This window comes from Pinus tabuliformis, chromosome Q (assembly GCF_031772625.1).
Source record: "Pinus tabuliformis cultivar Carrire ecotype Pingquan chromosome Q, CPIR1, whole genome shotgun sequence".
Classification (NCBI taxonomy): domain Eukaryota; kingdom Viridiplantae; phylum Streptophyta; class Pinopsida; order Pinales; family Pinaceae; genus Pinus; species Pinus tabuliformis.
This window is the reverse complement of record NC_142296.1, coordinates 586,856,207-587,000,385: the sequence shown is the minus strand read 5'-3', so window position 1 is coordinate 587,000,385 and position 144,179 is coordinate 586,856,207. Positions and strand designations below refer to the sequence as shown.

General features: G+C 38.6%; 1 protein-coding gene across 1 annotated transcript; it reads right to left on the bottom strand.

The window, feature by feature from the left end:
* Positions 1-32,946: 32,946 nt before the first annotated feature.
* LOC149220822 (Polynucleotidyl transferase, ribonuclease H-like superfamily protein) lies at positions 32,947-109,452 on the bottom strand. Its single transcript, XM_089384927.1, has 8 exons — positions 109,193-109,452; positions 109,035-109,106; positions 63,492-63,615; positions 63,144-63,231; positions 35,296-35,433; positions 35,099-35,186; positions 34,856-34,976; positions 32,947-33,393 (listed from the first exon to the last, which is right to left on the bottom strand). The coding sequence occupies exons 1-8, from the start codon at positions 109,272-109,274 to the stop codon at positions 33,219-33,221; spliced, it is 888 nt and encodes a 295-aa protein (XP_089241053.1). The 5' UTR covers positions 109,275-109,452; the 3' UTR covers positions 32,947-33,218.
* Positions 109,453-144,179: the final 34,727 nt, after the last annotated feature.

The following is a 144,179-nucleotide window of genomic DNA, read 5'->3' as shown; positions in this document are numbered from 1 at the left end:
TGACTCCAAAGTCTCTGCTATTGAAGAAATGCAAGATCTAAAAAGTCTCACACTTGATCAACTCCATGGAATATTGATAGCATTTGAGATGAGGAAAGGTGGTCCTTCAAACATGAGAGAAGAAACCTTCAAAGCTACTGCAAAAGGAAAAGAAAAGGAATAATCATGGTATGTATCAGAAGAAGAAGAGGCCAACTTTGTAAAGAAACTTCAAGTAGGTACTGGAAGATTCATAGGTAAGCTTCCCTTCAAATGTTTTGCTTGTGGTAGAGTTGGTCATTATGTTTCTAAGTGACGCTATAGATAAAATCATGAGAAAGGGAAAGAAGCTGCAAAAATAAATAGGAAGAAGTTTGAAAACAAAATAAGTTACACATGAAGCTAGTGATGGTCTTTCAAATGGTGAAGAAGGAGATTTTAATCAAGGTTGTCACTTACTTACGGCATTTGAAGATAAAAGTAGTAATGAGTTTGATGGACTAGAATAAAATGGTATCTTTATTGAAACCTTTGACAAGAATATATCAAATACAGTGGCAGTTACAGAGGTCAGCAAATATTCAAGTTTGGGAGCAACCCGGTTTCTACTGATCAAGAATGAAGAAGACGAAGCATCATCAGGTATGGGTTTTTGTTCAAAATGTGATCCATTTCCTTGTCTGTGTAATAATGATAGTGATGATGAGAGTGAAACCACTAAGCTTGCACTTATGGTTAAAAGTGAAAGTAAACACTCTAAAGAGAAAACAAATTCAAAAATGATGCCTCTAGAAGCAACAGATCAAGGCAAGTCAGAATCATTGGACAATGCAGATGTGCTTATGTTGAGAAAAGATAATTATTAATAATGGAAATAGAAGATGAAGTATAATCTTATGAATCTTGACGTTTGGCATCTAGTATGTAATGGTTACACCAGTTTTCCTCCATCAGGCAAGGAAGTGCAAAAGAACTGTAAGGCTTTGAGTAACATTTTTTGTAGCATATCTGATTCAACATTGAATAAGGTTATGCATTATACAATTGTAAAGGAAGTGTGGGATAAGCTACAAGCAATACATGAAGAAGTCCCAAAGGAATATTCCTCATTCAGGGAACTACCAAGTAATCCTATCTCTAACAATGTTTCCAAAATGATAGATCGAGATACTGATTCAAAAGAAAACAGGTTAGAAGACTCAATTTTACAATAGTCCATACATGACTGAATTTTACAATCATTACATCAGGTGCCAGATCTGTACGAGGGTTTTATAACCTGAAAGGTGTGTATACACGCGAGTTTGATTCTGGTAAATTGAGTATATATTCTTATCTATATGCGGGTCTGTTTCCTGAAAAGCGTGTATACACGCATATATGCTTTAAGGAAAGTGCGTACAGAAACTAGGGTTTTTTATGAAAAGGATGTCTAATTAGTTTAATCAATCTTGCTATGTTTTTGTTGTCTATCAATGAAGTCTTATTGATGATTTGGGCTTAACATTAATGTTTAAAAGATGAATTGACTAGTTGAAGAATGTTGAAGATAATTGTTCTTTGTGATTGAAGTTCAGAAAAGATTTTGTGATTGTTTCATAATGATGCAGTGAATCTGTGTGTAATTCAGTATTTCTTTCACAGTGACAGTGGTTCAGTTTTCAGAATTCAATGGTTTAAGATTTTTACGCGGGTATGCTTCATGGAAAGCGTATACACACACAGGTTTGCCACTGTAAATTAGCGTATGTATTTTTATATATGATTTATCAGGGTTTGCAGTAACAAAATATAGTTTTTGTGATGTGCAGTATGTTGATTGGTATTTTGGTTACAGTGATCTAATTGTCATGGTTGTTTAAGTTGATTGATTTGGGCTTAAGTTGATTGGTTGAGTTTTGGTTGATTCGGTTGATTTAGTGATTGGGTTGATTTAGTTGGGTCAGGTATTGGTTGTTTCATATGATGATTGAGTGATTTGTTGCAGATATCAGTTTCAGTTTTGATAATTGGTTTTGGGCTTAAATGTTGGTAGTGGGTCCAGTCTGAAAATTTGATGAAACATGGCCTACAATTGTGATGTGTTGTATCAGGTGGATCCAGTATGAAAATTTATGAAACATGGTCCACGAAGGTGTTGAGGGTTGGAGCCTTCAATGAGGGAGTTGAAGCTTCCTTCCAATGGTAGCTGGTAAATCAGGTCAGGGGGTTGGAGCTCCCTTCCCTTCTGGAGGGTGCTGGTAAACGAGATCAGGGAATTGGAGCTCCATTCTAGTAGGAGCTAGAAAACGAGCGAAGGTTGTAGCCTTCTGCAGGTGGGTGCCTGCGTGCTGGTATGAGTTTGTGCCAATATAAGATTGTAAGAAGCTTTTCATTATATTAAAAAGAAGACAAAGACGACAGCATCAATGGTTTTTACCCACATTAGGTTTCCACCTTAAATCCTGGTGTTCATGTGTTGCTTATGTGTGATGGTTTATTTTAATTCTTACTACACATGGTTACTTTTTATTTAATGTTAGATGAAGTACTGATGCACCGGCTCAAAATAAACAGAAGATGAATTAATTGAAAAGTAAATTTACTGGATATACGCTAGTTGTCTCAATAAAATCGCGTATAGAAATAAAGATATGAAATTGAAAAGTTTAATGATTTGAAAATATTGATTCACCCCCCTTCCCCCACCCCCTCTCAGTATTTATACCAACATTTTTATCGTAAATGTTTATATTCTTTTGGGAGATATTTGACCAATGTTGTCATCTTGATGTGGACAAATATTATTTGATTAGTATGGTTAGGGTCGATGAAGGGGTCAGGTCGAGTTAAGGTTTAATTAGTTTATGGGCTTAGGGATAAGGGGTTATTATTTAAGGGTTTATGGGATAGAGCTTAAGGACTTAAGGGTTAGGGGTTTAAGGGCTTAGTGGAACGGGGTTTAGGTGTTAGGGGGTTAAATAGGACCTAGACGATTTAGAGGTTAATGAGTTTTTAGGGAGCATTATTAATAAGTTTTTAAAGTATATTATGCACATTTAAAAGATGGACATTTAAAATGTTATGTTCCTAACCACAATGTATTTCGCTCATAAAAGAGACTCTTTCTCATTTTTTAAGGAAAAAAGTATGGGACACAAGCCTTGCACTTGGTGTTTCAAAATGTTTTACTAGGGGACAATGAACTTTTTAAGCCCAAGTGATATAGAGTTAAGAATTCTCTATATAAAGTCTCTTTAATGATAAATAAAAGGTCTCATTTGTTTTAAATTATGAGAAAACTTGAAGTAATATCAAAGCTATAATAGTTCTAGGAAAATGGTAGATTAATGAAATATTTGATAAATCATTAATGGTTATTTTTCCAAATTTATCTTACTTATTATCACTCATGCAATGTAGAACATTCTATTGAAGTAGGCATAATGTTTTTATTCTATATGTAACATTCACTTACCACTAAGTACAAAGGAGTGAGTTTTTGATATTTTTGTCAAATCAACTAAGTATTCAAAAATAAGAATACCCCATTTTGTGTAGAAGGAGAGATTGATGTCATGCCTTAGTTAAAAATGGTTTCTTATGAAAATTAATGTCTTTAATGGGTTCCCTACCACTTGTCTAAAGAAAAAGGGGTATCCTATCTAATTTTCTTACCTAGGTTATTGATTTTAGAGTTTATAAGTAAAAGCCTTTGATGAAAATACAAAATAAAATGCAACTAATAAGTTAGATCAACAAACACATTGTTGCCTTGATTTTTATAAGCTAACCTAGACAATATGAGACCTACCTATTTAGGAGCAATGATGCAAAAGATAGGAAATTAAGAATAAAATGGCATACAAAGAATAATTAGAGACAAACACAAGACCAAACAATAAGGAATAAGAAAGACATATATTTATCTTCTACATTCCTAAACCCATCTAGCCACCAACTAATTTTACTAGTAACTTCCATTGTGAGAATACCTTTCATATAAGATTAAATCCACATGCTCTTTAGAAATATATTTTTTAATTAAAATTTTATTAAAAAAGATAATATAAGATCCACCCTCCACTTGTCATAGTCTAATATTTGAGAGGAGTTATGGATCAAATACATTTTGTGTCCTTTCCCCTCTCATTTTCTTGTATTACAAAAACCATTATGAACAATATTGTAGTATTTGCCTTGAGTTTTTCCTGGTTGAACTTAAGTGGTATTGCTCAATTCATTAGTATTATTGTTTGGGTCTTGTACTTTGAGTACAGTGGTAAATGTGATGGAATGAGAAGGGTTTGATGATTGTCAAGTGATTATTCCAAAAAAAAATCAACATAATCTTAAACATCTTGCTAAATTGCACAAGCTTCATGATCACATTAATTAGTTGTATTTGTTTATTTCTCTCACCCAAGCTTGTGGTTTCTCACCTATCCTCTTAAAACTTCTGGTCTCTAAGTGAAATCAAGAAAGAATATGACATTATAATGATGAATGCAAAATAAGATCAATATGTTTTTTATTATGGTTGTGACTATATATCTCAAAAAGTGTCTCTCTTCCTACATGTCAAGAAAAGTAACATCTTTCCTATATTTTTTCAACATATTCTTAAATATAATCTTGATAAATTACACAAGTATCATCATTGATTTGTTGTCTTTGTTTCTCACTCTCACCTAAGTTGTCTTTGTTTTCCTATATTATATTTGTAAACATTTGTATCGACATTTAAATATTTGCTATATATACTAATATTACTTTATTGATTGTAATTGCATAGTATGGGCCCCTAGGGCATTGCTCGACAGGGAAGATATGGCTGTAATACAAGTGCCTGTTCAAGAACATGGAGTGAATATTGAGGATCAAGCTAATGATCATATGGAAGAAGATAATGATGCTGATAACATAGTGGAAGAATATGGGACAAATAGATCGATCTAAGAGACATTTAATAATGTTGAAATGGATGATGATGGCAACCAGTATGATGGTCGTGCTTTTGATAAACTTGTACTTGAGAGGGCAATTGAACCTCTTTATGAAGGCTCAAAAACATCTCTTCTCTTTGTTGTATTGTTGTTGGTCAACTTAAAGGTGGTGAATGGTTTGTCAAACACATGTGTGACACAACTCCTAATGTATGTAATATATTTTGTGACATTAATTAGTACTATATACATGATAGACAATAACTTTTTCCTTTGTTTTTAATTTAATTAGTATGTTGATCATCATTTAATTAATTTGTAACATTTGGATGCAATATGTATACGATTAATATTGTTTAGTACATTAACCAGAACTATTGTTTTTCTATGTTGTAGATTGTTAGGTGAATTTTTGTTACCATCATCAAATGTTTTACCTCGTACGTACCGAGATTTACATGTCATTATGAAAGATATTGGAATGGAGTATCAAGTTATTCATGCATGTCCTAATGATGATATTCTCTATTATAAAGAACATGCGTTGAAAGGAAAATGCCCAAAATGTGATGAGAGTAGATATCAAACTGATAAAGTAACAAAAAAGGTGTCTTGCAAGGTTCTTTGTTATATTCCCATAATTCCACGTCTACGACAATTGTTCAGGTGCAAAAGCATAGCACAACTTATGGATTACCATGCAACAAATAGAAGTGAAGATGGTGTTCTTTGAATGCCTGTAGATGGATCCGCATTTCGGAATATAGAGGAAAAGTGGACAAAGTTTAAAACATAACCTCATAATCTTAGGCTACTTAATAAATATTCCTAAAACTAAAAACATTAGATTTAATCTTTTTAATCCAAAAAAACTTAGGCATAATATTTTTGTTGTAAACTTATACCTAGGATATTTGGATATTACAAAAACAGGACATACCGAGTAAGTAGAAGCACTTCCACGAGGAATGGAAAGTTATCCCGAGCAATTCTATAGACTCCCTTACTATGAGCACCTAGAAATTGTTCATTTGTTTGATACAATGCACAATGGGAAGAATGTAACAAAGACCTTATGGAAAATCTTAGATGGAAGGAGAGATAAAGAAAAAATTGTCAAGATTTGTAATGACATTAAGGAGGTCAATCATGCAATGCAAAGTGCAATTGATTCAAATAGCAATGGACATGACCAAAATATAAGCGCCCTTCTGTGGTTATTGACAAAGAAACAAAGCAACAATGTTAAAGAGGTTATTGAAAAGAAAAGAAAAGAAAATTGGATTTTCTTCAAACATAAAGAATATCCTAACAAGGAAGAGTGAATTAGGTGGGGTAAAAACTCATGATTGACATGCATCCATTAAGGTAATTATTTTGGCGTATATATTTGTATATTGGTGAAACATCTTATTAGAGTTTTGTTTTCTACTAATTTGGGAATAAATATTGGTCGATCATTATTTTTGTTACAATATTCTCTACCTCTATCTCTCTCAGACAACTTTGACAATAATGTCAAACAAGTTACATATGATATTGGAAAATACATGAGGTAAATGTGCAAAGTGTAATTTGTTCAATAATTTGTTGTACAACTTAAATTTGACTGCATGTGTCTTACTTTTCATCATGTATTATATACCCTTTTGTTGAAACATGTGATTTGCTTGCTTCATTTGTAGATGGTTGTCATCTAAAGAAATTGATAAAGAAAATATAAAGTATTGGAGGAAATAAATTCCTCGTCTAATGTGTAAAATGCAAAAATATCTACTTCCAACATTTTTCAATGCACAAGAACACTACCTCATACACAAAATCGAGGAGATTGAAGTGTGGACCTGCACACACAAGATCAATTTGGATGGTTGAGAGGCACTTAAAATCACTGAAGGCCTTGGTTAGACAAAGAGCACGTCTTGAGGATTCTATGGTAGAGGGATATATGGTATATCAAACCATGCTTTATATTCGTCAATATAGTCCTGCACTATGAAAAATTATTAATGTATTGGATCACATTTTGGATGTCAACTCCAAGAACAAATTTGAAGGGGAGCACCTATTGGGGAAAGGTAGAATGAGGAAAGTGAGAAGTAAGTAGATAGTGGAGATTTATAGTTCATTTGACATTTTTGTTTTTATTTATATCATGCTTATTTAATTTTTAGTCTTCCTGCATAATCCATTATTATGAAGGTATAACATGGTAACTAATTTTATATATGTGTGTGTGCGTGTGAATTGTTTTAGCTTAATATAACCAGTCGAGAGAGGAATGCAATACATTAAATATACATTGCAAACAATCTTGATTGGATGAAGGTATGGATTGAACAATGCAAATAAGCTAATAATGGTAGGTTATCATGGTATGGTGTGCCTACATTGGTCAAAGAAGCTCGACGTAGTGCAGATACGAATCTTACACAGACGAAAATTGATTTAGTATATGGTTTAAAATATTATTAGGCAAGCATATTCACCCATACTAAGTTTTTTTTACAATTATAGTGATGCATATGGTGTGTTTTTTATTAATTTGCAAATTTTCCAAGTACAAATATGATTATCAATTGAAAATGCATTTTTTGTGTTTGACATATTGCAGTTGAAGCACCACAACAAAATGTTGTGTGATGGTGTTAATTTTAGTCAACAATGGTATGTTCTGTGCTATAGAGCAATTTTACTTCAATTTATTTATTATACCAGTATCAATATTCATATTAGCAATCACATCAACATGATAGTAAAATGCAAATAGAACATAAACAGAAACGATAGAAGACAAGAGGACACAAGATGTGGCACCAACTAGGGACAAACCCCAATGTGGGGAAACCCTTGATCGAATCTTCTCTTAGTCTTCAATAGTTCATCAAAGAGAGATAGTACAATTTGAAAATCTGATCATCTATAACAGCAGCAAAAGAGCCCTAACCAAAAAAGTCAACGCTGATCAACAGGGCAGATTTGACCCTCAGCGAATCGATCAACTTCAGTCAACTTCAGCCTCCAAACAGCAAGATAAAACAACCCTCAAAGAGTTAAATTCAGCCCAGTCAAAGTTTGGTCAAACATCCCACCTGCAGTCAGCCCTAGTTGCACTCAACGTTGGTCAACACTTGGTTAAGCTGTCCAGAAATTCGGTCTCCTGGAATTTCGACCTCCTGAAATTTCGCTCTCCTGAAATTTCAGACATGTGGAGAGAGAGAGAGGCCCAGAAATCTGTACCCAATCAATGAGGAGAGAGAGAGAGAAGTGTGAAGATGAGTGTCTCCAAATGAGGCTAAATCGCCTTCTATTTATATGCAACTTCGAGGATGAATAGACGTGATTGTTGGGCTTCTAAGCCTACATAAGTTTGTCGGATGACCTTGACAATTTGACCATAATCAAAATAAATTCGTAACTTCATTTGTACATGTCAGAATTAGATGATCTTTAGATCAATCCTACACTTCTAGGAGAGAGGAATTCAAGAAAAATATCAGATGTCATAAATAAGATGGCCCATGTGGAGTTTGGCCCTAGTTGCCAATTTTAACAGATGGCCACAAATTTCACATCAAAAGTTTGGATGAAAAGATTAATACTTTTGATAGTGGGGCAATTGTAGTATTTCAGGTTATCAATGTTGCCCTAGAGGTGATAGACATCCAAAAGTCTCTGACAATCAATACTATAGGTATCTACATGATATACTTGAGTGTGACTTTAAATCCTTCAAAATAGTTGTGTTTGATGTCAAATGGTTTAGGCCACAAATCCATGAATTTGACCCTAATAGAATTGATATTGAGAATGCCAACAGATTTACCATGGTTGATACAAGGAATGTTGAGCCAAGATCAAAGCCCTATGTTCTTCCAAGCCAATGTGAATAAGTATTTTATGTAGAGGTTCCAAGTAAAGTGGAATGGCCATATGTTGTTAGATATAATTCAAGAGGAAGGTCCGTAAAGTATAATGTAGCAAAAGAACTAGATGAAATTGAAAAAGAAGATGATGTAGAGGGGCAGGGGGTTAATCTATCAGACAAAGACATTGAAGAAGTTCAAGGATATGTTAATCGAGTCAATTTTTATTTGGATGAACTAGATGATATATTTGATGTTGTGTCGGATGAAGAACTTGAAGTCGAACCAAATGTAGAAGAGCATGTTCTAGATGATGATATAGATGATGGTGATGACGCTGATATGGTGAATCCTTCAAATATGAATTTTGCGCTGGATGATACAGATGATGAGTTGGATGAGGAAGAAGATCAATGATATCAAATGTTGAAATGTGTGAGGTATGTTTTTATATGTTCTCAGTTGGTTTGTTCTCTTTCGTTCACCTTAAATTTTTATTTTCCTATTTTTAATGTTTGATTGTTATTGTGTTTCTTTCAAATATGTTATAATAGATAGATTAGGTATCGGGGAATTGAGAGTGATATGAAGGGGGGAGTGGCCATATGAGCTTCCACCTTCACATGGTTGGCCTTGTTAAGTAGAAAATATATTATTCTTAAAATGAAGAGAAGCTCATTCAGGTTTATACCATCATCTCCAATTCTAATGTTGGTTCGCCTAATAATTTCCAAGGTTTTCTTTTTACTAATTAGTGGAAATTATGCTTTGACCCTGCATAGAATGACCTCATGCGAATGGGGCCAAAGACAAACCTAAGTTCAAACTAATAATTCATAGAGTTCATAAATGACAAACCAAAGTTCAAATCAAAATGTCATGAAAAACCTACGTTCAAGTCATGGTAATCGTCATCGCAATCATCATCATCATCATCATTTGCTACAGTATCCCATTGAGAAAAAGACGCCTTAAGTAGAAGAGTTTTATTTTCTTCTTCAATCATGGATTCTTAAAGGAAGATGATATGTGGGTATTTTAGCTCAATCAATCTTTTGATTGCTAGAATTTTGGAAGGGTTGGAAATACCCCTATAGTTTAAAGAAAGGATTTTCATTTTGAAACTGAAGAGGGCCCTTAGGAAGGATCTTTGTTTTCCATAATGGATTTCAAAGTTGGCTTGCTTTTGTGCTAAGTATAGGAAGGAGTTCCTACCTCTAGTCAAGTCTTTTTCGGGTCCACCATAGAGAGGTCCAAGACCACTCTCAAGGTCAACGAGAGGGAGATCTATGGACTAGAGATGGAAGAGCACAAATGTTGATCAAAGGGAGAGGAGTAGGAGAAGGGAGGGGGATAGGGGCAAGAGACCTGGGGCAACTTCATCCATCCCAAAATCATCTTTTCATTCCCTTTTACCATCAAGATCATAAATATCATAGATGGGAGGACCCTCAAAATAAAACATATATGATTTGGGATCATTATGTGCCAGAATTACTATCCTTGCTTCAAGATGTCCCTCAAAATTATCACTGGTAGAAAAAAGGAAAGAAGGTCACTAACTATATTTCATCACATCCATAGTTGTTTTCCTTTCTATCACATAAAACTGCAAAATTTCAATCCCAAACATTTTTATTACTGAAGACCTATGTGTTGGTATTTCCTAACCATAAGGACTATAAGAACTAGTGTTCACTTTCCCAACTCCTGAAAAACATGTGCAACTCCTTCCTTTATTTTCAAGGAAGTTAAGGGCACCTTGACTAGTTGACTATAATCCTCATAGTTGTTCTAGTACAAGCTCCTCATAAAACATTATAGCTATGCCTATGTCATGATTTGAATCTAATGACTTCTCCATCTCAACTATTAAACTATCTTCTTGAATAATATTGACTTAAAATGAGGCCAACAATATAAATATCATTAAAATGATTCCCATCTACCCCAAAAATAGTGATACATCATATTATGAGGCTAACACACAACACAACATAGATTGATACCGTAGCATTCCATTTCGATCTATTTTTGGTCTGAGGTATACTAAAATGCAAGAAGTTGTTGGCTTCGATTTGAAGAGTTTAAGTTGGGGGATTTCATTTGATGTTAAACTCTTCAAGAAGATGGAGGCGAGTGGGGAAGAGGTTTTGTTCATCCATGAAAATTGTCGTTCTCCTCCCACAAAATCTCATCATCCATGAAAACCGCAAAGTCCTCCCACAATTTTCAGCAAATGAACAAATAGTCAATCTAGTAGTGGAATTCAACCTTTCTCTCATGGAATGTTTGAATTGATGGCAATTGTATGACCAAAAGGCTTTCCTAGAAGCTCAAATCTAGTGGAGGCACTCTTTGTTGGAGTTGTTCGTCGGTTGGTTGCCTGCCCAAGTCTATATCTTCTACTCATTGTTTCTTTCTTCTCTCGAGCTGAAATTTTGGATCTCGAGAGTGCCAATTCTGATTCTTATAAGCTATGTTTGATATACGTGGAATTTGCAGCGCCAACAACTGCTCTGGTTAGAATTTAACAGAAAAATGGTGAAGCATGATAAATTTGTATGTTCAGAAGGTCGAGTATAGTCCAGCAAGCTCCAAATTGGTTGAAGGTCTCTGTAAAAGGTAAAAAAATGTTGCATTTGTGAGATCTAATGCATTTATTTACAGTGATTTTTGTTTACAAAAAAGAAAGCAATCCTGGTTTCGCTGACCTTGGTTGGTGTTATAAAGAGCCTCTCATACCCCTCACCCATTTCAACGCATTTTCCTTTCTATATCCATAGGATGGGATCTATTCACAGCTTATACCCACTCCACCACCATATTAGATATCACTTTTGGACAATTGTAGGTACCTTCACTTGAAGAAATAGAGGCAATAAGGTTTCTTTAGACCGAACATAAACAAAATTCTTGTTATCTAGCATAAGTAAGATCTCTCTAAACGAGAAAGAAATAATCAACGAGTTATCTTGGTGGGCATATGGCCATTACTCACACCACTGTCCTAAGCTCCCTCAATTCAGAGATGCCCTTATGGCTTATCGTGCAAACCCAACTACACCACCTATCACACCTGCATTAAGACCTAGACCTTCCTTCTCCCTATAACACTTAATCAAGGATGGTGGCAAGGAAAAAAGGAAAAATCCCATGTCATCATCAGTCAAATGTTACTTTGTTTGCATTGAATCATTTGCAGAAGTAGATGAAAAAAGTACATACATTTTGTTTAACAAATCTATCCATCAGGCACGATGCATGTTTATGCATGTACATATTGTTGCTAGTTTGAAGAAGTACATAGCTTGGTTTACATTGATTCTTTCAAAAACCATTCCCTTTGGAGGTGATATCTCATATGTAAATTTTATCTGTGTGGAAGATATACCATGTTTGGATGAGAATAAAAAGGAGGTTTGTGACTTGAATGGAGAGCTTCTAAAACATATTGATGGCACTAGATTTAATTATGAAGATTTGGCTTCACAGTGCTCAAAAAATGTATTTGAAAGCAAACATTTAAGCAATTAGATTTCAAGGGCCTGCCCCTTGCTCATTCAGTGCCATCTTTTATGTAATGGTTATGCAGTCAAAGGAACATTTCTTGTTAATAGAAAATTTCCATGTAAAACGATCCATTTTCAAGAGCCAATGGTCAAAGTTTTAAAAGATGAAAATTATGTTCGTTACCCAAGTATCAACTCCTTGGAAATCTGTGGAACCAGCTATAAGTTGGGCACAACATCCTTTTCAAGGTGTTTGATCGCACTGCTTATTGATGGAGGGGTTCCAAAATATTTATCCCTTGTGCTTGTAATCAATGCTATAGAAAAAAAATCAAAATGAACTTAAAGATGAAACAAAAGCTTGGAAAGTTGTAAAGCAATATAGAGATTTAGATGATGACCACATATGTCTTAGAATGTTATCATGTGGAATTCCTTTGCATGAATGAATGCTTATTGGATTGAACAAAACCACCCCTAGGGTACCATGAATGAAATGTAAAGCAACAACATCAAAATAGGTATCTAGCATAAGCACATGCTCCAATGGATGATGTAGGGGAAAATTTATGGATAGTTATAGACATAGAGCTGATTGGAGTTTACCTAGAACCAGACCATTAATTAGTCCCTTGATACTGATAGGAAAGAGAGAGGAAAAGCGTATAAGCCCACCAGTTAGCGAAAGATTCCCATGCTAATGGTAAAATACCCTAATAATTAAATATCGGGTTGATATGTGTTGCATTTCTAGTACCTTTATGTGCTACATTTCACATGGTATTCAAACATTTATGATCATTCCATGTCCAAGACTTGTATCCATTTCACTTGAATCAATCAACTTATGAATGTGAAGTCATTACTAACTATGTTTTATCCATGTTGACTCAATCATAAAATACAAGCTCCTAGGGACCTCTTAATCGATCTCTTGAATAAATAACATCTTGTCTATTTCCTCTTTTAAGTTCTTCCTCACTCGAGAATACATCTTGTAGGACCACTTCTTGATAAGTTTGACATTTGGTTCAACTTGATTTTCCTCTCCCCTAACTCTCTTTTGATTCCATTCATCTCTATAAACTCCATGGAAAAATCCTCATATTCTCTAAGCAAGGTTGCAACTTATGAAATGATATTCACATCCTAGTAATCTCCCATTGATGCTATGTTGGGCTTCTCTATAGTACCATATTGTTTCTCCTTATCTTTAGGGATGTTTGATAGATTTACTCACCTTCATCATCCCCAACCTCCTTAACAACTGTCTTTCAACCATTCCCTTAAATGTGAGGTGGTGCAACTCCTCACACTATCCTATAACCCTATAATTGTTCCTAATCACCTAACCATATACACTGATGAAATATTAATATTTAATATCCTTTAAAAAATATTAATATATAATATATAGTATATAATATATATTATATAAAATATTTTATATACCATATTATATATTATATATAAAATATATATTTTATATACCATATATATATATATATATATGGTATAATGTCATGTAGCAATTTTTTATTAGAGCGCTAATCGAAAAGGGTTCGAGTAGATCAGGGCAGGGGCGTTCAAGTTGTAGGGCACGAGGGCATTCGAGCAGGTGGTGGCAGGTGTGGGCAGGTGGTAGCACAGTGGGGCAACAAATATGCAGTTAAGCAGCTAATTCGATTAATCTTGTTTTGTGGCATTGCATTGGTTTAGACCTTTGTGGAAGCAAATGCACTTTCTATCCATATAGATAATCAATATCTCCACGAATGTAAGAAGCACAACAGGCAACAAGAAGCAAAATCCCATCCCATTTGGTAAGATCTTGAAAATGCCAACCGGATCTTTATCATTCTATCGCATCTTGGTTACCTCACTTTGATGGGCAATTTTCTTTCTCCAAAACCACGGGGCCGCGTTGGGAAGAATAGGTTGAATCTCGTTGTGCTCATACTTACCCAAAATATAGTGGGGGCAGTTTGGTGGACTTAGTAAACGCATTGAAATAGGCAATATTTAGGGAAATAAGGGTAACAAAAGTCGTAAACAAATAAGGGTAAACAAATCATGTATTTCCTTCTCCCCTAAGCGTAAGGTAGCTTGAACATATTCCTTTGCAAGGTTAATCAAGGGTCAATTGCTCAGCTGACCTTTTACCCAAGCAACACAAAATTGGGGCCTCGGCTCTAAGATCACATATTCATTTGAAGGGTATTTGAAATCAAGAGAGTAGTCATTGAAATCCATTAATCAAAATTTTGGAGAGTTGTCTACATTTCTGATCTATTTCCCTTTTTGCCACATTCACAAGTGAAATCCCTCCTTTTTCCATGAGCGAAGACCCCTCTTGCAGAGAAAACGAATAAAATTTTATGAGGGAGAATTGATCGAGCTTGGTAATTATATTCCTCCTAAAGTCTCCCAGTGCATATATTCCTCTAGTTTAGATTATGGACAGTTTAACCTTCTGTGATTTGTGTGAAAAAAATTATTGTTTTTATGCCTATGATTATCAGGTTTCAATGTGATTGGCCTATGTATGCAACACTTCAGATATGATATGTTAGGACAATTTGCAATAGGTAGCAGCTAGAGAAGAATCAAGGACACAAGGCCTTACGACCTCACTCTAAGGGTTGGTATGCCTAGTTAAGTGCTCAAATGACAATGTTTTACCTTCAAACAAGGAATGTGTTGAAGCCCCGAAAATCGGCTCAACAACAAGGGGGATACCCACCCGGTCCGGACCTTGGTTGGCAACTCCTTATCCGTTTGGTATAGCGGGTCTGACTGGGGATAACGGGACCAGTTTCCCAATCTAAGGGTGTGTGTGTGTGCAGAGTTGGATGACCCTGATCTACAAGTTCTAATCTAAGCTACTTTAGTCTAATTCTATGATATTGTAATCTAATAAAAACAGCTCATCTAATCTATGCTAACCCGGGATGTATTTCTTCTATTATGCGATCTAAAGAGATTTCAGACAATCACCGGTAATAAAGATCATTCAGCTATCATAAGAATAGAAATCAATTAAGATGAACCACTTTGCATAAAAAGTTAGGCAAAACAGTTGTGAACAGCATATCTCATAATAAGTTATTCATATATAAAACATAAATAAATGACTCCACCGTACAAAAGTGCCAAATGGTAACTCACACATTCATGCAATAACATATAAACAACTAAAAATTGTATATCACTTTAAGAATATAAGCATAAATGGCCAAGAGATAAAAGTACCATTTATGACTGGTCCTACTCATAAGCTTCAAGTAACAATGATTTATCTCTCCTTGTTCTAATATCTACTAAGAGTACAGAAGTGCAACATCAGTAGCAGATATCAGATGCAAACATTAATAAACCTTGATCCATTCATTCATCAAAACCTCCTCTGAGGGTGCAGAAGTGCATGTTCTGAGGACAAGTTTTTGACAAATTTCCGGACCCTTCTCTAAATGCATGAGAAGGGTTTAAATACTGCTAACTAAATAACTTAATTACATAAATTTCGGATACGGTTTAAATGACCGCCCTTTATCTAAGCAAATTTATTTCTAAAAATTGAATCCAATTTCTAACTATTTCTGCATTTACTCCTTAGCGCTGTGAGCATGCAACATTTGCCTGGGAAGAGTCGGCTGGTCGTCTTCTGCTTTTGTTTGAGCTAAGAAAATAGAAATGGCAAGCGCTGGCACCTCTTTTTAGTAAACTAGAAGATATTTTTGAGAATCATCTTCTAGTTGGGCGAATTTACTGCGTGTATGCTTGGTAACAACCCAGATTCTTCTTAAACTGCCTCTGCTTTTGCTATCTCGGCTTCTGGACTCGTGGATGACTAAGCAAGTTAGGGACTTTGCTTTCTGAACAATTTTCGCGCATCAAAAACTGCCTCCGTTCTTTGATCTGGGCCTTTCTGGTGCATTTTCCGCCTTTAGCGCTTTTTCCTTTACCGGGCATGAGCTTCAGAATTTTGAAAACATGCTGCTTTTGTGAGTTTTTTTTACCTCGAGTGTCGAATCGCCTATTGATATCAGCATCTGTTCAGTAACACTCTGAAATATGTGTTTCTGTTGCATGCGGTATCCGTTTATGAGGGCATCTCTTCCCTGTTCTCCGAGCATTGGCGCTTTCCCTTTTTCCTTAGATGTTTCCTGCAGTTCACGCAAAGGAAAAAATAATGATAATAAATTTTGACATGAAAGCTTCAAGTTCTATGAATGTGTAAAATCATGATACCCACAGTGAACTGACTCTTCGAAAAACACAAAACTGTCCTTCATGAATACCTTGGCGTACATTCATTAATTTTCTTTAAGGCATGCGCCCAATTTTGGGTTTAGGGACAGCTTTTCTTGAATGCTGAGCCGAGGAAAATTTGCCATGGGCAATTTCTGTGACTCGCAGATCGCATTGATCGCAGATCGCATTTATCGCAGCATCGCAGATCGCATATATCGCAGATCGCATATATCGCATATATCGCAGATCGCATTTATCGCAGATCGCAGCATCGCAGATCGCTGCAATTTGTCAAGTTATTCGTGTGCTGTTTATGCGACGTTGCGATATGTGATATCGCATATCGGCCATCGGAGATTTTCTTAAGATTATTCATTTATGGGCGCTTCTTTTTGTATGCGACGTGGTGAATTTCACGCCGTTTCTTCGCAGTTGTTTTAATGTGCTCATAAAGGAATGCTTGACTCTTCTCCGTGTGATGTATTTTTGAGGAGTAGAATACAAAAAAAAAATTATAAAATCTTTTTGGATTTTTTACTAAGGGTCCCCACTTCTTTAGTGTTATTGCTAATACTAAAAGAAGTAGGGGGGTTGTTGGTGGTCACAACATATTGTAACCTCTCCACCAGGGAACATTGGCCTGCAATCAACCATAGTTAGCCTATTAACCAAATATAAAGCCTTTCAATGAAGTAATGGCAAGTTTCCAAGTTAAAACAATGATAAACACTTGCAATAATTTTGATTGGGCTTGCAAAAAAAGTGGATTAGTATGAGGATCAAATGCAACAAGTTTGTGAGCCCTCCAAGGCTTGCGACTAAGGCTAGAGGCACCCTCCAAGTGATCTAGTCCAAGACTAGAGCAAGAAACCCCTGTGATGATGGATGGAGGCCTGCAAAAACCACAAAATTAGCTCTTAAATCACCTACAACAATAGAAAACCCCTCACTAGGTCTACGACCAAGGAAGAGAGGCTTATTTGGGCCTGCGACTAAGTCAAACAAGGTTTTACAAAAGCCTTTAAAGACTTGTGGCTAGGGCTCCAATGGATTAGACCCTGCAACTTGGCACAAGGTTATGAAGAGACAATCTTAAGCTAATGGAAGAGGTTAAGTATTACAAAAAAATGTGTAGATAACCTCAATAACCAAGGATCATAGTACAAAGGGTCTAAGAACAATCTCTTAGAATTTGTTAGCTTCACTTGTGATTAAGAAAAGAAACTTATGCCTAGCATCAAGGATTTCTACACACCCCTTTATCCATGTAAGGAGTTTGCAGCCATTATCTCAGAGGTCAACCAATAGTTAGCATAGTGGGTAGCATAATGGAGAAGAACAAGAAAAAGTTAGATGAAGTCATTAAAGGGAAAGAGTAGTCCAAAACCCTCCCCAATAATTTCCATCCATTATATTCAAGTGAAATAAATTGGAATTTAACAAGCATCTACCACATTAGCGACAATATGAGGGATGCTCATAGAAGACATCAATTCCTTGCAATATGACATTGATGGATATTTTAATGAGACTATGGAGTGGAATAAAATTGTTGGAGTATCTTATCTTTTTGGATTACATCCAATTAGCTTTCGAAATATATATTTTTTTGTTTATGGAAAATGTGTATAGCTCTAAAAAATAAATCTAAAAAAGTCATGTTGCTTTTCTTCTACGTTATATTGCATATATTTGCATTAAGATGTTAGTTTAGTACCTAAATGTCAAAATTTCTTTTAACAATTTGTGTAGTTGTGATAAGAATAATTTCCTATGCACCACCACATTTTGGATTCTTTTAATACTAATTTTATATTTTAAAAAATAATAATAAAATTAGTGAAGCTCTTAGATTGTGATGTTGAGTACTAAGATTGGCTTTGTGTATGAAATCCAAATATAGAGCTTTATAAGTGTGTAGTTGCATTAATCATGAATATGTGGACCATATTAGGAATCTCGTCAAAAACAAAGATAATATTAGATAGATAGAAAAACTAACATGTTTGTGTTTTTGTTTATGCAGCCAACTCAACCATCATGTTAAGGAAAATAGACAATCACACATTTTTCTGAATTCATAGGAATGCACACACATTAATAACATGTATGCATTATTGTTACATAAAATAAAAAAATGTGTAAAACTCCCTCCCCTTGACATGTTTCAAAAAGAAATCTTTAACACTAAAATCTTTTTCTAGGGGAAAATAACCTAGTTTCCTCTCCAAAACATAGCCAGGGCCCCTATACCATCCTCTTTGTGCAAAACCACGAAATGACTCTTGGAATATCACTTGGAGGTGAAACACCCCACATAGAGGAGATGATGTGACATGGTTGTAGGCCTTATTCATAGTGCTTAAGGCCTAGAAGGTTAATTTTATTCCATAAGGCCCTTGTTTTCTTTTTCAACCATGATCCAAGTCTCAAAATCCATTATTATTTCCTAAAACCAATAAATGGTGGCCATATTTCATTTAGAGGCCAAGAATCCCATATAAAGGTCCTATGTGGTGTTTAATGCATCTTTCAAAATGCTTCAACTAAGAAGCTTTATTAAATTCCCAAGGTCTTTGTTATCCTTCCTTAATCATTGTTAAGACCAAAATGCCCATTAGTGTTATCGATAATGTCATAATGTCCCCTAGTAAACCACTCATAATTGAAAGTTACCAAAGGGAGGGAATGTTTTGTGGATTGGATGTGTTTTTAATGGTGATTGAACCTAAGAAGCACCATTTAGGGCATAATTCCCTTAGTGTCCTCCCCTAACCTTGGTTAGACTTTGAGGCCCATTCTTGGTTAAAAATTATCCTAGTCATGGCACCCATAATGCTATTGAAGGTGATCGATAACCAACAAAGCTTTAGCAAACTTCTTCCTCGTTATTGCTAGGGCTTCTCCCTTTTTCGCTGGGCTCTTCTATTCTCCTTAGACCTTCGCATGGGTTCCCGCATGCAGCAATAATGATTCTCCACCTCTCCTCCTTGGCCGTAAAAACATCAAACCCTTAGGTGACAAGTCAAAACACAAAACGACAATGATTGTTATGCTACCTCATACATTCATCATGCTCCACTTAACTTCATCTTCATTGTTCCTTGTTGGCAGTCCATTTGACTAGTTAAAATCATTAAAACATGTGGCTTTTATTTTGGTAGCGCCACCTATTGAAATGATATGTATCGTGAGGTGTCAGCTAATTTGGTAGCATTTTTGCTCTCATCAAGGGTACCATTTGTTGCCTTTTGATTTGGCAGTGCCTTCTTCTTATATCATTAAAATGAGCGTTGCCAAATTAAAAGGCAGTGCCAACTTCTTATATCATTAAAATGAACGTTGCCAAATTAAAATGCAGTGCCAACTTCTTATATCATTAAAATGAGTGTTGCCAAATTAAAAGGCAACGTCAACTTAAACTAGCAAAATGATGTTATTTCAAGACCCCAATCTTACTATCAACATGGCAAAGGCTAATTAGAAAGAGTAGTTGTATGTGCTAACACCTTTGTTAGTTAAATAATAAAGCCAACCACTCGTAATGGACCATCTCATCTCCCATGTAAGTAAAACCTAAAAATGAATAAAAAATTAATGTTTTTACTTCAATGATTTACCCTATTATGTTGTGCTTTGCTGATAATCTCTTCACATATTAGCTTGGTATTAGAGCCAATATTTAAGATTATATTCTTTTGTTGATGTCTTCCTCACATATTAGCTTGGTAATAGAGCCTAGAATCAAATTCCATTTTGGGCCTTGACAACTAGAAACGAGGTCTATTTTAGACACACTTACTGCTTGAGAAAATCGAGGGGTGCAAATGTGTCTCTCAAGGATATTTTTGCAAGTTTCAAATCCCCCATTTGTATATATTTGTGTGTTTTTAGAAGTGTTTTTCACAAATAACTGTTATAAATTTGTGGATTTCGTGGCAAACGTTTCTGGTGAACATTTAAGACAATTCGTGGATTGACTGAGACATATTTTGCAACATTTTCTATCGTAATTTTGGCACTCATTGCAGACATTTCCAGTTTTAAATTTCAAGGCACTTTCTACCGTGATTTTTGCACTCATTGCAGACCAAATTCTAGACCAAGGTGTGTTTTATTGCTCCGTTAAATATTTCTAATCGGTATCAGAGCCAAAATTCTATTTGGCTAATAAACTAGCAAGAGAGAAGGATTCTTGGTTCAAGTGGGAGCAATGGCAGAAGACGGTATAGGTTTAGGGTCCAAAAATTTAACGACCAAAACTTCTAATTGTGGAAGATGAAGATGGAAGATTATTTGTATCATAAAGATTTGTACCTACAATTGAGCGGAAAATCAAATAATTTGATGAGTATGACAAACGAAGAATGGGGTCTTCTCGATAAAAAGGCACTAGGAACAATACGGTTGTATCTAGCAACGTTAGTGGCATTCAACATTTCACAAGAAACGACAACAGAAGATTTAATAACAGCATTGGCCAAACTATATGAAAAACCCTCAACCTCAAATAAGGTCTTTCTTATGAAGCGTCTATTTAATATGAAAATGTCAGAAGGTGGATTTGTTGTTGATCATTTAAATGAATTTAACACAATTACCAGTCAGTTAAATTCTGTAGGGGTAAATTTTGATGACGAAGTTAAAGCTCTATTATTTTTGTGCTTGTTGCCAGAAAGTTGGAATGGATTAGTTATGGCTATTAGTAACTCTGTCTCTAGATCTAGTACTTTAAAGTTTGATGATGTTGGCGTCATTCTTAGCAAAGACATGAGATGGAAAAGCTTCAATGAGACATCAGGTAATGCTTTGACTATAAAGACTAGGGGAAGAAAAATGGAAAGAGGAAGGAGCCTAGAAAATTGTAGTAAGTCAAAAAAACGCAGATCCAAATCTATATCAAGGATAGTGCTAGAAATGTGGGAAGAAATGACACTTGAATAAAAATTGCAAATCTCAGAAAGGAAAAGAAGAAGATGAACAACAAGAGAACAATCATGAAGCTAATGTGACACGTGATGTGTTGCAAGATGATTTGATTCTTTGATTAGAGAATATTATTGATGCTTGAGTGATAGATTCAGGGGCTTCATTTTGTTGTTCCCCTCATTTCCTTTTCACATTTTATCACATGGTCTGAGCTTTATTTTCTGTGCAGAGAGGGACAGACAGACAAATGATGTGAAAAGGGACAAAATAAATAGGTGCTTACCACACACGTAGTGCGCTCAGATAAAGGCAGCGTCAAATACCATCTTGGTCGCAAGCCAATTGAGTAGCATTACGTTTAAGCGTCGAGCAACTACCTGACGGATCGTCGTCCATTGCCACGTAGTCACCACCCAGAAACATTACGGGGGGGCAACTAGCGTGACCGATAAGTCAGCGCCAACCCACGGAGGAGAAAATCCCAAGAGAACGATCAGCCGATCAATGGCCCAAATTTACTCTGAGGGTCCTAGGCTCGATCTCGACTCAAAATTGTTAACCCCGTCAGAGAAATGGGGATCACACTCGTTGCACTATACACCGAGATGTCGTTGATGACAATAAGCGAGCAATGTGGTAAAAGGTTAAAAGTATCCCCCTCCTGTTCCGTCGAGTCACCCTACCAACCCTCATAGTGCCACATGTCCCCCCCTCACATGCTCATCTGACATCATGTTAAAGTTTTCTCCCGCCTATAAAAATTGGACCCGCTAGCCATTTGAATTTCAAAATCTATTTTTCACAATTGAGCTCCCATGTCACTCTATTGGTCCTGTAACAACCCTAGTGAAAATTCCATGTAATAAATGTTAGAAACAATAACCACACATGGCTGGGACACTTATTCCAAGCTTAATGTTGGGCAAGACATCCTAGGGGGTGTTCATTTGGTTGTTTATGGCTAAGGAAATTGGCAAAGGCAATGGTTAAGGCATTAAAAGGCATTTTGGCATATTTATTTATGAAAATAATGGAAATTATGAGAAAAAAGAGGTGAAAGGTCACAAGTTGCATGTGAGGAGGAAAATGAAGAAAATAGAGGTCTCATTCATAAAAAGGCTTCTGAGGATCAATTGGTAACCTTTTGTCAGTTCAGAGTTGGAGCTCTCTCTCATTATTCTCTCTCTCTCATACTCTTGAATACTTAGAGTTTTCTTGGAGCACTCTTGGAGGGTGTGGTATACTTAGATTTTTGGAGCAAGCAGGCAAAGGAAGAGTAGGAAAGCGCAAGAAGGCGTCAGTATCAACAGCGACATCAAATTTGCTTGCAAGTATCGAGTTGCATGTATGGTTTCTTCATTAGTTTTGGCATGCATGGCACATGCATGTGGTTTCTTGGTTGTGATCTGTCATTGGCATGTAGGATTGTCTGGATCGACAGTGGATTGCCTAGCCTTGCCATTCCCTGGATAGTCATGGTGATTGTGGGTTTACTTTCATTGTTTTGTTTTAGTTGGTTCTTATGTTTCCTTAGCTTGGGTTGAGTTACTAGTTCTGGAAGCCTTGGTTGAACAAATGCTCTAGAAGCCCTGGAAGGCTTGGATGGAGAACAATCTGAGGATGACTTTGGTGATGTCTGACCGTGAGGTGGAATCATTGTTTGATGGGTTGAGGTGGATGGCCTCTGGAAGCCCTGAATGAATTTTGATTGATGTGTTGTATGAGATCCCACATTCATGCTTCGAATATGGCACAAGGGTGAATGTTTGAAGAGAGATTTGGCTCAACCATTCTACGATTGAGTGGAACGTGGTAGTCCCATCTCTGGTTGGTTCATTACATTTGTTAGTGAGAAATCTATTCCTTTGATTTTCATGTGTAAAGGTATTGATGTATTTATGGATTTGATGGTTGATATGTTTAATGAATCTATGTTCCTGTTATGCTGGTTATATGCATATTTTATGACAGCACTTATGTATGGCTCTCAGCATGTTTTTACTTGTATGTGAATGGATAATGTGCCTATGACCTAATAGATGATAATGCAGCAAATGGCATGAGGGAACAATGGTTCATAGCGATTCTCAAATAAGTATGAGATCCCTACACTTAATTCTGTCGTTTACACCTATAGGTTACATGTCGATGATATGTTTGACGAAATCCCTAACATGGCTAGTAGGGATTCAGTCAAGGTCTTGAACAAGTATTTGTTTTAGTACTCTCATTTTCATGTTACTTTATTGATTCAAAGACATGGATCAGTTTTGGGCAGTGTCCTGGGCTCTAACCCTGAAAAAGTGGTTTAAATCCTGAGGTCACTGGCACAACACTGACAATTTTGGTCCACAGTCGCTGGCAAGCAAAAGTGTGAGAGCAAATTTAGGTTGTAGGTCGCTCCCTTGCCCATAGCATGAGAGCGACTATGGCCCAAGAGACCTAAAACAGCAATGGGACCCAGGGACAAGTTGTCTAAGTGGTTGACTTGTCTTCTGAGGGTTTTGTTAATGATGTCGGATGTATGTATGGTGTGTTTCCGTCCGTTCCACTTCCTTAAGGTGACTTAGGAGGTCAAATCATATCATAGTGGCCTCTCGTCGCATGTTTACCCTAGTTGGCTGGTTGCTTGGGTAGATGTGGGAGGAGGGTGTTACAGGTCCACAGCGTCATCCGATTGTCATATAGTCTGAAATCACCTCAATGTCGCTCGGTCCAAATTCGCTCAATCATCAAGTAACCCACAAGCCCTCAACTCGCAAATTTTCTTCCATATGTTTAAAATGAAGAAACCTACACCCAAAAACCCAAACCTCGAGTGGTTAAACCCTCTCCGAACATTGAGCCCCTTATGGACAAGGAAGCTGAAATTCATGACCCACCCTGCCCCTACTACCTGTCGGACCTCCAATTTAACATATGTGGTTGTCATTTCAAGGGAGAAGACCCCTTTAGGGTAGTAGAGTCAAGGTTGTATTATCAAATTTCCCCATCTATCTACCATTTCCCAAAATCTATTTCCTGTCTCACCGCGTCTTATGTCGAAGACAAAAAATGTTTTATATCCTATGTTGGAGTGAAAATTATGGAAATAACTCAAGAATTGATTCTAAAGGCTTTTGTCTACCCAGTTTCTCCCAACCATGAGAAATTTAAAGAGACAACCTTGTTCTACACCTACAATACTTTTCTAGCTAGGGAACAAGAAGCTTTCCTACATATGATTCTAGCTCCTGGCCATCAAACCCTACCCATCGTTGATTCGTTTCCCGTACCTATGTTTACGGAAGTCATGCAAACCATTCTCACATTGATTGCCCCATTGTTTGGGGAGGATGACACAACAAATATTACTAAGGCTGCCATAAGGTTTCTAGGAGTAATGATGCAACCATGTCATGTTTTTTATATACACTCATTCCTAGCTGAATCTATTAAATTCCAGTTGCACCATTTTCCTATTACTACTTATTTTATATACTATTCCATTTTGTTGTATATGTTCATGTATACCAACATGGATGAATTCGAATATTTGGGTCGCAGTCTTATGGATTCCTGCGAACAAAGAAAATATGTATTTGACTAGGATGTTGTCAGAAAGAAACCCAACAATGAGGGTTATGCTCATTTCATCTCCACCTATATGTCTACAGCTTATAAAATCATCCATAATGTATCTCCCCTAAGGATTTTGCCTCAGCAAAATGCAATCCTCCAACTTAGGAAAGACATTAGGGTGGGAGATTGGTACTTGTTCGAAGATTATATTGAAATTAGGGTTTATGGATCTAAGCTTCCTCCTTACCATTTACTCGTCTTTATGCCCATGAGAACCTTTGCCCTAGAATTCATTCGACAACGCCTCCATGCAGATCAAATCCACTTTGTTCCTGCCAAGAAGGGCTACATGTTCAAATTGGGCAAACTAATAGGTCATTTCATTGTAAATACCAGACAAGCCTTTCAACGAGTTGAAGACTTATTAAAGGAGTTGAATTTTGAACTAGGAGAAATTTGGCATTGACCCCCATGGCATCATCTCAAAGAAAAGGAAAAGCATAAATGCCTCAACTTATGATCATGAATATAGGCCTAAAGTTGAATGGAAGGTTAAATTTGATTCTTAGCCTATTAATACAGAGATGGAGATTGAGACTCCAACCTCAAAGGATAAGGCTCAGAAGAGAAATGTAGACGAAGCTAGAGATGTTGAAATGGAAGAAGCTCACTCAAGCAAAAGGGCCAAAATTTAAGAAGAAATTGATGAGGAGATAGAGACCAGGTTGACTGAGACAAATTTGGACTAGCCAAGCTTTCAGGTGACCTTAGAAAATCCCCCTCAAGCTTCTACCTCCACATCTACAAAGGTAGCAATTTTGGGTTATACCGGGAACTCAACAACAATGGGACCTAGTTGGGCAGCAAGGAATTTGATAAAAGAGAGCACCAGGAGAATTAGAGAGGAAATACAATAGCAGTTAGCATCACATTCAATTCCTTATCAGACCAAATTATGGCTACCCTGGACCTGGAGAGAAATCAGATTAAGTTTTTATCGCACCGTCGCTCGGCATAGTCCCTTCCATCGAAATCACAGTTTAAGACTGTGGATGTATCACTTGACATGACTAGTGTCCCTCTGTTGGACAAAATAAATTTTCATAGACATGTAGGAGAAATGTTTTATAGCGAGTTGAGCTGAAATGCTATGGCAATCAATAAAGCTGAGAAGTTAATGGAGAAGGTTGCCAAAAAGTTGGAGCAAGAGAGAGATAACTCTAGAGCCCTCCATATATAGAATGAAAACTTCAGAGTTAATTGTCAAACTGGGAGTGAACCCAAAAGATAATATTGTAATAGAGTCTCTTATTCAAAGTTCTCAAACTGAGATCCAAGACCTAAGGCATAAGGTGAAGATGCCTGCTAGTGAACATGAGCAATCCAAGGAATTAGCTCAGGTGGAAGGGGAAAAAGAGATTCTAGCCAAAGAACTAATTGATAGAAATAACAAAGTGATGGCTCTCAAACAACATGTGGAAAAGCTCCAACAGAGGATTGACTCGCACATTTGTGTAGTGCTAGTAACAAAAAATCCACAAAATCCCAGCGAACAACCAACTAAGACCCTCATTGAATTGCAGCTCTCTGAAGGTGAACTCAAGAAAGTGCAGGTGGATTTGGAAATTGCCAAGCGTGCTCTCGCACAAAAGGAAAAGTAGGTGGAGACTGCAAGGGGAAATGTTGAGCAAATCAACAAAAATATACAGACTACAAATCAGGAGATTACTGAGCTAAAAAGTTGAAAGGTAACATGCCCCTCCTCCAAGCCAAGCAATTGAGATGGGATGAAATCATAACTGAATTAAAGAGCATCTGGGAAAATATAACCCTAATGGTAGAACAGAAAATTGTTATTAAAGGTTATGAGTTATTTATTTCATCAACCAAGGAAGAAGAGGCAAAAATGCTGAGACGACAAGAAAATTCATTCAATATATTAACGAAAAGCCAACCAACGAGCTAAGGACCATGGATATCATGGACCGAGTAAGTGCAATCATGGAAGTCTCCGAGATGATTCAGAAGGAAACTGCTAGAGCCAAGGTCAAGGAATGTCTGGAAAAGGAAGTCGATGGGTAAATGGAGAACACAGACTTGAGATCGATTTCCTTAGAGAAATTGATTTTCCAGAGAGGCAACAGTTAATTGCAGGAAGAGTTCAAGATTCAAAAGGGAAGCAGAGACAAAGAGGGGCAGGAACAACGATCCAAAGGAAGTTTTCCAGATCCGAAGAGACAGCAACAAGAGGTTGAGTTATTCCCAGTGACACAACACAGAGGACTTCGCAGTCAGCTTTAGAGGGCAATTCGATTTAGACATGGGAAAAATCAATGCAGCGTCCAAAAACCCGAAAAGTCTTTCAGAAGGCGCAGAATCATTTTCCTCGGCAGAGACACGCAGAACGACTTGATCAGAGGCAGCTCTGAGCTAGACATCTAAGGGTTCGTGCAAGCACTGCGTAGAAGCCATCTTGAGGGGTCCAAGAGGACAAGTTACTAAAGCGAAGTTATGTCGGGGTTGCTTGTGGAAGAAGGGAAATTCCCTTAGATAATTTTGGCCAGATTTTCTTGTTGTTTGGATTGCCATTTGGGCACCCATAAATTGTACTTCGAATTTCACTATTGCATAATAATAAAAACCCTCAGATGTTGCACCAATTTTCCCACATTAGGTTTTTTTGGGGACAATTTTCCAAAAAAAATTGTGTCAATTTCTATGTGTGCACTAGATTATTTCTTAGTTTCCAATGCTATTATTTTCCACAGTTTTATTTGTGAAGGTTGCAATGTGATTTATTTGATATTTGTCATAGCAAATAAATTGTTAAATTAATTAACAATTAGAAGAATTAATTCCAGTTGTTGCAATAGGATTTTAGTTGTGAAATTTTCAAAAAGTTGATCATAAGTCCATCTACAACCAACACATCAAGTCTTCATGCTCACTAGTTGTTCCTTAGTCCTTCAAGGACACAACACTTTGAGACTTCTTGCCCATTGTTGCTCCTCTGCTACTTAGGGACTTCTTCCCACTATTGTCTTAATGTGTTGCTCCAACGAAGACAAACTTAGGGCAAGAGGGTTGCCACTTATCACTGCTAAAAGCCCTTCACCAATGAACTTGGGCTACAAATTGCTCCTCAATGACCTTCTTTAGCCCTTCAAGGATTAGTCAATGAGCTCAACAAATCTGCTTCTCCTAACAAACCTAGAGTCCTTCCTAGCTCTGCACCTAGGGCCCACAAGGATCACGTTCTCACTGCCCTCCAACAATCCACAAGTGTCCTTCACAAATTTGTCCAATCTAGACTACCATCCACTAGCATCAAATCAACCTTATAAACATCAATACAAACCTTATCCTTGTTGTTTTGGGTTTGCTCCTTTTGTTGTAGGTTTAGGCCTAGTTAGGGTTGATTACCAATTCACTTCAATCTTGTTCCTTTGCTCCAAAATCCTCCTAACAATTGTGGCATGCCTCCCTTTAGGTGTTGCTCCTACACACTGTGTTCTAGGTTAATTTCCAGCCCATTATTTAGACCTTTGGCCCCTCTCCAAGCTGATATATAGGGCTTGGCCCTCCACGCTCATGTACAAATTTGCGATAATTATTTCAGAGGTCTGCCCACCCAAAAATCATGCCAAAAACAACCTAGAAGTCCCTCTCCTACTTGGCCCTGCTACTAGATCCCTGCGACACTCAAACATTCACAAAAAGAGACAAAATCAAGCTCGTTTCTCCTTCATTGAGGTCTACTCCTTATCTGCGACATCCTTTAGATGTGTAGTCTATGAAATGATGCACCTTGGATGTGCCTAATAGCCTCCACGCCTTGTGTTGTTTATATGCTTCTCATGTAGTGTCAACGAATTGTCTTTTAAGACTAAACTAACCCTATTCGACCTCACTTCTTGTTGCACAAACCCACCAGCATACAAATAAAATCATAACTATCTTTGTAGACCTCTGATTTTGATGATTTTCGTTGCCCCTAGTTCCTTTTAGAGTCCTCTACCATCTCCATAAGTTAACCCAATGGAACTCCTCTTGGTTTTGGCCCCACACCTTCGGGTACAAAACCCCAAGCTTGGGTTCTACGCACATAAAGCACATTTTTGGTGCTCCCTCCTCCAAACCCTGAACATTAGGGCTTGGAGTACCTCCCAAGCTACCAATCTCAACAGCCTCCCCTTTTTACACTAGTTGAATCTAGCAATGCTAGGATTAAATATGTAATTGTTAATCTTAGATCTTCACTTAATCTCATATCTCTTCAAGTCAATGGTGAAAACAACCCCCACAATTTCTCTCATTGACTTCACTTGTCAAGATTTTAATCAATTAAAAGAGGAATCATGTGAAATCTTAACTCTCGATCAATCAAAAGAGGAATCATGTGAAACCTTAACTCTCAACATCACTCTTAAACCCAACATTGTGTCTTCTCTCTTCATAGTTCTCAACCAAAACCCATGGTATAACCTACTTTTTAAACAACCTAGCTTGATGCCATGATAAACATCTTATGCACCTTCATGGGAGAGTTACTCTTCTAACATGATAAATAGCCTTAGTCTATCGATAAACACACATTCATTCTCTCTTTCATCAATAAAAGTCATTGTTATCCTTTTCAACCTTTCCTTCAACTCTATCTATGAAAGTTACTCCATCTTCGAGTCTTGAATAATATCAAGGAAAGTTTGGACCTTCTCAAACCTCTCCTATCCTAGTCCACCTCATCCTTAGAAAACCTAACAAGAGGTGCAACTATCACAAGTGCAACTATCATAAATGCAAGACCTGTAATATGAAAGATTGTCATCCTTTGAAAACAAAAAACAAAAGAATGTGTAGTCTTTCCTCATGTATCATTCAACAACTTCCTCCCTTACCTCCTCGTACCAAGTCCTCCTTTGAATGAGCTTCCTTGAATCCTTCCCCTTTTGATCCCCGTCCTTTCTAGGGGGTTGCTCACAATCATTCTTCATCCTTAGATTATGCCCCTCTACTCTAACCTCTTGCATGAAACCCTTCTTCTCATTTCTCATATCCTTTGCCCTTCTTTCTCATCCCTCCCTCACCCTTGTAGCATTCTCTCCTCAATGGCCTTCGCTATCATGAATGACCTCATTAATATCATATTTAATATCTCTCATTTTTGTGTCTCGCTTGGCCCAAGAGTCTACAAATACCCTTCCTTTCCCTTGCTACACTTGCAACAAATGCCTCTAGTATTCCTTTTCTTCCTCTAAGCCTCTCCCCATTTCACCGTTCTCCCTTGATCTACATACAAAAGATTTCCTACCTCTTACCTACCCTAATTAACTCAAGGTAGTCTCCCCTCTTGGCTTCTTTACCCCTTACTTTCTTCAAGTTGTTTCTCCTCCCTACTCCCATCCCCCATAAAATGGGGGCAAAGCACACCTCTATCCCTAACCTTTCTTTAGTGGCTTGATATAACATAGTTATAGCGACCTCGAGAAGTCTCCACATTTGGATATAGTTCACTAGGTTGCACAAAGGCCCATCTAGGAATGACACCTTTGTACGCTTTGCTTGGGCCTTTTGTTGTTCTTGCTAACTATTTCCTAACTTGAGCAATCAATAAGGCCGTCATTCCTCCTTCATGTTATATTTTCTCGCCCACCTTTATCATCTCTATTTTCCTATTTTTCCTCCCTTTTTTAGTCCTCTTATCAATGATTGGCTCCTCTAAGTCGTTCCAAGAAATACGCAACTCGAGAGGATTCCTTCATAAATGGGATTGATCATTGCACATCATCCTCCTTTTATTTTTTCTCGGACATTGGTATCAGCTTTTACATCCTATATACTACTGAGATGAAATAGCTTCCTCAATCAACTCTCGAAAATCTCATTCCTTCATCCCATCTCACCTCCTACCCTGGTGTCATCACTCCTCTCTTCTTTCATTTTTCTTTTTCTTTTATTGCTTGTTCTCCTTTCTTTCCATATTGGCATTGTTACCTATTTTCTTTGATGTTGTTCACTAGTGTCATCACCTCTCACATCTTTGCTCAACCTGTATTGGCATTGTCACCTCTTACCTTCACTAGGCTTCACTTGCCTCTCACCTCTTATGGCTTTGCTAGTTCTACCCTACCTTTGTCATCCTCATTTTCCTTTCACTTTCATGCACTTAACATTATTCCCTACGAATCAGTATAGCCTCCAATCCCACTTTAAGCAAACCTCTAACATTCATATTAAAGATGCGTAGCTCATTTCAACATTGAAAATAATCATCATTAATCTTTTGCGCACCATAACACCACAAAATTGTAATTACAAATGGAAAAATATGAACTACTCTTACTCTCAAAATGTAAAAATAAATATTTAACAAAACCTTAGTATATGTCCTTGAAATATATATATAAACATGGGATTTTATTTTATTTTTTGAAAAAGCATATATTATTAAAAGATGACTTTTTAAAAAACAAAACTTTAGTATATGTCCTTGAAATATATATAGACATGGGATTTTTTATTTTTATTTTTTGAAAAAGCATATATTATTAAAAAAGGACGTTTTTTTAAAACAAAGGTATATCGTGAAAAAGACGGGCATTTTTCATACACAATAATTTTATTATGTTTAAAATTTTGAGCAAATGTTTATATTGAATCACAAAATCATTTTAGTTAAAGAGAAAAAGAAAAAAAAGAAAAAGATGGACATTTTTCATACACAATAATTTTATTATGTTTAAAATTTTGAGCAAATGTTTATATTAATCAATAATTTTATTATGTTTAAAATTTTGAGCAAATGTTTATATTAATCACAAAATCATTTTAGTTAAAAAGAAAAAAGAAAAAATTGCAGTGTGGAATGTTAACAACTAGAAACCTATGTTCTAGATATGTGCCTTCACACACTGCAGTGGTCTGTCTCCGAAAAAATAATACAGCTCGTAGGAGTCCAAGTATCCCTTAATAAGCGATCCAGTAATTCCATTCACAAATCCTAAGCGGCTAGAACGTAGTGATCAAACATGCACCAGCACTTGTACAAATCTCCCAGTATTTGCATTCAGAAATCTCGAGTGGTTAGAACGCAGTGATAAAAAAATGCCTCAACACTTGTTAAATGTGTTTCAAATATCTAATAAGCATGGAGTTGAACGCTGATCATGGTAACCTAAATCCAAACAAATGATAAATCAATTTCTTGTAGATCATAATTGAAGTATATGTTTATTCTTCTGCAAAAACCTGTGTGACTCCTATTTACTCGTTGCTAAGGATTTCCCTTTTCCTGTTATATATCTGGTTTGATTTCAGTTTCTGTCGTGAAGTAAGACAACCTCTATAGGTACTGCTGTCAGTTCAGGAACCAGCGCTCTTCAACCTAAAAGTAGCAAATCTCAGATACTGTTCCATATAAATACCAATTATCATATAGTGAAAAACAAGATATTATGGTAAATGTCGTGAAGTCTTTGGTTGCAAACTTTTCTTATAACATTCACAAAATCCAATAACAAAAGATACTAACATGTAAATTTTAAAACTAGACGGTAAGAACAAAGATTTTGCCCTGTTACAAAAATCATTTGCCCCATAAAATCTCCGTCTTCATTTCATCATGTTATGTGGCTATAAACCCTACAAGATGAAGGTAGACAACAATATTAACTAGATGAATACCAATTAACGTAACTAAAACCTTCAGTAAAATGGGCATTTCATACCTCCAACAGAAGCTGTAAATTGTAGTTCATTTAAGCAGTAGTAATTCACTTGCAAATTAACCTCCTGGATTTGAGGATAAACTTTCATTAACACATTATTCCAAACCCCACAACTCTCTTCAGTTCTTTGAAATACTACGCCCTTCTATTGATGTGAATAGAACGTTCCTCCATTAAACTTATCACAAATCAATAGTCATTACCACTTAGGAAATATTTGCTATTATCTTCTCTGATGATCAAGGACAAACCGCATGCTGACTTGTTTCAAATCAGAACACTGAAAAGCTCAATGCCCGATGTCAAGGATACCCATTCGATAAAAAGAGTTACTATTAATAGATCAACGACAGATATTGTTTCATCTTGTGACAGTTATGTCCTAACAATGTTTGTCATAATTAGAATAGAAGATAAACAACATTGGTAAGGCTTGCAAAAGACTTCCATATCGATTGAAATATTTTACAAACAGCCATTGACCTGCTGAAGTTTTCTAGCAGAAAAAAATTTAAAACGGCCTTTACCACTGGATTCTAGTTCTTCTGACTTTCGTTTTAGAGAAGGAAAGCTTAATGTTTGTTGCTTTTTCTTATTTCCTTCATTACTTGCTTTCTCTTTGTCGTCTTCATCTGGTTCCCTGTCTCCAATTTAGTTTAAAAAGCATCAGAAACAAGAAAACGGAGAATTGATGTTTCGTCTGAAACTGAAGAGTTATTAGCTGAATGTACATGGAAAAAAGTAATCTTTGAACACAATCTCCTATTCATCAACACGATACCACCGAGTACTGCATTCCACTTAAAGATAGAAAAAGACCTTTGTTACATTAAAAGATTATATAATGTTTGCTACAAAAATGAATTTATGGATGTTGCATCAGCGGTCCCAACAGGTTGTTGAGAAATCAGGAGGTTTATCAATTTTACATTAGATTTCTCTTTCATAGTAACTGCTTGTGAATTAGTTGGCTTCTTATTAATATTTATTCTGCTTTATTTCATCAAACAATTACTATAGCATAAACATGAAGATCACAGAAACAAAAGAACACAGAATATAGGCTCTCAGCCAGGGCAAAACCCCTCTCCTAGGGGAAAACCCAGTCAAAATCTCTTCTTATAAATCAGATCAAAGTGAGACATCCAAGACCCATGACCACAGAAGAACTTCCACCTCTAGATGCCAAGTCAAACCTTCCATTCTGCTCAACAAATTCATCATCAAGATATCAGCAACAAGAGAAGTACCAAGGCAAAATTTCCACATATTCCATCTCAAGAAGAAACTCTTCCATTTCAAACTTCATCCCTCCACTTCATCTCTCTTCTTCTGCGAAATTTCAGATCAAAAACACATCCAAGTGTGTGTCCAAATGAGCTCATATCATCTTCTATTTATACTGTCCAGAGGGGTGTGAACAGACATGTCCATTGGGGCAGGGCCGACTTGACATCTAGAGGGGTTTTTGACCCAAAATTACATAATTAAAATTATTTTTTCTTTTTCTTTACAAGAAGTCCAAATAGGACTTTAATTCTTTGACTCGACAAAACCTAGAAGCATGAAGAACATGCTTATCTAATAATAATTATTATTATTTTGAGCATGAAACCAATGCTCAAAAATATTTTTTTCTTTTTCTTCCTTTTGCTTTTTACATAAAATACATAGAGGTACAATTATGAAGACCGAAACTAGTTACATCTTTCAACACAGATAGTGTCTTTAAATTCATAATTATGATGTACCTTTTATTGTCTAGTAACGAAATATAAGATGCATTTTACCCAAGGGAAAAAGGGGGGAAAAGGTGACAATTATAAGAACCAGTCACTAGAGACACCTCAAATATTTAACGCTAGAAACAGGAAAGTCATATTTTAAATATAAACAAAGAGAATGTAATCTAAGCAGCTACAACAGGGACTCTCATTCATGATTTGTCAAATTATTAAGTTATTGAAAAACAACTTATAAATTTAAGTAAAACTAAGCATAGCCAATTGTAGCATTTCAATGAGTCCTAACTATTCTCCTTTGTCCTCCATTGTACTTCGAACTTAAGTTTATGCATTAAAAAATATTGGCATGTGACTTACCAGATCACTGTCACACCCTTTTCGGTATAACTGTTGCAAGTTGCCCAACTGAATCGTACCAATGTTGGAAATCCAAATACTGGATGTTTATTTTCTTCCAGCCAGGCTTTTGTTTCAGGATCTGTACAGAAAACTGGATTAGAGAAATAGATATAGGACTTAAGGGCACAAAGGGCAGAATAAATAATCACTGGTAACAATTGAAATTGATGATAGGGAAAGTAAATGCAAAAGAGAATATACCCCCTGGATATCCTGAGCCAAAGTTTCTGCTTATGCCCTCAGCAGTCTCATCCAATACCCAGCCCCGCAAAGCATTATCTCTGGTCACCTATCATCAATATAACCTCCCAATCCTTCCCAATTTAGTCGTGTAAAATACTGAAATGGTGTTTTTGATATTGGAACTTATGTAGAAACTTTCAATCACTTAAACTCACCTTGGCGACAATGCTTGCTCCACTGACAATTGGATAAAGGCTATCAGCTTTCTTAGAAACTACAAATTTAATGCCAGGAAATTTTTCTTCTAGTTTAATTCTGTACTTATCTGCATCTCCGACAGTGTCAACATAAACCTGAAGCAATGGTACCCATGGCAAAAATTCAAAAAACTACCAAAAAATTAATTGTGAAGGTAAAAAATCAATGGAATTGCGACTAACCATTTCGTCTGATGAGAACATAACCAAGCTTGGCCATGTCACCATCAGTGGCCCAAGCAAACGAAGCTAAATACAATATCTAAGGAGAGACAAAAGTGGTAGGAAATTGGTAGAATTGAAAAGAACAAAAACAATATATCAATCCATAATATTTATTTACTCAGCACTGAGGTTGATTGAGAAAAAAACCCTGCAAGCCAAGTGGCATGGCATTGTGGAGGGCAAACATTACCATGCAATAAAAACTCTAGTGGAATAAGACAATGATTATCATTCTGCGAGCATGGCAACTGCAGGCAGACCCCAAAGGGATATGCCAGATGAAGGAAATGTGAATGCCAGTGAAGAAAGGATGGGCAAGGATGACAATGCTGATATACAGGAGGCAGCCATTTCACCTACTAATGTGGACACCTTGGGCATCATTAAGCAGGTGAAGGGCCAAGGCACAGCAGCGGAGTGGCATTAATGGCACATCGAATTGTGGCATTAATGACACATCCAACTGACAATAAAAAATGATGAAGCAGAGAGAAGCTGAATGGGTGATAAGGCAGATGCAGGTGTTACTGATCACGGCCTCTCTGATCCTAATTGCAGAGACTGGCAACGTCTGAAAGGTGTTAATTCTCAATACATGGTCAGCAAATCTCCACTACTAAAACAAAACCCTCAGCAAAGAATCGAAATTTGATTAATCCCCATTAAAACAGCAGATAAAGAAATACTAGATCTACAAACACGAAAATCTGAATCGTAACAGAAAGCTAAACAGCACTCAATCACATCACTTTTAATTAACTCAAAAAAAATCACAATACATTGTACAACTAGTTGGAAACTTCCATTGTCTAACGACCACAGTGAAGCACCCTATCATCCTTTATAGAATAAGAAAGGATAGGGGCTACATTGAATCTAGACATGTAAGTGGTGTGCCAGACTTAACAATGTCAAACCCTAAGCCTAAAGCACCCTGAAGGATGCATCCTAGTGCATGGATAACCATACCTAGTATAGTGCGCCCCACTATAGACAACTCACCATGAGTGTGTTTGACACATAATCCTTCAGGATTTTGCATTAATTGTAAATATGTAAATAATAGAAAATGAAGAATCACAAGTGGATAGGAAGAGTCCCTCAACCTTGGAATATGAAACCAAAGGTCACATCAATTGTTTTATATAACCTATTACTCATTAATGTGGAATCATCCAACATTGGAATATTCCTTTGACATGGTATTAAAGCAGGTTCCAACTCCATTCCCGAATCCCGCTCAACAACACCTCTTGGTCCTTCAGGCCCCATGCCACTCAGATCTCCCATTCTGAATCTAGCTGACCTTCTCTCAACAAGATTCGTGCTGGGTTCTTTGCATACTGTCCCAAAATGGCAAAACATTTTTGTTGGGCATTCTCCTTGTGCCCTAATTGCTCCTGCAACCTGAAACATCTCGCTGAACTATAACAAAATCTTTTGTTGTTTCTCTATGCACCCAAGTTCTAGTATGTCCCAAGCCCTAACTGCATTTTATTTCTCAAGCTCTTGCACTTCTATCAATATCACCCTCTTCTCTGTTCCATTAGACCTCTTCTCTTTTTGATTCTCTGGTATTTGACATCTAGATTCAACCTCAACACATCCTTAACCGATCTCATGTTAACAACCATAGAGATGATAAAGCATCAATCTCCATTGGAAAGGTTTTGGTTTCATTCCCATCCACTCACCAACCCAAATTCTTGTGGCAATTCAGAGAGCTTGCTTGGAGGTGCTTTCTCTATCAAGATGAAAAATGATTTTCGAGCAAACATTGTGAAAAACACTACCTAATCTTACAGAAGTACTCGTCGATCCCTGTGAATGTACATTCCCATTTATGCAAAGGTATATCTTCCGTCGGGACCTATTTCATTCTGATTGTTCAGGTTGTCTAGACAATCACAAAAAGGAGATGTTTTTTGATGTTTAAAGCAGTGTGGAAAAAGTCTACAAAAAATCCCGATTTAATCCTAAAAACGCGATTTTTTGAACTAAACGATTTAACCCCCCGACTTTTTGGCGACTTTTTCACAAAGGAAAAGATCACGATTTTTTCCTGATACTCCCGATTTAATCGGGAGTCGACCCAAAAAGTCTTCCTCCCTTCCCAGGCCGTGGATAAAGAGGCCGCAAAGGTGAAAAAATTGTAAATTGAAGCTTCCATCCATGCATTTTCAAGTTATTGCATTGTATTGTTTGTCATACTTCTTGCGAGCATAGTAGTCTCATTTGTAATCTGTTAGTTTTGAGGTTAAGATATGTTTTTGTTTTCCAAGGAAAAACAAATCTTTATACTTCATATTTCTAGTTAGAAAGTAAAGTATACATTGGCTAAGCCTCCAGGCTTTCAGTGATCTAGACTCTAACAACCACTGCCCCTTCAAAAGATTACAAAAGTACCAAAAGGACAAGCATACAACAGTGTTCCGTAGAAAGAACCCCACACCATCAAAAACATTGTTACAGTTGTTGAATGCTTCTAGAAGAAACAACAAAGAGGAGGTCATGAAGATCAAATAACAACAACTTGTCCAAAAAAAAACAAAGCCAGTGCCTCAAAAAAGAACCCATTTTCAGACAGGAACAAAGTACTTGTGAAATCTTGTGACAGCAAAGATCCTTCCTGCAATGAGAGCACGTTTTAAAAGGGAATCTTCTTTAGTGGTGAACTCCTTGTAAATGTGGGGAAAGGTTATGTATCAGAAGTGGATTTTACCTCCAAGAGTTTTTGAATAATAGATGCCAAGGCTAGGTTAGTAATCTGACATCTACTATTTTCTCAGAAAATAAGCAGCTTGGAGTCACTAGGCGTTAATTTTCACATCTATTGTGATACTCATTGTTAATTTTCATTGGACCTACCACCTGACACCTTATTACCCAAGCAAATTACAATCCACTAAATAAATGCATAACTTATTTCTTAATACAGTTAGTGGAAACAAAAATTAAAAGGGGAAGAGGATCTCAGTGACTGATTACTTGATGGCTTTTAGATGACTCATGATATACATTTATTATATTTTTTGTTGATATTTTGACTCTTGAGAGTTGAGACTCAGACAGGACTCAAAATTCAGGAGTTGATTCACTATTTTGATATGTGATGTAGCACTAGACTTCATATGCATATTATATATTAGCTTACTTTACATGTTTATGTGGAAATCAATTTATTTGATGTTGTGGATACTCTAGATGTTAAAAAAAAAAAATTAAAAATGAATAATTTTGTGTTTTTTTTAATTTTGCCGACTTTTTCAAAAAACTCCCGACTTTAACGAGTTTTTCAACTTTTGGACCCTTGCCGAATTAATCCCGACTTCGACTTTTTCCACATTGGTTTAAAGGAGTGATTGGTATGACGGTGACCCTCAGATTTCTTCTATTTGTTACTTGATAGCTAAAGACAGAACTGTACCGATTCTAGGTGAAATGGAAATGGAGTTATAATCCCTGGATATTCAGACTTAAAGAGCCAGTGACTTGCATCTTAGTGTAAAAGAGGTCACAACTTGGATGAAGCTGGTCCAATCATTTCAATTGAAGTTGAATGGTGGCAACACTTATTCAATAGCGCATTGTTGAAAATCAGATTGAAACCCCTGAGCAGATAGCTAGAGCTCATTATTTTAGCAAAGATTTGTTCTGTTTGAAGATGCATTCTCACTTCCATTGTTGGTGTGGTGTTGATTAGCAAGGACAACTACAGAGAATGGTCCAATAAGATAGGCACACTCTCATCTTTAATGATTTGTGGAATGGCATCCATGAAAGAGAAGCTGCCACTAGAAAAAGAGAGGAGGATAGCACACCTACTAAAGCCTACATCAAATAACGAGCTACCTATATGCAAGAACAAGAACAAATAAAGCATATGCCTTGATTGTTGCATCAATAAGTGAAGGGGTGAGCCATCATATTGTTCCCATCTAAGTTGCAGGAAACGTAGGGCAAGGGAGCGTTTCCGTACCGAAACGAGTACGAAACGCTGAAACACGTGTGGTACGGCCCTGAAACGCATTTTAGGCCGTACTGCCACGTTTCACGAAACTGAAACGTGGCCAGTATGGCCTGAAACGCGTTTCAGAGTTGTACGACTCACGTTTCAGCTTTTTACTTGTGTTTTTTTTTTTTGTTAATTTGTTTTCTAATTTATTTTTAGGTTATGCTAGTGACTTCTAGTTGCTTCTAGATGCCTATCTAAAGTTATAAAAGTGAACTTTTGCCCTAGTGTTGATATGCAATTCATGGTAATGTTAAATTCTTAAAGTAAAAGGATATGTACTAGGGTATGGAACTTGTATTTAATCAAGAGAACCAAGCCCTCTATGCAAGGGAGACTCCCAATAATCAAGAGCATGTAGGGTACTAGGGTATGAAACTTGTATTTAATCAAGAGCACTAAGGTCGTTCGACTATGTAGGAGGAGACTCCCAATCAAGCACGAGACAAGAAATTAGAAATTTCTCGTGGCTGATTTTGGATATTTCTATTTTCATTATGTGATCATTCATGAGTAAATGTGATGTAAATTTAGAGACTTATAGTTTATGCATTGACAATTGACAATTTTATCATGATGTAATAAATTAGAATGTATCATATATGCTTTATGATTGCACATATTTCTTAAATGTCCTAATATATATATATATATATATATATATATATATATATATATATATATATATATATTCGTGTTTCCCCGTTTCCAAAATTTGGGGAGATCGCATTTCGTATCGGTTCCCGTTTCCCCGTTTCGTGCAACCTTGGTTTCCATTACAAACTCACATGGTGCAACTAATGTTCAAGCTCTTCAACCTAGAGTTGAAAGATGATGATCCCATGGCCCTAGGTTCAGTGATCAAAGCCATCATCCATATTACATAACATAGATGCTACTAGAGTGAAAATAGCCTTTCTCTCACAGCATTCATCAAGGCCTTCTACCCTATATATTCTCACTATCTTGAATCCCTGCAAGCTAGTGACCAACTAAAGTCCATTAAATTTGACTCTCTAGTGGAGAAAATGGAAAAACAAGAGAAACCTTTTGGAAAGAGGAAGACAGTAACTCAACCCTTTCAAGAACAATGTGCCTTGCTCATAAATGGGAGAATCAATCACATGATTCTTCGAGAGGAAGTGACAATAAAAGAGGACGTGTAAGAAAGAATTCCAGAGGTGGAAGGGTAAACACCATCAAGTAGACTTGATCTTCATCGCATTCGCTGCAGCAGAAATGGACATGATGCATCAACATGCAAAACCCCTTGGGAGAATATCAAAGACAAACAAGATCAAAAAGAAGACAAAGGTAAACAAAAATGTAAAGCACCTAAATCTGCTCATTATATCGTTACCCATTGCAATATTGGAGTAACTGAAGATTTATTTCATACTTATTTGCTTCTTGCAGAGATGCATGACTATTTGACAAAGGTGCAACCTGCCACATGGCCTTCCATAGAGACTTTTTTGAAGACTTCAATGACAATGTAGATGGCATGGCATATTTTGCAGATAAATAAAGTCTGAAACCCTCGTCACTCAACACCTTCGAACTTAAACTTCCATGATTTCCTATTATTTTACATGATACATTGTATATTCCAGAGCTACAAAGGAACTCGTTGTCCCTCATGCACATTCAACAACAAGCCACTCTATTCATATCATAAGGAAAGCATCTAACAACATGGTTGTCATGACTGGAGTATAGGATGACAGATTGCTAAAGCTAAAAGGGACATCCACTCATACATAGAATTCTGCATACCTCTCTCACCATAATAAAGATACATTGTCATCTTATCATCTATGGTGTATTGGATTTGGACATATTAATCATGACAGCTTTCATTTATTGAAAAAGAATGATGTTTCTTGTTTGTCTACTATTGCTAGAAACTGAAGCAATGTGATGCTTGTATCCATGGAAATCACAGCAAATAACCCTCCCATGATTCCACTTCCAGAGCATGCAGAAAACTTGAACTAATACATTCTGACTTGTGTGGCCCCATGCCTTTTTATCTGCTAATGGCAATAAATATATGATGACTCTTATTAATGATTACACCAGGATGCATTCGGTGTACTTGCTGGAAGATAAATCTCAAGCTTTTGAAACCTTCTGAAATTTTTTATGTATGGATTCAAAATGAAGCACAATCACATATTGGCTCTCTTTATACAAATAATGGAAGAGAATATACATCTAATGATTTGAAAACTATCTTCGCCAACATGGGATTCAACATCAAACTACAGTTCCATACAATCCTCAACAAAATGGTGTAGTTAAAAGAATGAACAAAACTATCTTGAATATGGTTCGCTCCATGATGTCTGATGTTTTGAATGATGCAGTTCTATGTGCAGTATACAAGGAAAACATATGTCCATCTCATGCTCTCAGAAATAAGACTCCTTATGAAATGTGGTATGGTTGCATTCCTTTAGTGTGGCATCTTAGGGTCTTCAATCCCCCCAGTTATGCCTTGATTCCCAAGGGGAAAAGAAACAAACCTAATGCAAGAAATCAAAAGTGCACCATCTTCAGGTACTCAGATACCACTAAGGCATATTGTTTTTATGATGAGGTAAACAAGAAGTTCATGAAGAAGGTGGTGGGCGGGGGAGTGGTGTTCCCTATCTTGGATCAATCTCTGAAATCTTCTTTGCAAGCACCATCTCCTCCTCATGAAGTTTTGGTCACTTCATAACAAAAAGAAGATCCTTTGAATGATCTGATTGAGAGGATCAGAAGGTTGAATCTTGATCCATCCCCATCTCAATTAGTGGAGCAACCTAGACCATCTCAGAAGAGTCCCCCAAAATGGCTCATCAAAACACTTGAAAGTGTTTGTCCTAATGAGGTTAGAACAACAAGAACCAGAGGTTCCCCCAAACAAGATGGAGATGATGTAGATAATTCTAATTCAGTTGATGTAGATATTATGGATGTTTCATATGATTATGGATTCAATTTATCTACTAACTTTCAACCAAGTTCCTTTAAAGAGGTTGTTTATCATGATGAGTGGAAAGAAACAACACAAAAGGAGTGTGATGCTCTCATAAAGAATAGAAGATGGAAGTTGGTGGACCCTCCACCTAACCAATTGGCTGCAAGTGGATCTACAAGAACAAGTACAAATCAGATGGCTCACCTGACAAACACAAAGCAAGGCTCATGGCAGAAGGATTTGAAAAGAAGAAAGGTGTTGATTATGAGGAGATTTTTGCCCTCACAACAAAATGAGCCACCATCTAGACACTCTTTGCCTTGGCAACTTAAAATGGATGAAAAGCTCATCAAATGGATGTGAAGGTTGCTTTCTTGAATGGAGACTTGAAAGAGAATGTCTTCATGTCTCGAAAGGTTTTGTTGTGAAGGGACAAGAACGGAAAATATATTCATCAAATCCTTATATGGCCTAAAACAAGCATTGTGAGCCTTGTATTAAAAGTTAACTAAGGATGCAACCAAGTAGAGACAGCTTGTGAGTCTTATCTGCCTTACTACCACCACACTAGATATTTCATTCGTCGTTGCGATTTTTTCCAAGTTTATGCAAAAAACTTGTAAAGACCATTAGTCTATTGCAAAAAAAATCTAAAATGCCTTAAGGGATGGAGCATATAAGCTCAACAATAGACATAAATACATAAATTTTTATTAATAAAATGAATGATAATACAATTGTGGGAGGTCCCTGGCTTAAATACTGCCTCAAGTGCTTCTTGGTGAATGGGCATGATCTTTGATCATGCCCTTTTGCCTAACTTAACTAATCATTACAAAGATAATTAATTTTTACATAACATTGTCTTCCTCCTGAAAAGATGCTTTGTCCTCAAAGCATGTTGAAGAATCTAGGGCAAAGTAGTGTAGTGTGATTCTTCGTTACTTGATAACAATTTGTGGAGTGTTTTTACTTTTCCTTATTAGCTTATTCTTCTTCTTATTATTATTAGTGCATATTTGTGTACTTCATCAAACTACTACCAAAACATAAAAACAAGAACACAAGATGTTGGCTCTCTACCAGGGCCAAAACCTCTCTTCTCTTGAGAGGAAAACCCTTTAGTGAATTTCTCTTATTGAAGCTTCTATTGATCAATGCCAAACCCTAGACCCCTAACAAGAATATCCTCCAAGCACAAGTCAAGTCCTTCCCTCTTTCTGCACCTTGTTTCCCGGCACTTTGTTCCCTAACACTTCGTTTTCCGGCACTTCGTCTTCCTTCTTCCAGCACTTCGTTCTTCTTTCGATTGTTGGTAAGTCTTGTTATACTTGCTCTATAAGACATGCCTTTGATGAGACCCTTCCCTTATGGTGATCCCTTTACTCTGTTAGCCAACCAATGAACTTTTATGACTGTCAAGGGAGAGTTGTTATGACAACATTGCAGCCCTAATTCTCGTACGTATGAGAGGTACCCTAGAGAATTAGGGTCCTTTTCCTTCGCTAGATAGATAGGCTTCTTCGCTTGTCTTGGCAAGCCTTGTAGGCCTAGTTTCAAACCCAAACAACACAAGATTATGGATTGCTTGTCCATGTTGTCATATCCGCAGATTTTTCCTCCTCCTCCTTGCACGTGTGACTGTTTCTAGCCCTAGAAACAGTCTGCTACCTTCGTTGTTCTTCCTCCTTACTTCGTTGCCCTTGTAGACCCTTTACTTCGTCTTCCTTCGTTCCTCTTTTTGCCTCCTTTCCTTTGCAAATTTCAGAGCTGATTAAATGCGTTACAGAGGAGTGGACAACTTCTATATATAGAGGATTGTCCCTCCATTTAGACCAACTTGTCACTTGTTTGCAGGTCGACTTGTCACCTGTTTGCAGGCCGACTTGAAGAGTATACTTCAGATGGTTTCTTTGGTGGTATTGCTTGCTTGAAGGAGCTTCTTGATGGTGCCTTAACATAGGAGGGGACTTGACTTTGCTTGGAGGTATTCTCTTGACTTTAATACATATTTATACAAGTTGTAAGTTTGTAACATGCCCTTAAGGTCTTCAACATTTTTCTTTTGACTATTTGACTCACCTATAGCACTTTAACTAGTGCTAGACCTATTTCAATGAGCAAGACACTCATTGACATAAATCATAAAAAATAATATTTCTTTTCTTGAATAAATACAAATATCAAAAGTACATTTATGAAGACCGAACCTAGTTACATTTCCTTCAACACTCCCTCTTAACTAGGGATGTATTCATACAACATTACAAGGTGTTTGGCCATTATCAATCTTGAAGAATTCACATAAGAGAAACCGGATTTGCAATCCATCTGTTATAGCATCATATCCATCAGCATTGTCATAGTGCAAGGCCTTGACTAACAGCTCCATCTATTTACGAGACCATGAGCTACAATGCTGGCGAGACCAATGATTTATAGACACCTTCATCATTGTCTCTCAAGGTACATACCCACTCGGCTGTTCACTAAGTATGACCTTCTAAGACTATTCTAGGGCACAAGTAAAGGCATCATAAATAGGAACAGAGCCAGTAGCTTTGGTAGATCTAGCACCAGGGGGGCCCAATATAATATAAGGCAACCATCGGGAGCACTCAAACCTCTGCCTCCTCTCCCTCTCCTCTCCCTTTTGGTCGAGCAGGTCGAGCCTGCTTACGCATCCTCTCCTCTCCCTTATGGTCGAGCACCTAAAGGTCCTTATCAGTCGAGCACCTAAAGGTGATGGCGGTCACTCGAGCCTGCTTACGCATCCTCTCCTCTCTCGGCAAAGATCGTGTGAGTGTGCAGTTATGCCTCAGATGCTTCGCAATCAATCGTGGAAATATGAGGGCCTCCATCTATCTATTTTCTTATCTTTCCAGCCAGAAATTGTTCATCCATCTCCATTTCCCCTATCTTGGTTCCCAGCCCTCAAAGAATATCAGTCCTCTTGCCTACTCTTGTCTTAGATGTCCTACACGTCCTCAAAGAGTATTGGATGCCAGATGATTACCTAATCCTCCCATTCTTTCTTCCCAAGTGAAGACAAGAATGTTGTGTCTATCTTGTGTCTACATTTCCATTCATGGCCTTCATCTAGACTTACGGTTGTTAGTCCTGGTCTAGTGCATAACCCATGAGATGGAAAAACACAAATGTCACTCCTTTGTAATCAAGGGTGATCCAAAACTCCCTTTTGATTAGGGACTTGTCAGAGCTCCCTCTTAACTAGGGACTCTTTCATTCATCAGCAACTTCTTGTTCGTGGGTCCTTTCGCTGCATGATCTCCTTCCTTTCTTTGATGTCATGAAGTCTTTGTTCGAACTTCTTCTAGGCAGGGCATCATCCATCGATCGCTTTCCTTCCTGGTGTTGAAGTTTCTGAGCCTACCAATTAGAAACCCTCCATGCACTTCACTGATTTATTCCTACCTACTTGTTCAGTTACTTAACAAGTTATTTACAATGTAAATACTGAAAATAAACACTAGTGCACACTCAACATATTACAAATCAACAACTGAAGGAAACAAAAACAATCACACCAAATGACACCGTTATTTTTTGACCAATGTCCCCAGAAAAACCCAATGCGGAAAAACCGGTGCAGTTATCTAAGGGTTTTCTTATTAAGCAATTTCAGAGTAGAATCTGGGTGCCAAATCCAGGTTACCCAACAAAGAATTTCCTTGGCAGTAGTACCTCTCAGTCTGAGACAAATGTCCCGGCTGAAACACTGGAAAAACCTTCCGACAGCTCCTCAGCTCCAATCTGCCCCAAAAACCCCAGCATCTGCCTTTCTGGACTGCGTCAACCTCTATCTACCCAGCGTTGGCCCTGTGTCACCCTAAATGGGCCTGTGTCAGCCTCAAGAGGCCCTGCATCATCCTTCTGGCCCTCTGCGTCAGCAACGCTGGCCTCTCTGAAGCACTAAGTTGCTCCTGGCTGCCTCTGCGTGAGCCTTGGCTGCTACTGCGTCACTCTCTTTGACTCTTGCGTTGCTCTCCCAGCACTATCTCTGCCTCTCTGTCTCTCTGTACTCAATGCCCCTCAGCTACAACTCCGATCACTGATTCTATCTCTCTTAGCAAACCCCGCTCTAGAGAATAGAATGATTAATCACTCTGGTGTACTCTCCAAGTGACCCTCAAGCCTCCTCTTATACTTTTCTCGTTGACATATCAACGGCCGAGATTAAGTCCCTAATCAACGGCTAAGATTAGATCTGGCTTGATCCATGTCTTTTGGACCATTCTAACACAGTTTCATATTAATTCACATTAATATTTTAATTTCCCTAAGTTTAGACTTAGGGACTCCATTAAAAATATTAATTATTTTAATATCTCTTGAACTGTTTAGAATCTGCCCAAACCCTTTCTAGGTATTGGAGATCTCATGTGCCCCAACCTCTCCACCAAATTTCGTGGCTAGAGCACATCTGATGCTACCCCAAATCAACACCCGGTTTGTCATGTCATTGCTTCCTTCGTGGAAAGTGTCTTTCTTGCCTTACATCAAGTTTTCTTGTCATCTGACTACTCCTTTGTCATCTGTCCATACTCTGGAATACTCTTCTCATGGATGCTTCATTGTACTTGCTTGTTTACATGCTTCGACCTACTAGCCCATCATGACTTCATCCTAATATTGCTTTCAACATTGCTTTTTCTTTTGCTGGATGGCTTCTTAATCACGACATCTTCATAGAGTAGAATCAATTATTTGCATTTTTATATCTCCAAGGCCTTCATCGGTGTCAAGGGTCATTTCTTCCTTTGTCAGAGTTGTCCTACCTTCTTTCGGGAGATATCTTCAAAGTATCTTGTCAGATAGTGATTCTTGGTGATCATGGTGTTCTTCACATGCTTGATCTATTTCCTCATTCGCTGCTTCTTAGATAGATAGGTCAACCATCTTATGCTCCTTGTGAGAGCATTTCTTCATTGCTTGCTTCCTGGACTAGTCAGCATTTCTTCTTGCTTCGTAGTCAGCAATCTTATACTCCTTATGTGAGCATATTCTTTTGTTGACCTTCATTGCATTGTAGTACATGCCTTCGAGCATGTCCTTGGTGAAAGAGATTCTTTCATACTTGATCACATTATAGAACTATTCCCATCACTCAATAATATACAAATGATAACATGACTAAACTTTGATGTATACATACCTCATCTTGATTCTCCTTTGATCATCTTAGCTTCATTTGGTTGTCCTTGGTGTGGCCCTTCTTGCTTCATCTTAGCTTGCCTGCACATCATCCTTTTCTTGAATCCCATGAATGGGACTTCCCAATGAGACATGTGCTTCTTATTTATGAATCTTCTTTTGAGATTCCATCATAGGGTCTTAAAGACCCTTGCCTTGCAAATGTTTCTTTTCTTTTGTTGATGGAGGTCTTCTAAGATTCTTAACCATGATCAATCTTCTTTTATCATGGATGAGGTCCTATACTAGGTATGCTCCTTCTATATGAATATCTTGAGCTATATCTACCATGCTTCTATATTCTAGAAGATATTTTGGCCCAACCATTTTTATTCTTATTATAAATGCTCTTTCTACATGAGTATCTAAAACTCTATGTACTTCATGCTTCTAGATTCTAGAAGATGTTTCTAGTCATGCAATTTTATTTTATTCCTACATGCTCCTATCCTACTCAAAACCTTGAAAGAAGACTTGAAGTAAATAGTTTGTCTTGGTCATAGTAGAGATCTGACGGATCTTCTTTCTTTTGCTTCTTTTCTTCTTCTTTCACCTCTTGAGTCATGTGAGTTGCTTCCCTCTTTCTTTTGTGAGTTATTGTCTTGCTTAAGCTTAGGACAATTCCTTTAGTAGTGTCCATATTCTTGGCATCCAAAACATAGGATCTTGATGTTCTTCAAGTTGCCTTCTCCAATTGGACTTGCTTGATGACTTGTAGCTTGATGTAAGTCTTGCTTCAATCTGCTCTTCTTTGTAGGTGCCACTATGTAAGGCTCTTCTTTTCCTTGAGTAGATTTGGCTTGATGCTTCAACTTTGTAGATGCTTCTCCTTGATGAGTATTCTTGAGTTGCCCTTTCCTTGATGTGTCACCTATGCTCTGATACCATGTTGAAGAATCTTAGGGCAAAGTAGTGTAGTGTGATTCTTTGTTACTTGATAACAATTTGTGGAGTATTTTTATTTTTCCTTATTAGCTTATTCTTCTTCTTCTTATTAGTGCATATGTGTGTACTTCATCAAACTGCTACCAAAACATAAAAACAAGAACACGAGATGTTGGCTCTCTGCCAGGGCCAAAACCTCTCTTCTCTTGAGAGGAAAACCCTTTAGTGAATTTCTCTTATTGAAGCTTCTATTGATCAATGCCAAACCCTAGATCCCTGACAAGAATATCCTCCAACCACAAGTGAAGTCCTTCCCTCTTTCTGCACCTTGTTTCTCAGCACTTTGTTCCCCAGCACTTCGTCTTCCTTCTTCCGGCACTTTGTTCTTCTTTCAATCGCTGGTAGGTCTTGTTATACTTGCTCTAGAAGACATGCCTTTGATGAGACCCTTCTCTTATGGTGATCCCTTCACTCTCTTAGCCAACCAATGAAATTTTATGACTGTCAAGGGAGGGTTGTTATGATAGCAGTGCAGCCCTAATTATCGCACGTGTGAGAGGTACCCTAGAGAATTAGGGTCCTTTTCCTGCGCTAGATAGATAGGCTTCTTCGCTTGTCGTGGGAGGCCTTGTAGGCCTAATTTCAAACCCAGACAACACAAGATTATGAATTGCTTGTCCCTATTGTCATATCCGCAGATTTTCCTCCTCCTCCTCGCACGTGTGACTATTTCTAGCCCTAGAAACAGTCCCCTACGTTCGTTGTTCTTGCTCCTTACTTTGTTGGCCTTGTAGACCCTTTACTTCGTCTTCCTTCGTTCCTCTTTCTGCCTCCTTTCCTTTACAGATTTCAAAGCTAATTAAATGCGTTATAGAGGAGTGAACAACCTTTATATATAGAGGATTGTCCCTCCATTTAGGTCGATTAGAAGGCCAACTTGTCACCTGTTTGCAAGCCAACTTGAAGAGTATACTTCGGATGGTTTCTTTGGTGGTATTGCATGCTTAAGGAGCTTCCTGATGGTGCCTTAGCATAGGAGGAGACTTGACTTTGCTTGGAGGTATTCTCTTGACTTTAATACATATTTATACAAGGTGTAACATGCCCTTAAGGTCTTCAACCTTTTTCTTTTGATTATTTGACTCACCTATAGCACCTTAACTAGTGCTAGACCTATTTCAATGAGCAAGAAACTCATTGACATATATCATAAAAATATTATTTCTTTTCTTGAATAAATACAGATATCAAAAGTACATTTATGAAGACCAAACCTAGTTAAATTTCCTTCAACAAAGCATACGTAAAGACAGATGTTGTTGACAAAACACTTCAATCTCCCAAGAAGCTTCTTCTTCTTGTAAGTCCTTCCACTTGATCAGGTACTCTTTGATTACTCGAGATCGCAGCTTCTTTTCCCTGATGGAGATGATGCCTTCTAGTTCTAAAATGACCCTTCCTTTGTCATCTAAAAATGGAAGTGTTGTTTGTGATTATTGATGTTCACCAAGTGTGATGGCGCCATACTTGAAGATTGAATTGTTTAACATTTCTATTGTCATTTCCCTTATGATGTTGATGTGGTTATATGGATGTGTTGTGGCTACGCACTTTACCTTGGTGCAATTTCCCTAGATGATATGACTTAATGTTGTCCCACTTATTAGGACATCACCTAGGCAAAATGTGTTTGATCATGTTAGTACCCTCATTGATGTACTTTTTCCTAATTTGGAGTTAGATGGGGGGGTGTATTACATACATTTTTGATGGTCAAGCAATATTTTAAGGTTTTGATGAGGTTTTATCTTGTTATAGTCGTATAATGATTACATTGAGGGGGGCAGTGAATCAATGTAATGGCCAAATTAACCAATTTAAACAATTTAATAATTGATCATAATTGTAAACATAACAGTACAACAATAAAGACTGCCATTATACCAACACATGAAAACCCCAAATATACATGGAAACCCTTGGGGGAGAAAATGAAAAATATTTTATCTTCTTCAATCTTTGATTACATCAATTTGCATGCACCAACTCGCTGGATACACCAAACCCCAAAATAAATTTGCAAGCACCAACATGCTAGAGGCACCAACCACCAAAATAAATTTGCAAGCACCGACCCCCAAAGAAATGCAAGCACAAACTTGTTGTAGGTTCCAACCTGATTGAGGCACCAACCTCTGAAATATGCAAGCTCCAACCTGATTGAGGCACCCACCTCCTTCATCAAAACATAGTGGATGACTTTCCACAATCTTTCAAACTAGATCCACAAGCTCAAGACAAATATGATCATTTGAATTCAATCTAAATCTATTCTTCAATCTTAACAATAGGATCTTCTCCTTTTCTTGTACCTGTTCATAAGCCCCATAACATTTTGACAAGAACTAAATAGCTTCTTGCCCTCAAAAACGTATCTCCATGTCCCCCTTTCAGATTACAAACAAATTCTTTCCATTTGCCCCTTTTCAAAAATTAATTTGCACCTCAAACTAACCCATAAAACATTATAAAAATTAATTGATCAACAAAATGCACCTTTCCAATCCATAGTCTACAAAATGCACTTTTCTTGTGTGCATTTGATAGAATGCACTCCATCGATTTGATTAAAGATTTGACAAAATGCACTTTCAATTAAATTAAAAATCTTTCAGCAAACCTAACAAGACTCGAACCCATGACCACTTGTGGCGTAACCAATTACCAATTCAGTTGTGATGTTCCTTGCTCATTGTCATTCATCAAAAATTGGTTTAGCTTGAATCAAGTTTTAGGAAAAGTTTTATTTGGACTCAAATTGGTGACAAAACCAAAAAAATATGACTTCAAGCTTAACCACATGACCAAGAGCCACACTGTGTATATCTCACAAACCAGATCAATTCACTTGGATTCGAACTCGTGACAAAACCAAACACGCCTTCAAGCTTTACCACAAAGCCAAGAACCATGTTGTGTATCTCAAACCAAATTAATTCACTTAAACTCGAATTTGTGACCAAACCAAATACAATTTCGAGCTTCTCCACAAAGCCAAGAGCCACGCTATATATACATCTTAGAACCAAATACACGTTCAAGCTTCATCATAGTGCCAAGAGCCACGCTATATATCTCAAGCCAGATGAACTCATGACATAACCAAAATCCACCTTTGAGCTTCTCCATAGAGCCAAGAGCCACACTATATATATATATATATATATATATATATATATATATATATATCTCAAAAACAAATATGCCTTCGAGCTTCACCACAATGCCAAGAGCCATGCCATATATCTCAAAACCAAATACTCCTTCGAGCTTCACCACACTGCCAAGAGCCATGCTATATATATATATATATATATATATCTCAAAACCAAATACGCCTTCGAGCTTCACTGCAGTGCCAAGAGCCATGCCATATATATCTCAAAACCAAATACACCTTCGAGCTTCACCATAGTGCCAAGAGCCACACCTTGTATATCTCAGAACCAAATACACCTTCGAGCTTCACCGCAGTGCCAAGATCCATGCCATATATCTCACAACCAAATACACCTTCGAGCTTGACCGCAATGTCAAGAGCCACGCCATATATCATAGACCAAATCAATTCACTCAGACACAAACCAAATACGTCGTCAGGCTTGTATGCATGTCTCAAACTTGATCGATCGATCAATTAATACATTGTGCACCACACCAACACACGAATATATTGTATGGGTGCCCTCGGGCTACGTTGGGGCCTACACCAATTTGAGTTTTTGGTCGACATAAATTTGAATTTGGTGCTAATGTAAAACCGTCCATGCAACTTGATTTGGCACCTAGACCGTGACCAGGGTAGCCCCTAAGGCTTGCTCAATCCTCTATATGACCATCTCATGAGACCTAGGCCTTAGGGGTCCATGGTCAATCCAATTTTGATGTCAGCATGACATCATCATACCACGTGTTACTCTCTGAGTGATGCAACATGTCACTCGGATTTGGCCTGATTGGCCAGCCAAAATTGTTGACTAGACATGCCATGTGGCACCCTGCCATGTTGCCACATCATTTATCACACTACCATGTCATTATGCATGCGTACGTCCACATCATCACCCATGTGTACCTGTACTGCCACTTGTCACCAATATTGTGTCGTCATGTCATCAATCCAAGAGTCTTGTCACTAACAAGTCCACCTGGCATTTGATTAAAGGACCACCTGGCACCTACTACGTGTTGCCATTTCATTGGCTAGAGAAGATCCACGTGGAAGCCATGGGGAGCATGACCTCCATTAAATATCATGCAAGTTTGAACACAATCCACCATTCATCTGCCCTGAGGTGCAAGGCATTTAAGCTCGTTAAATAGTGCACATGTTTGTGTGCCAACTGCCATTTATTGCTCACCAATGCATGGATTTGTCCTGAACATGCGCAAAATTTTAACAAATTTGGTGTTTTGTTAATAAATTTGTTGTTTTTCACCATGTTACTTTCAAACTAGCTTGTATTCTCATTCCGAAGGAGTTTGACCAAGTGCAATATACCATTGGAAAGGTCTCAGCGAGAACTATCCAACCAAACTATCTACATACTCATTTGATAATCATAACTTCAACAAAAAAGCTCAATAATCTTCAAGCCATTGTACCTCCTTGACATCACTAATGTCCCAATCAAATGCTCAATGATCTTCCTTTGGCATGACACCATTACGCCCAACAGTTTCCTTCCTTTGATATCAAAAACATCATACCTTCTTTGATATCAAAAACATCATACCTTCTTTCACATCAATGGCATGACATACTATGACCAACAATCTCCTTTGACAACCAAAACATCATAGCTGCTTTGACATCAATGACATGACATTGGTTGTCATCAATGACAACACTATGCCCAACACTTCAATGGTGTGTCCTAGGTTCAAACCTAGCTGGAGGTTCTACTTTGTCATTATGTTGTTATCATGGTGGCCTTTGCTAGGAGATAAATCCTATTTGCATGGTACACCACTTGTTGGAGGGCACCCCTCTTCATGGGCACACATGTTCATGTTGATTTCATCAATTAATGACTACTGGGAGATTGGACTATGGTTATATTTGATCATTACCTTTGTGCACACAGGTTGAGATTGATTTGACTATTTAATTGTAAAATTAATCCATTTGATTTTTATGGAGGTTAATTGCTTGAGTGCCCTACTACACTTGGTAGCTATTCACACTTTGTTAAGTTTAGGTATGTTCTATGCTTAGAGCAATTTATTTCAATTTTCATAGTTAGCTCAATATCTTTTCCAGATTAACAATCACATCACCATTAAAGTAAACTGCAAATAGAACATAAACATAAATCGCAGAAGACAACCCAAGACAAGAGGACACAAGATGTGGCACTAGCCAGAGACAAACCCCAATGTTGGGAAACCCTTGATCAATTCTTCTTATATGTTCTTCAGTATTTCAGCAGAGAGAGAGATAGTACATTTACAACTGAAATCAACACTTTGACTTATCTAGATGAGAGCATAGATCATCTCTAAGAAGATGATACATGAGATCATTTGAAGACAAGCTGCTTCAACTGATCTCCAAGGTGACTCCTTCACCTATCATCATGCCGCGTCTCGTCATCATGTTGTGCCTCACCGTGTTGCACCATGCTGCACCCATCATCACAATGTTGCATCTCATCATGCTTCATCAATCATGACAGTACCCATCATTGTACTGCATCATGTGCCATTGATACACCATGTGGCCATACTAACCTATGTGTTTGTTCCACCTAGCTAGCTTGTTGTCCCCTGCTTGCTTGTTGTCCCGAGCATGCTTGTTGTCCCTTGCATGCTAGCTGTACTCGCTGCACTAAGTATCACGCTATTGTCCCAATGTGTTATACTAGCAGCACTATGAACTTGCTATATCATACTGTTGTACCTCACCATTGTGTTGCCCCTCATTATGCTATGATACACTTCATCGTTGTACCCATCATGCTGCAGCATTCATCAACATGCTACTGCAATATATATGTTGCTTGCAACATCATGCTGCTTCAATGTATCATCACTATTTTCTCCATCCAAGTGACTGTACTATTATCAACACAGTCCTAACATACGTTGCCTTGCTGGACAGACTTCAACGTATACCCTTCAGCACTCTTCTCCATGTCATACAAGTCGCTTTCAAACCTTCCTTCCTCCATGGCTGTGACTGGGGCATGCTTGAATAGTCTTCTTTTATATCACCTGGAGGACTGCAGTTAGGGCAAAATAGAGCTTCTCCATAGGGCTGCATATAGGGCAACATAGGGCTCTCCATAGAGCTGTGTATAGGGCAGCGTAGGGCTCTCCAATAGAGTTGTGTATAGGGCGGCGTAAGGCTCTCCAATAGAGCTGTGTATAGGGCAGTGTAGGACTCTCCAATAGAGCTATGTATAGTGTAGTGTAGGGCTCTCCAATAGAGCTATGTATAGGGTAGCGTAGGGCTTCTTTTTTAGACTAGCAATTATATCTCTCCTTGTTGCGTTATGTAGGCTTCCTTCACTGTGTTAAAATCTCCTCCATGATAGCATTAGCATCTAGGGCATCCTCTAGGGCAGTGTATCCTCTTTATACCTCTCCTCCCACCAAAACCTAAAGACAAGTGGAGAGGAAGAGATCACCAAGAGGATGTATGTCCAAATGACTTTCAAGGCACCTCTATTTATACTAAAACGTTGAGCACAAGTGGGGTTTATTTGGTTGCTGGCCGACCTTGACGAATTGTCCCATAACACAAATAAATTCATATCTCCATGAATACTTATCGGAATCGGATGATCTTTAGATCAATCCTACACCTCTCGATAAGAGGGATCCAAGAAAAATATCAATTGCCATTAATAAGATGACCCACATGGAGTTTGGCCCTAGTTGCCAATTTTAACACTCCCTCTCAACTAGGGAGAACTCCATCCGTTGATCCATATGTCCGATTGTACTATCTCTGCCATCAGTGCCCTGCACTGCTCTGCTCTCCTCTGCTCTACTGAACCATGAAGAAGAAGAATTGATCAAGAATGTCTCATACCATTCTCTACTGACCCGAAGTCAATTTCATCTGAAGAGAGTGTGTCATATCACTCTTACTGACCCGAAGTCAATTTTATTGATCCTAGATCAATATCACAAGAGAATGTCTCAAACCACTCATACTGATCTTAGATCAATGGAGGTCATCCTAGCATAGGGAGTACGATAGATACAACGATGCGTCCATCGATGGTACTACTATGGTCCCTAACCCCATTTCCCTGCTCATTGATCAGATGAGAGGTACTTCCCATGAGTCCCAGACTGCATGGGTAGGATGCCTCGACAGGAGAACTAATCATCCTGTCCCACAGGAGAACGAATCATCCTGTCCAATAGTCGCCACAGGAGAACTAATCATCTTGTCCCAAAGTCGTCACGGGGTATCACAGGGGAAGGTTGAACCTTTCACCCTGTACATAGCACACCACCAGGGGAGGGTGAGTCGCCCTGTGGTCGTATGTCACTCCAGTAAGTACCCCAAGCCCCCCGGAGCTCCCAAAGCTCAATGGATGCAACATGCAGGACCTTTATAAGAAGGTCTCTACGACTCCAAGTCGTTCGAAAAAGTTACAGATTTGACCTTTACCCGGGGCTTTGACAAAATGCCTGCGACCTATACATCAATGTCAATGTGATGGAGCCTCCTCGCTCATCGACTTACCATGTCCCAAATAAGATAGTATCTGATGTCTATCTATTGGAGCAATCATCGAATACGAGATTCCTCAACAATCGAATCCACCCCTAGTTGTCACGAAGGATCACAGTGGTATTCATCATATGTACAAACAGCTCACTGAAGAGCTTCCACAACTAGGCAACTTCATACGAGATCATACTCGTAGCTATGTATTCGGTCTCGGAGGTGCTTATAGCAATCGACTTCTGCTTCCTGCTCATCCATGATATCGAAGCACAACCCAAAGAGAACCAACACTGAGAAGTGCTCTAGTGATCCTCCACACTGCCTGCCCAATGAGCATTCGAATAATCATGCAGCTTCATATTTCCGGAAGTGCGTCTCAATCCATGAGAGATGATGCCTCGAAGATATCACAGAAGATTCTTGGCACCAATCCAGTGATGCTCAACCAAATATGAGCTCACCATGCTAACTGCAAAACATATGTCCGAACGAAAGTTCACCAAGAACATCAATGCAAATGAGTTTATGAAACTCAAATCTAGTCTAGCATCATCACCATATAACTTCTGAAAGTTAAGATCCTCGAGGTAGTCACGGGCTTGCAGTTTACCATTCCACATCTATAATCCAACTCCCTCTTACTTCTGCAAGTGAGAGGGTCTACACCTGTCTAAAATAGGTCGTCCTCAGAAGGTTTCGGTATGAGAGGCCTATCATCCACAACCTTCAAACAATGGTTTGGATCGACTTCACTCATAGTGAATCTCAGCTTCATCTGACAGCTATCAATCCTCTCATATCAAACCAGGGGTGATCTACTTCAAGCCATAGAGGGCTTTCTTCCACCGGCACACATGAGATTCTCGATCATGAATCTCAAACCCCTCGGGTTGTTCCAAACCTGTGGACTTGCTACATGAGGGGAATGGTCCCCTTGTAAGGTTCTCCCTTCGATACATCTCAAACATGTACCTTCATGCTCCTATTGAATTCAGGCATCCCTATCATCATCTGACTTACAGACCTCTGGTGCTATGTGTCAACTGACATGATCCCCAATGGACTCCCTGCCAACCCTAAACTCAAAGATAAAAGCATCTTTGAAAAATCTATTTCCAAACACGTAGCTTTCCATCGATGAATGCCACCCTGAAACCTTTTGACTTCCATTGCCAAAATGGACACCAGGTTCTTCTTGCGATTAGGTACATAAAAGAGATTCTTGTAAATTAATTGAGTTACCCGCATTCAATTGAGGGGTAATATTCCCTACACCCTTTCCAGGATAGGTGGCATCGACTCCAAGTATAATCCCACAGTTGTTTCCATCTCTACCAAATTCGAGAGAAAACCCTTCTATCCGATGAGGTCCCTTGAAGCACTACAATCAATAAGCCAGATTCCCAAAGAATCTGAAGGAGAGGGCCAATACAAGATAACACTTCTTTATCTTATCATAAACCACATTTGATTCTTCATACCTAGGGTTCCTTGCTTTCTCTGAAGAGGCGGTCGTTTCCTTGATGACCTACATCACCTGTCATTCCTCTGATCATTGAAGATGTCCCTAGAATGATTGTTATAATCATCAAGTGATGTGTCCCTGCCATTCAAACACTCCTTTGCATAACGGTCGAACTTATTACAACTAAGGCATTTGCCTTTCCTTCCACCCTTAGATCCAGACTTCCCAATGAAGTGATCTTTAGGTAGGCCATTAGAAGCTTCCGCTACGCTATTATAATAATATTCTCTGCTTCGATTTCACCCTTGGTGAATTTGAAGAGGGATAAGGAATCCACTGATCCTTTTGTCCTTTTCCAACTGTCTTCGGTGATTGCTCTTTCACTCTTTCTTTCAACACGGTCCTAACATATGTTGCCTTGCTGGACAAACTTCAACGTACACCCTTCAACACTCTTCTCCATGTCATACAAGCCGCTTTCAGACCTTCCTTCCTCCATGGTTGTGACTGGGGCATGCTTGAATAGTCTTCTTTTATATCATCTGGAGGACTGCAGTTAGGGCAACATAGAGCTTCTCCATAGGGCTGTGTATAGGGCAGCATAGGGCTCTCCATAGAGTTGTGTATAGGGCAGCATAGGGCTCTCCAATAGAGATGTGTATAGGGCAATGTATGGCTTTTGAATAGAGTTGTGTATAGGGCAGCGTATGGCTCTCCAATAGAGTTGTGTATAGGGTAGCGTAGGGCTCTCCAATAAGAGTTGTGTATAGGGCAGCATAGCACTCTCCAATAGAGTTGTGTATAAGGCAGCGTAGGGCTCTCCAATAGAGCTGTGTATAAGGCAGCGTAGGGCTTCTCTTTTAGACCAACAATTAGATCTCTCCTTGTTGCGTTATGTAGGCTTCCTTCACTGCGTTAAAATCTCCTCCATGATAGCGTTAGCATCTAGGGCATCCTCTAGGGCAGCATATCCTCTTTAGATCTCTCCTCCCACCAAAACCAAAAGACAAGAGAAGAGGAAGAGATCACCAAGAGGATGTGTGTCCAAATGACTTTCAAGGCACCTTTATTTATACTAAAATGTTGAGCACAAGTGGGGTTTATTTGGTTGTTGGCTGACCTTGACGAATTGTCCCATAACACAAATAAATTCATATCTCCATGAATACTTATTGGAATCAAATGATCTTTAGATCAACCCTACACCTCTCGATGAGAGGGATCCAAGAAAAAATATCAACTGCCATTAATAAGATGACCCACATGGAGTTTGGCCCTAGTTGCCAATTTTAACACACTTGGAGGGATATATGGAGGTTATTTGAGACTTTATTGTGGAGTCCTCTGTTGGGCATAGTTTCCAAGCTTATGTGATTATTTTATTGTTAAAACGTTGGAACATTCTCCTAGGGCATAGTTCCTCTTGTGCACATGATTTGGAGGGATTTGATGACAATATTGGGGAACATATGATTTTGGCACAATATTGATGAGATCTAACCATCTTGCACTTCTTCCTATCGGGCACTTCACATGGAAATTCGTTGGGTGTTTGAGTTAGTTATGTGGCACATTTTTCTAGGGCACACCTCTTCAAGGTGCTATCTCATTTTTATTGCATGGATGTCTCAGCTACATTTGGCATATTTTGAGGTTCAATGGAGAGCACCTTCACCTCTTTGACTTGGCACATACATTATTTTATTTGAAGTGGTTATGGATTATTGAGAGGCATGTGATATACTTGGAGGGCCACGCATGTGGCTTTTGCATGCCCTTGCTTCGTCTTCTTACTATGTTTGGAGCATATTTTTGGAGGGTGAACTTGTGGAGACACTCCTTGCTATTCTTGGAGGTATATATTTTATTCTTTTAAGGAGTTTTGGCATTGTAAAAACCCTAATTTCCCTGTATCTCCTTGGATATGTCTTGTGAGGATTGTCCACTTGCTATGTTGGGGCTCAACTACTTCATTTCTTGTGGAGCACTCCATTTGATTGGTACCTTGCACATCCATCCATGGAGTTGGTTGCCTTGGGATTCACATGTGGATTCATTACATGCATTTTGTAGACCACTTGCTATTTTTGGAGGTTGGTTATGGAGAATTCTCCTAAGACAACTATTTTATTGTTATATTTACCTTATAGGGTGCATTTTGTGGGCTTTCCTAGGTAGACCCTTGAGCACAACCTGTTGGGTTAAACATTATTTAATAATATTTCACATGCATCCATTCTTGGAGGAAAAATCCTTGTGGACCTCTCACATGTTGACCAGGTTATCATGCCTATTTTTAGTCGCATGCCTTCTCTTGGAAAATTTTAATGTAATCCCTTTCTTGTTTTTAGAAGAGGGTGGTTCTCCGTGAGAGTCTTGTGTCCACATACTACGACACAATCAACAATGTATTGAGAAGGAATCTAACTACATTTTTATAATATTTTTTTGATTTGACATGGAGTAGCAAATAATTGCTTTTTTATTATAGGAGAGAAGAGACTCATTCTATAAAGAGGAGATTTCTCCCCATTGTAATGGATGTTGCTACTATTGGGGATTGAGAAGCTCTCCCCTTGGATTTCATTTGTACATGATATTCTTGAAGCCTTATGGAAGATTGGAGGTATAACTTATTTTATGTGAAGCTTTCATTATGCACTTATTCTTCACATGTTAATTTCTAGTGCAAGTAAACCTTGTCTTGTTGATGTGAAAGCCTTGTAATAAACCATTTTCATTTGGATAGAGTAATGTGAATATGTTATCCATCTTATTGCTATTATTGATATGTTCGCCTTGCATCTAATGCACCCTCGTGCACATATAAGCCTACCTAGGACAATGCAATCCACTGAAGAGAAGCCATTGTGAGTGAGCATCCATACATGCATAGCCTGCAACTCACTCTCCTTAGGAACTATGCCTTTCAAAATTAAAATGTGTCACATGCAATGTACCTTCCTCATTGAAGGTAATGTATCTAAAAATAGTGCATGCATGCATGCACCTCAACCACTATATATTTATCATTGTTGCACCTCCAAAGAAATCTCTAGTGCTCATGCATGCATGCATGCACCTCAACTCTCGTAACTATGCCTTCCAAACTTAGGAACTATGCCTTTCAAAATTAAAATGTGTCACATGCAATGTACCTTCCTCATTGAAGGTAATGTATCTAAAAATAGTGCATGCATGCATGCACCTCAACCACTATATATTTATCATTGTTGCACCTCCAAAGAAATCTCTAGTGCTCATGCATGCACCTCAACCACTATATATTTATCATTGTTGCACCTCCAAAGAAATCTCTAGTGCCCATGCATGCACCTCACTCTCGTAACTATGCCTTCCAAACTTAGAATATCTCACCTTCCTCACTAAAGACAGCACATCTAAACATTGTGCATGCATGAGTGCACATTGACCACTAGATATCTATTATTATTGCACCTCCAAAGAAACCTTTAGGGTGCCATCTCTCCATCACCTATAAATTGCCTACACGACAATCAATGCTAGAACTAACAATATTGAAGAAGGAGAATCACTTACTAAGCAACAAGTAAAAAATAACAAAAGCGAAGGGAAAGAAGACATGATTACATGTAGCAGGAATAGAATGCAATTGTGGAAAGGGATGGAGAGGACACAACAAATATCACTCAGATTAATGTGAGAAAAAAGTTTAGTGTTATTTACAGAAGAAAGAAGAAGCAACGACCCATTTCTGTCTCAAAGATCTTGCCAACAATTTCTTTACAGATGAAACAGATCCTCTCATTTGTAGGGGGGAAAGAATCAAAATTTCCTTTCAAGAACTTGATGGAATGACAAGATGGTAGAGGCCAAGGTAGCAGAAGGATTCAAAAGAGCTGAAGGGAGTCAGCCACAAAAGAGTGAGCAATGAGGGGCAGCCACACTTAGAAGAAGGGGAAATCTCCTCCAAGATGAAGGAATGATAACATCCCAAGCGATTGGAAGCCCAAAATATTCAACTACTCTAAAATGAATTAAGGCGCTCAAATCTGCATTCACCACTCATTCTCTGTCACAAATTCAAAATAAAGTTTGGGATCAGAGAACTGGCATGTCAGGAGGGGACGGCTCAATGGGTTTTTCCATCTTCTCTACTTCTGATCCCAATATGCATACATTATACAGAATGTTTTCAAAGCAGCCATCAACTCGTAATGGACTGTGTGACAATGTAGGGAGTATTGAAAGAGAATTCTGAGAGCATGGAGCAGATGAGAGAAAGTAGCCATTATAGACACTCCAGCAGAAGTTGAAGACAATAATAAGTGGAACTTGTTGCTTGACCTAATGAAGCAAATGAAAACCTACATGCAGCAGAGCAAAGAATCTGCACCACCATGGGAGGGGATCACTCAGCGTGCAGCACAAAAGACAATGATGACCAAGCCCAGATCTACTGAACATATCACAGAAGACACCAGGATAATAACCCAATACATCCTGCCAAAGTCAAGGCCAACCGCTGCGTAGGGAATCATCTAGTCATGGATCCAAAGGAGATGGCAGACCAAACCAGGAGCACCAGCACAACCTAATTAATGTCAACCAGAAAAAATTCAATGTGAGTATTCCGGAAATGCAAAATCAAGATTTCTCTTCGCATAGAAGCCTTCAATCTCAAAGTAATATATGTTTTTTGAGTTTTATTTTCAGATGTTAATATGTTGGACAACCTTAGCTTGAGCATTCCAGCCGTTTGTAATAAGCAAACAGTAGGAAGTTCCCCCCCCTTTTTTGCTTCTTTTAGAAGGAACCTAACCGGTAGACAGGCTAACAGAAAAACTAAATGGAAAAATCTTACGAGTATTGCTTACCTGATGGATAAAACTAATTTTAATGGTCTTTCTTCTCTGTTTTGTGACATACTGCACACTCTAATATGTCCAGCAAATCATACATTTTTGAACAGTAGAAGTGGAATCCCACCATCAAATTAAAATGATAAAATCACATTGTCTTGTTTGTAACTGTGTTCTCTGTACTTTCTTCTGTAAATCAATATAATCTTTGTTAAACTTACCAAAAACTAAACTATAATATTTATTCAGTGAAAATAATCCACACATTCACCTCCAAAGTCAAGCTTTCAATGTAGAGGAGCACTGATTACACCAAAATACCAAAGCCTCCTTACCAAATGAATGTTGCCATAGAATAGCATTTTCAAAATAAGGAAATTTTTATATCATATCAATTATGAATGTAATTTATTCATCTTAAGCACTAGATGAAGATTTTATACCTCCGAGAGTAAAACCCCCATGGCAAGAACCCTATTGACAAGACCCATGGCAGCGTCATGTGAAATTGTATTCAGGTTGACTTTTATTCTATCATAAACCAAAAGACACTGTTGTTAGTCTTTCCCAATTATAGAAGTCCCATGAAAGTTTAAAACATCATTGGAACAAATACAATAGCACTAGAAAAATGAGAATCCTACTTTAAAAAGTTTATGCTTGAAGCACCTACATAGTTGCAAGGAAACCCTCGTTATACAACTGTGTAATGTAACCAACAGGAATTACATTTCAAAACCCAAATGGCAAAGGTTGCAGGGAAAAAGGATAATTTAACATCTTTCAGCTACCTCTGAAGCATTTTTGCAGAAAGCTCCCTTGGATCAATGATATCAACAGCCCAACCCAAAGAAGCATCACCTTTAAGGGTTTCAAACAATTCTTCTCGTTTCTCCTCCTTTAGAGTCTTTGAATCTATCAAGAAGTTTAATAGCACAAAGTGAGGTTCCATTTCATCTTTTGACATTACTATATTTACATTCATAGTGAGACATGTTTTAAATGTCTTCTCCTTTAGAATCCTTGAATCTATCAAGAATTTTGGTAACACACAAATGAGGCTCCATGTCATCTATCTACAAGACTACATTCACATTCAAGGCAACATGTTTTAAATGTCTTCTAAGCAGTTAGCCACGATAACTATCAAGTATCATAGACAGTGATTCGTGGAAGATTTAAATGACATTCAAGCACATAGAGAGTGATCCAAAGGTGGAAAGCTTATTAAACAACAAACAGTAATTAAGTCCAGCAAGACTATTGGGAGGAAAACTATAGCATACACAACACTCATTAACATGCTATGGGCATTATTTAAAGTTCAGACAATCAATAAAAATTCAAGGCATAAACAACCTACAACTTGTAGCAGCTTTTTCTCCATCTTCACTATCTAATGCTAATTTCAATTGAAATGATTCTCGGACAAATGAATTCAATTCAAATTCCGATGTAACTCTTATATCAAGTTATAGTTTATAACGTGTATCAAAATTATTGGAAATTCAACATGTGTAGGAAGCATGTTTTGCATAGGAAACATCAGAACATAAAATAGTTTTCACAAAAAACATAATTATAGATAAGTGTACAGGCATAATAACATAAAAAAACGCACCATACAGAATTATAAAGCATATCTAAAATTCAGCAGATTCAACAATGATTTGGCATCCTTAAAAAATAAAATAGATTTGTTATCTCTATTACTGGCATTTGTCATTTTTGTGAAATACTATAGCATTTTTACCATTTCCCCTTTGAAACCTCCTGCAAAATGCATGAGAAACACGTTTCTCGTCTCATTCTTTTTTCTAGCAAAAATTATGCACTAACAATGTCAACTTGCTTGTAAGATATGATGTCCCAGTTATGCCCATCCAATCCATTTTGACACATGTGCTTCTTATAATAAAAAAGTCTAGCATTTGACTGCCATTTTGATATGACTAAGAGTGCCACGTGTATATATTCACATTACAAAGCTTGACTATAGATACCAACTCAAACTAGAGTCAAAACGAAAGAAAGTAGTTCAGAAGTCGCATTTTCATCCACACTAGTTTAAAAAGGCCTAGACAAATGCCAACTCAAAGTACAGCTAAAATGCACAATTTTGTTCTAAATGTTTTGAGAAACATGCCCAATGGGCTGCACCACATAAAGCAGACTTCCATCATATAGTTGTCAGTTTTGAGGGACAACTATTCTGCCAAAATCACCAAGGACTTCCACCTAGCATGAACCCTTTGAAACTCATGCCATTCAGGTGGAGCAGAACACTGCAAGAATCAAACCCTGGACTATAACTTAATATTGTGTTGACCTCACTAGTGAACCAACATCCTATTGACATAAATACACAATTCTGCCACCAAAAGTTGAGAACAGAGATATCCAAAAAAACAACCAGCAATGGCCATCTGAAGTGCGTGCTTGTTGATCACTGAAGATGTTCATAAGGGGTAACAGCTCTGTCAACATGATTACCTTGAGTGAACAGGGATTGACAATGGGAAGCAGATTAGTATAGATACTTATAACGACAATAACTGTTTGTTATGACTTAAAAGTTAATTTAAGAAATTTAAGTTAGGAGTACTTTATTATGGTTGAATTGAGGCTTCTGTGATCCATAACAATTATAAGAAGAAATTTCGGCGTAAATTACATGCAGAAAATCTTTGTCGATGCGTTTCGAACCAGCTAGTGTGGTTCATCGTCAGGACAAGTTGAGGAGTCAAATCATGGCCGCATATTAAATAGGGAGAGCAGATCCTCCAAACGGCTAGGTTGACTAGGTTGACCAACAACGGCTATAAAGAAAAACGGCTATACTATGCAGCCATGTAATACTATATATTCGAATGTAATACTATATTATTTATTATATATTCGAATGTAATACTATATTATTTATATATTATAATTTAATTACTAATTACTATATTTTATAATTTAATTACTATATTTATTATTAATTTAATTTAATTACTATATTTATAATATTATTTTTATCACCTTTTATCACATTCGAATAATATAGTATTACCTTTTGACTAAAATAATATAGTATTAAATTCGAATATATAATATATTACAATTTAATTACTATATTTATAATATTATTTTTATCACCTTTTAACTTTTTAACATTATAATATTATCTAGCCGTTTTTCTTTATAGCTGTTGTTGGTCAACCTAGTCAACCTAGCCATTTGGAGGATCTGCTCACCCTGTTTAATATGCACCCATGATCTGACTCCTCAACTTGTCCTGACAATGAACCACACTAGCTGGTTCGAAACGCGTCGACAAAGATTTTCTGCATGTGATTTATGCCGAAATTTCTTCTTATAGTACTTTATTATGTAAAGTTACTTTACTGTGTAATAAAGTTAATTTGTAATAACATAACTAAGTCATATTTCAGAGACTAGGTGTTGGAGCCTGGAGGGGATGTGTAATTTAAGTATCCCTCATTGATAAGATACGATGTGTTGATTTCTCATACCTTATGATAAAATAACCATCCTGAATCACTCTCCTGTTTACATTATTGTGAATCTGTAATTGTGTATGCAATATTTGACATGGTATCAAAGCTATGGAATTGGAATCAAGGAAAGGATGCATTTAGGAGACAGTGAAGGACGAGAAAGGCCTGACGGATCTGAGATCATGAATACACATAACGCTGAACGAGGCCAGAGGTTGATGCACACATTAGGCAAATTGCAAGCAGGAAGAGGTGGAAATGCATGGCAGAGAAAAAAAAGTCAACTTGCACATGTAAGTGTATTTAATGCACCTGGACCACCTAGCCCAGCTGACTCCACTCTTGCACCACACACTTGGTAGCGGATCCAAGGCCCAGATAAGGATGTGTCTCGCCATGAGAGACAATGGGAGGGCTTGCATTGTTCTTCCAGCCCTTACAGATGGGATACAAGCTTGTTCAATCCATTTGGAGACCCATGAGGATGTTTTGTGCCCCCAAAGCCACTTGGGGGCACCACAGGTCATTTGTTTGGATATCAAGGGGCCAACCCCTTTATCACTATGTTTGGAGCTCATTCACTCATCTTGGCACACATTAGACTCCACTAGGCCTCCTCAATGGCACTTCGACCTATTGTATCTATTATTTTGCCCTCTTGGGAGGCTTATTTTTATATTATGGAGCTATCTTGGTGACTTTGTCACCAAGGAATGTTATTTTGGTACATTATTTTATAATTGGGGCGTTATTAGGCAAATCGGACCCCTTAGGGAGGATATATTGATGTGATGATCTTTTCATTTGATCATCACTTAGATTTGGACTTGTATCTCTTCTTGAGAATTTCGCTAGCATTATTGATGGACGAAGTGGAATCTTGATGCATTTCGATGTTTGGAAAGGCTTATCTCTTATCTTAGAGCTCCGATTTTTGTCTCTGTTGATGATTGGAAGATTTCGCTATACTTGTAAGTGCCTCTTTTATGATCTATTTCATGTTTATGTCACATGTGTAATGTATGAAAATTTTTGCTCATGAAGCTAGAGTAGTTGCCTTAATGAAATGCGAATTTGTTGAATCTTGTCTTTGTGAGGGCTTTTTCATATGCTCATGCAAAGTATATTGAATGATTGTCCTAAGGGTATATGATTGTTCATATTTGCCTTGATAAGTCATCAATTGCAGCATCAAAGAAGTATAAACTTTCCTAGTAACCTAGTTGTTGCCTCTAAGGCCATGCAAAGTTGTTGGGAAACTCCTTGATTGGGTATAATCATCTCTAAACATTGAATCATATTGACTCCATTCTCCAATAGGCTAAGCACTGGTCTAGTCCTAGGTGGTCACCAAAACAAACATCTTTCTCACTTCTCTTTTCTCTTTCTAAGCCCTAACCCTAGTAGGCTTCCTAGGGCATCACACAAAACCCAATGTAGCCATCCAAAATTTATGAAATTTGGTCTAGTGTTGTGCTTGCCTATCCTTCAGAGCTCCTCCAATTTTGAAGTTATTCCGACGATGAAATCTCAAGTTTTGGTAAGCCCTAGCTCACAAACCTTTCTCCCTAGGTTTCCTTTGGTTAGTGGCTTTATCAAGGACCGTTTTATTAAAGTCTCAAATCATATTCAATCTCTTGATCCTTCTTCATCTCCTCCCTCACTTGGTCAAGCCTCTTTGTTTGAAGTTTCATCCCAAACCCTTGACCTCATTTGGGTCCACTAGGGCTTCTTTGTGGTCTCGCAACCTTGTCACTCCATTTTCACAAGGATTGATTGGAAACCCTATTCCTTCAGGAGTCTTTGGTCTAGGGCACTTCTTATCAAGAAATACTCCTCAACCCTAGGTCTAGGTCTCCTTCTACCCCTTCTTGGAGAGCCATCCATTTTGCTTCTAAAGCAAGCTATCCCTATCATTAGAGTCTCTCCTTTGAATAGGCCCTTAGAATCACTACCTTTACACCATTGATATATTTCTCCTAGTGATTTCCCTAATACCGAGACTCCTCCCATCAGTGAAATTTTGTAAAGAGCAAGGAGCTTTAGCTAAGGTGACAGTGGGTTATTGCTCCATTGTTGCCACTTGACCTAGCAATTGCTCTATAGGAACCCCTGCTAGTTTGAGTGGTAACAATACCATTAGGCTTTAGCTCTAACACCAACCCAAGGATTTAGGTATCGTATCCAAGGTCGGAGCTCTATAAGACCAAAGATACCCTCCTTACTTCAAGATTTAGACATCACAGGCTAGCCAAATGTCCTCCCAAGCATCTTGTCGCCCCAAGATGCTTCATTCCTCCTTATCAAGTCCTTAATCATTTTGATGTTGCTTAGATCATTATTAAATTATCCAAACACATTTTGATGAAAGCTTCCTTCTTCAACTTCTCCAGCAGCACCAAACTCAACATTTTCCAAAACATTCAATTCTTATTCATAACTTGATCAATCACAAATAATCATTTGTAGTGGTTTTACTCATTATCTGATTTTATTCTTGCCTTATCGATATTCTTCATATCATGTTCTCTTTCTCAACTATGGAGGATTTACACTTCCCTTCATCCAAGCTCACAACTTCATTCTTTCAGCTATACAGGCTCTTCCCTTCGCATTATAATTGGAGAACTTCAACCTTTCCAAACTTCATTCTTTCAGGAACATCATTCTCTCTTATGGTAACAAGGTCATCTATTCATTTTAATGTCATCATCATTCTTACAACTCCCTCTTTCCATCATACTCATCATTAATATCAAGTCATCTTCAATTATGAGGTAGGTGAACATCTTCAACATCTTGAAGATTATGTACCTATGAATCTTCAACAACCAAGTACAAATATATAAGAGCATGAAGTTAACTTTATAGGGTTAGCATGCCATTACAATGGAAGCATCAAAACAATCAAACTTTAAATATCCAAAACCTAATCCCAGTTAGGTTCATAATTAACAAGAGTTACATCTTTTCGTATTCTAGACTTCAACAGTCTTGTTAAGGTTTTGTCACAAACCCTAGATTTCATCATCGAGACTTAAAGCCTTAGATATCAGTAAATAAATCAAGTTAGTAATCCAATGATAGCATTTTACATCAAGTGTTTCAATATAATGCTCTAGAATTCCATGTCAAGTTTTACTAGTGTTTTGTCACAAACCCTAGATTTCATCAATAAAAGGATATCAACAATCAAGTTAGCGTACTAGCATTTCATATCTAGGGTCTCATTATTATTTCCTTATATCAATCTCTTACTAGGGTTCTTATCATAAACCTTAGATACATCAAATTCCAAAATTAGATATACAACAAATTTAATCAAGCTAGGAATTCAATCATACAAACACCTAGGGTTTCATTCCTAGGACCTTACTTTAACAAGGGTTTTGTTATAAACCCCACTTCAACAAACCCTAAAGATCTAGGGTGTCATCATATAACCTAGACATCAACAACAAACCCTAGCCCAAGGTTTCATTCCTAGGACCTTACTTTAACACAAGGGTTTTGTCATAGACCCTATTTCAACAAACCTTAAAGATCTAGGGTTTCATCATATAACCTAGACATCAACAACAAACCCTAAAGGCTAGGGTTTCATACTAACAAATCTTAAACATCAAGAACTTAGGATTTCATTATATATTCTAGACTTTATCAACAAACCCGAAGTAGGCTAAGGTTTCATCAAACCCTAAACATCAAAAGACATGGGTTTTCATAGTGAACCTTAAAGATTAGGGTTTACCAGAAGAGAGCAAAAGGTAGATAGTATGATGAGAGGGGATTCGATCTAGAGATTAATCACCCTAACAAGAATCTTTATGATTCAAAAGACCTAAACATGAGAAAGTTGATGATATAAAACAAATTTCAAAATGACCGTAACTTTTTAATATGAAAAAGATTTAGTACAAATCTTTATGCATACCTTGAGATTATTCCTTTACAAACCTTGTAGGATTTTAGTTGAAAGGCTCCCTTTGAATTATGACAACATTTTCATAGTTAATTTCCTTATGAGTCAACTAGTGCCCAAAGATCCAACTTGATTTACCAAGTCACCAATTTTAATATATACTTGCAATATTTATTGACAAGCACAACCGAAATATACAAATACAATAGAATCTCGTACATGCTCAGCGAATCCCGATTTTAGGATTCGTATCCCAGAAAAGTGCCTCCCGCAGGTTAAAAAGCACGCATTTCCTTCATTCTTTCACACTGTTTGTCATTTGTATTTGCATTGTTTGAGTTGTTTGCGAGGAGATAAGGGTTTGGTCACCAATCCCGAATCCTGAATCCCCGTGTCAGGTGACTTAGGTCACCAGGTTTATGAATTTTAATTATGCATGGGTAATCATGACATTACAGGTCCTTTGCTGCTTCAGAATTAGGCCTCAGACCTTGCTTAGTCTCTCGTTGTCCTGAAATAAAGCGCTGAGGTCTGTTGTACAAGGGGCGAGGTCCTATGATGGTCTGAAACAAGCCTATACCCAAGCGAATCCCATAATCCAAAAGGAGGCCAAAGTGCACAAAAGTCCTTTTCAAGAAATATGGAGTTCGATTCACTTGAGAAAGAGAACTGAATGACTTTGCAACTATCCCGTATCAAGAGAAAAATAAAAGGAACGAACCCTTGATCCTTTCGAAAAGCGAAACTCCAATCCAAAGATCTCTTGTTTGATATACGATGCTCCACAAGTCCGAAGTGAAATTTCAGAACTCGCAATTACTCAAAATGATATTCATTTCATACTGCTTTAGAAGATTAGGAATGATGTCTTTATATAGTCTTTTGAAGCCATGGATTAAGGAACCGACTTAATGTTTTTGAGGAGGAAAAAATCCTATTTTGAATATTTAAAAAGGTTGAAGCCCCGGGATATGATTTTGACATTAGGATACGAACCACATTTGGATATATTAATAAAATTATTCTCGGTCCTTTCTATATAAAAGATAAAAGGACATATAATTTTAATAATATTTCTTTTAACTTTTGACTATATTAAGCTTATATTAAATTTATATTAAACTTTCTTTATTCAATTTTCCTTTGACCTTTTGACTTGATGATCTTGCCAAGCCACATTAACTCCAACATTGATGATTTTGTATGTACTATGCATGCTATAGATGAAGATCTATGTTTGAAATCAATAAATTTGTATCATTACTTAAAATTTGTGTAAGAAATATCTAATTTTTAATATATATATATATAAATAAAATATATATATATATATAAATAAATAAATAAATATATATATATATATATATATATTAATAAAATAATATATAACGAATCCTACGTGTCTTGTTCCGAGGGTCAACGTGTCCAAATCTGACACTACGAATCCCGAATCCCCGTGTCAGGTGACTTAGCTTATAGGTCTCGGCCTCCATATGTATATATAGGTCTCTAAGATCTTAGATATTTCATTCACTGATTCATTAGTTGTGTCCTCTTCTAAATTTATACAGGCCTTTTAGTGATAATTGTAGTCCTTGAGGTGACTGTAACTTTTAATGTCTTCATAATCGTAATCTTAATGACTGTAATATTAATCTTAATGACTGTAACTTTTCATGTCTTCATAATTGTAGTCCATTCAACAATTAATCTTTTCGTTGGTTTCTCCAATCTAGAGATTTGGTCACCTTCTTATGATTTGTGTGGAACATATCTCTTTTCGGATTTTTGAGATGATTTCAGACTATAATTTATGCACAAGATTGTTTTCTTCTTTCCAAGAATCTCAGCCTTGTCTAGGCTAGTAATCTAGTACTTTCGGACCTTCTAAATGCTACTCGGCTCCTTACTTCATTATGATTCTTAAGTACTGGACTGTGGCCCTAATTACCCACGTCTGCAGCCTAATCAAGTTCAGAAATGAGTTAATCTAATTTGGTCTTCCTCCTAGGTAGCTCGGTCTTGAGAGCTGGACATGAGACTTCATTTTCCAACCATCAATGATCTTCTAGCTGCCTTTAACATTGACCTTAGCTATGATACCATGTTGAGAAATCTAGGGCAGCTTAGTTAGGGCTTTATTCAAATTGATTTCTTTGTAACTTTGATAGTTGCTTGTGGCACTCTTATTAAATTATTCTTCTTATTACCATTACATTCTTGATCATCAAACAGTTACCAAAACATGAAGATCATTAAAGAAAAATGGGCACCAGACATAGGAACTCAGTCGGGGTAAAACCTTATGAAGGGGAAAACTGTTAAATTGGCAACTAGGGACAAACTCCATGTGGGTCATCTTATTTATCGCAGTTGATATTTTTCTTGGATCCCTCTCATCGAGAGGTGTAGGATTGATCTAAAGATCATCCGATTCTGATAAGTACTCATGGAGATATGAATTTATTTGTGTTATAAGACAATTCGTCAAGGTCAGCCAACAACCAAATAAACCCCACAAGTGCTCAACGTTTTAGTATAAAAGGAGATGACTTGAGAGTCATTTCTCACACACACTTCCATCTTGATTTCTCTCCACTTGTCTTGGGTTTTAGTGGAAGGGAAATGTAGGAGTGGAAGCCCTAGACGTTGGAGGAAAGAAGATTAAGGGAGCTGCCCTAAAGGAGATGCCCTAGCCCTAGACGATGTCAAAAAAGAAGTCAAAAACACTATCAAGGAAGCATGCCCTAGCCGCAGTCTTGGAGGAATCTTATCACAGCTAAGAGAGGCCCTAACGTTGTCCAAAAGGCAGCCCTAGACGCAGTCTAAGAGAGGCCCTAATGTTGTCCAAAAGGCAGCCCTAGACGCAGTCTAAGAGAGGCCCTAACGTTGTCCAAAAGGGAACCCTAGACGCAATCTAAGAGCAGGCCTAAACGCTGTCCAAAATGCAGCCCCAGACGCAGTCTAAAAGCAGCCCTAAACATTGTCCAAAATGTAGACCTAGACACAGTCTAAGAGCAGCCCTAAATGTTGTCCAAAATGCAGCGCTAGACGCAATCTAAGAGAGGCCCTAACGTTGTCCAAAATGAAACCCTAGACACAGTCTAAGAGCAACCCTAAATGTTGTCCAAAATGCAACCCTAGAAGCAGTCTAAGAGAAGCCCTAAACGCAGTCTATAGGGCAGCCTTAAACGTTGTCTAGAGGCAGCCCCATGCTGTTTAAAGGCAGCCCAAACGCTAACCTACGGTGCCCTAGATGCAGGCCTAATACGGCTGAAAAGGTGGGTTGTAGGTGACCCTCAAAACAGGGACAACATGAGAGTTTGACGACTCAAACATGCCCAAGACAGAAATGCGAATAATTGGAACAGCAGCAAGACATGGTGCTGCAATAGCAATTGGGACAGCAGCAAGACATGGTGCTGCAATAGCTATTGGGACAGCGATGACATTGATGGTACAACAGCATACTATGGTGGGACAGCAATGACAGTGATGGGACAACAATGACATTGATGGGACAGTAGCATACTATGATGAGAAAGTTATGACATTGATGGGACAGCAACATACTATGATGGGACAACAATAACATTGATGGGACAGCAGCATACTATGATGGAACAACAACAAAAACAATGGGACAACAAGTTAACGTGGAATGGCTATGTCACTAAAAGTGGGACAACAGTATGCAACATAGGACAGCAATGGCTATCATGGTGCAACAATGGCACATGAGACAGCAGTGCAACATAAGGTGCAGCAGTATGATGTGTACAGCATGGTCATGAGGTCCAGCATTGTGATGATGGGTGCAGCATGGTGCAGCACGATGAGGTGCAGCGTGATGACGAGATGCGGCACAATGATAGGTGAAGGAGTCACCTTGGAGAATAAGTTGAAGCATGTCTTCAACTGATATCATGTATCATCTTCTTAGAGATGATCTATGCTCTTATCTAGATAAGTCAAAATGTTGACTTATGTTGTAAATGTACTATCTCTCTCTCTCTCTCTCTTTGTGCTGAACTATTGAAGAACATATAAGAAGAATTGATCAAGGGTTTCCCCACATTGGGGTTTGTCCCTGGCTAGCACCACATCTTATGTCCTCTTGTCTTGGCTTGTCTTCTGCAATTTATGTTTATGTTCTATCTGCAGTTTACTTTAATGCTGATGTGATTGCTAATCTGAAAAAGATATTGAGCTAACTGTGAAAATTGAAATAAATTGCTCTAAGCATAGAACATACCTAAAATTAAGACAAACCCAGTCAAACTCTTCCACTAGTAGATTCAAATCAAATTGAGACAACCTAGACCTTTTGACCAATACAAATATACTCCTCCATCCATCAAGTCAACCTCCCATGGTGACAAACAAACTGTAGTGAAGTTTTCATAGTCAACATTAGTTCTTCAACAAAATTATCTTCTTTGCATTCCTGAAGCTTGGCTTTCCACTCAACCCTGTAATTTCTGAGATGTATTTTGAACCTTCAGCGCCTGCAACTTAGTAATGGTCCTTCACATTTGTGGCATAGACTTTTTTCTTTTAGCTTAGACTTATTTCTTATTCCTTCGCATATCCTTCTCTTCTATCTCCTTAGACTTCGCACCTCTTTCTTTTGCACTTTTTATTGCAGAACGAATTCATACTTCGCATTCTCCAAGGTAGTTCGAATGCTTGGCATATATAGTGGTTCAAAGCTATCATTTTTGAGGTCAACTTGATATGAGGGAAGGCTAACTTGATGGTGGAGGAAATAATGGCTCAATTAAAATAAAAATAATTTTATTTTTTGACAAACAAAGCCCAAGGAGGGTCTATGGCTTTGACATTTGACACAAACCTAAAAGACTAAAATGGCGGCTTGACCTAGAAGCATGAAACCCATGCTCATAAAATAAACTTTATTTTTATAATTATTTTCCTTTTTCTTTTGACAAATACGTTACTTCATGACTCAAGTACACTTATGAAGACCGATACTAGTTAGATTCTTCCACATGAGTTAAGGCCCAAAAATTTGCCCTGAAAGGTTGATGCAGCTGAAAGAAAGATAAAAGCATATGAAACCATAGATGAAGAAAAGAAATACGGCTAAGACATAGTAAGCATGTGGACAAAAACCTAGCATGAGCTTTGTCCCCATCATCATCCATCACCTAGTTCCTCAGCATTTCATGCTCAATCTGAAAGGAACTCTTAAATGTCCCAACCTTGATGAGAAAGAAACTGTTACATCTTTAAGTAGTATTGGAAAAGCATAAAGCAAGTTGGGTCTCCTAACTTACACAAGAAAGAGAGATGAATCATTAAAGTAAAAGGTGCATGAGTGGAAAAAGCAAACCGAGGAAAGGGGTAACTAATGCCTCCACGATTGCTCCCTCTTATCATCATTGTACTCAAGGTGTTGGACCTTCTTCAATTGGTACCATGGCTATGGCCATCTTCCTTAAAGTCTTTCCCATTCCATCACCACTTTTATGGCATGCACCTATGATGGATTGATGGTCTACTTGTGAAATGTGCCTCTCCTTGGGGACTGGAAGCATCTAATAGGGCTAAAAACATAATCATCTCTAAAAACCATTGTGGTAACTTGCCTACAAATCATGAGCTAGAAATCCATTTGAAGGCAAGGTTTGTGTGAACTATTTTTATGCCCCTAACATTGAATATGGTCCACCATGATACTTTAATGGTTTTTGTCCCTAATGATGTTGATCTCACTTGATCTTGAGGGTATGTTTCAGGTGGTTCATTAATCATGCAGTAGATATCCTTTGAAGGATGACTTAACACCTATCTAGCACCATTCAGAGGACGTTTTGCCCAATCTTGAGAGCAGAGATGACCTTGCAAGGCTAGCATTGCCTTCTTGAGATGAACGTCGGGCTTTGAAGAGCCTCCACATGGTTGTACTCTCCATGCTAAACCTCCAAATGTTGAAGCACTAAGACAGGAAGCCAAGGTGTTGGCTTATTTGATGATGTGCCCAGATGGACCCAAGTATCCCCAAGCTGGCTTTGACCTTGTTTGATGGACGTTGCCTTATTCTAGAGCCTAAAAGATGATGGAGATCATTGAGATGACTTGGGAGTACTAGCACATAAAGCCTAGATGCCAATGCTTGCCCTAGAGGTTGCCATGTCATCCCTACACGCCTTAGAAGGCCAATGTGAACCTCCTAGATGATGATGACATCATGGTGTAAGAGATGTTACTCATAGATGTACCCATGAGCTTTGATAATTACCTTGGATTAAGGAGAACTCGTGGACCCACTTTATCACTTGCTTGATGGAGATTACCCATTCTAAGAGGATGACATAATGTTAGAGAGCATTTATTCCCACACATGTAGGAGAATTTGATGTATTTCTTATGTTCTAAATTTATCTTAAGGTCGGCTTGTGACCTTTAAGCTTAGTTGAGCGTTCCAAGCAAACTTTTAGGGTTTTCTTGTGAATTATAAAAAGTGACTTGGTCATAAAAATAGAGGGAAGCAACTTTCATTTGTATCCTCACATGTTCACTCACTTCTCTTTTTCTTAAAAAGTGTGCAATAGCTTTCTTGTGTGAAATTTCCACGATTGCAATAAATTGGAATTTAATCTTCCATCTACTAGAGAATATTTGTTTTTTGTAATTTAATATTATGGCAAATAGCGATTAAATCACTATTGCAATCTTCACAAATAAAAATATGATGCGGAAGATAAAAACTAGAACTGAGAAAATATGCACACAAAAATATGACATTGTTATTTTTGGACAATCTTCCCTAAAAAACCCCGAAGGGAAAACCAATGCAACAAATGAGGGTTTTATTATTATTCAACAAATCGAGAGATTACAATTGGTTGCCTTTCACTAGAAAACCTCCAACAAACATTGATCTCCACTGATAAAATAATCTGGAGACTAATTGTCTCCCTCTGCAACTCAATCTGGCCCTCTTTCCAACCACTCCCACTTTCTCAGGCTATTCGCACCTTTGTCTAGAAATGCACACCAGTGGCTCTGGTAAATTCGTGTAGTGCCTAGGAATGCCTCCCTCCAAGTCATTCTACCTCCTGTAGCTGCTAGGCCCACTTGCTCTAACTCCAAGATACTGATCCAGCCATTGGAAACTAAAACGTGGTCTCTTCGACAACTCGCACTGGATAAACTGGCTAACTCGCACTGTTATTTCCAGCGTCCTCTACAAATAATTCAACCTCCCTTTCCTGTCCCTCTGGCACTAGAAAACTCTGAGAAAATCTCCTCCAAAATCCTACTCCCAAATCTTTGTTGAACCCCTTCTTCTGATGCTTCTGTAGCTTCAACTACACCCTTGCTAAATCACTGTAACTAGGTAGTCGAACTGCTCTATGATTAATTGTTTCTTCTCCAACCCCATCGACCTTGCTCTTATAATCCTTTGTTGGGCAACCAATGGCGATGATCACATCTCAATTTGTCAAGTCGGGTTTGTGTAACTCCGAATGAATACATTTCATTAAGAAGGATCAATAATTTATACAAGGAGAGGGAGAATACTGGAATTCATACTCCAATGTCACTTTGCCTTCTTTATTTTCTTATTTACATTATTTACAATAATTTCCTAATCCCAAAGATTAGGTGTCAACATTCCCCCCCTTAATCTGAAAGGATGTTGGTGAGTCCAAACATCACTATGAATCTTTCAAACTTTTGTCTTCCAAGCGCTTTGGTGAAGATGTCTGCAATCTACTCATTTGTGGAACAATAGCGTAGGTGAATAGTCTTGGCCTCAATATGATGTCAAATTTGATATGCTTGGTTCGATCATGGAACCTTGGATTCTTGGCCAACTTTATTGCAAAAGTATTGTTAATCAAAAGAGTAGAATGCACTTGTTTCTTCTGCGAATCTTCAAAAACTTTCCCAAGGCACACAATTTCCTTCGTTGCTTCTACAGTTGCCACATACTCTGCATTAATTATGGAATTTGTTGGAACTAACTGTTTGCGTGACCTCCAAGAGATAGCTCCTAATCGAAGACTCATAACATAACCTGAAGTAGATGCTCCATTTTCTTTATCTTCATCAAAACCTGAATCAAACTATCCAATCAAGCTGAAGTCATCCACCTTTGTATAATTGAGTCCAAACTCTTGAGTTCCCTTCAAGTACCTTAAAACTGCATAAACCAAGAGCGGATTCCAACAACATATGAAATGTCCAGTCTGGTAGTAGTCAAGTCGTGAAACTTCCTACAAGTTGTCTCTACTTGGTTGCATCCTCAAATTCATTTCCTTCTGTGGATGTGAGCTTTAAATTTTGTTCCATTGGAGTGGTCAAAGAATTGCACTCAACCATGCCAAATTTGTTCAACAGATCTCCAATGTACTTCTTTTGAGAGAGGAATATAAACTTCAGATGTTGGGTTACTTCAATACCAAGATAATAGTGAACATATCCCAAATTTGTCATTTCAAAACATTTCCTCAATTCTTTCTTTATGGATGCAATATAATTTTCATTGTTCCCTTTCATCAATAGATCATCTACATACACAAGATATATGCAATTATTTTTCCAACTTTTTTGACAAACAAACTTGAGTCATTAAAGATCATCATGTTCGAAATTTAGTTTCAAAAGATGCTCAATCAATTTCTCATACTAGGCTCGCGATGTTTGTTTGAGGCCATATAAGGATTTGACAAGTTTGCATACTTTGTGCTCCTGTCCCTTCACAACAAATCCTTCTCGTTGAGACATAAAAAGATTCTCTTTCAAATCTCCATTCAAAAAAGCAGTTTTTACAACCATTTGATGGACTTTCCAATCATTCTGAGCTACCAAGGTAGAGAGAGTCTAAATGGTAGCCCATTTTTCTATGGGGGCAAAAGTTTCCTCATAATTGACCCCTTCGTTTTGTGCAAAATCTTTTGCCACAAGCCTAGATTTATGCTTGTCAAGTGAGCCATCTACTTTATATTTGTTCTTAAAGGCCCACTTGCAGCCCGTTGCATCCACTTTTTCAACATTCCAAGGAAGCAAAATCTAGGGAATTCAAGGAATTTTTTCAAAGTCAAAAGCATCAGCCAACAATTTTTATTGTAAACCCATTGTGCAAGTTTACAATGTAAATGATGCTAGTAACACCATGTATTTATGTAACAACCTAGGTAAGCCTATTATTTTGATGACGAATTTCATCCTAGGAGGTTTCTCATCTCACTGATTATTTGTGTTTCTAAACACGGATGAACCACAAAGTTTTTCCCTCCAACCTCACCCCAAAGCTAGGGTGGAATTTATCGTCGAAGTCTTAGGTGAGTCCTAGTGTTTTAGTCGAGTCTTTTGTAAAAGTGATTTGGGAATAATTTAAGTTATTTGGCTAAATTATTTTATTATAGATCACTTGGTCTACGAGATCATATTGTGTCACGGTATTGGGTATGTATTTTGAAAATTTATAACAAAAGAGTACTCCCCCTTTGAGGGTTGAATTTGTAAAATTTTATGTAAAAAATATTTTAGTGCATGGTCCCTCATACTTAGACACCATGGCTAAAATATTTGAGTGGAAAAAAATAATTAATCCCCTCAAGTGGTCAATTAATTAATTTTTCTTGCAAAAATAAAATTAAATCCTAAGCCAGAAAATTAATTAATTAGAGTCAAAAATTAAACCGTAGAGAAATTAATTTCTCCTAGTGGAAAAATTCGTGAGTCTAAAATAAATCAATTTTTGGAAGTCCCCCACCAAGAAAATATTGGATATTTCAAGAAAAATTGGACCCTTGGACCTTGGTGGTTAGTTAAGTCAAAGTCAATTTTTTAGAAAAATTAGCTCAAAATAGTTATTTTTTGAGCTAATAAAAAATGGTTTTAATGAGAAATTTGAAAATTCCTCAAAAATAAATATTTTTTACGGCAGAGATTAAAAATTAATCAAGGATTCCCCAATGCGGGCGACAAACTCCAAGACATGTTCGACGCGTGTGCAATGAAAATTAACATATGGCATATGGGAAGGAAGACAAATTGCCTATCCTCCCATCACATAAGGTGTAAGGTAAGAGGATTGATGCAGCGTGTGAGACTTCATTCATCCTCTGCAGGAATGTGTGCTAGCAAGGCAAGATGGTTAATGGCGAATGCTAAGGTTATGGAATGTTATATTGCGTTGGTAGTGTGGAGGCTGGCAGATTTTGGTCCGAGTAGTGTTAGTCTGTTTAAGTTCTTCAGCCCTCGAGTAGTTTGGGAGTGGCAAAGAAAACGACGCCACCGCTTCCTCCGCCATGAACGGATAGCAAAAGCTTCAAGTTTTTCTGCTAGTGCCTTGCTCCTCACTTCTATCAGTGGATTGAAGGCAATTTGCATGGTAAGATGGTCTGTCTTAGTGTCCATACCTGCGTTGCTTGATAGTTTTTCTCCTGAGTGTTTTCTATGTTTGGGATGGTGCCTGGATCTTTTGTCTGTTGGAAATCTTTTGGTTACTCCTCTCTTTATGGTTTTATCCTAGAATTCTGAGACGCATAATTGGGTGAGCAACGATTGGTCTTGAAGGTTGCAGGGAGGTTTGGTGGAGTTTGCTTCGACTTTTAATTGGCTTAGGTTCACCTCTCGAGTGTCTGCTCTCTGGTGTAAAGTCTTTTAGCTCACGCCTTCGCTCCCAGGCGCTTCCCCTATCAGAGATGAGAAAGAGCTGTTAGTTTGGTTGGCACAACACTTAATTGTGGGTGAGCACGCCTCCCTCCTAGCTAGTGTGTGGTGGTTGTCAGCTCTAAGGGGAAGGCTCCTGTTGGATAATTTGGGGTTGGCGTCCGGCTCACTTTGGTTCACAGCTTGTCGGGAGGTTCTGAAGAACGGTGTAGGTCTTGTATTGGGGGAATCTTCCTAGGCATTCACCATGTGACTTGTGTCGTGTAATTCTCGCTCCCGTCCCATGTGAAGGGGAGCCTCGACCAGTCAAGGTGGTTACAACAATAAGTTGAATGTGGCACTGGTGGATAGGGTTGTTGAAAGACCCAAGCGGGGAGGGCGTGCTAATGGTGGAGTGAACAAAGCGTCGTCCAAAACTCGCGGCGGCAGAGGTGGAGCGTGCTCCGTGCGGAATGGACATGCAGCTGGTGGCAGTAAGAAAGGTAGTGTGGCTCATGGGCGTGGAGTAGGTGTCTAGGGTCGGAGTTGTAGGCAATGGCACGCAAGGTTGTTGGCCAGCAGATTCACTCTATTACCTATCATGACCTGCTCTAGTTTGTTCTAGATCGCCTGGAAGCATACGACCAAACAAGAAAGGAAGAGCACGAAGTTGTCATTGCCACACTAAATCAACTGCATTAATTTCAATGCCATGTCAGAGAAAGGATTGTGGTGGTTTGGCAAGGACAAAATCTACTAGCAAAGAAAGTCGAGAAGCTGGAAATGTGGATGGCTCACTTTGAGCAACATGTTCAGAGTTCATATCACCCCCTCCCCCTCTAGGGACTGGGTCAAACAATCCAACATCAATTACTTTTGATGATTGAGCATGGTCACAGGTGTCCTTCTGGTTCTACTTGTCTTTTGGTGTTTTTGGCCTGTCAAAATTTGGACTTCTAATCTGGTTCTACTTATGTTTTTTTATAATATGGTGATAGCATTGCTCAACAAACCAAGTCGGGGTGAGACTACCTGCATTTTGATATCTATGTACTTTTTTTTTAATTAATGAATAAATCCTTGACTTACAAAAAAAATGATCAAGGATTTATCAACGATCGAGATTATTTTGATGGGGATCAAGCTAACTAGCCGTTATTTTCCACTTGGAGGAATTTCTCTATAAGTAGAAGACATTTTGCTTCTTTTTTCATCTTGATCTTGACTTTTGATTTGATGTAACTTTGTGAAAGCTAGTGTAAATCCATTGTTCTGTTGGGAACATTTTGATTAGCATAATAAAAGACTTTGGGGTGCAATTCATGGTGTCTTCGTCTCACTGATTTGTGGGTATGCGTTGGGTATGTGCATTCATATATTGTACTTCAAATATTAATTAAACCATTATATCATTTTTAGATGATAGAACATTCTATTGATAAGTTTTGAGCTTATCTTAAGTGATCCAACTCATTGTATGTTCTAACAGTTTTTCCTTAAGAAAATATATACAGTTTGCAAGTTCCCCAACCCTTGGGCTCCAAGTTCACGAACTGTGAGCACAGGCTAACCATGTTTGGATTCTGAATATTTTATATGATTTTCTAAATTCGCTAAGGCTTTGGTTTAACATTTATCTTTCGAAATACATCTAGCCATTATCAAGGTTTATAAAAAAAATTATCTTTCAAAATCCTTTTAAACATTGTACACATGTATATTTTGTGAATATATTTTGTATAAAAATTTTCTAAATAAATTTAATTTATATAACCTTTGTTTGTAGTTGGGGTTTTGGGGTTTTTTGGAAATTTTGGAAATTTTGTATATATTGGGGTTTCAAGCACTTGTAAATTTATTTGTGCAAGTGGACTCCAAGGAAGTTAACTGGATTAGAGCTAGATCTAGGCCATTATCAAGGTTTATAAAAAAAATTATCTTTCAAAATCCTTTTAAACATTGTACACATGTATATTTTGTGAATATATTTTGTATAAAAATTTTGTAAATAAATTTTATTTTTATAACCTTTGATTGTAGTTGGGGTTTTGGGGTTTTTTGGAAATTTTGTATATATTGGGGTTTCAAGCACTTGTAAATTTATTTGTGCAGGTGGACTCCAAGGAAGTTAACTGGATTAGAGCTAGATCTAAGCCCTTGAGGGTAAGATCTAGTCTCAAAAATTTTTGCAAAGCCAACTACTAAAGATTTTCAAATGATTTGGGCAAATATTGAAAATCTGAAGCAAATTCGAATTTTGGGCGAGTTTCAATTTTTATGAGGCCGCTAGGCCAAGCATCATCCTTCCTTGGCCTAGCGTGGTCCCTTCTAGTGTCAGCCCTCCTTAGTCTCCAAGGCCTAACCGCAAGCCCCTAAAGGCCCTGGCCTACCTTCAAATCCTTGCCGTGGGTGTTTTTGAGCCCTTGTAGGGTTGGTCGTAAATCCTATGGCCCTCAGTCTCCCCTTGTCGCAAGCCTTGGAGGGCCTTGTTACACAACATTTTGTGGGTGATATCCCTAGGAGAAAAAAATTCTCCGAGATGGTCCTCAGTCGGCAGCCCCTTACAGCGACCAACTAGCTCGTTGTGCCATTTCTCTGCCACCTGAGCCAGCCATGTGGGCCCTCAGCCATCTGCCATGATCATATGTTTGAACGTGGGCCTCCCAAACCTAAAGGTATGCCTTGTCATTTGGTGATTGAATAATGTAGTTTGCTTATCATGGACACTTCTAAGCATTAAATAATGGGGGGATTCAAAGGAAAGAATGGGCTAGGTATTTGCTCTCGTCCCCTACACGCCTTTTGGATGTTAACCTTGGATTCTAGTCCCGTGGGATCTTTTTTATTGACCATTTCGCTTTAGAGGCAATATTTTATGGGAAACCTTTATTTTGGTTGTGTGGTCCTGCTCCCTCATCCACATATATTGCCCCCTTTCCACTCATTATAACCTCATCATTTCTCCCACCTGGATCCACATTCCTCCACTAGGTCCACATAGGGCTAGCTCTCCCCTTCCCTTGCCCACACCTTGGGTCAAGCCAATGATGCCTTGGAGGTTGATGCAAATAAAAAGAACAGTAAAAGCATAATTGGCCATATTCAACAGGAAAATATACCACAAAATGCAAAAGATGGTTAGGACAAACACATTTAGCACGTGGGCAAAAGCCAATACATGAGCTCTACCCCATCATCATGGCCATCACCCTAGTTCCTACAGGTTCTATAAGCCTCCTTCATCATATAGGAACCCATGATTGTCCCAACCCCTGGTGGGCAATGAACCACCTTATCTTAAAAGAGGGTATCTATTGCTATATCTCACACATCATGCTCTCACCCCTTGAGCCCCTAGCAGTTAATTGAATAGAAATCATAAAAAGGCAAAAGGCATATAAAGAAGGGTGGAAAAATCAAGGCAGGGGCATCTCATGTACTATGATTGCTCCCTCCTATGCATTATGTACCCAAGTGTGGGCTTCCCTTCTACTAGCTACCCTTGTACCCCAACATGTGGCCCAGGGTTGCCCCTTCTCATTCCCTAATCCATTCACCTCTTTATCACATGCCACCACCTTTTAAAGATGTACCTTGGACATAGTATCCCTTTTAAAAGTAAAAACCACCTAATGGAATAATTGGTTAAACCCCATTTGGAGTTTGGAGACATTAGCACATGCCAAATCCCATATGGAAAGACAGGCCATTATGAAGTCCACACCTGAGGTCCATGGTTTGTAAGCTCTTTCACTCAATTTTCTTGATGACTTGTTGTACTCGAAGGCTAGGGGACACATTGGATCTTATGCAAGATTGCAAGTGATCTCCATCTTGGGTTTGGTCTCCCAATACAGGGTCCTAACCCTCCAGAGGGCTACATTGGCACATGTAGGGTGTTTGTTTAGAGCCATGGGCCTCCACAGCAGTAGACAACACTCCCTGGATCCCCAGAGATGTTCAAAAATTGCTCAATATTCACCTATTGGACGAAGAAGATGCGCGTGGCTTACCTTTGCCTAGCCAACCCTACAGATGTACCATGCACTTGGCAGTTGACCCAAGACTTGTAGGATGATGTGGCATCTCCTACACCATCATTTGAGCCCTTATAGATGGTCTACAAGCATCTTAGACTTACTTGGAGACCCATGAGGTCACTTGTGTGTGCTCACACCCATTAGGAACACCACAGGTTTATTATGTGGAGAACAAAGAGCCAGCCCCTTGTCCATTACTTTTGGAAGTCCAACTCATCATTTTGGCACGTATGAACTTCATCAAGCCTCTTAGAGAGCCCAACGACATGCATTATTGATCATTCAACCTCTTGGGAGGCTTATTATTTTATTTGTGAGCTAGTTTGGTGAGACTTCTTTTTTTTATTCAAGACTTGTAGGATGATGTGGCATCTCCTACACCATCATTTGAGCCCTTATAGATGGTCTACAAGCATCTTCGACTTACTTGGAGACCCATGAGGTCACTTGTGTGCGCTCACACCCATTGGGAACACCACAGGTTTATTATGTGGAGAACAAAGAGCCAGCCCCTTGTCCATTACTTTTGGAAGTCCAACTCATCATTTTGGCACGTATGAACTTCATCAAGCCTCTTAGAGAGCCCAACGACATACATTATTGATCTTTCAACCTCTTGGGAGGCTTATTATTTTATTTGTGAGCTATTTTGGTGAGACTTCCTTTTTTTATTCAAGACATGTTTTGTGCTTAATGTTGATGACTTCTTCCCAAGGTTTGATGATGGGATTGGGAAGTGCAAACTAAACTCGTTTTTGGCAAACTCCATCTTCATTTAAATTTGTTCCTAAACTGGCATTGTTGATTTAATCATATGCTTACTATTGATGAGAATCAATCTCAAACAAAGAATTGTTCTAAACAAGAACCAATTTAGAATGTTGATTCTCTTGCTATAATTCATCTTGTTGGAGTTGCGATTTGAGCTGAAGAAACTCAATCTTGCCTTGTGAATCTTGTAAACAAGTTTGAATATTTGTGAGAGTGGATTTGCCAATTTTGACTATATTGCCAACCGAATAAGGGTATTAGAGTATTCAATAACTCTGATAAATCATCAATTCAAGCCATTTTCTTAACAATTCAAACTCAAGGAATGAATGGTGTTGACATCTATTGTCTGTGTGCTTCAACATTGCATGCACTATAGCCATAGCAAAGTTGGTCCTAAGCCCATAGTTGGTATTTGTATTCTATGAAGAAGAGGCATTAATAGCCCACATAATGGAATTAACAAACATGAAAACCCAAGACGTTGGTGGCTTACAACATCTAGACTCAATAGTAAATAAATGATATAAAACTCTCGTGCAACAATGTGTACACCATGATTAGCAACAATTTGAATGCATTGATAGGGACTAAAAATAACCAATAGAAAAATTGTTGATTACAAGAGAAACATTATGCTTATGTCTAGCTTGAAAATGAAGATGTGTGGATATGAAGAAGTGGTTACAAAGAGAGTTTGTACTAAAATTAATTCAATTTAGACTAACTACAGCGACAGCTAATGAAGTCGGGCATGCAAGAATCTAATTGATTCAACTATTGTTGTTGATATCATCAAATCACCTACAAGATGACAAAAGAAAGTATAGAACCATCAAACAATTTATGGAATGAATACACCTAGTAATGAGGGTCTTGAGGATTGAACAATGATTATTTGCAACTGAATTGTAAGTTACAAGCTGACCTTCCAATTGCAAAAAAATATTCCCTTCACTGATTCCTTGAGACATGTAAAGACAGGTGGATGACTAAGGCAATAAACATTCCCAAAGAAAATGTTTGATGGAGCACTTAGAAAAAGAAAGCAATGTGCCAAGCAATGCCAAGAATCATTGTCTCCTCCACCTCTGATTGTGTCGCCTTTACCACCGACATTGATAGACATAATCAAACAAAATTGCTTGCACCTTAAAAGCCCTAAAATTGGGATTAAAATGCTTGTAATCCCAATGAGTGCTCACCAAAATGGAGAAGAAGGTGCTCGAGTTTCTATGGTTTTTGATAACAAAGAATGGACAATTGAGGATGTTGAATTGTTGATGAGCTATCTGGCAAAAACGCTTTCCAGTAAGCAAGAGCACTATGAATTCATAATGGACAAATAAACTCCACACATAAAGAGTGCTACCACAAAGGGTACACGCCCGATTTTTGTTATTTTAGGAGAAAGCAACGAAGAACAAAATTAAGGAAGAGAAGCCTGAATGTTGGGGCTCGTGGAGACTGGAGAGAATGCACAAGAAAAAGAAATGAACAGGAACTTCGATGTCTGACAGAGTATTAAGCACCCAATAGGTATAGAAATGTTATGTCAACGCTTTCAAGCCAAAATGGCAAATCTAATAGGTAGAGATACCAAGGGCATTTTGAGCTCTAATACAATTGTTAGCACACACAACAGTGAAAGAAAAGATAAATAAGGCATGTGTTGCTTTATTATTCAAATGGTACACATATTAATGCATTTTCGGGTGATCGTTAGATTCATATTCCAGGCTCTCTTGGACTCCTTATGACGATTCATATTGCTTCACACCTACCCTAACAAATTAGGTGTCCAACAACTAGACTATGAAACTATGTTCTATTATTACCCATCTTTATTATGACATTTTTAATTAAGTTATGTATTCTACAATACTCTATTAAATTACTTTGTTTCTCATCTATTCTTTGTTGAGCACGCCAAGAATTCTTCAATGCTAGCACACCTCAAAACTATAGAACTTCTTTCTCAAAAAAAAAAATATACCAAAGGTGAATGATGTAAGGCTTTTGGGGTTTACACCATGCTTAGGGATGCTTCATGTGATGTGGGATGGATGGTTTGTTGATTACCCTTGATTGTACCATGATGGACATATACATTGGAGATAACTTCCTCATGGATTGCTAGACCTTGTTTTGATGCGTATGTGACAAACATGGAGCGTTGGAGACCTATTACCCACCAAAATGGGTAACCCGCTAAGAGAAAACTTTTATCCTATTTTGGCCAGGCAGCCAACAACTCTACACATTAGCTTAATGATGATGATATACCACCTCCTCTACCATCTACACCAACCACTACATCTCTCACCATCAAGCATTCCTCATGGATGAATTTGGGCTACCAATCAACAAGTACTTTGATCATTTTGCAATCGGGTGCTTTTACTTAATGTTTTGGGCATTTAGTATGGATAAAGGGGCGATCTAAATGATTGACCGATCTTAACTATTAATTTGTTTCCTCACCTTACTAAGGGGGTTAATCTTTAGCCCTAATCCATTAGAACCTCTCTTGAGGCCTTAGGGTTATAGGAGGGGCACTACTTGGAAAACCTGGATCAAAATAGTGTGCTCACTCTTCCTTTTACCATAATTAACACTTTCCATGTCACATTACAATTATATCATCTCCATTCTTTAGGTCTAACTTTTCAATGGTTCATTGGGATTTGGCATTCCCTCATCCAGATCCTTAAGTATGGCTAGAAAACGTTGCCCTGGAGGTTGATGCGACTAAATGAATGTAAAAGCATAATATGGCCACAATGAAAGAAAAGGAAACTCAAAATGCAAAAAGATGGTCAAGAAATAAGTTAGTGCATCGGAAAAATCCTAGCATGAGCTCTATACTTCTCATTAGCCATCACCTGATTCCTGAGCACTTGAGGCTCCTCCTCATTAAAAGGAACCCTTACATATACCAACCCTGATGAGCTATAAATCGCCTCATCTTAAGGGGTAAATTAAATGTTATATCATAAAGAGTAAGCTTTGATCCTTGAGCTATGCACTGCAATACAAAGCATTATCAAAAAGAAGTAAAAGGCACACCAGAGGGGTGGAAAAGCAAGCCAAGCAAGGTAACTCATACATCCATGATTGCTCCTTCCATTACATATATACAATCAGGATGTAGATTCCCATTAGCTAGTCCCTTGACCATGGCACTTGGTCATGAAACCTCTCCCCTCCATTGCCACCCACTTACACTAACACCTATTGCTTGAAGGGTTAACCTTGGAAATTGCACCTCCCCTTGGGGACTGGAAGCGCCTAATATGGTTGACTACTTAGCCACCCATACAAAGGTAGGGAACACCTTTACGAGACTTGGTCTAGTTAGATATTTGAAAGTGATCCCAATTTGAAGTATTAATATGCCCTTAACAGTTAAGTATGGTCCACTTAGATGCATTTATGATCTCCATCTCTAATGAATGGTTGCTTTCACTTGAGTTTATGTTGGTTTTGCCAAGTGGTCCAAAGCAGCAAAGGCCTAAAAGACCCTCTACTCCACATGGTGCCCAAGCAATACATTACATTCCAGAGAGCATAATGACTTGGTATATGCAGCGTTGCACATTTTGAGCAAAGTGTTGGACCTTTTGATGACTTGAGTAATTGAGATACATCCCAGAGCACCCCAAAGAGCCGCAACATTGGGCTTCTCTTGCCTAACATGGAGGATTCTTAACAATGAACCTGTGGACCCAAGATGCCCCCAGGCTGGCCTTGACGCTACTTGATGGGTGTTGTAGCTAATTTTTTCCAGCTAGAAAGAACAAAGCTCTTGAAGCATAAACCAAGGAATGATTGAAAAAAGAGTGTTGTGCTTCAAGTTATATGTTGCCTTGCATGAGGAAGACCTTCGTGGCTTTCTTAAAGATGATAAAAATAATCATTAAAGGGAATACCATAACCCTGTAGCAAGAACAACTCCACAATTTTGTTCAACAAACCTGTCGCAACAAAGATGAGAACAGGAGGAAGAGCAGTTGTTATAATTGGTCATAAAATTTGTGGGCCCAAAAGTGTGTTTTAAAATGATCTTGGTGCTCTCGCCTATTGTGTAGAGAAATTATTCAAGTTATTTTTATGAAAAATATTATTGGGCCTTAGACCCAATCTCAAGAGTCAGATACCACATATGTTCTCAGGAGTCGAAAGCTCGAATAGCAACCAGTTATAAATCCACAAGCCAGCTCTCATTTAAAATTCCAAGGTAAGAACCCACAAGATATCACACTTTGCTCAACACGATGGTGTTAACTATGAGGTTTACTAGATCTAAAATCATCAATTTTATTTTCATTTATTTGATGTGGAACATACCCCTTAGACTATGAAAGAAATGCTCAAAACGCTAGAAGGAAGTCATATTCTGATCTCTTTCAAGAAAGCAAGTTTCGTTCAAGTCTCTTGCGAAAAGATTTGTGGGGAATTTATCGATCTCTCTCTCCCTCTGCTAAGGATGACATTGTGACTCCCAAGTTTGGGTAAAAAATATCCAAATCGAGGGAAAGAGCACTTGACAAGGACAATATCTTAGATTATAGCGTAGACTACGAATGTTGTTCCACATGAGTCAACCGAGAAAGTCATATAATCAGTCCTTTTCGTGGAGGATCAACATTGTCGGGTTCCACAAGCCAAGACGAGCAAAGCCAGTGACCAAAAACGAGGAATATTCATCACTTGGAATTGCAAGAGGTGATTTGTACTTTTTCTAATTGCATTGTTGCTCAAAGATAATAATGATAGAGTTCGACTGGTTTTAGGCATTGAAGCCAATATAAGTCATCGCGAAGCTAGAAAGCCTAGCATTAGGGGGGAGATTTTGATACAAAAAACGAAGGCTAAAGCCACGGCCTTTATCCATCGCGCCTTTCTCATGAGGAAATAAGAATATTGCATGCCAAGATTGTTTGCCAAAACAATGTAATTATAAATGAATGTGGCTTATAAGGATGCCATAAGAGATGGAGTAGATTACATTGACCATTCCATTCAGATATTAAAAGATGATGTCTCTTTTTGCAGGGAATCACCAAAACTTCTTGACGCCATAACTATCACATCAAAATTAGAATTCTATCTATCTCACTCCAAGCTGTAATGGGCATTAGAAATATGGTCGTTAGTATCTTTACGTTTGATCTCACACGGAAGGAAATTTGAACTTTGATGCCAAATGCTCTTTGCCCTTATGGAGAAAGCACAGAAATATTATAGAATTTTGCAAATAAGGATGTGGGTAAATGCATGCTCGATAGATTCATGATTAAGTCTAGTAACAATGTTACACTAAGGGATTTGAAGCAACAAACGAGATTTAAGACTCAACACAAGGACATGGAAGGTATTTCATTCAAGATTAAACTCTTTGCAAGTACCAGCGCTATTGTTCATCCCTAATACACCTACTACACAACAATATCATCCTGACAACATGAATTGCATGAAATTTATGCCAAGGTGTGCCCCCGGAAGCGATATAGTCAAAAATTGCTTACTTATCGGTCAACAAATGACATTTAATCACGGGGGCACCCTCCTCATCTCCAAAAACCACTGTGATGTGCCCCCATAAGCATTCCATGGTTTTTAATTAATCTCTTACATAATTATGACCGGAGCCCACATCAAATTTTATGATATTAACACATTATACTCTTGCTAAGAATTAAAGGCCCGAACAGTCGTATTATATCAATATTAAAGATAAATGGGCTTTTAAAATATTATATATGTTATTTTTGTACTTTTATCCTCTCTTTTTTTAATTCAAAAGAAAAAGAGAAGGAACAATTTTTATAATTGTTCTAAAAGTAAGTTTTATAACTGATTAGGCAGTTCAATTGGGGCATGAGAAAAAAATCTAGAAAGAAGCTCATTGTAAGGGTTCGGAAGTTCAGAGTCCAATTCTCATGACTGCCACTATAATCAGAATTTCTCTCTGAAATCAAAGTATACACAAAAGTTTTGATTCCAACTTTGGGACTAGTTGCAAAAATCTTTTCTTCTTTGTGTTTTCATTCTTTCATTTAATGTTTTTCCTCTATCAACATGAGTGTAATGAAGTTGTTGGCTTCTTTTATTCAACATATTTACTAATGTTGTTTTCTCAACAAAGAGTACCTGCAAACCTTATTTAAAGAAGCCTTACAAGTCGCTCCACCATGTTGTAAATTCATCCACACTTACTCTTCCATGGTTCTTTCTACAGAAGTTTAGATCCCAATTCTTAAGTGCCTGATTTAAACTTTGTCTTCTATTTTTCTTCAAACCACTTCTTCAGTCCAAGACCCTGCAACTCTCAAAGTTTTATGACCATTATGTTTTGAAAAGATAAAGTTTTAGAATTAGAAGTTTTGATTGCAAGCCATCATGGCCTTTCCCTCCAGCCATTGATTTTAACTATTTCTATTCAATATTAAGATGTCTTAGGCATTGGCTCCCCTACAGCCAAGAAATGTCTCTAAGAGTTGCAACAATGGGCATGCCATGATCCAAGGGCCCAAATGAGGATGGTCATCCTTAAGATGATTAAGGAACTCTTAACACCCGTGGAGATGATGTGTGGCACCACAGCTAGATTTTGGACCCTTAAATTTATTTTGATGCATGATTTGGGGATTTTCCTCAAATGGAGGATGATCATGATGCTGAGAGATATTTTCAGCTTTGACTTTGCCTTGATAGAGCATTTGGAGCCCAAAAAGGGCATGACATAATCACGTTTTTAGCCCTATGACTCGCACATGTGGGCTTTGTTATTGCATAAACCAGCAAGGGTCCTAGAAGGGGGGGGCCTAAAAGGACAACTATTAGGGCACAGCAACAAATGGGAAAGAGGCCCACTGTCACTACAGCCTATGTCCCCTTCTCTTCTCAGATTCTCACCGATGGGAGGAGTCCCAATATCCCTCACTTGTGATAGGTGTTCCTAGGATAGGTTTAAAGTGAGGCAAGGATGGTTCACTTAATGGAAAATCTCAATTGAGGCGTGAGCTTTGGGAAAAGCTATAAATGGCTTGCCAAGGAAACCCCTCGGGAGGAGGACTATATTAGACCTAGGGTTGAAATATGTGATGGGATAGAAGTTCATTCAAGGTCAATATAGTCAAGAGAAAAGGTTTTGAATGATAGGCTATAACTTGCAAACCTTCAAGAAATCCCCAAGTCAAAGCAACTTCAAGGGTTCCCACTTGGTGTGATAGCTAGGGCATCAATTTATTTGAAATTCCACAGTCGAAATTCATTCAAAACTAGAGGATGCCTAAAGGAGACACAAATGAAGAAGCTTGTCTAGATGGAATCCCAAAATTCCTCCTCCCTAGAATTTCACACCAAGCCCTAGAAAATCTCCTTATCCTTACAGGGACAAAGAAAAAAGGTGAAAGAATGATATTTTGCTGAGTTAATGTGATCACCAAGGATCTAGGATCAATGCCTGGCCATTGGGAGGATTGGAGTCAAAATGATCTCAATTTGGCAAACATCACTCTTCAAGGAGGCCTAAAGAAGTAGCTTCACTATCGATGGATGCAGCTACACAACAACTTTAGAATTTTACACTTCAATGGCAATTATTATGGAGTTTCAAGGATGCAAATGCAAATTATCCCCTAGGAACATTCATTCATTCATTTTTTTCGAACGAGTAACACATGCAAAAATCTCCAATAGTTTCAATGAGTCCACTAATTTGCATTAATTAAGGCACATTATTTCACCATTAAAAAATCATTCCATGCATTAGACATCCATTGAAACAAAAATATAGCATTATATTGCACTTACAAGACAAAGAAGAATATATCATCCACAATCTTACCAACAAGAAGCTCTAAGAGAGAGCAAAAATTTTCCATATATCAAAATGCATTTAATCATCCAAATCACTCCACAAAGTCCAGGCCAAAATTCTCAAATAGAGAGGTTGAAAATCTCCAGTGTGATGATCTAATACAAATGAGGCTCTCTTTTATTTATATGACCCTTTAGAAGTCTGATTTAGCCTAATTGGACTAATTAAGCCCCTAATAATATTCTAATGTGCAAAATAACAATAACCTTTGGTGACAAACCCACCAAATAGCTCAAATGTGTAAAATAAGCCTTCTTAATGAGGCCAAAATGATAAAATAATGGTGCAAATGGTCGTTGGAAGGCCTAGATGAGTCCTCAATGTGCCATGATGAAGAGGAGGGCTCCAAAATGATGATCAAGGGGGTGACCCCTTGATTTCCAAGCAAAACATCTTGTGGTGCTCCCAAGTGGCTGTGGAGCACAGTCAATGGTCTCATGGACCTCTAGCTGGATCAATCATATCAATGCTCCATCAATAAGGTTTAGAACGATGATATGTGCCCTCCCATGTCTCTCCGGATGAGACATAACCCCACCTGGGCCTTGGATCAGTTGCCAAGTGTCAGGTGCAAATGTGTGGTCAATTGGGCAACATGGTCCAAGTACATCATCAAATTTGTATAACTGGGGCATGAACAAGCAATGTGGGGCACTGAAGAAACCCATGGCGTGGAAATCAATGCTCTGTTGTGGTGGAGGCCCATGGCGCTCAATACTCGCCCTACAAGTGCCATTATGACCCTCTGGTGGGCTTAGACCCTATACAGGGAGACAGTGTGAAATGGAGACCCACCTACAATGCTATATAAGATCTAATGTCTCCTCACCTTCCAGTACAACAAGCCATTAGTGTAATTGAGTAAATAAGTTTGCTAACCAAGGGCAAAAGTGGACACGTCATAGTGGCATGCCCTTCTAAATAAGATTTAGAGTGTACAAGTGTTACCAAGAACAACAAGAGAAGTTAATAAAGGACCCTATTAGGTGGTTTCAACCTCTAATGGAGTAACAAGTTCATGGTACATCCGACAAATGGTAAGTGTCATGTGAAATGATGGTGGAACGGAGTGGGGCAACAAAGAAGGCTCCAAGCCACATGCCATGGTACAAGGTTAGCTATAATGAGGGAAGCCCACACATTGGATGTATGGATGTAGGAGGGAGCAATTGTGGTACATGAGCTACCCTGGTCTTTGTTTTACCACCCTTGTTCATATGCCTTTTGCCTTTTATTGATTTTTCTTTCTTTTAACTACTTGAGGCTCCAGGGGATGAGAGCATGATGTGTATGATAAAGTAGCGATTACCCCCATTAAGGTTGGGCAGTTCATCGCCCACCAGGGGTTGGGGCAATCATGGGTTCCTTAATGATGCAGGGAGCACACGTAGGGACCCTAGGAACCAATGTGATGGCCATAATGATAGGGGGTAGAGCTCATGTTTGGTTTTTGCCCACGTGCTAAATTTTTATGTCTCAGCCATCTTTTGCATTTTGTGGTACATTTCTTGTTGTAAGTGGCCAAATTATGCTTTTATCTTTCTTTTTAGCTACATCAATCTCTGAGGCATTATTCTAGGCCCAACCCAGAGTGTGGACAAGGGAAAGGGGAGACTAACACCTTGTAGACCCAATGGACAAATGTGGACCCAGATGGGAAAAATGTGAAAAGGGGCTATAATGAGCAGAGGGGAGTAAGATATATGGTGTCAGGAAGCAGGACCATGCAACCAAAATTAGGGTTTTCCATGTAGTGCCACTCCTAATGCCAGTGGTCAATAGAGGAGATCCAACGGGACTAGGACACAAGATTAACCACCAATTTGGGACAAGGGAACAAGAGTACAATCCAAGCTCGTTCTTTCCACAAATCCCCACAATAAACAATGTCCAGATGTATCCAAGAAAACCAAGCATAAACACCCAATTACATAATGAAAAGCCATAACTTTGAGGTTAGAAGGCCCACCTTCAAACATACAATCATAATAGATGGATGAGGGCACACAATGGCTAGCTAAGGTGGTGGAGAATGTTGGTACATCCAGCTATCTGGTGTTTGCAAGGGGTTGCTAGCTACCAACTGAAGACAAATCTAAGAGAAAATTTCTCCTATAGGGGTCACCCAAAGGTTGTGGGTAACAAGCTTATCATGACAAATTATGTTATAAAAGCTAGTGGGTTGGCTTGTAACCCTGTTTTACTTTTTTTTTGTTCGCTCAAAATCAAACTTGTGTAGGGGCTTCTTAGTTAGAAATTAGGTGAGGTTGACCACATATAAATAAAAGGTCACCTCACTCATTCATTCATAATCACTTGTGGTTTAATTGGGCCTCTTTTAGAGTTTTCAACTAGTTCTTGTACCTCGCTATTCTTGTGAAGATGCGATTTTTGTGGATTTTTGCTATTAGAGACTAGTCCTTGTCGTGGAGACATCATTTTGGGATAAAGATGGATTGTTCATTGATATCTTGTGAGTACTTTTCTTGTTGAATATCTTTTATGGTTATTGTATGCAATGTATCTTGCTAGAGTTTTTATATTCCATGTCTAAATGGTTATCTATATATGAAATTCTTAATGAAATATTGCATGTTTTAATTAATAATCTTGAACTTCCCTTGAGAACCTCCTAGAGAGCTCTTGTCTTGATATTATCCTCGTATTGAATGATAGCTAGGGTTTTAAAGTGAAAACCTAGGGTTTCCGCCTTACTCCCTTCCAGGGTTTGAAATTTCAATAGTAAAATTTCCCTTTGACTCCATCTCCCAAGTAAATAAAAAGCATTGGCATACATATTGATGGTCAAAAAATCGAAAAAATCAAAAATCTCTTATTTTCTTCTCTTCCTGAAATTTTCAACACTAAAATTTCAACCTCAAATTTATGGCCCCTAAAATTCTGATTCTGAAACTTTTACCCCTAAAATTTTGGCCCCAGAATTTTTGGGTGTAAAATTTTCAACCCTAAAATTTTGGCCCTGAAATTTTCGTAGAGTTGGGGCTTTAGGCCAAATTCAAATAGGGCACGAGCGTTCAACTGGTTGGAGTGTTAGAAAATCAAAAAGGTAGAAAGATTTTCTTATATTGATAATTGCTTGTGATTCTTTTATCTTTATGCTCTTTTTTTATCTTTTAGTTCATCAAGCAATTACCAAAACAATAATACAAGGACAACAGAGGTAGGCAGACAGCCAGGGCAAAACCCCTATCTAGGGGAAAACCCAGTCAACAATTCTTCCTTCAATAGTTTCTCGAGATAATCCAAGACTCTTTGACCTAGACAAAGACTTCCTCCACACCAAGTCGGTGGTCAATTCTTCTTGCAGATGATGTCCCTTCAAAAGCAACTTCGACCTAGCAGCATCAACATGCAGTAGGAGCTTCGACCCAGTAGCAACGGCAACAGCAACTTCGACTAGAATAGGAAAACTTCAATCCCCCTTGATACACCTCAAAAGTGAGAGAAAGTTGGCCCAAAATTTCGATCTTGGTATCTTCTATCTCCCTCCAAATACTCGCACTCCTTTTCATCTCTTCTTCCAACCCCTTTCCAACTTCACACTTCCCAGCTTCCAACTTCAAATATCGAACTATGCGTGAGAGAGTGAATTGCTCCAAACGAATCTGAACTGCCTTGTATATATAGCCTTCCAATGAGGTCGAATTACCTTTCTTGAGGTCGACTTGGTGTGGAGAAGACTAAATTCATTTTTGACTCAAAAATAATTCCTTTTACATGATTCGAAAGCCCAAGAAGGGTCTCTTTTAATGGGCAATGACTCTAATGACTCAAAATAAATCCTAGAAGTCCTCAATGGGGACTTTGACCTAAAACATGATGACCCAAGCATGAAACCCATCCTTTAATAAGACATAATAATAATATTTTCTTCATTCTTTTGATAAGTACATTTCATTGTGACTCAAATACATTTATGAAGACCAAACCTAGTTACATATTTCAACACTCCCTCTTAACTAGGGAGGTATTCACAAGTACAAAGAAGATCTTAGAACACATGAACCATGAAGAATTTAGGCACCGCAATGCCATGGACTAGATTCTTGACCAGGGCAATCTATCCAAGGTCCTCCAACAGTTTAGACATTGCAATGCCATGGCCTAGATTCCTGACCAAGGCAATCTATCCAGGTGGGACTAAGATGGACTAAAGCTTTCAACCTCTCTAGGTACCATCAAGCTTACTTGCTAACCATCAACCCAAGCATCTAGGTGCATATCTGAGGTCAAAACTCTATGACCAACGCCACCCTCTGTACTTCGGGAACTAGACATCAACACAAAGTGTCGGTCAGATGTCCTCCCAAGCAATGTGTATTTCACACAGCCTCAACACTCTCGATTATTCCAATCGGTAACAAATCCTCTGTGATCAAACAAATCGGTAACAAATCTCTCCAATCAAATTGTTCGACAACACTAAGCATGTAAAACATGTTATCAAACTTTCGAGAGATTTACCTATACAAACACAACACCAATCAGTAACATTTTCAAATGTACATAAACACAAACCTCCAGGGTCTTTTAGACATCTTGATGTTGCTTCTCAACTTTTCACAATAGGACGTAAAGCTTTCCCAATGAATCTTGACAGAAGATTCCTCAACCATACAACGTCCTTTTCTACTTTTCATGCAGCAACATAGTCTACAAATAGATCCAACCCTTCTTATTTCAGCAACCCTTCAAAATACATTCTCCAATTTCAAGGTGTCCATCATGACTATGATATGACCTCCCTCTCAACTAGGGAGATTACTTTCATCCAAGTTCCCTCTTAACTTAAGGAGATTACTTTCATTCAATCTCCCTCTTAACTTAGGGGGCTCAACTTCTTTTCTACAACATCAAAGAATCTTTTATGGCTTCCATCCTTCTTAACAAAGTTATCATGACCATCATCTTCACATCATGCTTATCGTATCAACTTTACGAACATCTTCACCATCTTGAAGATTATGTACTTGCACAACTTAGATAGCAAGTACAACCAAATCTATAGAAGCATGAAGTTAACCATATCAAAATCATGGAAGCATTCAACTTTAGACATCAAATACTCAAACTTAGTTACAAACAAGAAACACATACTCTTCAACTTCTTGCTAGGGTTTTTTTCATAAACCCTAGTCTATATCATCAAGACTTTGAGTATTTTGAACATAACAACCTTCATTATATCTAGGGTTTCAATATTTCTCCCAGAGGTATGACATACTCTACTACAAAATATTGCAAACCTTAGAAGCAATTCAGATAAATATAGATCTACAATGCATATAACAACTTTCAAAATTCATAGGATAGACTTCCTACTAGGATTTAGTGCGAAACCCTAGATTTCATACATTAGCTTTTAACAATCAAAACCAATCACAACTCAATTCAAAGTAACAACATGACTAGCTTCCACTAGGGTTTGTTGTAAACCCTAGATTTTACTAATTCTCAACAACCACAATACAAATTCAGATTTTATCAACTTTTCATAAATCCCAAATTATCACATTGTCATCATATATAAGAGATTTTAACTTCTACTAAGGTTTAATTACAAAACCCTAGAATTCACAAATACTATCATCCTAGAGAATCAAACTTCGACTAGGGCTTAGTTCCAAGCCCTAAGACTCGTGACCATCAACAATTAGGTCAACTCATACATCTAAGATTCCATCATCATGCACAAGTATATCATAACATGTATTAGTCAAATCCAAAGACACAAATATCAATAAAAGTTAGACATATTACAAACTTGATCAAATTAGGGTTTGATCGGACAAACACACACATACCAAGGATTTCATTGCTAGGACATAAGGGCCTTGCTTATACACCCTACGAAACCCTAATGATCTAGGGTTTCAATACAAAACATAGCAAACCCTAAATTACCAATACTTCAAAGATTCGGTATTTCAAACAATACCATTCAACCCTAACAAGTTAGGGTTTCCATACCCATACCGAAACCCCAAACACGACATCATCAAAGCATCAGTCATTTTCTTTCGACTTCAACAATATCCCTAAGTAGGTTAGGGTTCCACATATTATCATCGACATACCCTGAAGTTAGGGTTTTTCACAAAGAACCTTTCTAAGGTTCGACAAGAGTAATTAAAGATATGAGGGTAGATTTATCTAATGATGAATCACCAATCAAGAATCTTTATGATTTAGGAGAGCTATGCACAATGATGTTAGTAATAGTTTATCAAGAATGAATATAAAGAGAGCAAAAACTTGTAGTTCAAAACATACCTCTTGTTTCGTACCAAACCTTGTAATTCCAATGCTTTGTCTTGTGAGGCCTTTTTCCTTGAATCTTCAGCACATTTTTCCTAATCAAGGAATATATGAGTAGAAATGTGATTTCCATTTAATGCAAATAAAAATAGATAAGTAAGGAAAACTAAAAATGAAAAAGGTAATAAGATACTTAAGGTTGGTGAGGGTTCCCTCCAAGCTTGAGGGATACCTATAACCTTAAGAACAAATAAAAATGTATTTCCAAAATATGTTAAACCTACAAATACTAAAAATCAAAAATAAAATAGCTAAATCTTAGATCAAAGGACTTAGTAGTGTAAGTCCCTTATATCTAGTTCTTCAGGTTTATTCTTCTTAGGAGATCCTTCTTCAGCAACATTGGCTTGGTCTCTGCTTCTTTTATTGTTCTTCGGATTGTCAAGACAGACACTTCTATAGTGACCCATCTTGTGGCATTGGTAGCATTATATCTTGGACATATCGAATTTCCTTCTTGGCCCTCTTGACTTCTTGGAGTGTCCTTTCTTGTGAGAAGCGGAGTATGCATTTGAAACATTTTCTTCTTCGTTGTTGGATACTAATGAGATTTTCATCTCTTCTTGGGTGCAAGCATTCCATAACTGCTCGAAGGTAGGAGCTTATTTCCAGCTGTTGAGGCCTGAAGCAAAAGAACTCCAAGTAGGTGGTAATCCCAATAATGCAGTGATTACTAGCTCCTTTTCTGGTACCATTTCATCTATGGCTTGAAGTTCATCTCTAATTCTGGATATCCTCACAAAAAAGGAAGCCACAGTATCATCCTTCGTCATTTTTGTAGTCCTTAATTCATTCTTCAAACTAGCTACTTGACTGATGTTCTTGATAGTGAATAATTTTGACAATGCTTCATACATTTCTTGAGCATATCCTATATTGGAAATGTATGGGACAAGATTGTCCTTTATGCTTTCTACCATCAATGTCATAGCCAATATCTCTGACTCTCTATACTTCACCTTGTCTACATCACTGGATTCTTCGATAGGTCTCTTCACCTTTCCTTTGACCAAATCCAAGACCTTGTTCTTTTCAAGAATGAGGTCAATTCTCTTCTTCCAAGATCTGTAGTTTGATGCTCCTTCCAATTTGTTCTCACTCTTTATTGTGTTAGACATTGTCCTTGAAGGTAGTGAGCTTCTTCTCTTATAAGAGCTCCTTATATGATCCCTTGATCAATCCTTTAGATTCCTTCTAGTAGATACTCAAAACTGTGAAAATTCAAGAGTCCCAACCGAATCACCTACTACAGCAATTGATTAAACTTCTCCTATCTATTAAATACTGAAACAAATTATTTATTGTTTCTTACAGCAAATATCGAAGCTAACACACTGCAACCTTCACTTAATTAATTAATTTTCCCAAAACAAGAACAAAACAAATAGAAAAATATGCACAGTGACACAACATTTTTTGGACAAATGTCCCCGAAAAACCCAATGTGGGAAAATCGATGCAACAGCTCAAAGGCTTTTTATTATTATGCAGTAGTTTCTAAATACAACTCTGGATGCCCTTCTGGCAATCCATTTACAAAGAAAATAAACTGGCAGAAAAACTTAGTGAGATTACCTCACTCTACCCGACAATTCCCACTGTTCCAGCAACTGAACCAACTATCCCCGACTATCTCTGTGCTAGCCCTGGGTAGGCCCTGCGTCAGCCCAACTGGGAAACATCTGCCCTCTGGAGCAGTTTACAGCCCTCCCGACTCAAAAATATCAGCTCCCCAACAAATTTCAGATTTTTGCACTAGAAGACTACATTGCTTCTGTGTGAGCCCTTATGGCTCTGCGTCAGCTCTGTGTGGGCCCTTCTAGCCCAGCGTCAACCCCTCCTGGGTCTGCACTGCCTCCTCTTGGTGTCTCTTTGCCTCTTTGTTGCTGATCCTGGGTCCTGGAGAAGATATTCCAACCCAACTATCCCTACCCCTCACTACGAAAGCTCACTATTGAAAATCTCCTGACAGCTCCTCTGCTCTGCTTCAGAAAATCGATTCTCTGAACTCTCTGTGTGTCTTTCAAGTGACCCTCAAGCCTCCTTAAATAATCTCCTCGTTGACATTTAAGGGCCCAAATTAGAAGCTAATCAATGGCTAAGCTCATTTCTTCTTAATCCTCGTCTTCTTCTAGAAGTTACACCCACAGCTTATATTAATACCCTTTAATTATTTTATTTTCTAAGTTTAGACTTAGGGTCTCATTAAAAATAATTAATTATTTTAATACAACTATTTCTGGGTGGAATTTCCAAAACGATTTCTGGGTTCTTTGGAATACATGTGCCTAAGCCTCCCTACAAAATTCGAGACTTAGAGCACATCCGATGCTACCAAAAATCAACAAAAACTGCCTTTTTTCTCCTTTACCTTAGCTCTGAAACCATGTTAGAAAATCAGAAAGGCAAAAAGATTTTCTTATATAGATAATTACTTGTGATTCTTTTATCTTTATGTCCTTTTATCTTTTAATTCATCAAGCAATTACCAAAACAATAATACAAGGACAACAAATGTAGGCAGACAACCAAGGCAAAACCCCTAGCTAGGGGAAAACACAATCAACAATTCTTCCTTCAATAGTTTCTCAAGATAAACCAAGACTCTTTGACCTAGACAAAGACTTCCTCCACACCAAGTCAGCCCTCAATTCTTCTTGCAAATGATATCCCTTCAAAAGCAACTTCGACATAGCAGCATCAACATGCAATAGCAGCTTCGACCCAGTAGCAACAACAACAACAGCTTTGACTAGACTAGGAAAACTTCAATCTCCCTTGATACATCTCAAAAGTGAGAGAGAGTTGGCCCAAAATTTCGATCTTGGTGTCTTCTATCTTCCTCCAAAAACTTGCACTCCTTCTCAGCTCTTCTTCTAGCCCCTTTCCAACTTTGCACTTCCCAACTTCCAACTTCAAATATCGAACTATGTGTAAGAGAGAGAATTGCTCCAAATGAATTCAAATTGCCTTGTATATATAGCCTTCCAATGAAGTCGAATTACCTTTCTTGAGGCCGACTTGGTGTGGAGAATACTAAATTCATTTTTGACTCAAAAATAATTCTTTTTACATGATTCAAAAGCCCAAGAAGGGTTTCTTTTAATGGACAATGACTCTAATGACTCAGAATAAATCCTAGAAGTCCTCAATGGGTACTTTGACCTAAAACATGATGACCCAAGCATGAAACACATGCTTTAATAAGTCATAATAATAATAATAATAATATTTTCTTCATTCTTTTGACAAGTACATTTCATTGTGATTCAAATAAATTTATGAAGACCGAACCTAGTGACATATTTCAACATGGAGGAGATTCTATTGAAAAATGTAACTAGTGTCAGTCTTTATAATTGTATTCAAGTCTTGATGTAATGTATTTGTCAAAAGAAAGAAAAAAGAATTTTATTATAAAAGAAATTGACTTATTACAACATGGGTTTCATGCTTGGGTCAATGCTTTTAGGTCAAAGCCTCCTTTGTAGGCTTCTAGGTTTATGTCAAGTGTCATTGTCCATGTCATAATGTAAAAGACCCTTCTTGGGCTTTTTCAATCAAGAAAGAAATTTATTTTTATGTAAAATAGGTCATTTACGCCTCCTTCACCAAGTCAGCCTCAACTAGGACAAGTCGGCCTAATTGAGGGGCAAAATCTACCATATAAAGGCAACAATTCAACCTCATTTGAAGCACATCAATCACAACTTCAATCTAAAGTAGTTGGACGCAGAAAAGGGTGTGAAATTCAAGGAAGAGGAAGGAAACCCTAGCGAAGGAGAAGGAAGTCATTGTCAAGCATAAGAAGTCGAATTTTCTCTCTCTTGTCTCACACGTGCGAAATTGTTGGGTTGCTAGAAGGGCCGAAATTGCAATATTGTAGCTATGTTGAAATTCTGGAGTTTCTGGGGGTCGAAATTTTGGGTTGTTGCTAGGCTATAGCTGCTAGACAAGAAGAAACTATTGAAGGTTGTTGAATCATATTGGAAGGTTGACTTGGGGGAAGAGGAAGGTCTTTTGGTTAGGTTTAAGGTCTTGGTCTATCTCAATTTGATTAGTGGAAGAGTTTGACTGGATTTTCCCCTAAAGTGGGGTTTTAGCCCTGACTAAGTGCCTACATCTAGTGTCGTTGATCTTCATGCTTTTGTTTTGATGATTGCTTAATGAAAAGAAGATAAAAGAACAACATAAAGAAGATAATAAGAATACAAGAATAATACAAGTAATTATCAACATAAGAAAATATTTTTGTCTTTCCAATTTTCTAACGCATTCTATCTTGTCGAGCCTTAAAATATCAAAAGCTAGTAATTTGCATGGTTGAAAGTGCTTCCCTAGGGCTGTCGTCATTAACCCTAGGCAATTCTAAGGCTATAAAAACCCTAATTCTATACTAAGGCTTCAACTTAGGGTCCCTTGAAGCTTTGTGGCTCTTGTTGTTGATTATATCCTTATAGCAAACCTTTTCCCTCTCCTTGTATGCCTAATTGTGCTACTTTTGAAACGAATATCGAAAACCCTAAGCTACAAGTTCCTTATAGGTTGCTTCCTAGGGACACTATTCCTTGTCTAGTAGAATTGAACCTTGTCCTTAGCCTAAGTATCTTGGGTAAGCTTATTCATTTATCACCTTTGAGCCCTAGAGCAAAAATATCATTTGGGTGACCTAAACTGGGAAGCCTCCCATGTGGTGAAATTTCACTAAAGAGTAGGAGGGGGATTATTGAGGTGACAATGGCGTCCACCTCATTGTTGTGTCTTGACCTTGCATTTGCCTTGTGAGGTATCTCACAAGACCTGCTAGATTTTGAGGCAACAAGACCTAGAATGTTATCATAACCAAACCAGTAGATCCCCCCAAACCGAGAATCAGTTATAACCAATAAAAAATCCTAACCAAAAACACATAAGATTCAAATTTTAAAGAAAAACATATATTTTCATGTGCATCCATATGAATCCAAACCATTTATACACAAACAAGCAAAAGTTCTCATTTATATAGCATGTAAGGGTGCACATAACTAAAATAACACCAAGTGCAATCCAGCTTTGAACTGAAAATACATCAAAAAAACATGCCCTAGATGGCCTCTAGTATCCAAAAAAATCATGCTACAACAAATACCTACATATCATTAAAATCTTTGCCTATATTGGAATCTTCATCCTCAATATCACCCTCTAAGCATTTGAATAAGAAAAAAAATGTTGAGCATGTCAATTCAAGATTTTGTTTGAGCAATGGGCACATTTTTGGAAGGATTATGATAGAGGAGTTTGACAACCAATGCCACTACATCAAGGTACATAGAGGGCCTAGTACTCTTGAATAAATTCTAGTTCCATACCCCCCTACATGAAAAAATCCAATGGTTCTTAAATTTAAAAGTCTATTGGATTTTGTGTGGGATCTAAAATTCTATTTTCTCCATATGAAATTCAATGAGTTCAAAACCACTCTCAAACATCCTGAGTCATTTCATGGTAATGTTAAAAATTTAAGTAAAAGGATGAAAATGAAAAATAAAAGAGAATGTCACTTTTACTTCAAAAATTTAACATTGGCATAGCAATAGTAGGGCCATTGTCATGAATATTAGGTACCTATTGTGAGCCAAAAGCCAATTAAGAGAAAAATTAAAAAAAAAACAAAACAAAACAAGCCCCACGTGCTACGTTGTACGCGGCTTTACCAAGTCAACGAGTTCGGTACTAGTAACCAAACTAACCGGTTTCGTTACAAAACAAACCAATTCGATACCAAACCGGCCAGTTCCATTACAGAACCAACTAGTTCGGTACCAAACTAGCCAAAAACAGTTCAAGAGGCCGGTCTGAACCTATTTTGCCCTCCAATCGATCAAACTAACCAGTTCAAACTAGTTAGGTACCGAATTAGCCAAAAACAGTTCAGGAGGCCAGTTTGAACCTATTTTCCCCTCCAACTTATTAGACTAACTGGTTCAGACCAGTTCAACCTAGTTCTAATAACACTGCCTAAATGGCATGATGACTTTTTTGACAATATGTACATGAAGAGGTTAGTTACTTGCTTGGGAGGACAACTGGTCGTGGAGGAGAAGCATTGGGCATCTTGGAGGACAACATTAGGCCCCAAGATGACATGGGGACACTTCGTTGTGTGCATAGAGCCTTGTACTTGACTTGAGGATGCTCAAGTTGAGGAGTGATCATGTAGGTGAGGTGGACCCAAAGCTATGCATGGCTTAGAAGGTTGTGTTAAATCACTAGAGGCCTTTGGAGGAGGATTGTTGGAGCATTGAAGGCCTTTGGAGGAGCACAAGACCTTTCTTGAGGAGTGTTGGACCTTTCTTGAGGAGCACTCAACCTTGAACCCCTTCATGTTTAACATGCATTCTTTGGAGCTTAACATGTGTCACTTAGAATTGGAGCGCTTCAAATGTGGGCCTATCTATCATTTAGGTAGGTTGCCTCCAAACCAACTGGACCGATCAATTCCACTACTTCTAGTCTAGTTCTAATAAAACTCATTTGATGTACCATTTCACATCTTATATTCCAATTTTAATTTCATATTTATGTAACAATGCATTTATTTGATGTTGATGTTCCTTTAGAAAGTACAAATTGGGGACAGAAATTGTATATTTTAGGTTCTTGATAATCTCTGATATTTCCCCCAATATTGCCAATAAGTGATATTCTAGACCCTTGACAATAAATTTCCAATAACAATAGCATTGGTCATAGAAGATAAAAATGAAGGGAATTTTCATCCTAATTCGAATTACAAATCAAATATGAAAAATTGATAATGGTGGTTGCTTTGATCCAAAAAATTTAACCAAATTGCATCTCAAGGTGCACGAGAAAAAGTGATCATTCAAGAGTTGGTGTGCAAGAAGAGCATTACAGTGAGGATGTTGAAAATTCTAATTCAAGCAGAAGATGGTGTTGATTAAGAGGACATGACAACAAAGAAAAGGTCCAGCTTGTACTACAAAACTCTGGAGGATGTACAGTTGGAGGAAATTCCTCAACCGAGAGAAGAATGTACAAAGCAAAAAACATAAAAGATAAGGCAAACAACAAGGTTATTTTGATTTAGTTGTTGTTGATGTCAAAAACATAATGGGAAGAAATCCTTCAAGGAGTATGAAGAAAAAGTGTCCAAAGTAGAACAGGAGCATGACTTTGTTGTGCTACGGAGGAGTGGAAAAGGTGTGTTCAGTGGACAAACAAGACTCTACACCAATGGTAAAATGTTTGAATTTTTCAATAAACATTGACTATCATCCAACTGTTAAGTCAATCACCATGCAAAGGGTTGGTGACAAGATTTATTCTACTCAACCATGCCAGCTACACGGCACGCAGTTCTTTCCAGTTGTTGACCACCGGCACTGCTCGGAAGTGAGCTGCAGTCATTTTACAGCTTGCTTGGTCCACATAAGTTGATTATGTTTTGAGACAAGCAACTCGAATTAATATGACCACCATTAGAGGTGGTCCGATACATGATTCATAATCTGGAGCAGGTTTGATCAAATTGTGTTCGTAATGCATTATCTGGAGCAAGTTTTATTCTAGGAAAATAACAAGAATTGGGGCAGATTCACAGTAAATAATGCTAAATATAATTCAGAGTTTCCATGGGTCATTTTATTAGACCAATATTAAGAGACTGATTAAATTCCCAGATAACTACCACATTAAATTCCAACTAATCACAAAATGGGTTCCATGTATTGTCCTACATAACAATGTGAAACGGATAGCACCAGGCTATGATAATAACAGGATAGAGGAAGCAAATGGAATCCCACAACCAGCTGCATGCCACTTCTTTCTGACTGTTGTTTTATGACCATCGGTACCCTCCAGAAAATTATAGTATAGAAAGTAAGGAAAATATTTATGATTGAAAGTTAGTCAGAAATGACCTTTACCGTTTGCATCCCAAGGTGCAATCCTGTGAATAAAAGTGAACTTGATTAACCTACCAGGCTGAAAGTGACCCTTACTGTATCCACCCAGTCTTCATAGGGTCCCGTATAGAAGAGAACCCGAGTATAAACAAGTAGCAGTGATGTTGAACTCACCTCGATCTATCTGCCAAAAAGTTCAACTATGTGCAACTTTTTAGGACACATTAATTTAGATCACGCTTGAAGTGGGTTCATAAAGGCAGATGGATGTTCGGGGTTTTTTTAAATGATACATCACTTTGCAGTGCGTAATGATATACAAAGGAATCTGCTTAACAAGATCGATTGGAAAGCAACCTTAAGTTCCAGAAATGAACTATTAATCAAACTCTTCCGCAAATAAAATATATATATGTCCCCGAGAAGAATGGAGGAAAAACCGCATAATACCTATCTTGGCGTTTTATAATGCTTGCACAAAGTTGTTCAAACCGTACATAAATTTATTTAGTCCTCAGAGGAATCAAATGGTAAGCTAAATGCAGACAGACACACACAACTTGACAAAGCCAAAGCCCACGAAATGTGAAGAAGCGCATTATTAGACTTTGACGCCAAATTCTGAATTCTGAGAGCACAAGAAGAATAGATGCCATTTCGTTCCTTTCAATCCAAATCAGTAGGTCGAATCTCCGCAACATTAAAGTCATAACATTAAACCCAACAAAAAATTACGCGCTGCGAACTGGCCCTCGGTCACTGCCAGGGTCCCCATTTTGCTATGGTCTGCCTCACCTGAGTGTCATGTCAAAATGGGATGAGGCCAGTTACAAGTGTCACGTGAATTTGGCAAAACAAATGTCCACCGCACCTGACTCCTCAACCTAGGGAAGCCCATGTTATACAATGTAGCACCAACTCCGTGTCATGTTTTTATTAGCAACTTTCGAAAAACCATAAATAAAAAATGAAAGTTAAATAAGATGATGCAGAGAAGACACTTAATGGGCTCATCTACAGTGAAGTTATTTAAAACCTGGATATCAAAAACAAGCAACGGTAGTGTTGTGCGCCAAACAGACACCATTGAGCTCGCTGTACACTAATTGTATTTAGAGTTAAGGATTCGCGCAGTGGGGACCGGTTAGGTCGAGCTGTGCATTTTTTAAGTGATGTGAATAACATAATCGTGTGCCTGCACGATCACGCAGAGGCCATCCTAATACTCAAAGCCATCCAGCCTTTATTGTGGACATTAAATCATAGTGCTAATGCATTATATTTCTAACAGACTAAAAGAAAGAGTGCTGAAAAAGTAATGACCTGCAAACTTCAATGTAGCAAGGGTATTCTGGTAAGAAGCTGAACAATATAAGCATCCATACACCATGGGACCTGAGAATAACACAAACTAATTAGGTCAAATTTCAGGCGGGAAAATGTTGCAGATAGAGATAGTTATCAGCGAAGGCGTGTTTAACCTAAAACAGGGCCTCTGCCAGCTTCGTCGATGCCCATTACGCAGGGCTTGCTGGCCCAGTCAGGGAGAGGATTCGAACCCATCACTTTTCTTCCAAACTACACCCTCCTCTTCTCCCTCTTAGTCCACTTTTCATTAGCTTACTTCCAAGGTCTATGTTTCTGAAGCAAATTGCCCGCCAAAATCCCCCACATTGTCAACCAAATTAACCGCCAAAACAAAAAATAAGCCATTTAAACCACGGACATAAACTTGGAGATGAATCGAACGTTTTCACTTATATTCTAGATTTATAATTTAATATTTTCCATGATACGGAGAGTGGTGTGATGCATCATTGGGTTGTATATGGTTTTGGGTGAGATTTATACAAATCAAATCGGGTTGTATATGGTTTTGGATGAGATTTATACCAATCAAATAGGTATTTTGGGTAAAAAAGTAATCGGTTTTATAGGTATTTTGGGTAAAAAATAATCGGTTTTATAGCCTATTTTTAGTTTTGTGAAAGTTAAATAATTTTTTTTTTTTTTTTTTTCATATTGAGCTCATATCCAGTATACTTGGTAATGGTTTCTAGTTTTATTGTTAAAAGGAGTTTTTAACCTTGTAGACGTTAAAATAATTTTTTTCTCTTATTTTTTTATATTGACCTCATATCAACTATACTCTTGTAATAGTTTCTAGTTTTATTGTTAAAAGGAGCCTTGATGAATATCTTATTTTTTTCTACTTGAAAATACATTATACTTGAAAGATAGTTTAATGATGATTTAGAAATAACATTTTAAAATAAAGTGGAAAGTGAAGAAGGGGCTATATATAATCTAAGGGGGACAATAGTTTATATCTATGAATGGTGTATCGAAGTCATCGCTAACAACATAGCACAAGCTTACACTTAATTGCAATAACTAAATGTAGCCAACAATCCATAAATTAGAAAACTAAATATCATTGGGGACTCAATCATCCTCATAAAACACATGCTCTCATATACTCTTCCATCTGACCTTTGTCTAACCTCAATTTTGAAAAAAGATAAGAAATATTAGTGGCACATTTGAAATAGTGGAATGGTTCCATATTCTTGAAAAGCATAAAAATGTGGCCAATTCAAAAGCTAATTTGGCTACAAGTTAAAAAGGTGGGACCTTAATTATTATTGAGTGAGTGATTAGCCCCGAGGGTTAGCTTAATTAGTCGAGTTCATGTTCCTAAAGCACCTTGCTAATGGGAGGTCATGTGGTCAATTCTCCTTGACACCCTCCGGGTTAGGCTCTACTAATAAGCCGATGGGATGTGATCCCTTTGTGTGGATTTGCACAAAGATTCCTCAAAAAAAAAAAGAACGAGAGTGATTCTGTGATTTGTTGAGATCGAACACCATTAGATAATGGTTAAAATAAGCACAAGTTTATGGAAATGGGTTTGTCATTGATCATAACGGGGGTAAAGAGAACAAGATGCAAGCTCGAAGTATTATACAAAATACACCTCTAGCTAGCAAACTCATTGCAATTTGACCTTTGGAATAGTGTGCATGCAATGGTTTCTTGAATTAGCGAAATGGTATTGGAATTTATTGGTAAAATACAAAATAAGAAGTTCCAACAACTTAAAGTAAGATGGCATGGAAGAATGAGTGAAAATGATACCATGTGCTCCAACATCATAAAATTGTTAAACCTTAACATGGATGATCCCTAGAACAAAATATCATAATATTATTTAAACATTGTCATAGCCTTGAATAAGCCTCCTATCGTAAACATTATATGTGAAATAGAATCAACTTGTCATAATCTTGTGGTAGACATTGGAGAAGGAATAAAACAAGAATGTGCTAAGCCAATAAGGAAGGCAAAGAATCTGAGAAAAAAAAAAGGCATTACTAGATAGGAAGGTTGCCTTGAAGAAGTTAAGGAGGAATCATGACATTAAACTTTTTAGGGTTAACAAAGGGAATACTACCATATTAATAAACACATCAAACTACAACCAAACAAACTTGGATCGTCTATCCAAAAGTGGAAGCTAAATAGTCTTTACAAGTGATACCAGTAGTAAAACCGTGAAAGAGGTTGCTCAAACAATCATGAACACACCTTGAGATGACTTAATAAAAAGGAAGTTATTGCCAAGAGATCTAATTATTCCACACATGTATGGTTTGCTACAGATTCATATGGATGGTATTCCTCTTAGACCAATAGTAAATACTACTGGATCTCCAACATATAAACTAGGCAAGTTTTTAGCCATCAAACTAAAAAGTCTCAATGGGAAAATTAATTCATTTATTAAAGACTTCGAAAGTTGGATAAGTGAAATAAAATATATAAAAGTCAAGGAAGGAGACATATTGGTTAATTTTGGTGTGCTATCATTTTGTTCACCAAAATTCTAACTCAAGATGCCATCAATGCCATTAAAGATATAACTAACACTGAAATTGCAAATTTGTTGAGTGTTTCTGTGATGTCTACTTTTTTCAGTTTTCAAGGAACCATTTATGAACGAATGAAGGAATTGCTATGGGGCCACCACTCTCATCTTTTGTTGCTAATTTATACATGGAGAATTTTGAGAGCTACATCTTGGTATCCTATCCACTAAAACCCAAACTATGGAATTGTTTCGCGGATGATATTAATATAGTGTGACCCCGTGGAAGACAAAACTTGGAGGAATTCTTAAAGAACTAGAATTAGAACATTAATATCACGATGGAAATAGATAATGAGAAAACCATACCCTTTCTAGATGTCTTGTTGACCAAAAAGGAGGATGGGTGTCCAATGCGACAAGTTTACAGAAAGAAGACTTGCACTAATAGGTATCTTCATGCAAATTCACGTTGCTTCCTATCACAATAACTCTGTGTAATCAATACTTTTCCAATGAAGATCATATTAATCAAGAATTAAGGCATGTCTCAAAATTTTCTAGAAGGGAATGGGTGTGAAAGTAAGCAACTTGAAAGAGTTGTCAGTAAAGCAAGAAGAGGGAAGGGGTGCCCTAACCTATTTACCCTACATCGAATGAACAACGAACGAGATGGAAAAAATATAAAAATAAGTAAACATAGATGTTGCCTTCTCCCCCCAAATACAATTAGCAAGATGGTTAATTCAATGAAGGCTTTGCCAAATCTTAAACTATAGAAAGGAGTGTACTCTATTCCATGTTTATGTGGCAAACTTTACATTGGTGACAGGAAAATCCATTCAAGTAAGGTTAAAAGAACATTGTGTAGATTTAAAACACGATACAATTAAAATATTCACCTTCACAGAGCTCGTGAATAACACCAATCACCAAATGTGTTTGGAAGACACAAAGATTATTGTAAAGGAAGGAAACTACACCAAAACAAAAATAAGAGAAACTCTAGAAATTGAATTGCATCCTAATAATATTAACCGTGATGATGGTGCTAGGTTAAGTGAAGTTTGAATGTCCTTGGTTCACATTCTAAAAAACTTCTGAAGGAATATTCCCAATGTTAATTAAGTTTGGTTGTTATGTGTGGTTAATAATGATTATTAATATGATTAATGACATTATTTCTTTGTGATTTTTCACACTCTTAAATATGGTCATTGAGAGGATAAATTTTTTTGATGATACGAAAAGAAGAATGCAATATTTGCATTAATTAATGATGGGAGTATGTTCAACCTATTCCTTAATATGAAACTCAACCTATGTGATGTTGAATCATCATGGGAAATAGCTTAGCACATGTCAATATTTCCCCACATAACAAGGACAAGGCCAATAAGACCTATGTGTTATTGCCACATGTTTCACTTGGTTCCCTCGACTCTTAATGAATACCTTGATGTAATTGATTGTCATCATGGTGGGATAACGAAGATGGCACTCGGTGTTACAAGCATTATAATCTAATTGTCTCTATTTAGGATTATGTTGTCGAGTTATAACAAACTTTGGCACCTAGACACGGGCCCTCTTCCAATAACATCAAATAAATCATCTCAAGTAGCCATACCTGGCATTTCATTCTTGAAAGAGGTAAATTATAAGTTTGTTCAGTGTTATATTATTGAATTGGGAACTTTAACCTAGGAAATAACTTTTGGATCTAGTCTGCGTGTTGGTTCTTTACAAGTGTGAATTGGGAATTGTGTATTTTGCATTGTTTCAATGGTTTATGCCCTCCCCCCTTCACTTTACTAGTCCTGATCCTTTGACCCTCTATCATAAGTATATTGACTATAGAGAGCTTCAAGAAATGTGCCTCTCTCTACAAAGGCACGATGATACTATAAAAGAGTTTTCACCCTTCCATTCCTTTCTTGATAATTCGTGTAAGCAATAAACTAGTTTTAATCTGAAGATTGAAATCACCATGGGTATATTGCTACAACAAAAGATGTAATTAATCATATTGTAATTGATTATCCGTGAGTTCTATTGTCACTAGGAACAAGCTATAGCAATGCAACAAGGGGGATTACATTCCATTGAATATCCATGAATCCCACGTCCAACTCAACTGATATATGGCATTGTTGATAGTGCTAGACCCACCAACATTCAAGGGATCTCCCTGATAAGAATTCCCAACTAGACTTCAAACCATTTAGAGTAGGAGTCCCAGCAATGGGTGGTAATCTAATGCCTTGACCACAGTGGCGCGCAAGATAAGTATGATAACTTTGGGTGAGAGCAAGCATGTGACCTTATGGAGATTCAAGTGCGATGCATGAGGGTTCTAACATATGGAGGGGAAAAGGAAGTGTGCCCCTTAGAAGCCTGTAATAGTATGCAGCTTGAAAGGAACACACGAGCGGAATGACATCACAAGCTAAAATGCAGAATAGTCCACAAATTAAAGTGACGAGTTAATCCAACAACACACATTCAACAAGATTCGTACAATTGCATACAAAGTAGTTCATAAGCAAATGTGTAAGTTAAACAACATACATTGCTAAAGCAACCATAATAGTCCAACTACAATAACAACATATGCATGAAAGTGTGTTGGCTCTGATATTATTATTATAAGTGAAAGTTCCATCCATACATACACCATTGATGACCACTAGCCCCAATAGTGGAACATTACAGTCAAGAACACCTGCTCCTCCAAAGAATATACTCGCTCTATGATGTGGAGAAGCCAAGGCTCGTCGCAATACTCCCGAGCCTTTTCTAAGCCTAAGACTAGCCAAAAGCCTGGCTCCCAAAAGCCTGTGAGGTTCTATTTATAACAAATGATGGGGTGACCCTTCACATTCCCCTTTTTGACTCTTTGACTACCTCAATGACTCTTCAACTTCATTACAAATAAATCATTACATAACATGATGACATTTCTCATTCCACTAATGACACTTGGAATTTCACTTACAACATATTTACAAATAATATTACATTTTCCACATGTACCCATGTAAGACAAAATAGGCTATCGATAGCCAAACAAGACAAAAACACTATGACTTTGAAGTTTGGGGAAAGACCAATTCGATAACATCCACTTGGTGCTTCTCGGTCACATGTTGATGCCAAGCTTGGTACTGATGATGTCCCCAAACTACTTGATGGTGTCTTTCTCATAGCAGACTCTTACCTCCATAACATTCGGGTATATGGTCTTGGAACCTGTATCCAACTCAACCTGAAGCATGTGCAACATGGTGTTGACAATGATTAGACCACCAATGTACTTTTGCATGTTATGTGTGCTCAGCTCCAAGTATTCCCTGGTGGCCTCTCACCTTAGCTACTCCATGTACTCATTGATCTCTAGTCTGATTTGGTTCTTGGGTCTAGCCTTGGTGAGGGAATCGATTGATGGGATCTTGTGCGTTCTCACCATGACATCCCAACTATTATACAACCGTGCATATGAGGCATGTATGTTGTCAACGAATGGGCCAAGCTGCTCATAGTTTTGGATCAACATCCGGACCTTTGCTTTCTCCAGCTTTGCATGTGGCTTCATTTTCTTTAGCAAGTGAAGCGAGGCCGCTTTCTACCGCATTGTCCACTCTTGCACATGGGCGATAACAACATGTATGTTCTTAAGAGTTTGAACAAACTCTTTTCTATGTTGTTGTAAGCCATGCCCATGGGAAACTACTTTATGCACAGTGACAAATCTGTCATAAAGCTTCTACGTGGTAGTCTCAAGTCTCGACACTTCAACAAGTATCACTTTCCTCATCTCTGCCATTGTGGAAACTGCACTTTGTTCTTGAAGTTGTTCTTCCTCTTGCCCGGAAACCTGTAAATTCTTTTCCATTTGTTCATTCTAAGCCAATAGGAACTTAACCTTTGAGCTTGTTGCTCCTACATAGGCCAAGGTGGCATCGGCAAGGGCAACTGGATGCTTTCTGATATCTGACACTATCACCCTCTCCTTCATTAATGCAAGTGGTGCATGATAATTTGGATAGTCCTTCCTCTACACTTGTACAATATTTTTTCTGCAACTCATCAAATGATAGATTGTACACATCCATGACTGGATCAACATCAAGGAGAACAACCTCTCCTTATTCGCTCGAGGATGGTTCTGACACTGGAGGTGGCGGAGACTGAGAGATTACCTCCGATACTCACATAAGGTCAGTGTCTTCATTCTGTGGCTACTGTTCCAACTCCATGGGTGTCACTTCAATCAAATACTCAATCTGTTGAGCAAACTCCCAATCTTGCACGTATTCACCCTCTTCTTCAACTGCCAGTTGTTCCGACTCCTAAACCTATATGGGAGTTGTTTGCTCTGTCATCGTGCCTTGCCTTTCTTCTTCCTCATGTTTCTGCTTCTCTTCTCTTTCTATCCTCCTCAACTCCTACTCTTCCTTTAACTTCTTCTTCGTCTCCTACAACTTTAGTTCTACTTCCTACATCGTTTTCTTTTCTCTCTTCCTTCACTCTGTTGTCTTTATCTCTTGCTCCCTCTTTGCTTCCGCTACCAAAGCTGCTTTCTCCAATAGGGGATCTACCTTCATCTTGTAACTTTGCTCTGCTTCTAGATCCTCAACAACCTTCCTCTTTCCCTTGTCCTGCACTTGGTTGCTACTTATTGTTGTTGTTGTTGTTTCTTCTTGAGTTGACGCTACTTGCAGAGTAGCCTTCGAAGTTGTTGCTATACTGACCGGCTCGTGGATTTTGGAGGCATTGTAACAATACCTCCAAGGGTCCTCCTCATGCCAATGAAATATCTTGTGGATTCATGGATAGTACACCTTCGCACAGTGGTTCTTGCAAATACCGTGGGGATCATACGGATTAAATTATTTGGTATCGAACTTGAATTTCAATATCTCCTTAGCTTCGACATCTACATCTTTCAAGCTTTTAATCTCGTACAATTTGATCCACAAAGGAAGAGAGGGACATGGCACTTTCTTCTTCCTATGCAGTCTTGTTGATAACCCTATGAAGAGGTGATATGAGACCTCTTGCATGACCAACTTGTCTGTGGCATACCTTGGTAGAACATGCAGAGGCTTCTCTCTACTAAACACTCTAATGAAGGTGCCACAGAGTGAGGCATACCAATCTACAATGTTTAGTATTGCCTCCATTGCTTCTCGGGACATGTAAGGTGGATCCTGCTCAAGGATAAGCTTGTACACTGGGATTATGAAATGATCTTTAGCCTTGCCATTACTCCTCGATAGCTGCAGGCGGAAAGCAACTTGCAATAAATGTTGGCGGTAGACTCATTTAGTGTCCATGTCTAGCTCAGGAGACTGCTACTAGGCATAAATTACATCCAGTAAGTATGCAGACATGTAGAATCTCACTTGCTCATTCTTGGGTAAATTATGGGCATTAGTCACATGGATCTTCAACTGATGAACCAACAAATTTGACTAGTTGAATGGCTTCCCATCACTCACCAACTGGTCCAGTATAACTACCCAACCTTCAAGAAAGGTTTATGTGCTCTCTTGACCGTATATTCGGCATGCAAAGATGATCAATAACTAATAATCCTTCCTGAGATCCTTTGTCTTGTAAACATGATTGCGTGTTTGTCTGAGCTTTGATGACTCTTTCACCTAGCGCTTGACAATATCTGTAGTGTTCACAAAGCTATGGGTAGCATAGAAAAGTGTGTCCATGCGCTTCACCGCCTGGCGTAAATGATACATCTGCTGAAAGTTCTCCGCCCCGAAGCTGGAAAGCTCTATCTCACTGGCATTGCTCAATGTCATAGTCCTTGGATCTGTGTGTCAGACAATCCAGCTGATAATGTCCGCACATGGGAGGTAGGGTACCTACATGCAACCGTGTATAAGCTTGATCGATATATATATATATATATATATATATATATATATATATATATATATATATATATATATATATGCCGGTCCTCTAAGTATTCCTTGAAGTCCTATGTAAATGTATCCTTGATTTCCTACCATGTCAACTTTGTGCCCTTCTCAATAAACAACTGAGTGTCTGCATAAACTGGTAGATCAACTGATATCTGCTCAACTGCTTCCCTAGTACTACTCTCGGCGGTTTCCTTTGACGCAACTCTCTTTGATGCCATGTTAACTGTAATTGATGACATGCAGAGGCTTCTCTCTACTAAATACTCTAATGAAGGTGCCACAGAGTGAGGCATACCAATCTACAATGTTTAGTATTGCCTCCATTGCTTCTCGGGACATGTAAGGTGGATCCTGCTCAAGGATAAGCTTGTACACTGGGATTATGAAATGATCTTTAGCCTTGCCATTACTCCTCGATAGCTGCAGGCGGAAAGCAACTTGCAATAAATGTTGGCGGTAGACTCATTTAGTGTCCATGTCTAGCTCAGGAGACTGCTACTAGGCATAAATTACATCCAGTAAGTATGCAGACATGTAGAATCTCACTTGCTCATTCTTGGGTAGATTATGGGCATTAGTCACATGGATCTTCAACTGATGAGCCAACAAATTTGACTAGTTGAATGGCTTCCCATCACTCACCAACTGGTCCAGTACAACTACCCAACCTTCAAGAAAGGTTTATGTGCTCTCTTGACCGTATATTCGGCATGCAAAGATGATCAAGAACTAATAATCCTTCCTGAGAGACTTTGTCTTGTAAACATGATTGGGTGTTTGTCTGAACTTTGATGACTCTTTCACCTAGCGCTTGACAATATCTGTAGTGTTCACAAAGCTATGGGTAGCATAGAAAAGTTTGTCCATGCGCTTCACCGCCTGGGGTAAATGATACATCTGCTGAAAGTTCTCCGCCCCGAAGCTGGAAAGCTCTATCTCACTGGCATTGCTCAATGTCATAGTCCTTGGATCTGTGTGTCAGACAATCCAGCTGATAATGTCCGCACATGGGAGGTAGGGTACCTACATGCAACCTTGTATAAGCTTGATCGTTAGATATATATATATATATATATATATATATATATATATATATATATATATATATATATATATGCCGGTCCTCTAAGTATTCCTTGAAGTCCTATGTAAATGTATCCTTGATTTCCTACCATGTCAACTTTGTGCCCTTCTCAATAAACAACTGATATCTGCTCAACTGCTTCCCTAGTACTACTCTCGGCGGTTTCCTTTGACGCAACTCTCTTTGATGCCATGTTAACTGTAATTGCTAGTGAGATGCTCAATAACTATTGTACCTGTAGGACATAAAGGACACTCGTGGCAATCAAATGCCAACTAATAAATCTAAGCAACTTCAAGACAAGACCAAGCAACAAATTAGGCTCAAGATGGGAAGGACAGCGCAACTATGGTTCACAGAGATCACTGGCTACCTACTGGAACTGCGCATTGCGCAGTCAATGGGAAGGCTTGCTGACTGGAATTGTGAAATGTGCAGTTCAGTCTGGGCAATGGGCAGGGAGAGACTACACATTACGCAGTCTCAGTGGCTAGACTGGGAGGCTAGCTCCTGGAACTGCGCAGTGCGCAGTTGGATCCAGGCCAGGACAACCTCTACGCAATTTCAGAATCCAAGGCAGAGGCCTTGAGCTCCCGGAATGCACAGTGCATGTAGTGAAAAGGGAAATCCGGGTAAGGGGAGCCCAAATTTGCCCAAGGGGAGCGTGAAATCAAGCAGATCTGAAGGATGGTGTGATGTTGAGTGCCGATATAACTAAGTGATGATGCATGCAAGTGAAACAAGTGCAGGAATAAATCAAACTGAAGGGAAATGAAGCATGTGAAGGGAGTTTTCGTAACGACAATCGTTAGTAAAAAAGGGGAAAATACATGCGACACTTGGGAAAGGCAATCTAAAACTTGGAACAACACTTAGACGAGCTAAACCAAGTTAAAACGCAACCATCATTCAAAAAAAAGTGAAACGACACTCTCACAAGCTAAACAAGCAAAAATGACAGAGAAAGCGGCAAAAGACTAGAAAAGCAAAACTTACCCGAAAAAGCGACGACGATCTTACCGCAGGTTCCTTGATCTTCTCGGGAATGCCAGAGCTCCAATATTGAATGTGCAGATGAGATCTAGTAGCATCGATTAAATAGATTTGGTCAATTTAGGGTTTATGACGTGAATGCCACAAATCAAGGAAAAAGTGACACTTGGCAGCAGTTTCCAAAATAACTCAAGTGCCTCCTTCAAACTGCTAAAAATAGATCCCTATTTTTTAGGGATTTTTTTTTTTTCTTTTTTGGGAAAAGTTGCCATGTATTACCCAGAGAGATTTTGCAATTTTGGGAGGAACCAGGCAACTCTCTAGTTCATGCACTGGGCAGCTTCTGAGCATAAAGTCTTTTGCGCAATTTTTGGGTTGAGTGGCTTTGGGTTGCCTCTTATGCTCTACGCAATTCTTGAGCTCAAGGCTCACTATCAACTTGGACTGCACAATTCACGAGAGCAAGGCTAATTGCCCTTAAGGATTGCAAAGTTCTCTAAGTCAAGCCTGAAACTGGATGAAAACCAAGTCAAGAGATCGACTTGTGGGTTATAAAGTAAGCCAAGTAAGCAAACACAAGCCACGATGCAAAGGATGAAGCTCAATCAAATCACAAGTACTTGGATTAGTGCAAGATGAGATGTTGTGATTTAGAAGGGAGGCTCCAAAACAATGCATGGGCAAAATTTTGGAGGGTGGTTGTAGCCGCTACAACATTGGTGACCCACTCGTAGAACTCTATCTCTCTATATGGACCTTGTCTCGTGCAAAGCGAGTCTAACTCTTTTGGAAGTATTGTTCAGTTCTTCAATTATCATAGCTTCTTCAATAGCTCGAGTTAAAGATGTAGTACCTACCATTCTCTTTATTGATAGCACACATACCGATCCAAGTAAAACTAAGTTGTTTCGATTGGGGATGAGGGGTATATAAATGCACAAGTAATATAGATTATCAGAGTTTTAGTTCCATATATCATGTTGCTCCGCTGCCGGCAGGCTTGGACGGTACCTCGACGAAGTCCTCTTCTTTTGACTTTTATTTTATTTATTTCATTTTATCTATTTTTCCATTTTTCAAAGAACTGTGCATAAGCACTTATTTATTTCATTAGGTGGAAGAGGGATCTCGACTTATTGAGAGCAGAAGAGGGTGTCCCTTTAGAGAAGGATATTTATATATTCCTTTGAAATACTTGTCAAGTCTTTCACTATTTACTTACTCTACTTGACTGAGTTGACAAGAGTTAACCAAATATAGAAAATCGATTAGAGTAGACAGTGCTAGTTAAGAGTGCAAGCATCGTGATTACACCATGACTCTCTATGAAAGGAACTTATTTTCCATTAGGGTATCATCGACTAGAAGAAATGCAAGATTCACATAAATAGGGGGAATAGATAGATAACCAAGTGTTAATAGTTGTACAAGTTCCTCTTGGATTTCACCCTGCTTGTCTCAAGAAGCCAAACACGGTTTCATGCAGAAACTAACTTACAGGTGCAAAAACAAACAACCAAAGAAAGAAGCAAGACAAAGAAAAACAAAGTAAGCAAATCAAGAAACAAACACTACTCTTACTCATAAGCTAAGCAGAGGATAAGCCAGCTCACATGGAGTGATACTTCCAATGCAGCCATTGCCGCATTGGTTGGCCCATGTAGGTGACACCATCATTGACAAGAAAGACATGCAAGCAAACCAACAAACAAGAAAGATACAATAATGTAAACCAAAACGTTTGAAGCTTGTATGCATCCACAGAAAAGAAAAAATGAAAATCACATGGAAGGCACTTTGCGGATGTATCATGGTGTCTTGTTACATTGTGCATAAAAGACAAGCATGTACACATCTTCGAACTTGACAAACAAGCAAACATAAAGAAAGAAGAAAACTTTTGTTTTGCCATAGTGTTTGTTACGTATGAATCCTCCAATGCATGAGCAATAGGCTCATGTGATTCTAGTGGTGATCCAAATTGGATCCTAAAACAATCTCTAAGTTTTCATGAACTCTTTATGCCAAAGTTTCAAAGTCTTATAAAGATCAAGCTTATCAGAGATATCCTCGAAAACAGTTGCAATTTGTGAACAGCGCGGAGCAATGGGGACCTTTGGTCAAGCGTGCAGGGCGTTGGCCCATGGTAACGTGCGCTGCCACAAATTGGCAAAACTAGAGCTCAAATTAAGAAAGGGGGTAGTTTCTGATATGTGGGCAAACCCCTCAAAGAAGGAAAAGCCCCGAGTGCCCGGACCCGAAAAGTTATAAAATGTAACTGATATCGCGCTGATTCCGTCAGAGGTGGGGTCCCACAAAACCAGCAAAATATCAGAAGGGCTTCAAGCGGTAAGCAGTTTCAATCGAGTCCCGCCCAATGCCACACAATGGGCGCCACACATCTAGCGGAAGAGAGAGAAAACCGCTCACATCAGACGGGTAAACGTCATGTTACTGATCCACCCGATATGGAGGATGACTGTTGGATCTGGAGGCTCCAGATCAACAGTAGAGATGTGTTCCTATGGGTGACCGGATTTGACGAAGTAAACAAGCATAGTTGTATAGGATTTGAAGTTCGACGTGGACGATGCGTTGGTAGAAAGTCGTGTTTCGCGGGCATTCTTGTAGTTAACGGAATAAACAGTCATTTTGAGAACGTCCAAGAGAACTGACACTCAGTTCGTTACGAAATAGGTGGCCACCTCCCTGTGAGGCGTTATATAGTGATGATTACGTAGAACAGAGGGATTTAGACGGACAGAGGCAGGGAAACCAGAAAGTCGGGAAGTGGAAACGAACAGTCAGAAAGCAGATTGGCTTTAAAGCCACAAACTGAGAGAAAGAAGCAGGTAAGTTAGACGCAGAAAGCTAAGAGCAGAGAGAAGAAGACAAGTTGACCTGCGGAAGCAAAAAGGCAACATTGATCCAGACAGAGCCAGAGAGAGTCAAAGAGTCTATGTACTGCAGAGAAGGCTTGAGAGGTTCAAGCGAACTCCTCTGTATATGCCTGTCATGTATGAGTCTCAGATTGGGCTCATACTACTGTGACCAATAGAGGTCGAGTTTCAGTAAGTAGAGTCTGTGTACTCCAAAGACTTGGGGGATCCAAGTACAGTCTTGTTGATTTATATCTGCTGTGTGAGACTCAAATTGAGCTCACTGTTGTAAAAACTCTGCTTTTGAAAACATAATAGAGAGGCCACCACTGAAGGCTGGACCGGGAGACGTAGCCTAGGAGTATTGGGTGAACTCCTTATTAAACTTGTTGTGTTTACATGTTTGCCTGTTATGTTTTCTCTAACTGCTTCAGTGTCTGTGTATTTCGCAATCTTATCGATCTGTTGCATAAAATAACATAGGCACATCCATGCACATGAGTTTTTAATACCTTAATTGTTTGTCTTATATCAATATCAGATCAAGTGGTATCAGAGCTCTAAGTTACTAAGGTTAGACAAGCTTATGCTGGATTTTTGTTGAATGATAACTAGATCAAAACTTAAATTAGGAGAAGGAGAGTTGGTTGAAGCTAACCCAGAAATTGGAAGAGTCTACCCTAAGAGGAAAATGTCAGAACAAAGTCCCTTGGAATCAGACTCCCAGTTCATGGATAGTTTCATGACCATGAGAGCCATGGTAGAAGAAATGTATAGAGAATTTAAGAAAGGTAGAGATGAAGATTCATCAAACTCCAAACAAGATAAAGGAGCAGAAGAATCTCTCCTCCATGACCACTCCAAAGGCAAAGGGAAAGAAGAAAAACTTCCCACACCTCCTAATATCCCTAAAAATAAAAAGAAAACATCTTTGATTAAATTAGATGTTAAATTTGATTTACTGATATATGATGGAGAGTTGAATGCAAAGAAGTTGGATAATTGGATTAGACAGATTGATGTATATTGCAGGGTGCAGAGCATTGATTCAGACAAGAGTAAGATTCAGCTGGCCAGCCTACCCCTTTGAGACACTGCCTTTGTATGGTGGGAAAGTAGGACACAAGCTGACATGAAGAAGCATGGTAAAGTTCTTTCTGTCTGGAGTGAATTTGTTTCTGCAATTAAAAAACAGTTCTATCCACTAGCTTATATGCAGCAAGCCATGATGAGTTAGCAAACTCTTCGACAATTAAAGGGGCAAAGTGTACAAGGCTACACCCAAGAATTTAGGAAAAGAGCTTTGATTCTAGGAATTTCTTTAGACTCACCTGAAACTTTGTTGAAGTATATAGGTGGTCTATATAACTATTTTAACCACACCATTCTCATGTTTAATCCCACTAGCATAGATGAGGTATCTATTCAGGCTACACATCTAGAGGCTAGAGGCAAGAATGTGAACCCAGAAGTTGGGGGATCATCAAAACCCACTACAAGCAAGAATAAGGAAAAGAGAAAACATAAATGGAAAGAGAGGAAGACAAATACTGTACAAAAGACCAAATCTTCATGCACTCACTGCAAGAAGGATGGGCATGATGATGAACACTGTTGGATTCTGCATCCAGAGCTGAGGCCCAAGAAGTACGATGGCAAAAAGAAGAAGATTGTTGCAACTATTCAAAAAGATTTGGGGTCAGACTCAGGGGATGAAACAACAATCACAGCCACAGGTATAAAAGGTAAAAATTCTGAAGCATCTACTAGTAATTCTGCACAATCTACTGATAATGAAGAAAATGAGAGGAAAAGACATGAGCTTTTTCATATTAGAGTTATTTCTAAGCATCAAAAGATTGATACTTTGTTTGATAGTGGCTCACAAGTAAACTTAATTTTTGAATCAATTGTAAAGAAGCTGGGATTACTAACCACACCTCACAAGAAACCATATCCATTAGGTTGGTTATGTGATAAAGCAAAGCTACAAGTGACTAGACAATGTAAACTTAGGTTTTCTTTTGGGTCAGCATTTGTAGATGAGGTTGAGTTAGATATTGTTCCCTTGGATATATGTGGAATTGTTTTAGGAAGTCCTTACTTGTATGATAGAAAAGCTATTTTCTATAGGGTAGAAAACAAGTATCAACTCGTTAAAAATGGAATTGAATATAATGTAAGAGCTCATAAACTCAAGGATAATTATACTCTCATAAACTCAGGGCAGATGAAAAGAATTGTAAATTCATGCAAACAATTTTTATTGATGGTTGTAAAGGAAAAAAAAACCTGATAAAACCAATGTATTTGAGGGTTGTAATGCTAAACAACAAGTTGATTTAGAAAAAGTTGTTTCAGAATATGATACACTATTTCAAGAACCTAAAGGTATACCATCCAAAAAGGAAATAGTACATGATATTAATTTGCAGCAAGATGCTCCATTGCCTAACATCAAAATGTATAAGTTGTCCACTTTAGAGAATGCAGAAATCAAGAAGTAGGTACAGGAGCTACTCGAGAAAGGGTTCATAAGACCTAGCACATTGCCATGTGGGTCTCCAATTGTACTGGTGAGAAAGAAAGATGGCTCATGGAGAAAGTGCATTGATTATCGAGCATTGAATAAGATAACGATAAAAAATCGTTATCCCCTTCCTTGCATAGATGATCTACTAGATCAGTTGAAAGAAGCTGTTTATTTTTCTAAATTGGACTTGCATAGTGGCTACCATCATGTTAGAGTTGCAGAGCAAGATGCATGGAAAACTACTTTCAAAACAAAGCAGGGATTGTATGAGTGGTTGGTTATGCCATTTGGCTTAACTAATGCTCCTGCTACTTTCATGAGAGTAATGAATGATGTACTCAGACCTTTTATTGATGATTTTGTCATTGTATATTTAGATAACATTCTTATATTTAGTAAAACATGGGAAGAACATTTGAAGCATGTAAAGCAAACTCTAGATGTTTTGAAAAGAGAAAATCTTTATGTTAAGCTCCCAAAATGTGAATTTGGCAAAACATCTTTGAATTATTTGGGTCATATTGTAAGGGGTGGTGAATTGAAGATAGATCTCTCTAAGGTTGCAGTCATTGTAAACTGGCCTAAACCCAAATCCGCTACTAGAGTTAGAAGCTTCCTAGGAGCAGCACAATATTAGAGAAAGATTATTTCTAACTTTTCCTTTATTGCAGCTCCCTTACATGCTTTAACATGATTGAACAAGGCGTTTCAGTGGGGAGGCAAATAGCAGAAAGCCTTCGACACCTTGAAAGAAAAAATTAGTACAGCACTAGTACTAGCACTGCCCGATCTTCAAAAACCATTTGAGATTGAAACGGATGCCAGTGACTATGCCATGGGAGTAGTGTTGATGCAGCACGGTAAACCCATATGTTATCATTCTGAGACATTTAATTCTGCAGTAGTTAATTATCCCACATATGATAAAGAATTGTATGCATTAGTATAGAGTGTGAAAAAGTGGAAACATTACCTAATGGGCAAAGAGACAGTTATACATATTGACCATCAACCACTTCAATAGTTGCACTTACAAACTAAGTTGCAGCAATCAAGACACTATAGGTGGATGGGTTTTCTACAACAGTTTTATCTTGTCATCAGATATAAAAAGAGCATACACAATAAAGCTGCAGATATGTTGTCCAAACCAATCATAAATGCATCTATTATACTTAAGCATAATTTAGTATTGCATGAAAGCTACATTGAACAGTATGCTCAAGATATAGATTTTAAAGATGTATATGCAACTTTAAGCCATGGCAAACAAGTAGAAGAATTAGATTATCATGTTAAGGACCAACTCTTGTATCATTTTGGAAAGTTATGCATTCCACAAATTGAAAGAGTAAAGATAATTCGAGAAACACACACTTCTATAATATTAGGTCACTTTGGTGTAAGTAAAACAGTTGCACAATTGCAAAGATTTTGTTATTGGCCAAAAATGAACTAACGATTTCTAGATATGTAAGAGGGTGTACTATGTGTGCTAAAAGCAAGCCCAGCAATAGAAAACTAGGTTTATACACTCCACTACCAGTTCCTTCTCATCCTTGGGAAAGTGTTTCCATGGACTTCGTTGGGGGACTGCCTAAATCTAGAAAAGGTCATGACTATCTATATGTTATTGTGGATAGGTTCAGCAAAATGTGTATTTTAATACCCTGTAACAAACAGATTACAACTGAGCAAACTGCAAAATTGTTCTTTCAGCATGTATGGGTTCATTTTGGATTACCCACTTCCATTATATCTGATCGAGACTCCTAATTTGTTGGGAAATTTTGGTCGAGTCTGTGGAAATTGATGGACACCAAACTAAAGAAGAGCACAACTTTTCATCCACAAACAGATGGCCAAACAGAAGTGGTCAACATGACAGTGATCCAGTTGCTCAGAGGCTATTGCAGCAAGCATCCCAAGCTTTGGGATGAACACCTATGTTATGTGCAACATGCTTACAACCGAGCTAAACATTCTTCTACACATAGATCTCCTTTTGAGACCTGTTTTGGTTTCACACCAAGGTCTACCTTGGATTTTGTCTTTGGTAAAGACATAGCGGTTGATGGACACAATGATGTGGACAAGGCAACCAAGTTCATCGAACAAATCCAAGATATTCACCAGACTATACAGGAACAGCTGGAAAAGAGCCAAGCCAAGTACAAGGCAAGGCATGATAAGTATCGGATTGAGCATAGTTTCCAAGTTGGTGATCAAGTCTGGCCGTATATCAGCAAAGACAGAATGCAAGGTGAAGGTAAGAAGTTGAAGCCGATAAGGTATGGACCTTTCAAGATACTTGAGAAAATTGGTGAGAATGCTTTTCGCTTTGATTTGCCAACTTACATGCACATCTATTCAGTTGTTAATGCAGAAAGCTTGAGACTATTTGAACCTTCATTGATTGAAGATCCCAGAGAGCAGAGTCAATTGCCTTCTATTGATGATCTGTTGCCTGAATATTTCAATGAATTACAGGAAGATACAGTTCTGGACAGGAAAGTGAGAACTACGCGTAGAGGGGATGTTGAGTACCTCAGGATTGAGCTCAAAGGTTCAAAACCAAGCAGTGCAAGATGGACAGAAATTGGGCAAGTGAGGAATTTATACCCTCACTTGATTGATGATTAAAAACCAACTTTTGGTGGTCCAAAAGCTTTTTCAGTGGGAAGGCCATGATCCGAATTGGATCCTAGAACACTCTTTAAGTTTTCATGAACTCTTTATGCCAAAGTTTCAAAGTCTTATAAAGATCAAGCTTATCAGAGATATCCTCGAAAACAGTTGCAATTTGTGAACAATGCAGAGCAACGAGGACCCTTGGTCAAGCGTGCAAGTTTTTGGCCCATGGTAACGCGCGCTGCCACAAATTAGCAAAACCAGAGGTCAAATTAAGAAACGTGGGTAGTTTCTGATATGTGATTAGCGACAAGTCGCTAATCACATATCGTCGGGCAAACTCCTCAAAGAAGGAAAAGCCCTGAGCGCCCGGACCCAAAAAGTTATAAAATGTAATGGATATCGCGTCGATTTCGTCAGAGGCGGGGACCCACAAAAATCGGCAGAATATCAGAAGGGCTTCAAGCGGTAAGCAATTTCAACCGAGTCCCGCTCGGTGCCACACAATGGGAACCACGCGTCCGGCGGAAGAGAGATAAAACCGCTCACATCGGACGGGTAAACGTCATGTCACTTATCCGCCCGATATGGACGATGATCGTTGGATCTGGAGGCTCTAGATCAACAGCGGAGATGCGTTCCGATGGGTGACCAGATTTGACAAAGTAAACAGGCAGGGTTGTATAGGATTTAAAGTCCAACATGGATGATGCATTGGCAGAAAGTCGTGTTTCGCGGGCATTCTTGGAGTTAATGGAATAAACGGTCGTTTTGAGAACGTCTAAGAGAATTGACACTCAGTTCGTTATGAAATAGGTGGCCACCTCCCTGTGAGGCGTTATATAGTGATGAATACGCAGAACAGAGGGGTTCAGACGGATAGAGGCAGGGAAACCGGAAAGCCGGGAAGCGAAAACAAACAATTAGAAAGCAGATTGGCTTTAAAGCCACGAACTAAGAGAGAAAGAAGTAAGTAAGTTAGATGCAGAAAGCTAAGAGCAGAGAGAAGAAGCCGAGCTAACCTGCAGAAGCAAAAAGGCAGCATCGAGCCAGACAGAGCCAGAGAGAGTCAAAGAGTCTGTGTACTACAGAGAAGGCTCGAGAGGTTCAAGCGAACTCCTCTGTATATGCCTGTCATGTATGAGTCTCAAATTGGGCTCATACTATTGTGACCAATAGAGGTCGAGTTTCAGTAAGTAGAGTCTATGTACTCCAGAGACTTGGGGGATCCAAGTACAGTCTTGCTGATTTATATTTGTTGTGTGAGACTCAAATTGAGCTCACTATTGTAAAAACTCTGCTTTTGAAAACATAATAGAGAGGCCACCACTGAAGGCTGGACCGAGAGACGTAGCCCAGGAGTATTGGGTGAACTCCTTATTAAACTTGTTGTGTTTACATGTTTTCCTGTTATGTTTTCTCTAATTGCTTCAGTGTCTGTGTATTTCACAATCTTATCGATCCATTGCATAAAATAACATAGGAACATCCATGCACATGAGTCTGTAATACCTTAATTGTTTGTCTTAGATCAATATCAGATCAAGTGGAGGATGCGAAAACTGTGCAAGAGATTGATATTTAATGTGAACAACAGAATGATGAGGATCTTGGACAGATTCAACAGATTTCTGATCAGAAGTGGAACTAACCTCAAGACTATGAGAACCTGACATAACCATTAGCTCGAGTTGAAGTGTCTCGATAACTTGAGGAGTTTCTATTTCATCAAAAGATAGAACTAATCCAGGTGGATATTGGTGGCCACTTGCCTATTCCACTTGGACCCCCAACGCTGTCTCTTTCAGTTTTTCGGTTTCCTTCATTGTAGCACAGTTTACTATTTTTGGCAGTTTTTTCGCGTCCTGAACTTCCAGAGCTGTTTTGAGGCCCTAAACGACGTTTTTAGGGAAAACGGAGAGACCAAATATTAGACAAATCAACTTGCTAGCTTGTATTCGGCCTTCTCTTCGAGATCTTTGAAACGAGGTATTATGATAGCCAAATGGAGATCGTATGCCAAATTTACGACCCCAGGAAGTTGATGTACCAATTTACCCAAACGGGGCCCACAAGTTTGGCGCTTCATCTCCTCGGGTTAGGTTTTTGGATGTTTAGGGTTTTCCATTGTTTCTCAATAATAAATAGGCCTTTGAGCCTCATTGTAACATAGTTTAGAGGCATGTAGCCACCACATCTCTCCTTAGAGATAAGCTACCATCGCCCGAGCTATCTTATTTCCATTCTGTTTGTAAGCATAGTTCAATATTTTTCCATTAATGAAATGAAGTGTTTTTCTGCCGCATATCTGTGTTTATGATTATATCTATAAGTTGTTGTGTTCCTGTTTAAGTTCAGATCAATGGTATCAAAGTGGTCTGCTCTTTCTCTGTTTTTCTTTGCATGTCCCCAACGAGGTCGAGGTATAAGGAATTAGGGCTCGATCTAGTTGAACCATTGCAGGATCAGCCTCACAAAACCCAACAACCTCCCATGGCGGAAGAAAAGAAAGACGAGGGGGTAGGAGATCCTTTCAAAATGTTGCTCGAAGAAGCTCTTTAGCGATTGAGGGACGCGATGATGGATAACTTTGCCCAGATCCTTCGACAACTACCCATAGGCGATGCATCTTCATCCAACAACCACTCCTTTTAAGGTACAAGTTAACTTCGATATTCCCATATTCGAAGGCCTGATAGATGCAAACGTCGTAGATAAATGGTTAAATCTATTGGAAGGATATTTTCAGTTCATGACTTTTCAAATTGGGAAAAGATTATGTTTGCACTTCTCAAAGCCGCCCCACACATCAAGCACTGGTGGGAAACCTACTGTGAACAAAAGGACGAGAGTGAACCCTCGTTGTTTCAGCTGCACCCACTTGGAATTCTTTTTGAAACACCATCAATGAACAATATTACCTTGTTAGGAGCTATGAAGACAAATACATAAAGTGGACCATGCTACGACAGGGAAGGGACCAAGATGTGTCGGAGTTTACAAATACTTTCCATACCCTTCGCATGAAGCTAGGTATCAAGGATATTGAACGACATTTGGTGCTCAATTACCGCGATTATCTACACAAGTACTTCTAGGACGAGATGGAGTTCCTGGACATTTCCTCGCTCGGCATGGTGTGTTGTTACGCTGTAAAGATTGAACAGAAGTTTAAACAGAAGAAGTGAGACTTTGGACAAGTGAATCCAAAGCAAGGAAAAGGCACCCCCAAACCATCGAACAAGGGACCAAGCCAAGGCAGGGCTACCCAGGACAACCCATTGAAGCCGCAAGCAAAAAACAACACCACGAAGACGAAGACAGACATGAGAAAATGGTGTGAGTTCCATAAGAGCTCCACTCACAATACAAGTGAGTGTCGGGCCAAGCAGTCACTGGTGGCCGAGAAGGCTTCCGAATCAGACGCAGGTTCCGAATCTGAATCAGAACCGATAAGGGGACTGACAAAGGGAAGCAGATCATTGATGCGAAGCCCAGTGCCACCGTGGCCACCACAAAGATCTAGAAAATTGAGCCTGAAGATCCAGAGGAGGGGGAACACCTCTTCCACTCACAGATGTGGGTGAAGGGTTCTCCGCTGTAGTTCATTGTCGACAGCGGGAGCCAAAAGAACCTCATTTCAGCAAAAGTCGTGAAGCAGCTGGGCCTAAAGACTACAACACATCCATAGCCGTACACCATTGGGTGGCTTCACCAAGGATGAGATCTTCGTGTCAGCCAGCAGTGTCGCCTTCCCTATAGCATCAAGCCCTTCACGAATGAGGTATTGTGTGACGTTGCTCCTCTTGAAGTTTCTAATGTATTGTTAGGACAACCATACTTGTGGAAGCGACATGTTATATATGAGTCTAGACCTCGCTTTGTGATTATTACTTTGGCTAATAAGTTGTACAGGATACCGGAGGTAGCCCCACCTACCACCATCTCTTTGATCACTTGAAAGCAATGCAGTAAGATCATTTCCCAGACTAAGAAATTTGTTTTCCTTATGATTCGCCCCCAGGGAAAGGATAATGTTGTGGCCATGACTTCCAGGCAGGGCTCCTCTGCACAACATCAATAGATGGACAAGGTCATGGAGGAGTACAGGGACATTTTTGCCTCACCCACAGGGGCACCTCTACACTGTCAGGTCAAGCATTCCATCGATCTAACCCCGGGTGTGCCGCTGACCAATGGACCGATCTATCAACGCTGTTATGAATAACAATGAGATCAAGAGGCAGATTTAGGAACTACTGCAAAAAGGGCACATCAGGCAAATCTCATCACCCTATAGGAGCTCGATTATATCGGTACAAAAGAAGGATGGGACTTAGAGACTTTGTATTGACTATTGGGCGCTAAACAAGATCATTGTCCGGAATAGGTACCCAATCCTGTGGATTGATGACTTTTTGGACCAACTCAAGAGGGCCAAATATTTCAGTAGGATTGACTTGAAGTTAGGTTATCACTAGGTGCCTACGAACCATCCGATGTGTGGAAGACTTCCTTCAAATCCAAGGAGGGCCTTTTCGAATGGTTGGTCATGCCGTTCAGGTTGATGAACACCCCTGCAACTTTCATGAGACTAATGGATGACATCTTGTGGCCCTTCACCAACGCGTTCGTGGTGGTGTATCTAGATGACATCTTGATCTTCAACCAGAGTTGGGAAGAACACCTCCACCATATTTGATAGGTCCTTAAAACCCTTCGACAACACAAGTTATGTGCTAACATGGAAAAATGCACCTTTGGCCTGACCTAGGTTCAATATATGGGGTACATCATTCATGAGTAGGGTGTACATGTGGACCCATCAAAAATACAAGTCATTCAAGATTGGTCAGCCCCAACCACTCTAACAGAGCTCCATAGCTTTTTGGGTCTGGCCAATTTCTACAGCAGGTTCATGTTGGGGTTCTCTCGGATCGCTTGGCCTTTAAGTCAAGTCACCAAGGGTAGAGCGAAAACAAAGTTCTTTTGGTCAAAAATCCAAGCATCGAGCATTCTCCGAGTTGAAGAATCGCCTCTGTTCTGCACCAGTGCTCACATTACCAGACCTGCAACAACCATTTGAGATTGAGACATATGCCTTTGACTCTGCTATTGGGGCAATTCTTACTCAACATGGACATCCAGTGGCTTACCACAGCGAGACACTTTCAGACACAGTCCAAAAGTACCCCACTTACGATAAAGAAATGTATTCCATTGCGCAGGCCTGTCGTCAATGGAAGCATTACATTATGGGGAAGGAAACGGTCATCCACACAGACCACTGGCCTCTACAGTTCATACAGACACAAGGGAAGTTACAGAATGATCACCATCAGAAATGGTCCACCTATCTACAACAGTTCCATTTGAACATTAAGTATAAGTAGGGCAACACTAATAATGTCGTTGATTTCCTCAGTAGACTACCAGTCATGGCGCTGATCACTGTGCTCGACTCCTGTGGACACAAGACATCGGAGTGGCCGCATGTTTACAAGTGCGATCCAGAATTCGGCAGCATACACCAGACACTCCTAGAAGGGAAGAAAGTTCCAAATTTTCACCTTTAGGATGCACTATTATGCCACTTAGGATACATATGTGTTCCTTCAAGTGAGCATGCCAAGATAATTTGGGAGGCACACTACAATCGGGTCGATTGACATTTTAGAGTAGAGAAAAAAGTGTCAATATTGCAAAAGTAGTTTTATTGGCCGAAACTTTGTCAAGATGTTGGGAAGTACATCATATCCTACACCGCCTACGCTTGTGCCAAACCAACCGTCAAGAAGCAAGGCCTATATACTCCTCTACCTACTCCTAGACGACCTTGGGAATTTGTCTCCATGGATTATATGTCGAGCCTCCCTTCTACTAAGCATGAAAACGATTACGTTTTCGTGGTCACCGACAGATTCTTCAAGATGGCCATCATCGCGGCCTGCAAGAAGAGTATCTCAATAGAGGCCACTGCTAAGCTCTTCTTTGAGCGAGTGTGGATACACTTTGGGATCCCACAGTCCATTATCTCAGATTGGGACAGCTGATTCCTGAGTGCATTTTGGTCAAGTCTCTAGTTGATGCTTGATAGAAAACTCACTAAGTCCATAACTTTCCATCCCCAAACTAATGGCCAAACAGAGCTCTCCACAACTCAACAGGCCATAACCCCTTTCAGGTAGGGTTGGGATTTCAACCATTATGCCCCATTGATGTGGCCATACCATTTATAGCCACTCAGGTAGATTCAGCTCACGTGCAGTCCGAAGCTGAAAGGGTTAATAGCTTCATTGAGCGAATTCAACACATTGGCCAACAGGTCCATGATATATTGGACATATCCAATGCTAAGTACACGCAACGCCATGATCAACATCGAGTGCCGCACAAGTTCCAAGTGGGCGACAAAATTTGGCTTCATTTTCAGAAAGAGCGCCTTGTTGGGCCCCACCGCAAGCTTCGCCCACTCCGTTATGGGCCATACACCATCTCCAAGGCCGTTGGTGACAATGCCTTTGAGCTCAACATCCCACCGTTCCTTGGTCTGCACCTAGTGTTCAATGTAGATCACCTTCGGCCATACTTCCCACCATTGTTGGACACATCTAACATTGCGGAACAACTCACACCAATAGAGCTAAACCCAGACTGCATGGAACAGGCCACCACTAATCGTATCATGGATACATAAATCAAGATCACTCGGCAGCAGGAGATCCAACTATATCGGGTTGTCAAAGCTGGCCAACTCCTTCACCAAGGCAAGTGGCTCACCAAGGACCAAGTTCAGCAGAAGTTTCCCCATCTCATGGAGGCACTCAATGCAATGGGAACCATTGCTTCCTAAGGGGGGAGGAATGATCTAGGTGGATATTGGTGGCCACCTACCTATTCCACTTGGACCCCAATATTATCTCTTTCAGTTTTTCAGTTTCCTTCATTGTAGCACAATTTACTGTTTTTGGTAGTTTTTTGGGTTCTGAACTTCCGGATCCGTTTTGAGGCCCTAAACGAAGTTTTTAAGGAAAACAAAGAGATTTATAACATCCCAAACTAGCTTGCTTTTTTGTTTTCAGCTTTCTCTTTAAGTTCTTCGAAACGAGGTATTATGATCGCCAAACGGAGATCATATGCCAAAGTTACGACCCTAGGAAGTTGATGTATTAATTTACCCAAACGAGATCCACAATTTTGGCGCTTCATCTCCTAGGGTTAGGTTTTTGGATGTTTAGGGTTGTTCATTATTTCTCAATAGTAAATAGGCCTTTGAGCCTCATTGTAACACAGTTCAAAGGCATGTAGCCGCCACATCTCTCCTAAGAGATAAGCTACCATCGCCCGAACTATCTTATCTCCTTTCTGTTTGTAATCATAGTTCAATATTTTTCCATTAATGAAATGAAGTGTTTTTCTGTCGCATCTCTATGTTTATGATTATATTTGTAAGTTGTTGCATTCCTGTTTAAGTTCATATCAACAGTATCAGAGCAGTTTGCTCTTTCTCTATTTTTCTTTGCATGTCCCCAATTAGGTCAGGGTATAAGGACTTAGGGCTCGATCTGGTTGAACCATTATAGGATCAGCCTCACAAAACCCGACGACCTCCCATTGCGGAAGAAAAGAAAGATGAGGGGGTAGGAGCTCCTTTCAAAATGTTGCTCGAAGAAGCTCTCGAGCGAGAGAGGGACGCAATTATGGATAACTTTGCCTAGATCCTTCAACGGCTACCCACAGGCGATGTATCTTCATCCAGCAGCCACTACTTTTAAGGTATAAGTTAACTCCGATATTCCCATATTCGAAGGTTGGTAGATGTAGATGTCGTAGATAAATGGTTAAATCTCTTGGAAGGATATTTTTCAGTTCATGACTTTTCCAATCAGGAAAAGATTATGTTTGCACTTCTCAAAGCTGCCCCACACGTAAGGGACTGGTGGGAAACCTACTGTGAACAAAAGGATGAGAGTGAACCCTTGCTATTTTCAGGTGCACCCACTTGGAATTCTTTCTGAGATGCCATCAAGGAACATTATTACCTTGTCGGGAGCTACGAAGACAAATACATAAAGTGGACCAAGCTACGACATGGAAGGGACCAAGATGTGTCGTAGTGCACAAATAATTTCCATACCCTTCGCACGAAGCTGGGTATCAAGGATACTAAGCAGTATTTGGTGCTCAAGTACCGCGACTATCTACATAACTACATCCAGGATGAGATGGAGTTCCAGGACATTTCCTCCCTCGGCACGGCGTATCGGTACTCTGTAAAGATTGAGCAAAAGTTTAAACAGAAGAAGCGGGACTTTGGAGTTGCGAATCCAAAGCAAGGAAATGATGGCCCCAAACCACAAGACAAGGGACCAAGATAAGGTGGGGCTACCTAGGACAACCCGTTGAAGCTACAAGCAAAGAACAACACCACGAAGATGAAGAAGGACACGGAAAATGGTGTGAGTTCCATAAGACCTCCACTCACAATACAAGTGAGTGTCGTGCCAAGCAGTCACTAGTGGTCGAGCTGAAGGCTTTCGAATCAAACGCAGGTTCCGAATCTAAATCAGAATCCAATAAGGGGAGTGACAAAGGGAAGCAGACCATTGATGTGGAACCTAGTGCCAATGTGGCCACCACAAAGATCCAGAAAATTGAGCCTGAAGATCCATAGGTGGGGGAACGCCTCTTCCACTCACAGATGTGGGTGAAGGGTTCTTCGCTGCAGTTCATTGTCGACAGCAAGAGCCAAAAGAACCTCATTTCAACAGAAGTCGTGAAGCGACTATGCCTAAAGACTACAACACATCCACAACCATACACCATTTGACGGCTTCACTAAGGACGAGATCTTCGCGTCAACTAGCAGTGTCGCCTTCCCTATAGCATCAAGCCCTTCATGGATAAGGTATTGTGTGAAGTTTCTCCTCTTGAAGTTTCTGATGTATTGTTAGGACAACCATACTTGTGGAAGCGACATGTTGTATATGAGTCTAGACCTTGCTATGTGATTATTACTTTGGTTAATATGTTGTACAGGATATCGGAGGTAGCCCCACCTACTGCCATCTCTTTTATCACTGCAAAGCAATGCAGTAAGATCATTTTCCAGACCAAGAAATTCATTTTCCTTATGATTTGCCCCCAAGGCAAGAAGAAGGTTGTGGCCACGGCTTCCAAGCAGGGCTCCTCTGCACAACAACAATAGATGGACAAGGTCATGGAGGAGTACAAGGACATTTTCGCCTCACCCATAGGGATACCTTTGCACTCTCAGGTTAAGCACTCCATCGATCTGACCCTGGGCACGCTGCTGCCCAATGGACCAATCTATCGACGCTCTGTTATGGAGAACAATGAGATCAAGAGGCAGATTCAGAAACTACTACAAAAGGGCACATCAGGCTAAGCTCATCACCCTATGGGAGCCTGATTGTATTGGTACAGAAGAAGGATGGGACCTGGGGACTCTATATTGATTATCCGGCGCTGAACAAGATCATTGCCCGGAATAGGTACCTAATCCCACGGATTGATGATATTCTAGACCAGATCAAGGGTGTCAAATATTTTAGCAAGATTAACTTAAAGTCAGGTTATCACCAAGTGCCTATTGAACCATCCAATGTGTGAAAGACTGCCTTCAAATCCAAGGAGGGCCTTTTCGAATGGTTGGTCATGCAGTTCGGGTTGACAAACACCCCTGCAACTTTCATGAGACTCATGGACGACATCTTGCAACCCTTCATAAACGCATTCGTGGTGGTGTATCTAGATGACATCTTGATCTTCAACCAGAGTTGGGAAGAACACCTCCACCATATTCGACAGGTCCTTCAAACCCTTCGAAAACACAAGTTGCGTGCTAACTTGAAGAAATGCACCTTTGGCCTGACCCAGGTTTAATATCTGGGGTATATCAATGATGAGTAGGGTGTACATGTGGACCCATCCAAGATACAAGTTATTCAATATTGACCATCCCCAACAACTCTAATAGAGCTTTGCAACTTTTTGGGTCTTTCCAATTTCTACCGCAGGTTCATGTTGGGGTTCTCTCATATCACTTGGCTTTTAAGGAAAGTCACCAAGGGCGGAGCGAAAGAAAAGTTCTTTTGGTCGGAAATCCAATAGTGAGCGTTCTCTGAGTTGAATAATTTCCTTTGTTCTGCACCAGTGCTCACATTACCAGACCTGCAACAACCATTTGAAATTAAGACAGATGCCTCCGACTATGCTATTGGGACAGTTCTTACTCAACATGGACATTGAGTGGCTTACCACAGAGAGACACTTTTAGACATAGTCTGAAAGTACCCCACTTACGACAAAGAAATGTGTTCCATTGTGTAGGCATGTTGTCAATGGAAGCATTACATTCTGGGGAATGAAACGGTCATCGACATAGACCACCGACCTTTACAGTTCATACAGACACAAGGGAAGTTGCAAAGCGATCGCTATCAGAAATGGTTCACCTATCTGCCACAGTTCCATTTGAACATTAAGTATAAGAAGGGAAACACCAATATGTCATTGATTGCCTTAGTAGACCACCGGTCATGGCGCTGATCACTGTGCTCGACTCGTGTGGGAACGAGACATCGAGGTGGCCGCATGTTTACAAGAGCGATCCAGAATTCAACAGCATATACTAGACACTCCTAGAAGGGAAGAAAGTTCCAAATTTTCACCTTCAAGATGCACTGTTATGCCACTTGGGACACATATGTGTTCCTTCAAGTGAGCATGCCAAGATGATTTGGGAGGTGCACTATAATCAAGTCGCTGGACATTTCGGAGTAGAGAAAACAGTAGCGTTATTGCAAAAGTATTTTTATTGGCCACAACTTTGTCAGGATGTTGGGAAGTACATCAGATACTGCACCACCTGTGCCATTACCAAACCAACAGTCAAGAATCAAGGCCTATATACTCCTCTACTTACTCCTAGTCGGCCTTAGGAATCTCTCTCCATGGATTATATGTCAGGCCTTCTTCCTACTAGGCACGGAAATGATTGCGTTTTCGTGGTCGTTGACACATTCTCCAAGATGGTCATCATGGTGGCCTGCAAGAAGAGTATCTCAACAGAGGCCACTGCTAAGCTCTTCTTTGAGCGAGTGTGGATACACTTTGGGATCTCACAGTCCATTATCTAAGATTGGGACAATAGACTCTTGAGTGCATTTTGGTCAAGTCTCTAGTCGATGCTGGATACAAAACTCACTAAGTCCACTCTTTCCATCCCCAAACTGATGGCCAAACATAGCTCTCCACAACTCAACAGGCCGCAACCCCTTTCAGGTAGGGCTGGGATTTCAACCATTATGCCCCATTGATGTAGTTTACCATTTACAGCCACTCAGGTAGATTCGGCTCATGTGCAATCCAAAGCTAAAAAGGGCTAACAGCTTCATTGAGCGCATTCAACACATCCTCCAACAGGTCCGTTATATATTGGACAGATCCAATGCTAAGTACAAGTAGTGCCATGATCAACATTGAGTGCCACACAAGTTCCATGTGGGTGACAAAGTTGAGCTTCATTTGCAGAACGAGTGCCTTGCTAAGCCCCACCGCAAGCATTGCCCGCTCCGATATGGGCCATGTTGGACCTCCAACATGTCTTCAAAATGACATCCACTTTCACCTTTATCACCACCTTTTCACCCACATGTCACATCTCCATAACCATATAACCTTTCATTAGCCACCATTTTCATAAATATATGGGTTAAGATCCTTATTTACCAAAGTTATTTATTTTATGTGTTTAAAGTGAATTTATGATTAAAAACTAGGAAATTAACATGGTTTCATGTATCTATATATGTGGCTTGAGTTTCATGACATGTGTAGGTTATTTGGAAGCTTCCAAGGCACCCTTATGTGGTCTCCAATGCTCAAATTCGAATTCCCTTCAAAGGAGATTTGGATAAAGGTCAAAGAAGGATATGTGTCCTATTTGGATTGTAACTCTATGAGGTGTCTCAGCATTTCTTATTTGGATTAGAACTTTATGAGACACGTAAGGGATATGTGTCTCATTATGGGCTATTTGGTTGTAACTATATGAGATTTTAGTGGATCCTCATTAAATAGGGTAGTTTCTTATGTTTTTGTATAAATAGGAGAGTCTTTTCCTTTGAAAGGCATATGTAAAGCTGGAGAAATGCTCATGTTTTTAATAGAGAATTTGGAACTTATACTTGGAGATTTGAAGATTTAGTTTTGCTTGCATATGGAGCTTCTTCACTTGCCATCCTCATACACCATTGGAATGACCATCTAATGATTGTGAGATTTAATTGCTTTTATAGATTAAAGTTCATTTGCTTTCTTAGTATTATTTTTAGAATGACCGTGTAATCTTTGCTTTTCTAAAAACATTTCAATAGGGAAGATTTATATATTTTCTAATTGGATTAAGTTTGAGGCAAGGGCTCATAGTTATTTAGTTTCCTTTCATGTTCTGTTATTTACTTTCTTAGATAAAACCATCAATTCATTGTATAATTGAGTAAAGGATCAGGCCAAGAAGGGGACTTCAAATTGGGTGATTGAATGTTCAACCTATGCAATCATTGAGCTTTATTTTTTCATGCTTTTATATTTGCTTTTAAGATCCTCATTTAATTGCATTCACTGATATTTCTAAAGATCATTCCAATAAATTGATTTAATCATATTTCAAGATTGAATGGTTGAATATTTGATACATGCAATTACTGAGTTATTTTCTGCACACTTTACTTGCTTTTCTAGGACATTAGAAGTTAAAGTATAAATAGTTGCTTACACCTCATCTCAAGAAGGTAACAATTCATAATTGGATGCTAGAGTAACTAAGTATACATTAGTTATTTTAGATTTCATAAGCTAGTTGAATTTTATTTTCATTATTTGATTTCATAGATTATATGAATTGGTTTTTGTTATTTTGTAGTTAGATTAATCTAAACTGAATGATAATTTCTAGCACATACAATGCACATATGCTTCACAAGTTTACGAACCCCCCGGGTTGACAAATTAAATGATAGGTAATCACTTTGCCCCAGTAGGCCATACACCATCACCAAGCCCATTGGTGACAATGTCTTCGAGCTCATCATCCCACCGTTCCTTGGTCTGCACCCAATGTTCAATGTAGATCGCCTTTGGCCATACTTCCCACCATTGTTGGACACATCTGACATTACAGAACAACTCACACCAACAGAGCTAAACCCAGACTGCATGGAATAGGCCACCATTGATTGGATCACGGACATACAGATCAAGAGCACTTGCTAGCAGAAGATCCAACTATATCGGGTTACCAAAGCTGGCCAACTCCTTCACCAAGGCAAGTGGCTCACCCGGGACCAAGTTCAGCAGAAGTTTCCCCATCTCATGGAGCCACTCAATGTAATGGGGACCATTGCTTCCTAAGGGGGGGGGGGGATAATCCAGGTGGATATTGGTGGCCGCCTGCTTATTCCACTTGGACCCCCAACACTTTCTCTTTCAATTTTTCAATTTCCTTCATTGTAGCACAGTTTACTATTTTTTGCAGTTTTACGAGTCCTAAACTTTCGAAGCTGTTTTGAGGCCCTAAACGGTGTTTTTAGGGAAAGCAAAGAGATCAAAAATGTCCCAAACTTAATTTTGTAGTTGATTTTAGCCTTGTCTTCGAGATATTCGAAACGAGGTATTATGATAGCCAAACGAAGATCGTATGCCAAAGTTACGACCCCGAGAAGTTGATGTACAAATTTACCCAAAAGGGGCCCAAAGTTTGGCGCTTCATCTCCTAGGGTTAGGTTTTTGGATGTTTAGGATTTTCCATTGTTTTTCAATAATAAAGAGGCCTTTGAGCCTCATTGTAACATAGTTCAGAGGCATGTAGCCGCCACATCTCTCTTAAGAGATAATCTCCCATCTTCTGAGCTATCTTATCTCCATTTTGTTTGTAAGCATAGTTCAATATTTTTCCATTAATGAAATGAAGTGTTTTTTTTCCGCATCTCTGTGTTTATGATTATATTTGTAAGTTGTTGTGTTCCTATTTAAGTTTGTATCAGTGGTATCATAGCGGTCTACTCTTTCTCTATTTTTCTTTGCATGTCCCCAATGAGGTCGGGGTATAAGGAATTAAGGCTCGATCTGGTTGAACCATTGCAGGATCAACCTCGCAAAACCCGACGACCTCCCATGGCAGAAGAAAAGAAAGACGAGGGGGAAGAGATCCTTTCAAAATTTTGCTCGAAGAAGCTCTCGAGCGACAAAGGGATGCAATGATGGATAACTTTGCCCAGATCCTTCGACGGCTACCCACAGGCGATGCATATTCATCCAGCAGCCACTCCTTTTAAGGTACAATTTAACTTCGATATTCCCATATTCAAAGGCTTGATAGATGCATACGTTGTAGATTAATGGTTAAATCTATTGGAAGGATATTTTCAGTTCATGACTTTTCCAATCGGGAAAAGACTACGTTTTCACTTCTCAAAGCCACCCCACACGTCAAGGACTCGTGGGAAACCCACTGTGAACAAAAGGACGAGACTGAACCCTCACTGTTTTTAGTTGCACCCACTTGGAATTCTTTCCGAGACGCCATCAAGGAACAATATTATCCTGTCGCGAGCTATGAAGACAAATACATAAAGTGGATCATGCTACGACAGGGAAGGGACCAAGATGTGTCGGAGTTCACAAATACTTTCCATACCCTTCACATGAAGCTGGGTATCAAGGATATTGAGCGACATTTGGTGCTCAAGTACCACAACTGTCTACACAATTACATCCAAGACGAGATGGAGTTCTCGGACATTTCCTCGCTCTGTACGCTGTAAAGATTGAGCAGAAGTTTAAATAGAAGAAGCGAGACTTTGGAGCTGCTAATCCAAAGCAAGGAAAAGGCGCCCCCAAACCAAGAACAAGGGACCAATCCAAGGCGGGGCTACCTAGGACAACCCGTTGAAGCTGCAAGAAAAGAACAACACCACGAAGACGAAGAAGGACATGAGAAAATGGTGTGAGTTCCATAAGAGCTCCACTCAAAATACAAGTGAGTGTCGGGCCAAGCAGTCACTGGTGGCCGAGTTGAAGGCTTCCGAATTAGATGCAGATTCCGACTCTGAATCAAAATCCGATAAGGGGACTGACAAAGGGAAGCAGATCATTGATGTGGAGCCCAATGCAACCGTGGCCACCACAAAGATACATAAAATTGAGCCTGAAGATCAAGAGGAGGGGGAACGCCTCTTTCACTCACAGATGTGGGTGAAGAGTTCTCCGCTGAAGTTCATTATCGAGAGCGACAACCAAAAGAGCCTCATTTCGGCAGAATTCGTGAAGCGGCTGGGCTTAAAGACTAAAAACACATCCACATTTGTACACCATTGGGTGGCTTCACTAAGGATGAGATCTTCGCATCAGCCAGCAGTGTTGCCTTCCCTATAGCATCAAGCTCTTCATGGATGAGGTACTATGTGACGTTTCTCCTCTTGAAGTTTATGATGTATTGTTATGACAACCATACTTGTGGAAGCGACATGTTGTATATGAGTCTACACCTTGCTCTGTGATTATTACTTTGGCTAATAAGTTGTATAGGATATCGGAGATAGCCCCGCCTACTGCCATCTCTTTGATCACTACAAAGTAATGCAGTAAGATCATTTCCCAGACTAGGAAATTTGTTTTCCTTATGATTCGCCCCCAAGGTAAGAAGAAGGTTGTGGCCATGACTTCTAGGAAGGGATCCTCTGCATAGCAGCAACAAGTTCATGGAGGAGTACAGGGACATTTTCGCCTCACCCACAGGGGTACCTCTACACTGTCAGGTCAAGCACTCCATTGATTTGACCCTAGGTGCGCCGCTAACCAATGGACCGATCTATCCATGCTTTGTCCCGCAGAACGATGAGATCAAGAGGCAGATTCAGGAACTACTACAGAAAGGGCACATCAGGCCAAGCTCATCACCATGTGGGAGCTCGATTGTATTGGTACAGAAGAAGGATGGGACCTGGAGACTCTGTATTGACTATTGGGCGCTGAACAAGATCACTGTTCGAAATAGGTACCCAATCCCGCAGATTGATGACCTTCCGGACCAGCTCAAGGGGGCCAAATATTTCAACAAGATTGACTTGAAGTTGGGTTATCACCAGGTGCCTATTGAACCATCCGATGTGTGGAAGACTGCCTTTAAATCTAAGGAGGGCCTTTTCAAATGGTTGGTCATGTCGTTCGGCTTGATGAACGCCCCTACAACCTTCATGAGACTGATGGACGACATCTTGCGGCCCTTCACCAACACATTCGTGGTGGTGTATCTAGATGATATATTGATCTTCAGCGAAAGTTGGGAAGAACACCTCCACCATATTCGAAAGGTCCTTCAAACCCTTCGACAACACAAGCTGCGTGCTAACTTGGAGAAATGCACCTATCGCCTGACCCAAGTTCAATATCTGGCGTACATCTTTGATGAGCAGGGTGTACATGTGGACCCATCCAAGATATAAGTC

Bases quoted from the DNA above. Each gene is read 5' to 3' on its own strand.
- LOC149220822 (XM_089384927.1), bottom strand. From the start codon at position 109,274: ATGGGTTCGAATCCTCTCCCTGACTGGGCCAGCAAGCCCTGCGTAATG. The intron at 35,434-63,143 runs GTATAAAATCTT...CCATTGCTTCAG, and splicing joins TGGGGGTTTTACTCTCGGAG to GTTTATGTTGACACTGTCGG. The intron at 33,394-34,855 runs GTAAGTCACATG...AATTGGAGACAG, and splicing joins AAGGGTGTGACAGTGATCTG to GGAACCAGATGAAGACGACA.